Source organism: Gavia stellata, chromosome 4, assembly GCF_030936135.1.
Source record: "Gavia stellata isolate bGavSte3 chromosome 4, bGavSte3.hap2, whole genome shotgun sequence".
Lineage (NCBI taxonomy): Eukaryota > Metazoa > Chordata > Aves > Gaviiformes > Gaviidae > Gavia > Gavia stellata.
This window is the reverse complement of record NC_082597.1, coordinates 45,834,091-45,967,297: the sequence shown is the minus strand read 5'-3', so window position 1 is coordinate 45,967,297 and position 133,207 is coordinate 45,834,091. Positions and strand designations below refer to the sequence as shown.

At 36.8% G+C, this 133,207-nt stretch overlaps 2 protein-coding genes across 3 annotated transcripts; one reads left to right on the top strand and one right to left on the bottom strand.

Annotated features, from left to right (window-relative positions):
* Positions 1-11,786: 11,786 nt before the first annotated feature.
* On the bottom strand, positions 11,787-76,432 carry METTL25 (methyltransferase like 25). Of its 2 annotated transcripts, none has more exons than XM_059816612.1 (12): positions 76,174-76,432; positions 68,217-68,381; positions 63,266-63,366; positions 56,518-57,141; positions 53,470-53,614; positions 35,138-35,232; positions 32,606-32,635; positions 31,414-31,487; positions 28,851-28,944; positions 14,310-14,384; positions 13,608-13,679; positions 11,787-12,045 (listed from the first exon to the last, which is right to left on the bottom strand). In XM_059816612.1, the coding sequence occupies exons 1-12, from the start codon at positions 76,430-76,432 to the stop codon at positions 11,947-11,949; spliced, it is 1,833 nt and encodes a 610-aa protein (XP_059672595.1). In that variant the 3' UTR covers positions 11,787-11,946. The 2 variants fall into 2 exon arrangements, with proteins under 2 accessions (XP_059672595.1, XP_059672596.1); XM_059816613.1 differs by lacking the exon at positions 76,174-76,432 and adding an exon at positions 75,150-75,211.
* Positions 76,433-76,579: 147 nt separating this feature from the next.
* CCDC59 (coiled-coil domain containing 59) lies at positions 76,580-82,638 on the top strand. The gene is made up of 4 exons (XM_059816971.1): positions 76,580-76,709; positions 78,135-78,357; positions 80,794-80,893; positions 82,391-82,638. Exons 1-4 carry the CDS (start codon positions 76,580-76,582, stop codon positions 82,550-82,552), a joined length of 615 nt encoding a protein of 204 aa, XP_059672954.1. The 3' UTR covers positions 82,553-82,638.
* Positions 82,639-133,207: the final 50,569 nt, after the last annotated feature.

Below are 133,207 nucleotides of genomic sequence, written 5' to 3'. Positions count from 1 at the left end.
TTCATTAATTAATTAAATTGGTCTTGCTTTTGTTTTCTGTTCTAGCTAAACAAAGTCTAAAAATTTCCCATTGTTGCTGTTGCTGTGTTTCCAAAACATACTGTGGTATGTCCGATTCACTATATATTTGGCTATTTTTCGTGCGCTTGCTTTGAATGTTCAGTCTGCGTATCATGCAATGTTCTTTCTGGCATCAAATGTCTGAATTTCTTTCCTAGCCTCTCTGTTATTTGTTCTTGGCATACTAATTTGATCATGATACGAATATAAATATTAAATGTGGATATTATGCATACCAAATCTATCTTGCAGGGAAGTCTGGGGTAAATATGTTTCAGAAATGTTTACTTTAACTATTGATTTGATTTTTAAAACATATTTCTTTGGCTCTGTTTGTGCCTATATCGTGTACATGTTCCATAAATACTTTCGTAAATGATCTTCAATAAATGAGCAGTTACAACTGCTAATTTTGATCAGATGCTCTAATAGATGCCAGAAATATAGTTCATAATTCATATTTCATCATTAATCCCCCCCTTCAATTTATCATTCTTGCTGTTCTAGCTCACAATCCTCTAAGATATTCCTCCCTTATTTTTACTACAATGAAGTGCCTTATGACCGAAACAGGACTGGAGTAGTGAGGCTAAGCAGATGAGCCAATATCTGCAGAAACAGATCTTGCTTTGCTGTAGAAATTATCCAGTCAGAAAACAAAGCAGTGGAAAATGTAAATAATAATTCCATACCATTTGTGAACCATCTGCAGGCCAACAGTTATTCCCTGAAGAAATTAATGTATATTTCAAGACAAAAAATATGAGAGATAAATATGATCTGCTGGTACAATTCACATCAGGGCGAATTCAGCAGCAAGCAGTGAGACAGAATCAGGTGGCATCTTGCAGGCTGATTTTTAGCTCATCAAAAAAGGTTCAAATCAGATATAAGTAGGTCACGTATTTTACACCTAGGAGCAGCATTCACATAAACCAAGTAAAAAGTTAAATTAACGAATTAATCTGTCACAATGTTTTTCTGTTGTTCTATGTAGCACATACACGCTCAACGAAAAATACTCTTTTTACAAAGAAAGATGAGATTCAGTCCAGAAAATGGGAATGCTTTGTAGTATTCTTCTGATAGTGTTTACTGAAGCATGCTTGTTTTGTTATGGGAAGTAATTTATTACTTGTGTGCATTTTAGGACATCTTCTTAGCAACAAATTGCAGAGGTAAAAAACCATGTCATTTTAAGACCACAGCCAAATACAGAATTATCAGGAACTTAATGTAAATACTTCTAAGATCACTTTCAACAGAAGATACATTGATTAGACAAAAAAAGAATTAAAAAGAACTTGAAGATATTCATAGGGCTGTAGCCTACTTCCACAACAAACTTCAGGAATTTCAGGTTTTCATTGATAAGTTGTGTCTTACATAAAATTGCCTGTCTAGAATAATTTTCCTCAGTTTTTGGGAGAGCAGACCGCTGGAATTCATGTTGCTCAGTACATCACTCTTTTGTTTTCATAGGCCATACAAACTGAAGGAAGTGACTGCGTATGTTGGCATTGAAATTTTGAAAGTCTAAAACCGTTTGTAATAGGCACAGACGTTTTCAGCATCTACAAAACAATTTTCATATTTCTTTTCTATATGAAAGCTTATTTAGATTACTCGAAAATATATGTTGCAAACTTTTACTTCAACTGGAAAATGGTACTTCTCTCCAACACTCCATTATCATACAACTGAAGAAAACAAACCAACCAAACAGGTGAAAAGTACATGGTAGTTAAGTATTAAAGATAAAAATGACATTTCTAATACAAAAGGATAGTTTTCCCGAGGACATGTTTCAAGAGTGAAGGTCAGTTTTTGAAAAGCACTTTAAAGAACATTTCATTTTGAAGAGGACTGTCAGAATGCAAATGTAGTGATAATGCAGATAGTGTACATCCAAGGTGCTTTTCTGCCAACAAAGGGGGATGTTTATGATTTATCACACATAATATTACTCACCTGACTGAACAGAAATTGGGTTTATTTATTTATATTTTGTTTCTTTTTAATAATGGCCTCTAGGCAACCTAGGAAAGAAAATATGCATTGAAATGTTCAATGGCAAGCCTGTGAATTTGCTGTTCAAGGAAAGCACTCTAGTTCAATAAAAAAACCACTCAGAACCACCTGGAATAGTATGCCCCACCATATTGCAAAGCACAGTGTCACTTCTCCTAGAAAACAAAGCAAGTCCTGCAACAATAGTCTTGGGAAAGAAAAAGACAGTAAGAGAAAATGTAAATCATTCTTTGCAGTGAAAACTTAGCAGATTTTAGACACTATTTTAATTCAGCTCCTAGAAGAAGTCCATGCATGTACTTTAGTTTTGATAATATATAATACATGTGCCTTTCCATAAAAAGTAATTGTATTTTGCATCCTGAGCTCCGGCTGCCAATGCTGATATACAGTAGTGCTCATATCCTTCCCCAGCCTTCCATGAGAAAAGTAGAAGAAATATGAAGCAAGAGAAATATGAAGCAAGAGAAAGAAATTAATTAGAAACAATCTCCAAAATGAAAACTGGAATAAGGGTTCTTAGACCCATGTTTTCCACTGGATACACCAAAGCATGTGTATTCAGTCTGAATCCCACCCACTTGTTCCAAGAAGAGAATTGTTTTCTGATATAACACTTCATTTTAGTTTTAGGGATGGGAAAGATATCTGATACTCAGACCTGGAAAGTGTTGAAGGTGTTTGAGTAAGACAGGGAGACTTTAGATCACCAGGTTTTTTTATGACAGCGTATTTGTGTTTCTTTCTACAGTGTTCAACTATTCTCTCATCAGCTGGACCCAGTCACCTGCATGTATATAGAGAAGGTATAGAAAAAAATATATTGGCAGGTGGGTATATGAGGTGCTCAACTTTCAGGCCCTCAACAACTGCATGCCAAAAATTTGCTGGAGCTGAGACACACAAAAAAAATCCCATCCTCAACATGAACTGAGGAGAGGCACAGCTTGGAGAAGCTCACAGTGGAAGATAAGAACAGTTCCCTAAATGACTGAGCACTCCACTGCATTAATAAGGCTACTCACTGCAATGACTGGACACGTCAGGTAGAAATCAGGCTGACGTCCACAACTGGAATTACCCAGCATTTGGTGGCAGCATGTCCCAGAGACTAATTACATGAAACAGCTCTACAGGAGCCATGCTTGACCTGCTCATCAGCCACACGCATCATGCGAGTTGTTCATTGCTGCTGTTAGACAGTAAGGGAAAGCTCTTAGCCCAAAGTGCTTGAAGACATAATGCAAGCAATGGGTGGGAGTACAGAAGTAAGCAAAGCTCTTCCGTCTTCATTCCTCTAGACCATGCTCCTGTCTCAAAACCTCAGACTTGATGCTCAGAGGATACACCTGCTCCTCCCCTGGACTATGCAGGAGTACAGCCGTATCAGGGCAGCACTTCACCAGAGTCAAGTAGCGATGTTGCAAAGCATAGAATTAATTTGGGGTAATACCATACTAACAGGCTTATGTGGCCCCTAGGACCTAAGGTAATAATATTGCAGTTTTACATGTTGTAAAGTGGATCTATCTTTCCTTTTCTGAGCTGGAGAATCAGAACCTAAAGCTGGTCTCAAACCTTAACTAAAAAGCAGTGAATTAAGTTGACATTAACTTCTGATGAAATACTGGTAAAGAAACGAAGTGCTTACTGTGAAATGTAATCTTCTCTTGCATGTATTCAGATTTGTTTTGGCAGCTGTTTTCATGGAGAAACACTACATTATTTACCATACCACAACACTCCTATTTCATTCAGTAAAATTGGAGAACACTAATGTGTAAAAACATGAACGTTCCTAGATTTGCTCTTCCAGAAACTTAGGTACAGTTTGCCAAGGAAAAATAAATTAGCAACATATGAAACTGCAATATTTCAATAATACACTAGAAGTGAATGAATAATTGTGATATATTTTACACTTAATTAATTTATGTTGTCTTAAAGCTAAATGCTAAATCATAACAAACAGGAAAATTTTTAAAAATTATTCCCACTGACAACCTGAAATATTATTTTCATTCTTCACTGAGATCCTACCTCCAGTTACACTGCTGGAAAATATTTTCAATAAAATCACATTTAAAAAATGTTTTCAATAGAAATCCATTCTGAAAATACATCTTAAATGGAATTGTAAAAATCAATCAAAATTTATGTCTCACAGTCTACATTTATAGATTCTGTATTGAATTCATGGGCTGTGCAGAAAGAGTTATTAATTAGCATTACTTTCTTTAACACAGAGTTCGTGAATAAGGGATGCGCTGCCTGCAAAGTGCTGATAGAGGTGGCTAATTGGGGAAACATACCATTTCTATAAATTCAATTCTTTGTTTTACAATGTTCTATAAAATTTCTGCACAGAGGAAGGGAAGGAAGGGAAACACAGGTTTACAATGAAATCTTGCTATGAAGATATTCCGTTAAAGTACTGTAACAAATGTTGCTTTTTGAATAATTAAGGCTAAATCTTACTTTCCTTATTCATAAAAACATTTATAATAAAGTTCATGGGAATTTTACCATTGGCTTCAGTGAAAGCACAGGCTGTGACACTTGAGTGATTCTTAGGAACAATGTGTCATTTAACTATTACTGTGATCAGTGTTCTCATTGTTAAAGGACCAGTGAGTGGAGAAAAGAAAATCCTGAGAGTTTTAATGCATTAAAAACATACTATCTGAAATAAAAAATAAACAAAAAGCCATTTAAACCTTCTCTTACTATATGTCAGGAAGATTTCAATGATGAACCATAGTTCACAATAATTTCTATACTGTTCAACTTCAATACGTATAGATAAAGGAAGTGTACACAGTCTCTTTGCCTTCAGAAATGTACATTTGAAACTGTCTTTGTACAAAACATATTTGATCATCCACACTTTGTCTTCAGCAGATGCTTTTGTATCCAAGCCTGCTCCCATGGAAATCGAAAGAAATTTGCCAGTGACTCAAATGAAGACGACCCAGGTCTTCACTATGTAAGCGTATGTAATGGATTGTTTTGTATTAATATCTTGTTAATGTTTTATCTATGGACTTTTTGTATAACGCTGAATGCTTGGAATTGTCCTTTTCTATATAGACATACCACAATTATTCAAAGGATGTGGACATCTTCAGAAAAGTGATGATTTCTATTTCAATGCTATTTAAATGTCTGATTTAGGAAATTATCCTTTCTCCATATCTCATGATTTCAATAACTGGTGTTTAGATAGATGACATTAAACTTGATTCTGCGATTAACTACTGCAATTGAAATGGTTGCCCAAAAAAAATCACCTCTTAGATGTACTTGTTACATTTTTTCTCTTTCTGCAATATGGTTTGAGGGTATGCACGGGAACAAAGTGCTGCTTCTCAAAGTTTTGTCTTTGAATATGTTCTTTTTCTGAATAGACTCAATCAAATTCTGTTTACTAAAAATAAAAAAGTTCAACATCATTAAAGAAGTGTGACTTTTAAAAGAACTGTGACTTTTAGAAAAAGCAATTTAGAGCAATTTTCTAAAGCTCTTGTTGGCCAGATATTTTTTACATAAATCAAGAATCTGTCTAGGAGTAATCTTAATGATATGCATTTTCACTACATGACTCTGTACCATTATTCATATTCTCAAATTTAAACTAAAATTTCTGGGAAAGTAAGGGTTTGCATGTTTTCATTTGCTTTTTTATTTAAAATTTTAAATCATAAACAGCATAGCAACAATTTTGCTGAACTCACCCTTATAACCCTTGCTAGCTAATAATAGTTTGCCAATAAATAAACATTGAAGAGCTTAAAATGGATAAAACTTAGTTTATATGCTGTTCATTGAGTATTTTGTGAGTTTTGTTCTTTGAATTGATACCCATGCCTTAGAGTATAAAAAGGTTAATGGCACATTTATCCAAGTAATGTACAGCTCATTCTACACTTTTTAACATCTGTGTGTCCTCTTGATGACTTCAGCCTTTCTAAGACTAACAAGTGAATTTAGGATTTATAGTTGAGAAACAGCATGGCTGCTTCTGCTGTCAGTCTTTATTCATTACTCTAATAATAGGAGGTGTAATAAACTACATCATAGATTTACAACTGTACATTTTAATTATTGTTTCTGAAGGTTTACGTAATCAGGCTAGGTGATCACTGCTCCTTCTTATTTGCAATTTTCTCTTTTGGTGCCAGACACTACCAAGTTATTCAGTAAGCAGACAGCTTTGCTCTTTTCATCAGTGATTCATGAAAGAGTTGACAGTTTGTGTGTTAAGGCAATCTGAGCTTCAGTCTAACAATCTGATTTGTTGGCTCAGTAGATTTACTGCATCTTGATTTTCTTGATAAATTCCATGTGAAACCCAATACCAGCTGCCCTGACAACATCTTTATCTACATGAATAAGTTCATATTGGTCCAGACGCAAAGAGAAAGAGACTTACATAAAACTGAGAGTTTTGTAATGAAAAGTTAAAAGTTTGCACAGGTTTCACATGCAAAATTTTCTAATCCACAGATAAACTATAGTTAAATTTAGAAGTTATATATTGCTTTTGGACAGTCTTTGTTAATTTTAAACAAAGATATTAAATAATCCTATCTTGTTAGCATGTGTTACATACAAAAGGAAATGGAAAGTCCTTGCTTACTACATACAGCCACTGTGACTGTAATTGCAAAAGACTGAAAAGAGACAATTTAATGATAAACTATTTAAAAAAAAAAAAAAGCAAGCATAGACCAAAAACATGAATTATACAAAAGGTACAAAATAAATGTTGTGTAGAAAATAGCCTGACTTCCTGGGGTGAACACTATATCACATTGTTGCCCTAAAAAATTTTTTCTCTTTCGCAGCTAGTTCCGAGATTGTTAGGTAAGTTTAAACTCTGAATCTCCTGTTTACTTACTGAAAGTTCATGCTTTCCTATATTTCCACTGAATAAGATAATTACATTTCTTCCTACAGTTTACAAAAAATAGTTATGTACTTTACAGTAACTGCAAAGCTTTGAGATATTTTGTCCATTTAATCTTGCCTACGTGTTTTGTATTTGTGAGTTTAACAAATTCTGGTCAACAATGCGCCTCATGGTGTAACCTGTACGTATACTGTGCTTTCCTACCCAAGAACACACTTATGCAGTACAATTTCAATTTCTTCTAAATTTCATTGGTAATCTAGAAAACGTTTTCTGATTTCCTTTGAATCCACAGTTCTTAGGAAATGATGGTATATAGTAGGAGTCCACTTGGATAAACCAACTTAAAGCAAAAAATAAATAAATCTAGAAGTAGCTCCCATTCACAGCAGTTGAAGTAATTTACTGTTTTGATGAGTAAAAAAACTGTATTATGAGAAAGGTCCACCTGTGGAACATAAACCACAGGACAAAATTTTGTAGACCTATTAATGATAGTCAGTATGGACTGAAGTAACTAACAGACTGAACTGACTGAAGAAGTCTGTTAAATGGATTCCAATAATGATATCTGGAGAAATCTTTGGATGTTGGACATACCCATTCTAAGGATTCTGTTGCCTTTTAATACAAAGCAGAGAACAGAGTGTCATTATCTTGCAGATTTCATGAACAGCATCACTGGGATGGTGAGACAAGTGTCTATTCCTCTCTGGTTTGATACATATATTGCGGACAGCCTTGAGGAGGATGCAGGTGTATAGTGAGAAGACGGGCATACAACAGCATGTCTTAATAGTTTGAGGCAAATCTTCATTACGTTGGTGGGTTTCCTTGGACATTTGAGTATAATCATAATGTGCACTGGTATTTCTGTGAAGAAAATGCCTCAGAGCTCTTGAATCAAAAAAGGCTCCCGAAGAGAAGATATTGCACATGGTATTTTTTAATAACCTATGCCTCTCAGGCTCTCTGGTGCTTATTAATCTGTCTGATCATCAGGAATTAATTTCAAGGCTTTAAGGGAGAAAGCACCAAGAAGCATAACTATGGTGCAACTTCACTGAGGCTTCCTAAATCTCAGAAGGATTTTACTTCTTTTCTTAGAGTACTCTGAAATATAACATCGACAAAGATAACAACCAGGGATAAGCAAATTCAAAGAAACCAACTTATTCAGCAGTTGCCTGGAGATAAAGAATATAGAGCCACCAAACTGAGGTGGTTATTTCAGATGAATACGGTGAGGGAACTGCAGCTGGATCCCAGAGAATTGGGCCATGCTCCCACCTGGCAGGAAATATAGGAATCTTGGAAACTGCAAAATTTTGATGGATCTCAGAAACTAAGGAAGCCGAAGTCACAGTTTTAAGGGTTAGATGGCCAATTTAAATGTCTGGGGAACTATACTTTGGTTCTGATTCGATTACGGACACTGAAAATTCTTCATGGCTCATAGCCTAGCATGGATTCCTCTCCTTTCAGAGCACTAGGATATATATCAGCAAGAAGGAGGACATATATCAGTAAGAATGGTAAGATGCATGGAATAAAGAGATTTAAAGATGCTAACAAAGATTGGGTATTCAGCTACTTCCCAGAGAAAAGGAGGTCTGAAGCACCATACTAAGTTGGCTATTTCACACATAAGCAGGGAAGACTTTCTTGGTGCTGGTCCTATTTTACTACTTGCCATTAGTATCAGTGATCTCTGGCCATATAATGACATACTTAGGATGATTTTTGGGAAAAAAGTAAATCTGAATCAATAAGTACTGATAGGAAAGAATACTCCAATCATCAAAAAGACATATAGCTGCCACCAAGCCAAACACATTTAGCATGCTTCCCCTATGCAGATTTTAACTCCATCATAGGACATATGGATTTTGAGTCTCAAGATTTTAACTCCATCATGACATAGCAAAAGCATTTTAACTCTAAGCAGAAAATTGTTGTTTTAACAGTAAATTAATGAATAATGTCAATGAAGAAGATAATTTGTAATAAAAAAGCTTAATATTTAATCAGAAAAAAACTTGAAACTAAAATCCCAGAAACTAAAACCGTGCAATTTTTTTTTTTGTGGTCTGATGTTCTAAGGCATGAATCAGAACTGCAGATTTAAAGTTTATTGTCACAAAAGCAAGCTTGGAGATCTTATGTCTACAACATACTCTTGGATATTAAGGTTGCACACATACCATGCATATACTCCTGTTCCTTCATCCAAGAACAGGTTTCAGCCCTAAGTAAAATAAACCCTTCAAATCTGCTACAGAATGCATAGGTGTACCACAAACAGAATCAGGCAAACACCGGAGGGAAAGCAGGCATATCCACTATTCCTTAGGGTGCATATCAAGATAGATAGCTCTCTGTCACACTGAAAGGAAATGGAAATTCTTTTCTATCAAAAGACTTAATCATACGGTTTACATTATGGAAGAACTTGTGGCAATAACCATGAAGAAAAATAGTTTTATTCATCTTGATTACTGTCAGGGATTTTTCCATTATGTAAACAATAGCTCATAGGTATTCAGGCATCCAAAGCTTCAAAACAGCTTTGAGAGCAGACAGCAACTGACTTTGCTGAACTCGTCATATAAACCTCTTGATAGTTATTACTCTAAGAAGCACATCGCCTCTGTCGTTGCCTGCATAGACTACAAAGTGCGTGAAAAGTACTGAAAGAGCCTGAGAAGTTGCTGGGGGGGGACGCAAATTTATTCAGACCTTTTTGAATCAGTGGAAAAGCACTTGGGCTAATCCTAGAGATGTGCTTGTTATTCTAAACTGTTGCAAATGTCCTCTGAAGGTAGTAATAAAAATTTAACTTTGAATTTAGATAGCATTACACACGTTAAAATATCACACAAAATTAGCAATAGTCTGTATACCCAATGCAATTTTGACTGTGTTCAAATTAAACCAGGTAGGGCTTGCTGAAACAAATATTTTTGGGCCATCACAGCGTACTTTTAAGCACTTGCTTTCAGTGAGGAACTGTTCTTTCTTTGTTTGGACCTCATATATGCCCTGTTTTTAGTATTTGATCTGAAAAAGCAGAAGAATCAATTCATAACACAAAAAAGGCAATTTCATCCCCAAGTAAATTTTTCCAACAGCACATAAGATTGAGATAACAACACTCTAACGCTTCACTAATAATTACTCATCATGTCTTAGCAGAACATAATATAATAAAACCTATTTTTCTAACATTTTTGTTCATCTTTTTTCTTTTCAACATCATGTACTTTAGATTGCCTCTTTATATCAGATATTATTGGGTTTTTTTCCTTTCAGATGGTTAGAGCTTAGGAAAGGATTTTATTTCTTTTGATTCTTCTCCTGGGAAAAGAATCTACCAGCTTGTTAGCTTTCTCAGTACCCCCTATATAACAAAAAGTGGTATATATGGAAAGCCTCATTTTCTTTTCTTACCTCTACTCCAAATATGCTGTGAGCACCTGCAATTTCTGTTAATTTCCTTGGGTATTGCAGGTGTTCAGCAGCTCTAAGGATTGAATGTACTGGGACCAAACAAATGTGAGAAGCTCATACTGGATCCATGGAACTAATGAGGACTGTGAGTTCTAAAATAGACAGCAGTGAACTTACGCCACCAAAAAAACATATTTCTTCCAAGTGAACACATCAAGAAAGATGAGACTTGTTAGAAAAATACCTTACTTCTCTTTTCTTGAATGGCCACGTTCACAAGCTCTCATTATATTTTGCAGACTGAAACAGAACAAGATTTGTTCCTACTCACATCCGAATCTCACTCTGATTCCCATGACTATTACTGTCACTATACAATTAATACAAAAATATTTTCTGTTATTCTCATCTTCTGCTCACCAAAGTTGCATTCTCCCCTTTCCTTCTTTAATGCTGTATTTTATTATTTATTTGTTGTCCTTTTTTTCTGTGCACTGGTAGTTAATTATGTTTTATATATGCTGGAAAATTCTAATAAAAGCACTAGGACTTAGAATAGAAACTTTTCTCTTTTTTTAATTGATGGAAAATCTGCAAGTTTAATTAGGCAACCCATTGAGATAAATGCATCAACAAATAAATTTCCCACTCATGAATGCAGTACAGCCAACGAGAAACTGCCTAGCAAGTTTCAATTCACTTGGGTACCAAAGTGTTTATACCCAACACGTTTGAGCCAGATAATAGCTTTCTGATAAAACCCAAGGATTACAGAGCGAACTCCAGCAGGGCAGCTGATTCTTAAGCACTGGGAAATCTCCCACTGGATTACAGCACACACATTTTTTTCTTTCAGAGCAACAGGCGAACAAGTGCATGCCAGGAACATGCCTGAAGGAAGAAGCAGTTAACACAAAACTGCTCTTTGCAGGTAGTGACTATCTAGGCTCTTCTAGGTTGCTCTGTAAATAAGCTGGTCCTGATGACCTGGAGAACAGGGAAGTACAAAGATCCTATTTAGTCTACGAATCTCTTGTTTACAGTGCAGGTTATTTTTCTGTTTATACTATGCACCATCTGAATCCAGAAAAGAAAAAGGTGAGGCTAGTCTGAGATGCTGATGCCAGGCACTGGTAAAAATTGAGAAGGTATGATCTTGTGAGTAGAAATATCAAGAGAAGGGGTATTGATACACAGTATAATGCCTTAAAAAGAAGAAACATAAAATTTTAAAATAATAATCACACAATATGGGTCATAACTTTTATAATAAAGCCAGATGTTCAACATTGTTTAGTAACTGACGTAAGGAAGCAATGGCATTTATAAAGGAGATATTTATTTTTCATGATTCAAAGAGGCATCGCACTTTTTCCTTTTGCAGCTGAAATGCAGTCAGTGTACTTGAGAAATCAATTAAAAATAACAGAATAAAAGTGAGGAAACAGCAGTATCAGTTCAGAGCTTTCAACCTATCTGCAATTTGCTTCCACTTAAAAACATGACTGTTTCTTCAGAGCAATAACTGCATAGCATCTGGGGGATTTCACGGGATCAAATAACTTCACAAGTCCAGACCAGGCAATGTTGTCCTGTAAAATGATATATGATTGAAGTACATAAAAATGTGTTTGACTTAAAAGCTAAGATATGGTAATAGGTCCACATTTTGAAATACGAAATTGCAAAAAAATATTAAAAATTATCCTTAATGCAAAGCAGAAAAAACACTTACCCAACAAGAAAATCACAGAAAGTTTGTTGAGAAAAAAGGATACCCAAACCAGGATGTATTTTAAAGACATTAAATTATTTCTGGCACTATCAAATGACATCTTACCACCCCCTTCATCAATAAAGCTTTTTCTCAGTTGAACTAGAGCAAAGAAATTAAGGATCAAGTCCTACTCATTTTATGCAGCACATTCTACTACTGAAGCTAATTAACTGACTTTTCAAATGAATAAGGCCAGCTGGATCTGGTCTTCATCTTGCATATGGCTTTTATCATTTTTATTTTTTCTTCCTAAACACATTTTGTGAATCAACCAGTACAAGATTAAATCAATGTGTATATTACATTTAGAAAAGGTAAATTAGTGCTAAATGCAGCAAGTCTGATCTCCTGTCTTGGAAATCATACAGATCTCTATGTGATTTATAACTGGTTGGCATTTGGGAAAATACATCATTATTTAAATATTTCAAATTGCCTCTGTAAAAATACCAGTTAGAACAAAAGCATACATTTACTACAACTCAGTTGTTCCAAGTGCACTGTGGCAGAGAATAAAGTGAATTTTTACTTATGATAAAATGCAGCTGTTAAAATGAAAGGTTTATGGTGGAAAAACAGAGATATTCACATGAATGGGTTTAAACTTTATTTTAAAATTTTATTTTGACTGTGACCCAGAGCAGAAGCTGGAAGATGCTACCATTTCCTCCTAGCAAATTATTATTTGTCCAAAAAATGTTTACTGGTGCGGAGAAAGTATGACTGCTGCTTCTGAGTTAATCAGGCCAAGCTCAAAATTAATGTTAGAAGAAACACTGCAATATAAATCATTATGGAGTAAATGTAGCAGCATTTGCTTATTATATCCCGGGTCTATACTTGTAAAATATACCCAGGCTGTATGTTACTCAAATGTACCTCAGTTGAGCCATACAGTTGGAAAAAGTGCACCCTCGCTCATCATTGATCTTAATTAAGAAACAATAAAAGGAAATCATAAACATTTTGGACCTAATTCAAAATTTCTTGAATTATATGTTCTAAAACATGTTCATTGGTATCTTTAGCATGTACAGCACAATGTTTGTTTAGCATTTCCAATATTCTTTTTAATTATTAAATATCTCAATGAGATATATTGCATATTTAATTAATTTATTTTTTATTGTCTATTGACTAGTAATTACCATACAATTAAAAGAACATAAACTTTATTGTTGCTGCTTTGCTGAAAATAAAAACATCTGTTGGGCATATGTTTATACTAAGTGGAATGAATGCTTATACTTTTGCGAAAATGATGAGAATAATAATTCTGCAACAGAGACTTTTGGTCTGCACAGTAATAAATTGGCTGAAATAGTATCATTTCATTGATGTAGCCTTTAGGTATCATAAAATATAATGCAAAAATACCTGCTCCTTGAGGTAACAAAGACGATCCAGAAGTATCAAAACTTCTACGCAGGGAGCCAGAACAACCTTCAACTGAAAGAAAGATTAGATACTATAATGATTTTGGGAAAAAGCGCCAATACACTTCCGAATGGTTACACTTCCACAGAACAATTCCAGGAAGGTCAGCCATTTTCTAGTGGTTCTGTTGTACAAATGTCACCTTGCCAATTTTCCCTGTGGGATGGACGTCTTCAAAACAGATTATATATTAAAGATCAAAAATATATGGAATGCCATAAAGCCAGGAAACTATGTTATTTAGTTGGTTTTGAGACATTGTCCAACAAGAAAATTAAATTATATGAAGCAGAACAATTTTAAAGAGGGAAATAATGAATTTTAATAAAAAGAATTTTTATGAAATAACTGCATGGAGACCAGTCTAGGTTTAAAAGGAGACTGACATTTCATTTTCCAGGGTAATAGTCCCTCTTGAAAAAGAATCTTCCATGTGTTTGCTTTATTATTTTACTGACACCTAATATAGTTTTGGAATAGGATATGCTCCAAAGTTTGGAAGGGGGGGGCTGCTTTGTTTTTGAGATTGCATACCACAGCGTAAGACAGTCCACCTCCAAATAAAACTTAACAGGGCTTTGTTCTAGACTAGCACATATATACAAGGTTATTAGTCCAAGGTATTAGTCCTATAACTTTTACCATATTAAATGCTTCAAGCTCATTCATCCTGTGCTTGTATTTTTCATAGTAATCCATTATACAGCTGTCTGGGAGCTGCAAGGGATTAAAAAAAAAAAAAGGTATCAGAGTCATTCTAGTTACTTTTTCAAGAGAACTTTAAAATAAAGTATTTTTTTCCCAATTGAAAGTCACACTACAAAATGAAATCTGTGGGTTTTTTTTGAAATTAGCATTTCCCTAAGGTTTATAATAATTTTCTAATAGCAGTTTCTCAGTTCTCATTTACAACAACTGTTCTTCAGACAGCATTTTACACTGACATGAAATACTGAGATACATTAATTATTCAGAAAGCTCTAGCCATTCTTAAATGAGTATTACACAGTAAAGTGGCGATAACATTCTCATTTCCTTTCCCATATATCTTATCCTCTCCTCACCTCCGTCCCCAAGAGATTTATTTAAATAGCTGTGGAGTGGATTCTGGTGTGAGAGTAACACGCTTCAGTCGGGACTCCTGGATGGTGTTTCACATTACAAAACCTACCATCAGATTCTGGAAACAATACTTTGTTTCTCTGTGCCTCAAGTTACCCATCTTTAAAACAAAACTGTCTCTATTTACTTTTAACTGCTACATGTTCCCCTCTTCTTTTCCCAATCACCTGATGCAATGTTGCCAGCACTGCCACCATGACTGTAAATGCTGTGATTTGGGGCTGAATTTGATACAAAGGCAGCTCAAGAACTCAACTAAGCTGAATACCCCTTCCCTTTTCAGCCCTTAGCGGCCACTGCACCACCACAGGTAGCTAGAGCTATGACCACAACTGCTTTTCACAAAGCATGTTCTCTACAGTGCAGCCAGACCATAACATTTTCCAGGTTTTAAAGGTCATGATGTCTCTACTCTTCTGCTGTCCACAGTCCTGGATGCTAAAGAAGACAGTTGAGCTGGACACTTAGGGAACCTGTCAGAGGAGTGGGAAGTAAGTTTGCAATGTTACTGGTGATGGAGGCTGCTGAAAAGAGTGGAGCTGAAAGAGCCTGATGTACTTCTTCAGTATTGGGAGTTTGCAGTATGGCTACTCTGATGTGGCTATGGAAAGAGCTAGTCCGCAACTTAGCAGAAAAGTAATGGTGCTGACAAAAGACTAGGAAAGCTGAAGTGTTTAATACATTTTTGCACACTTTTATTAGAAGAGTCATCTGAGAGCATGTGGCTAATCCAGTTGCAAAGAAGTAAAATCTCAGCCTAAAATAGGGAAACAAACTAGAGAACACTTCCACAAATTACAAGTTTTCAAATCAGGTGTGTATTATGAACTTCATCCTAGGACAGCCAAGAAGGGAATGAAGTGACCTCAGAACTATTATTCATTGTCACTGAGAAGTTCTCAAAGATGGCATGTCAGGTGGCTAGTAGATGTAGGTCTTATTACAGAGCAGTCAGTACGAATTCAATTCACTGAAAAAAATGGAACAAACAAAAAATTTAAAAGCACTGAGAGATAAGCAGATGAGCAATAGTCAACATGAATTTCTCAAGAACAAATCACAAGTCAGTCTACTTTGCTTGTAAGGGGGGTGAAAGGATTCATGACAGCGAAAAACAACTGGTTGTCATACATTTTGATTTCAGCAAGGTTTCTGGCACCATTTCATGTAACAATTTCATAAGCAAATTTAAGAAACAAGGTTTAGATTAAAATATTATAAAGCGAGTGAAAACTGTTTGAATGACCATAATCAGTGCGTGGTTATTAATGAGTCTTTGAACAACTGAAAAGACCTGCTGGCTTACAAAATGCAATGTTTTCATTAAGAACTCAGATGACAGAACAGAAACCACATTAACTAAGTCTGCAAATGTGCAACAGGAAGGCATTGCAAGAACTTAAAATTGGAGCATTGCTTAGAAAAGACATTTGAACTGCTGTACAGAAAAGCAGAAGGAACTACACTCAGGCAGAAATAATCAGCTGTTCAGGATGGGGAACACCAAATGACAATCTGGGAGATAGAGCAGATCACAAGCTGAGTGAGAGTCATAGTTGTGCTACTGCAAAAAAAAGCAATCACCATTCTGAGACACGTATGGGAGAGCGGCCTGCAAAGCGCAGGAAGTAATCCTTCAACTCTGCTTGGCAGTGGCAAAGCTCTAGCTGGAATACTGCATCCGTTTTTGGGCATCAGATTTCAAAGAAAGAAATGAACTGTCTGAAAAAGCCCTGAGAGAGGAAAGAGATCAGAGATCTAGAAAACATGACCTATGAAGAAAGACTGAAAGAACTGGAACTGATCAGGCTAAATTAGAGAAAATTGAGAGTGGGCATAATAACAGTTTTTACAAGGCTATCGCAAAGAAGCAGGGAACAGTTTGTTCACTCTGTCTACAGTGGGTGAGATAAGAACTAATGGGCTTGCATTGCAGCAAAAAAAATTCAGCCAAAAACCTGAAGAAACTTTCTCTCTTTGAGGTTAATTAAAGACTGGGGAGGTTGTCAGTCTCCTTCACAGGAACCTTTAAGAAGATTAGACAACTATTTTTCAGGAATGACACAAAATTCTCTCTCTGCCTTAAAACAAGGGGATGGGTTAGAAGAACATTTGTAGTCTTTCAGTCTTATTTTTTTTAATTTAGAAAGTACTTTTTTCCAACTACAGAGGCAAGGTTGAGTAGCTGATCTGGCAGTACTAATGTGGACTAACAGAACTTTTTTGATCTTGTTCTTATTTTATTTTCAGTAAAGCTGTGCAAATATCTGAGGGTTTGTTTTTCTCTTCCCCTCTAGAGAGCAAAACCAACTAAAATATCAGTCATGAGATAAACAAAATAGTTTATTTAACCTCTGCCCTGTAAGCTTTTCATTTCAACTTAAAATTAAAAGGGGTTTAGTATAATGGATTTTTGAAATTACAGGCTATTTGGAATTAAAATACAAAGATCTGTATTTGTAAAAATGTGATCATGAAACCTTTCTGCTTTTGCTTCCTTTATGTTCTCCATTTTTCAACATGAAGCATTCAAATTAAAAGAAAACAAGCTGTGAAATGTTTGGCAAATAAAAAGCTGGGTTTAAATTGTCTCTTGGATGTTGCCATACTTGAGTACTGAGCCCAAAAGTTTTTCCACTCTCTCCTTGCTTACTACACATTGGGACTGAATGCATCCTGCTATCATGGATTGATTAGGTAGTATTCTAGACTGTACCTCAACTAAAAGTTTGGTGGGCAAACCAATTCAGCGTAATAGTCCAGCCAGAAAAGAGAGAAAGTGTCCACTATAGAGCATTGATAGAAAAGGGTAACTGGTAGCTAGCTATGTGGTCAATTTATTGGAAGATGACCAAAACCCAGGTAACACTGACTTTGACTGAAACTGCAACAGCTTGTCACCTGGCTTCAGTTCTTAAAAGGTACCCGACACAATCTTCAGCTACCCTTCCAAGATGAAGTAGGAATAAATTATTGTTTGCATTTTCAGGAACAGAATTGTACTTACACATGCAAAGCAAGCCCCATTTAGCCACTGGAGTTGTGCATGCAACTCTTCTCTATGCGGGGTTGCCACAGATTTGTGTATCCAAAAAAAAATCTTTAAATCCATGCACTGAACTTTTTTCTTACATTATGATGTTGATACTATGAATTTATGGCCTGAGTGACAAAGCATTAAAAAACCTGAATACATATATTGTGTATCAATATCATATCAATACATGTATCATGTATCAATATCAAATTCATAATCATGAATCAATAATGATTCTGCACTTAAATATCTATCTTATGCTACTGATATTCAAGTAAGCTTCAATACAGAGAGGTTTTGGCTAGTATTTCTTTGCTGATTAAGCTACAATGTTTCCTGGTCTTTATCAGGCTGCGAACAAAAGCACCTCATCTCTTTGCACTGTGATGGCGGTGCATGCTTTCTTTTAAACTAATTTCTTTGTGGATTGGTGTGGTGGCTCAAATAGCTGAAACAACCAAGAGGAACTAGAGGGCAGCAAGGTCTTCACTGACCTAGTTATAACCATACCGTATGCTGGAGGTGGCACTAAAACTATACCACACGCCAGACTCCTCTGTTGCGAGCACAAGGAGACTGTCAACAGAGCCCTGAGAGCACGTGAGATACCACACACCTGAGCACACCCGAATTAGACTGTAATCCCACAAACATGCTGATTGAGCAGAGGCTGAAAAGAAAATTTCTCCAGAGAGTAATTTTTCGGAGTTGAGTCCTTCCCTAGAATAAGAGTATTTTGACTGAATGAAAGTCTCTTTTACTGCCCAGTGTTGCAGAGGCCCTACAGAGGATCACCAGAGCCTAAGGCTGCAGTTCCACAGTCTGTTTAAACAGATGTAATTCCTCTTTGCTGCCTCAGAGGGACTGCTTTCCTCTCCACTGACTGCACATTTCCATGTTTCCTCTCTCTTCTTGTACCAGCATTATCACGAACACTAGCAAGAGTACAAGAAAGCAGTAAGGCAACCCTGTTAGGAGAGCAGTGTCTTAGATCAGTTCAGAACACTTGGGAGACCATACCGTACAGCAACTTTTTACAATATTCCCATGACTAAGGTAGTTAAAAATAATGTAATGTAACGTAATGCAATGTAATGTAATGTAGTGTAAAATAATGTAAAATAGATAATATAATCAGTGAGAAACTTAAGTTTATTTAGAACTTTGTCTAAAATGCATTTCAAACGAATGCAATCTACATTATTTAGACTTATATCTAATTGAAGTAAAAGTCACATCTCTTAAGATTCCTTGTCAGACTAAAATGTTATGCTACCATAATTGGGATAGTATTTTGTCTGTTTGAAAAACAATTATATTTGAAAACAGCATTATGCACATATACTTTATAGGCTGTAATACAAGTATTACCTGAGCCTTCATTCAATATTTCCCTAACTAACAACTGAACTGGGAAATCTGTGAGCTGAAATTTCTTCTGTCCAAGAAAACAGTTGAGAAAGTCAACTCTTCAACAATTGTAAACTGCATTAAGTGTGTAAATTCATTTAGTGCCTTCATTTTTTGACTGTTTAGATTCAGTTAATTGCCATGTTAGAATTAATGGGAAACCAGAGAGTATTGTTTTGGCTTTGGCTCCATGTTTGCCCAATGGCTGTACAGAATAAAAAGCATCAAAATTAGAATTAATCCTAGCAAAGACCAGACCAGTTTGAGGTATTCGCTGCCATTTAACGATATCAACACTGAATTTGGTGCAGGGTAGATAAGAAATCTCAGGTTAAAAGTCCCTCTCTTTCCCAATTTCCACAAAAATTCTCCTTTTTAGTTCCCAGTATAGTTGTACATATTCAGGTTAGTCCATGTCTTAATGTATTATACAATCCCACTACTGACAGTTTCCCAGTCTTAACTATGTGGTTTTTCAACAGTTTTTAAAACAACACTAACATTAAGCCACACAATTATATTATTTCTCTTACCTCCCTTCATTTGCCAACTGCATTTTATGATATTCCACTAGTCATTGTTGAGGAGATATTACAAGTCAAGGGACACTCTATGGTAAGCTAAGAGAAGCACATCATCTCCATTTACCCAATGTCCTTTTCTCTGTCTTATTGAAATAAGTAATTGTAAATAATTGTCCTGTATGAAACACTGCCGAAAATGATGGCTGCTTTTTCACTCATTCAGCACATTGATCATTGGTTCACATTATACCAATATTCAAATTTTCAGGCAAGCATGGAAACAGGATGCATTACGTGATCTACAGAAGCTCAGAAAGATCCAGTGCAGATCCCACAGGATAGGTGGCACAATCTTATTGCATCACTGGTTACAAGATGTATCTTTATCTTTATCTCTCTCAGTATCGTCCCTGGCTGACTTCTTAAAAGCACTGTAGTTTGGGAGGATTAAAGTGGTGAGGGTTGTAACATATTAAGTCAAGGTGCGCATTTTATTAACTTCATAACAGAACACAGTGCAATGATGTTTTTAAAAGACACTAACAAATGCCAAAGAAAGGGGGGAAGGTGCTCTTTAATGTTTTGTCACAGCAAAAGAGCCAGTCACACTCTTCTCACAGTAGCAACAGTGTCATCTACCTTAATAATATTTCACTTTCAAGAAAGTATCTTCTTTCAGTGCAATTTAGCTGACAGAAAAAAAAAAAAAAAAAGACCAACACAAAACCCACCAAGTTCTCAGAAAACATTTTGGTGGCATTTAGCATTCTTCCAAGAAATCTATTTGAAAACAAAATTGGTTTAGCCCATTGGTATCTCAAATAGCACATCACACTAAAACTTAAATTATTAATTTGCCACTAGTAATTCTGTAGTTAAGACTCAATTTTCAGAAACTGAGAAACATTACAGATGAGAAATTAGTAACATATTCAGCCATTTGAATTTAGGAAGTGTAAGAAATCTCTTTGGTTAAAGAGTTCATATTGGCGCTGAATTTAACTTAGAAATTCTTTACTCAACTAGTCCTTTGGGATAGGTTTAGAGAATGCCATGCTCCTTTGGTCAAAATCTTGTAAAAACAGCAAATCAGAAATTCATATGAAAAACTACTTTTGCCTGCAAAAATTTGAACATATCACCTATATTAAAGGTAGAAGAAGTAAAGGTCAGTCTTTTACTTTACAACGTTCTCACATGGCCGTGGAAACCTTATTAAGCATTTTCTGGGAAGGATGGAACTGCCCAAACACAGAGTTTTAAAAAGTGCAGCTTTCTAAATAATATAATGCAACGTATCCTGACAAGCTCCATAAGGACAGAGGCTTTTTATCTTGTCCCAGGCTCACCTGTTCATTTAATTACAACATTGCTTGTCAATTATGTGTACAGAGCACAGTGTCACTTAATTATATGGTTTAAAATTATGAAAAAACATGCAAAACATTCTGTTCAACATATTTTGACATAGTTGTGTTCAAGTTCAATGACTTGGAAGATCATTAGAACATCTGAAGCACAGCTGGTGAAGGACCAAAATGGGAAATATATGTGATAAATTGCAAATGGTATTGTACGAGAAGCACAGATGTGGAAATGGGAAGAATATCCTCAAAGCCTACTCACCAGTACATGAGTAGAACATGATTAGGGACTAAAACCAGGACAGCTCATGACACAGGTTGGACTGAGAGCCAACATGGGGGAACAGGGCTTCCACCTGCATGTTCCTCAGAGGAAGTACAAAGTTTGTAAAGGCTTGTCAGATGGCTCCTGGTTTGGTCTGGAGGGGGGAATATATAATCTTAGGGATGGATCCCAGGAAATTCAAGAGGTGTTTCCAAACACTTTCCCAGCCACTCACTGTGAAGCTATCTGCAAGGTACATTTACCACTGCATTTTCACAAAGCGTTTATGTGATCAGGACACCTAATTCTCTTAGTAGGAGTCTTTGAAAGTCCCATCTTCAAGTTCTTGGCTTCGCAGTGCTTTAACTAAAGTGTTTCCATCTAGTACTATGGGAATCTGAACACAGTAAATTGGAACTATTTTTGTATTAATTTTAAAAAGAGCACTATTATAATATAAATAAATGCAAGCAAGCACAGCATAATTTATGCCTGCTGAAAATTTATTCAGGGCTGAGCCCAATATATTAAATATAGATTTAGCTAACATAAATAACTGCCTCATCTTAAAATAAGAGAAGACATCTCCTTAATCCATGTTCACTCTGCCATCTGAGCAATTATAAAAAGGAAACCTGTATTAAAACTGCAGTTCTAAACCAGGGGTAAATCACAGAAACCTGTAATACAACCATATTTATGCTCCAAGTGCTTTTTAAACAGTTATTTTTAAAATTAACATATCCTTATTTTATTTTTAAAAAAATTATCAGAATCAATTTTTTTATTACTGTCTTAAAAACCTCAGACCTTTGACTTTGTTTTTTACTTACTAGTTATAGCACTGAAAGATCACGCAGCTCAGCTACTTAGTTTTCAGGCCTTACGTGTATGCTCATGTTATTGTTAGGTGTTTGCTTCATCAAAATGAAAGCTCTTGTGTTTTCTTAAAAAGTATCACTGTTTTAAAAAAATTATTACTGCTGTATGAAACATGTATCAACTACTCACACTAACTATATAAAAAGCATCCAAAGATATAAGAAAAAAATTTGTCTGACAAAAGATGACCAATTAATGGAAAAAAAAAATTTTCACATAAAATCTGACTTCAGTATTATCTACCAGTTTTACCACTCAAAATTACAGACTCTGGCGTGTGCAAAAGCATGAAGTCAATGTAACAAAGGGAAGTAATTTAGGAATTCCAGTAAAACTGAACTACCAAGCCCAATGTATTTCAGATATATTTGGACTTATTTAATTATATTAAAAATGCAAGCGTAATTACTATAGGAAAAAGATTACTGCATAAACGAATGATATGTAATAATTTAAGAGATTCTTATAAAATTAAGACAAAATTATATAAAATTAACTCTTAATTAAACCTAAAAGTCTTAGTTATTGTAGAGAAAGAAAGCACTCACATGTTTATTTAATTAAATAGACTTCTAAATACATAACCTTTGCAGAATATACAGGACGATATGTTTGATATCTAAATTTACCTACATCACCACATCAAGGTTTTGAAGTATTTTGAGTCTACCATTGCTAGACATAATATATCAAATATCAAAAGTTGTTTAAATTACTTAAGATCATAAATGAGCTTTTTACAGGAAGTAGAATCAGAGAGTCATAGAATAGTTTAGGTTGGAAGGGACCTTAAAGAGCATCTAGTTCCAACGTCCCTGCCATGGCCAGGGACACCTTCCACTAGACCAGGTTGCTCAAAGCCTCATCCAACCTGACCTTGAACACTTCCAGGGTTGGGGCATCCACAACTTCTCTGGGCAACCTGTTCCAGTGCCTCACCACCCTCATGGTGAAGAATTTCTTCCTAATATCTGATCTAAATCTAGCCTCTTTCAGCATAAAGCCATTACCCCTTGTCCTGTCACTACGTGCCCTTGTAAAAAGTCCCTCTCCAGCTTTCTTGTAGGCCCCTTTCAGGTACTGGAAGGCTGCTGTAAGGTCTCCCTGGAGCCTTCTCTTCTCCAGGCTGATCAACCCTAGCTCTCTCAGCCTGTCCTCACAGGAGAGGTGCTCCAGCCCTCTGATCATCTTCATGGCCCTCCTCTGGACTCACTCCAACAGGTCCATGTCCTTCTTATGTTGGGGGCCCCAGAGCCGGACACAGTACTCCAGGTGGGGTCTCATGAGAGTGGAGTGGAGGGGGAGAATCACCTCCCTTGACCTGCTGGTCACGCTTCTTTTGATGCATCCCAGGATATGGTTGGCCTTCTGGGCTGCAAGCGTGCACTGCCAGCTCATGTTGAGCTTCTTGTCAACCAACACCCCCAAGTCCTTCTCGTCAGGGCTGCTCTCAACCCATTCTCCTCCCAGCCTGTATTTGTGTTTGGGATTGCCCCGACCCACCTTCAGGACCTTGAGAAACGTGTTTATCTTACTGTGTTATTAATGTAAATGCTACTGTGATGGGTACAACGCCTCACAGAAGGGTCTAGTGCCCTTTACTGACCCACCGGTTGAGACCTGATGGCTGTGAATCTTTTTAGGATGTTCTACCTGAAGTACAGGATCAGAAAAAGACAAGTGGGCAGAAGCTGTTTTTAAGAAGTCTGGTCAGGGTTAGAGCAAACAGGGGTGGTGGAAACTGAGCATTACCCATCTGCTTATTGTTGCAGATCTCATCTCAGGTTGTTAGATGGGGCACCTGCCAAATAAACGAATTTTTCTGGGGGAACAGCCCCAGCAACTTCAGGTTACGTGCAGACACTAGACTGTTCGAAACTGAAAAACACCTGTCACGGGAGCCTTGGAAGCTCAGTCAAACAAAACCAAGTAAATCTGCAATGACGCACTCGCTGACAGGCACATAAACTTCTCTTTGTGTGTGAAAGCTTAAGGTGACCCTACCTCTAAAATTGCTATTGTATCTCCCCAGCATATGTCTACATCTGAACAGGTTAAGTGATTTGTGAAGTATTTTGACTAAGACAAAGTAACTACCTTATATGCTATTAGCCCATAGCAGTAACTATAGTGTGAATATAGCAGGAGATGAAATCAAAGTGACTAATAGCTTTTCTTTGCAGATGTGTCAGGAGTGCTTCCAGCCCTGTATATCTTCCTGCAATCAGACGTGGCATTAAATAGCATTCTCTCCTTATTCCCAGACTGCACTTTACGCGAATCCTGGCCAGCTTCTCTTTGTTAAACAGCTCCACCCGCTGAGGCTCTCACTTACTAGTAGAAATGGACCCTAGCTGCGTCATAGATCACAAAGTCTGCCAGACACACATCCAGGCCTTAGCCTTGTAAGCGCTTTCTCCCTTCAATCACCTTAAAGACAGGCCCTATGAAAGATCTTTTGCTAATCTACCCCAATAAGTACAGGACACCAGGCAATTTAAGAAAGGTTTGGGTATTTTTCTTCAAAGACTCTAGAAATACATAAATACTTATACAAGGACTTTTTGCTGTGGCAATGCCATTTGGTAGCACTTGTTGTCTTAAGCAGCAACCAAATGTATTAATGAAGAGGCTTCATTTTAAATCCATCTGCAAGGTGGCTACAGAGCTGACACATGTTCTGCTGAAGAGGAAGGAGCGATTGCTCTTGCTGTTTGAAAGAAGCAAGGCTAACAAGTGGAAGAGTGGCCAGCTCCTCTAGGAGAAAGAACAGGGATGAATGCTTCATTCTCTCAAGCGAGAGTCCCACATTCATGTTAAATTAGGTAAAACAGTCAATTAAAGGGAAAATGAATCTTCTGATAGAAAGCATTTCTCCCATACCTATGCGACACTGAACGCTCTGCCCATACAACATGGAGTGTATAGGAACAGAGTGAGCTATGACAAAGAAAACAACCAGGAATAAAATACTGCCTTGCTGTGTATCCAGACCAATTACTAAAGCCCTGTACAGGTATCCATGGCCGACAAAGCAATTCCATTAGTTCTGAAGTTAAAAGCAATATAAACATACCTGTGAAGCATCAAGCTCACACTGAAAGACCTCTCTCTGCCCTCACAAAATGAGCATATTTTGTCAGATGTTCAGTAGTAATGGTATATGTCTCAGTTTTACTACGGAGGTGGAGAGATGTGTGAAAGGAATGATCCTGTACCAAAAGGCAGAAAACAGTAGTTCATTTGCTTCTCAGTGTTTAATCTGGACTTGACAGGCTCTTCCACATTGAAAAGAAACACAATGGAGGAAATTATTTTTGCTAAGGTAATAGGAAACTTCAGTCCCTGAACAGTATCTCGTAACAATGAATGGCCCTGGGTGATTGATAAATGCTATTTTTTTTTTTTTAGAAAAACTATTTTACTATTTTGTCTCACTCTAACTCACTTCTGATTGACAATCTTTTCATAAAGGGTCTGGTTCTTATTTCAAATAAGCAAACACCTTCATATCTATCACAAATGAAAGAGGCAGAGTGGCTTCTTCACATAAAGAATTGGCAGGATTAAAGAACTTATCTTTACTGAAAAACAATAGCAAAAATTCACTTACTATTTGGGTATTTATACTTGATAAGAGCCTTCATCAGTCCTATACTTAGCAAAAGGTATACACTTACATAAATGAGTATCAAGGCAGGTTAGGTATCTTACGCACTTGCTCTCTTTATCCTGCCTCCACATTTGTCCAGACTGGAAAATGACTGCATTGCACCAAGGCTACCCCTTGATTAGGAACAGAGGCATTGGTGTGTATAAAGGAAGCAGCTGTGGTGCTCATCGTGAACCACGAGTTTGGAAGGATGTTTATGTCCCACAGTCCAGATTCAGCCACAGTGATCAAAAACATCCATGACTTTACCATACATGCCAAGCTACCAAACCCTGGCAGTGACTCCTAAAAACTTAGTGCCGCTACGCCTCTACTTCCCAGTACATTTATTATCACGCAGAGATTAAACTCTCCTCAGTTTTCTGACGAGTGTAGTAAAAGACCTGAGACTTGCAGTTTTCTGACTTATGTTTTTTTAAAAATATTTTTGCACATGTAAAACAGAGACTCATATGCAAACAACTTTTTCTCACAGTTCTCTGTACTACACAGAATTACTAAGTTTTAGCTGTTTTTTTAACATCACCTAAATAAACTTATGCATGAAGACAATGATTGCCTCCTTTTTTTCTGAATGACAGGCACATTTTGGATTATTCTGGAAGCATCCTTCATATATGCTTACTCTCGCCTTGTATTCTTCCCAAGGCATCAGTTTTTGGCCACTGCAGGAGGCAGAATAAGCATTTGGTCTATGCAGTACAGCTGCTCTTTTGTTAGTTTTCAAAAACAGAGCTAGAAAACAAATTCTGCATAAATTTCTCTTTGATTTTTGTTGTCTTTGGGAGCAAATGTTTAGGCTTCATCACGCTTTTAGCTATGTAGAGTATTTTTTTCTGAAGAGAGGAATTTAACACATTCTCCAATATTGTAGTGCTGACTCCACCATGAAAACTGCAGTGTCAGAACCACCGTTGAGGGAGCAGTAACAACTTTCCTCTCAGTAGTATCAAAATAGGACGGTTTTGTGCTGCTGCAAATTTCAACATAGCTGGGAAATAAAAAATACTATTGTTTGGATCAGCATAAATTCAGTCTTCAGTATGCAGCCAGCTGTCCATAAAAATGAGGAAAAATATAAGCAAAAATGAGCATTTACTTGAATCAGGTCTTTAGCAACCACACAAACATGTGCAGCTTGACAGACATCTTTCTCTCAGGGCAACTTGCATTTATCCAGACCCTTTCTGGCAAATGGCGGCATGTCTAAAAGCAGACATATTGACACAAAGTTTCTATGCTTACTGGTTTTAAAGAAAAGAATGTCTAACTCTCTACCAGCAGAGTTTAATCAATGATTTAGTAAACTGATTACTGAACAAACAATCCACTATTGCTTTTGGGTGATTGTACACATACTGAGGAAGACATCATCTTAGTCATTACTTCCACCTGGGTAAAAGCATGATCTTAGTGCCTATTTATCCCGAAAAGCAAACAGGTAACTCAATTTGCAAACAGAATTAAATATAATCCTTCTAAAACACAGTGAACTTCAGGCATAAGTCTTTTCCTTAATGCTGTAAGCATTATTCCAATGTCATTTGCATTTACTCTTTTATTTGGTTTTGCATTTTTCTCCTAGTTCATGGTTTAATGAGCCTGGCAAATTTTAAGTGATTTGATATTTTGACTACAGATTTTAAGCATTGCTTTACCAAAGACTACAACAACATTATCCTAAATATTTTACATACTTGCCACTCCTACTTTTTTCTTTGATTTGTACTAAATTTTTTAATAATCAGTCTAATACTCTATAGTTCCTCCATTGCACAACTTGTTTTCACAGAGTGGTTGTGATCTTCACACAATCATATTCCATGTCTAATGCTATGTTGCCCTCTGTTGACCAATTTAGCAGTTGAAATACTAAGACAAGACACTCAAAAACATAAAAAAAAATCTCCAAAAGACTTTATAAGTTTAAATCTCAATTTTGTATTTACTTCTTTTTCCCTATCTAGGAAAGATATTTAAAAATCTTAATATTTATCCTTAACATTTTTTAATTTAAAGAAAAAAAGTATTATGCCTTTCCATACACAGAAGCTGCAGCAGAGAAGATCTTCAAAGGCTATTTAAGGAGACTGTCTAAAAGTTAAAATAAATTGGAAATACTTTGAGAAGTAAATTGTAAGAGAAACATATGGCATGGATGGAATTGCCTGTCTTGCTATAATGTTACATTTTTCAGTTTCAAAAGGTGTCCAAAGGGATCAAGATAATATTGCTGCAGAAAAATGAAAATAAAAAGGGGTCAAAGTGTTTACTATGTGATTCATTATTCATGTTTTTTTGGATCACTTTCAGCTTAAACTTAAGTACAGACAAAAAAGCAACATGTTTGCATAGGATAGTATTTCAGCTGGGTTTAAAAGGGTGCCAGAGTTACTTTTATCAGGATGTATAGTAACAGCACAGGCAAGAAGTTCTTCATGCCTGTTTCATTCAGCATGTGAAAAGTGTATTTCGCTCTAAATGACAGCATGTATAAAATAGAGTATGTATTAAATTTTTTTGCCTCAAAGGAGATTTGCAGGATTAACTTCATAAATACCGGAAAGGCTTTAAAAAATTCTAATCATGAGCACCGTGTATAAAAAAGGATTCGTTGTATATAAAGTCATTAGAATAAAGTAATTTTAAAAGAAAATCTTTTCAAGACTTTATACATGGAAATCTATTTCCAAAAAATATGAGAGACCCCAACTTTGATAGGGTTTTTTTTAAAAACATAAAAATAAGCATGGATTGGGTTTATTAATATTAATAAAAATGAGAATACTTTATACAGCAATATACAAACTAAATCAACTCAATGGCTTAAACATTGCATTACAGTGCTGATTTCAAGAGCTTACATGGATATAAGGATTTCATGCAGTCTCTGTGTAGTGACTCACCTTTGAATCATCCAGTTCCAGCTTTTTCAGAGACTTTCTGACATAATCTATGAAGGAGGATGATTTGGAGAAAATTTTTCCAACATGTCGATCACTGCAAGTACAGCACTGAGATGCAGGCTTTTATATATCCAACAACAGAAATTTACACATTTTTAATTCATTTCAATTAAATTTTTAATTCAGGAGAACTAAATCAGCTACTACTGCCAAGTCAATAACAATTTTCCTTTCTGCCCCTTTTACTTAAAACAAAAGAAGCTAGCTAATACTTGAAGAAATTTCTAGATACGGCAACTGTACAATTGTACTATGGTTATAGTACAGTTATTATTTTACCTAAAAATTGGAGAGTTAAATGTTTCTTTTTAATTTCTCCCTAATATTATTTCCCTGTATGAATGACAAAATTCTTATTTCTGCTGACAGGTATTTCCTTCTATACTTCTGTAATACTTCTATAATTTACTATAATGCTGCTGTAATTTATTTACCATCAAGCACTGGACTGAGCAAATGCCAAGTTGGAGTAAAATTTCACTTTCACTTACTACCTTGTGTTCTTACCCTTGCAATTTTTATTTCACTGAGTGATGCCAAAGTTTTCTCCTGTTTACAACTCAATGGCCTACTTTTGAAGCCAGCCAAAAATGTGGGTTGTTTCAAAAAACATGTTAAAATAATGCACGAAAACTTAAAAAACATATAGGAAGACTGAATCCTAACAGGTCACTTACATTTGTTCTCTTCTCTGTGTTTAAAGTATCTTGGAGAAATAACACGCAAAATTTTTGTTAGTCTGAATTTGTTTTCTTGACTCTGTCTTAACTTAATTCCTCTTCCAGCTGTGCAGTGTAGGAGTTACATTTTCAGCTACAGTAGCTGTTTGTGAGTATTCAATTACTTAAGAGGAAATACACTTCCCCCTCATGAAATACTAAATAGAAATGTCTTAGTTTAAAACTTTTTCCCCTCTTTATTCTTAGTAAAACGCCTTTCTCCTTATTTAAGGATCAGGATTAACATTTACGGAGGTCAACAGACTTTACCCAGTGGCAGTTCTAATGCTGCTTAGCTGGCAGGGATCCCCACTCACTGAGAATCAACAGTCACATTTACTTTTAAAGAAAGAATTAATATCTGCAGCCATATTTAATATTCAGATGCACTTAAACATTCAGGCTGATGCAGTCTGAAAATGCTGTTACGTCATTCTTTGGAAGACGGGCATCTGCCCTCCTAAGCACAAGCTACAGGGGGAAAGCTATTGTCTGGGTCTGGCTGGGATGGAGCTAACGTCACAGCAGCGCTTGTAGTGCTGTGCTTTGGATTTGTGACTAAAACAGTGCTGGTAACACACCAATGTTTCAGCTCTTGCCAAACAGCGATTGCACAGCATCAAGGCCTTCTCTGTTTCTCCCTCTGGCCCCCAGGGAGTAGGCTGGGGGTGCACAAGATGTACTGGGGACATGGTTGGGACAGCTGACCCAAATGGACCACAGGGATAGTCCACACCATGCAACATCATGCTTAGCAATGAAACTGGGGAGTGGTGTGTGTGAGGGAGTCTTTCCAAGGTTCCCATTGCTTTTATTTCGAAAGTATGATCTCAATTACTGCTTCCAAATTATGCTTCCTTTAACAAATGAAACATATTATCATCTGTCTCACACTTTTTCTTTTTTTTACAATTTAGTAGCCATGGTTTTATGTGTTATATTTTACGTAATTTCAAAATAAAATAAATGCATTTCTTCTTTCAGGAGTTTGACCTTCTGAAGGGTAAGCTGTCTGGCTCTACATTTAGCAAAAGATTTGGGGGTATCTGCATTAGCACTTATTTTAGATCAGGAGTATACTTCTGAAGTGAATTTTCTGGTTTTGCCCACCTCCCATGCCTTGGTTCGCACTGTGGAATAGGATCAGAGCTCAAAAAATGGATTATTTTCAAATTAAATTAAACTGGAATATGTGCTTCTGGGTGTGCTCCAAGTGCTAACAGACATACATCCCACAGAATTAGATACAATCTAATCCAACTACAACTCCAGAAGAGAGTAGAATGCAGATGTCAGGTCCTCAGCACCAGCTCTCCAAATCCCGTCCTACGAGGGTGCAGCACTTGCTAGTGTAAGCATAGGCAGTAAGTAGCTCTTTACAGCCATGCTGGCCATTGGGCTTTCAGCAGTTTTCTCAGGACAAATAGAAATGTCTTTTTGTCTTCTGCAGTATTAAAGCTGCCACGACCTCTGCATAACAGGGTAGCCCAGGACTGGGTTGACTTTTTAGTGAATTTGCTGTCAGTTCTCTACAGAAGATATGTTTTACACATGTATCCAGTACCAAAAAGGACCTGTTTCAGCTATGGGTAAAGGAAGGGCAATACACTTGTGACGTGGATTTAGGATGAACAAACGTATCCTGCATTTTAATAACAATATGTATATACAGTCTGGTAAGACTGATTCTTACACCCTTCTTCTAAGAAATACTTTCTCTACAGAAAAGAGGTGGAAGAGAATCAGAACTTTGGTTCATATTCTGTGAATTCAGAGCTTCCTACCTTTTGGTGACACCATAAATTTCTTCTATAATAACCTGAAGAACAGCTCGATAAAACAATGATTCTGTAGGCAGCTGCAAGAAATTTTACAACAGCAAGGATTTAAAATTGGCATTGAAATTAAGATCAGAGTAACAAAACCAGTATTGGCTTCCTTAACTACTTATTGGCTTGTATTCTTTACAATCAGTCATAACAGGTTTAAGAGGACAATTTACTAATGTTCTTGCATCCAGTTAAAATTACGTTTTTGGGTCAGATTCTAACATAACCATGAATGCAAGAAAAAAAAAGAAATCCAAACCCTGGAGTTCAAAGGTTGGCAGAGGGAAAAAGAACAGAGGAAAAATGTATTGATCATGATCCAAATTCTACTATACAAAATAAATATAACAATTTACCAAAGCTGTTTTAAAGACAAAGGGAGTAATGCCCTAGCTGAATCATCATACACTGTAGCCTGCACCATGCAGAAAGTACTATGCTCATAAAACCAGAATACACTGGAAACGTCATAACTTTGTATGTGAAAGATCTGTTTGCATGAAAATAGTTATTGCTTGCCAATTAAAAATTCATGGCAAAATGCATTTACAGTAAAAGACTACTGGGATCAGTGGGCTTACATATGGAAAGAAGAGGTGTCTCAGCCATGCCTTTTAAATATTTGCACAGTTGGTGTCCACCATCCCTGAAAGGATAACTTGCACAACAATAATTCAAAGTATTCACAGGGAAAAAAATATACAGGGATTAAAAATGAGAATTATGATGTTTCTAACAGGTTCAAGTTTTTGTCATAACAATTTCTATTTTCCCATTAGTTGATAAAACACTGGGATAGAGTGATCCAAACCAGGGATATTAGAAGGACATTTGTACTGAATTTATGTATTAGCTGAAAGATATCGAAAGAAGTTAAGATGGGTAGTTTAATGTCTTAAATTTTAAGCTGTGCTTTTTTTTCCAGACTTTTAATTGTCAGAAGAAAACAGATTCACTAAGTACAATCACAGCAATAAAAATACGATTTCATGATGACACATGCTATCTACCAAGATTTGATATAGCGTATGCTAGTATTTTAGATTCCAGAAATGCAGAAGTTCAATAAAAGGTCATGGATTAAAAGCATTCAAGGGGGAAAACCAGATTTTATCTTAGAACGGCTAAAATAAACAATATTACTTACCATTTGGCCAGCTGCAACTCGCTCCAAAGCCTTTAAGAGTGAAGGAATTAAATTGCTGGTATGTTTATTCTTTATCAGAACATTTTATAAACACATTGTATAAAAGTCAGAGGAGACGACATTTTAAAAGATTAATGGTGTGACATAACACGAGCTTGCACGCTTTGAAGTGTTAATACCTTTAGGGACTCATAATCAGCTCACTCCTGTTATTTTAGTTTATTTATAGGAGAAGCAATGACAACCAACTGTATGGAAATAGATGCATGCAAAATTTGTTTGTTTTTCTTAGTTTTGTAAAAGAATTTCAGAGGATTACTTTCTGTGAAAGTGCTAAGAAGAAATGCATTTTTCCTGAGTCTGCTCCTACCAAAATACAAATAATTTACTTTGCATATTCAACTATATAAAAATAAATAGGAGTTCAATGTACAATGTCTTTAAACGCTTTTGGTCCCTAGTATTCAGATGAATTGAACTTCTGTATGTAAAGCTAAATAAAATAAAAATTTCAGAGGGACTGCAGTTAAAATGCTGCGCATTATCTTTTACTAGATTCTTCATACCATAAATCCTGATGCAGGTGTGAAAGTACTTGATTTTTATGATGTATAGTGACAAAGAATAACAAATAATTAGAAGCGTGGAATATTTTTCCACAGTTGAAACGATACTGTGCCTATAAAAATTTCAGACAAGTATTAAAGATTGTAGTAGAAATGAAGACAAAATTTCAGTAAATTATCTGACACTACAACAAATTATGTAGCAAACCAAAAATGCCTCACCACTTACAGTGATCATCACCTTTAGTCCCCAAACTCCACTACAGTAAATAAGACCGCTTGTCTCTGAATAACCCACTTCTCCTTCTCCTGGTTTTAGACTGTTCTTCAAACACGGTCCAAGTAGTTGCAGTTCTTCTGTTCATGGCTTTGGCCAACTATCAGGTTTGACTTCTGCTGTATAAGCTATAGCTCTCATATCAGCATATATCTGCTGCTGCTGCTTAGAAGATAGATGTGGGTTCTAACATGTATTCTAAGGGTCTGAAACTGAAACTCTCATTCACAACCTTTGGCCCTTGGCACTTTAACCAATTTGAATGACATGTAATAATGAACATCAGCAATAATGCTGAGTGTCATTGCTCAGCAGACTCAGTTTCTCCTAGCCAGCCATTACCCCTAGGAAGATGGGTGCATAGCTGCACTGCTGTCTCCCTTGTACCTCCTAGAAGGCAAGGAAAATTCTAGTCATGAAAAATACATAGAGAGAATTACAAACATAATAACAGTAGAAGTATCTAGTGACACAGGAGAACTCTTTGCCTTTTGTGAATGTTTAAACAAAAAAAGTTTTTAACTGCCAAATTTCTGTGATTTCTGTGAAATCTAAAATAGATATATCTGGCACGACCTGTACTGTCTCTTGGGGGTCATTTGCTTACAAAATTTATCTTCCTACCATTGTTGAAGAACAGCCCAAACCTTTCCTTTCCAAAAGAAATGGAATGGGAAAGGAAATAGCTAATGTGTCAGATGAGGAAGAATTAGTATCGTATGACACTGACAAGAAAAAGAGAAAAGGCAAATCCCTTTTAGAAAGCACTTGTGATAAGTTTTACAGCAACATCTCTAAAAGGAACATTATTTTCGTGTACCTTGCCAAGGGTAACACATTTAAGCCTTATGAATACTAAACAACTGTCCTCCTATACCTCCTCCTGATAGCATTTAATCACCATGTTAGTTCAAGTTTACATAAGCTTGATACATTAGCCTATACTGAGTCTTTAGTCTGCACTGTTCTCTGTAACAGAGGTACAGAGCTAGCAGCAGAGGCTAGCCAGAACCTGATGTGATTCATCTTGATACCAGAAATTAACAATTAATAGAGGAAAGGAATAGTTGTCTTCTAACTGAAACAGTGGTCGAAATTTTCAATACATATTTGTTTTTTCAAATTAGACAACAGTTCATCATCCTGTCTTGATGAGGTTAGGGCTTTAAAAGCACTTCATCTCTCGGTGCAATGTTAAAGAGATGTTTCCAGTCTCTTAAGCCACATGGATTTTAGAGCTCTTCTAGTTTTTGGAATGGGTGGGTTTGTTTAGGTTTTAAACAGTCAGAACATTCAATATTGTGAATCATGAAGGTGTTGGGGGAGTTACTGATTGCAATCCTTCTACAATTACCTTGTTCCCCCCTAAGTCCTTGGCCAGGAACTATTACCCTGAGGGGTTACCTTGTTTAGGTTTCAACAAAGGTTTAGCCTTTCTGTCCACTCTTAAAATAAATTTCTGTCAATGCTCATTTTTTCATGCCTTCAGCAAGTATAAAATACATAAAGCTGGAAGGTCAATACTATTTTTTTTTTAGATATAATTCATCATGCTTACAACATTAATGATGTTATTCTGTAGAGTCTTGGATTAAAGTCATGGCTCTACGATTAGAAGCCAAAAACATTGACTCCTATAACATCTGGATAAAGCTCTTAGTAGGAAAAAGAAAAGGAGGGGAATCATACCAGGCATGCTGACATTCTAGCATTGCGACCACAGCAGCAGCCTTTGTCCTTCAAGTACTGACACATGGGAAATCCCCACACTTCCTCTGGGCAATCTGCAAAATGGAGAAAAAAAAAATAGGCACAGCTTTCATGGGCTATTTTTCTCTTACTTACAGGATAGACAATGTATTGAGCAACCTGAACAGTAGTTAATGATAACAGAAACACTTAACTGTTCTAGTCCAGTACCAAAAAAATGTGGTAGTGTTATAAAAAATGTATTTTCCCCATAACGGATGTTTTTGGTTTATGCTGAATTTCTGATAACTTCACATTTTCCAAAACGATTTTCAGCAAGTGTCTTTTATGAAAATCCACAGAAAAAACATTCCAAGGGACAAGAGAAGAGTTTGCAAATACTCATGGCACCCCATGCCATGCCATGCCATCACAAGATGTAAGCCAGGCAGTCGTTCAATGTAGCAGGACTTCAGTATCACTCTCATTGGGTTCTTCTTCTATCATAAACATCTTTTAAACATCACACAGAACAATGTGTATTTGTTTATTTCAGTTCTGAAGGCCCCTGCTTTGCTGCAAGGCAGAATGTTTGTTTTCCAGAAAAGAGCAGCTGCAAAGGCTCTTGCTGTTTCTTCATAACACCAAGAAGCATTTGCATCACAATCTGTGCTCAGCTTGTTTCAGTATCATTAATATTTTGAATAACAACACAATTCTTCATGCTTAACACTCATGCATATCTAGGAAAACTAAAGTACGGAGATTACTTTATAGATGTTCATAATACTCAGTTTTAAATGTAGACGAACTCTACAATGTTTTGAATGTTCATTAGCACATTTGTCAACTGATTTTTTAGAATGCTGGATAAGAATTACTACTTTCTTTAAAAAACAAAACAATTTGGCTAGGATCCTGGCTTTATAGCATAGAAAGATGACTTGGGCATATTTAAAGATAAATCCATGTAACAGGGTTCAAAAAAGGACAACAGAAAAATGACTCTTCAAATTTACTAAAAGTCTGGGATACAAACAGATAAGTAGAACTCATTTTGTGAAAGTTAAGCAAAGAAAAAGGGGAAATAGGAAACCGTAAAGGATACAACCCTCCTTCCCACAGCAAAAGCCCTCAGTTTTCTAGCAGTAGTCCCCAGTCTTTGCTGATCTCTAGAGAGTAGCAGCAAGCAGGAAATCTTCTGCAGGCAACCTCACACTTTGCTCTCCTTTTAGCCCTGAGAAATGTCAGAGGCTTTTACAGAATGTCTACTGGTTTGAGGATCACAATTTAAGAAGAGGAGGTTAGTTCTGGATAATTAACATAGGAGAAAGTAAGTTCCTTTAGACATAAAGATGAAATTTGACAAAGCAGATTGCAACAGGTTTCAGCACTAGGTATGTACTAAGAATTTGTAAGTGCCCCATGACAAGATATAAAATATTAATTAACTTCAAGTCTAATTATTGAGTACATAGAATAGAACTGAGTATTTCTACTACAGGGATGGTAATAAGAACTTATTAAATATTTTTTTTTTGCAAAGGAAACAATGACTGCCATGGTTCCTATTGTTTGATTCACACTAATAAGTCTTTCTAATACATATGTTAAAATATTTCAAAATAAAAGTTTCCAAACTGAGTTAGAAAGATAAAATCATTGATCTTTTCAAGTTATCCCTTCTAATTTACACCCTGTCCTCTAGGCAAACTAATAATCCATGCAAGTTAAAGGTGCTACCCGCTGAGCTACAATCTCAGCATTAGTGCACTTTACTCAGGTGTAATTCTGAAGAATTTATGACACCTTTAAAATAGATAATCAGGCAAAGCACCATCTTCATTTAAATTAATGAAATTTAAATTTAAATGAAACTGTAAAGTAAGAGAAAAAGAGGGAAACTAATGCTCTTAGAACTTTTTGTGTGTATCCAAAGTTGACCACATATCTATAATATTGCCTTGAGTTCTATTTATTTTTCCATATCCAGTCCACTCTTAAGCACACTGCTGATTAAAACAAAATAAATTTTTAGGATGAATATATTGCTACAAAGTACATACATTTATCAGCTACATTTTAAAACCCTAGAAATTCTATTAATGCCTGCAGCTATTTTCAGATATACTTAATACTCTACAGCTCATTAATTACCATATTGTGCGTCTATCTGACAACACAGCAGCTGTTCTAAACTGTATAAATGCCCAAAAACACTCAAGCAACATTTTAAGTATGAGTATTCTATGGAAGATTTCACAGCAAACAGGTCAAATGTTCAATAGCACATGAAGCAATCATTTTATAATTCAATATAGAGGAGCCAATCAGACAGAATTCTGCTTCCCATGAGAAGTTAACAAAATGGGCAATTCTACGTAGTCATTTGATGAGCTGAATTGAAGCTATGCTGGAGTATAATCCTAGACCCTATTAGTTAAATAGCTATTACTTTACCTCTAAGCTAACTTCTTAAAAGGACTAGATCACACATTTAATAAAACAAATTGCTACAAATATTGCACCAAAATAAATCATTGTAAAAAAAGCCAGTAATTCTGTTACGTTCTAGAACAAAACCTATAAACCACACTATAACTTTAATGTGAATCACTTACAGAGGAAGAGAACATAGGAAACATGACAGAGTTAAAACAGCATCATGATCAACATGAAAAGTTGTATCCTAGTTCAGCTTTGTGGAACAGGATAGTTCACTGGAAACCTACACAAATAAAATACTGATTAAGGCAGTTTGAAGATACTTGCTGTTATTTTTCACTGTCCTCATAAATGGGATACATCCAGTCGAAGTGAGAAAACATACTCAGCAAAATCACCCAGTTACACGTAGCAGGGTAAGACAAAGCATAGATTACACAGAAGCATATAATGCTGAATAAAAAAGAACAATTCCAGCCATTAGCCACAGAACAATTTCCTATTATTCCCCTCTGACTGAATTTAGTAACATTCATAGTTTCATGTACGAGTTGTTTAAATGCGTATGTTTAAACAAACTAATTCTGTCCTCACCATTCTTTTTTGACAGTAAAGCACATTTTTCTGATAGCCATAACATCTCCTCTCCTAGAAAAAGATTTTAATAGGAACTTTCCAAATTTTCACCACTTGTTTCCATTACAATTTTGTTCATCTCTTTTGAAAAACAAAGGAACTTTATGGATCCTAAAAGATAGGTGGGAGAATCCTTTTAAATATTCACATACTTTGAGCAATCCCTCAATAGATTTACTAACTCTTCTTGTGACCACAGGGATGTCTCATGACTAACTTCAGCGGCTAATTTCTCACTCCTCTAACAGGCAGAAATGCTATATGGAGAAGCTATCTTGACTTTGGTTTATTATATGCTTCAAATCCTGTAGAGGAGATTAATACTTTGGGAAACAAGTGCAAATACATCCAGATGCCAGCCACAACTGAAAAATATTCATAGATTTTTTCACTCAACACTGTCTAGCAAAGGAGAATACAAAGCCTCAGGTCTATATTGGTAAAACATTTTAAATTTGAGTAGATTTAAAGTATCATACTTCATCATCAACTGAACAAGACTAAATTTTCCATAAAGTATGTCAGATTATCTTTCCACTTCTTCTAGGAACCCAATACTACTATTGTTTTTTAATATTTTGTCAGAATGAAGTTCTTATTTCTTAACTTAGTCCTGGAAGTCATACGTTATTTCCTGTCCTCTAATTATTTAGACCTTTTTGTAAGACCTTCAGTAAATTGCTCTTAAGTTTGGTAGAAGAATTGGACTTCCATTTTTTGTAACTTTTGTAATACTGCAATAGTAGCAGCATATACCATTTGGAACACCTGTACTATTTGGAACTTTGTAAAGGATTTTCTCCCTTTCTATTTAACTTACAAATGAAAAAAATGGCAATACATATGGACATCTGGTACACTGAAAATATTATACCGGGTAGTAAAAAAGTATAAATCACAAAAAATACATATTTATAATTAGATCAACTACAGCTTCCCTCAGCATGATTTAGTTCTGTCTGTATACAGAGAAAGGCTTCAGGCAAGTCTTATTGTTGTTACCATCCTATTCACAGATCCATTAAGACTCTTGGCTGTCTCAGCAGTGTTTCAAGGAAATTTTTTAAGAGAGTTGTTTATCTAACAAAACAATTAAGTGTAGCTAGGAGACAGGATTTCCAAATTACAGAACACTGAATGTTTTTTATTTATGCTTCCTTTTTTGGTAGTTATAGAAAAAATATCTGGCAGTAGAAGTAAGATGAAAGGATTTTACTGGCTAATCCTTCAGTATGTGCACAGAGGTTTCCAAGAAAGTTCAAGAGAATGGGACAAGCTTCTCCACTACCTTTAATATTAGGCCTTTCATAGTTCTTCTACTCTAAGTAAGATACTATAATTTCTAGTGTGTTAAAATTCAAAATTTACTTTGCACAGCTTTATGGCACTATATAGTTTCTATGAAACAACTCTACAATTACCTGAAAGGGGGTTGCAGAGAGGTGGGTGTTGGTCTCTTCTCCCAAGCGACTAGTGACAGGACAAGAGGAAATAGCCTCAAGTTGCCTCAAGGCGGGGTTTAGGCTGGATATTAGGAAAAATTTCTTTACTGAGAGAGTGGTGAAGCATTGGAACAGGCTGCTCAGGGAGGTGGTGGAGTCACCATCCCTGGAGGTGTTCAAGGAATGTGTGGACGTGGCATTGCGGACATGGTGGGCATGGTGGTGTTGGGTTGATGGTTGGACTTGATGATCTTACAGGTCTTTTCCAACCTTAATGATTCTGTGATTCTGTGAACAGGACCAACAGGTTTTATTGCTACTAGACAAATAAGCTTAACTAGGGTTCCATGTAGTCTTGCAGTTTCTTGTTTATCTTCCTTTGCTCACTTTTCATGAAAATGTATTTGCATTTATGCTTCTCATCTTTTTACTTTCTTGCAATTCCCAACTGTTCCAAACTGCAGTTCCCAATATAGCAACTAATTTGTTATGTTTTCTGCTTTACCTTTTGGAAGAGATAGCTTTATTGAGATAAGGTATTGAACACTATTTGTTAAACTCATCCTGGCAGAAATAAACCAAAATTTTGTCACGAAACAATGCCCACCCCAATGGTTAATGGATAATTTATTAAAAAAAAAAAAAAATAAAATCAGGGGTTTGTTTCACTTTTGTGGTACGGTATAGATGATTACAATGTCTGTTTTGAAATTCTTCATCTGCTCTTTAAAAATAAAGTAACACAAATAAATAAGTTATTAAAAATGGCTAAGTACTATATAAAATAGAGGATTCTGATTTTCTGGAAATGCACTTTATCTTTCTATTTTATTTTTAAGATTTTAAGATTTCCTTGTATATACACAATGACAACAGGAGAGATTTATTTTCTAGTAATGAAGTTCATCAAATTGCAAATAGCATGTGGCAAAGAGAAGGCAGAAATATCCTTTTAGTGTACAGGCTGAAGTTCCCACTCTACTCATTGTATTTTGTTTAAGAAATCATATTCTCCTTAGAAACACAAGCATTGCTTATTTCATTCCTAAAGTTTATCTTTACTTAGGCAATTTATTATTGAAATGTTGCGAAACACCAGTCTCTTGAAGTGTTTCAGCATGAGAACATAACTTCAAGAGAAAGAGAGCTTATTCTAATTTAGTACAGTTATGCTGATTGTACACCCACAGCTATTGCCGTATGAAACCACACAATAGTTTTTAGCGACAGATATCTTAAACTCCCTTTAAAAATTAGCATTAAGACTGAAGTCAGTTTCTGTATTGAACTTCACCTATCATTTTTTGCCATTTATTTTAATACAGAAATGTATTAATGATTGGAAATGATAATATTAAAATGTAACATTAAGATTTTGAAATGTATTTCTAAATGGTATAAGTATTATTAGTAGTTCCTAATAATACCATTCAGTGAGTTATCACTGCAGTATAATCTTGTTAGTTCTAAATGCTTAAATATATCTTTGTCTCTTCCCACTTAAAAACTGCATTGGATAAAAACACCTACATCTACATTTATTTATGAAGTATTATCAGTATCAGTCCATGTAAAATATTGCATGTAGCAATGTAATCCGTTAATGTAGAAGTACTCCTAAGAGAACTTAAATTTCCTTTTTAGATTTTCTTATTTTTTTTTAATTACATAAAACCAGTCACATCTCCTACTCATTTTATGTTATTTTGATATTAACATCTATTTCAGCTGATTCCTTCCTGAAGTCTTAGTGTCTCGTCTTTGTCCATCCTCACAGTCTGTACCCCCAATTTCTAAATTCCACTACAGTGGAATTTGAATAATTTCCCAATTTGCCTCTCTACTTCAGTGTATGATATAGATTTTTAAGATGCTTAATTCCCACTGATTCATGGAGCTGTTTTTCAAAGGTTTTATTGATTTTTTTTTTTCATTTTCTCAATTTCAAAGCACAAGAAACCTGGAGTTCAGATACTTATTAATTAACTTCAGTTGCATTTTTGTACTTCACATCCAATACACTTGAGTGTCTATGATCTCCTTCTGTGCTTATGAAAAGAAAAAAAAAAAGATGAAAATAAAAGAAATACAAGACTATGTGAAGGCTCCATTTTGAACCACTCCTGGGCAGCAAGAGAATACTCAAGGCAGAAATAAAAGGAGTGCAAATTGTACAGAAAAAGCACAACTGCCTGAAGATAAGACACAGCTGTCAGTGTCAGGTAGTTGTACAAGGACTGCCAAGGACATTGAAAAATCTCTGTATTAATCATATACTTGTTGGCCAACAATGCTTTGGGATTCTCGCCAAAGACAAGTAGATAAGGGTAACATGACATGGCACCTAAAACATGTACATGGCTGAATCCGCAAGGCTGGCACTAAGATCTGCTCTTCAGCTATTTAATTCAAAGAGCAATATCTGAGAGATAATAGCCATAGGAGTCATGTCTTTGCTTGGGTAGTTCCTGACATATTGATGGTCAAGATAAGATAAAAAATTATTCCCTTTCCCCTTGTTCCTGATTATCCCCTGTCCCATTATTCCTACTTCAGTATTTGAAGGTGTTTGTTAGAAAATCAATGCATCCTTAAGAGTGTATGGTAAATGGTCAAATTGCATCTTTACCCATATAAGAAGCTGTGATTTAAAAAGCCTTGGGAGGATCTCCTTCTGTCTAACTAGACCCTCCCTTCTTCCAAAGAATACAGCCAGCATTCCTAGAAGTGTAAAACTAAAGAAAAAAAGATAATAACAGGGCACGTTTGAGAACTGTAAATGGCATTATAAATGTAAATCCATTTCCTTTCTTCTCTTTAATTTTTTGTTCTCTTTTTTTTTAATTAATCAGATTCTTTAAAAATATTCTTATTAAAAAGTTCTTTGTAGAGAAAGGAATTTTTTTATCTATTACTCTGAACGCAGTAACACATGATTAATAATAGAAACATATTACTGAAAAATACAAGGAAACCTAGAAGGGCAACACCAAGTGAAAGATTAATAAATGGTTACTGATAGTTTTATGTCAGTACTGGCATTTCAGTAGGGACCACAATAAGGTAGGGAGGGACCCTCATTCTTCTTGACTCTTGGAAGGCCTTTAATGACTTACAATCCAGACAAATCAGAGAAGCAGAGTGAGGATGGAGATGACAAGCTCAATCTCAAAAGTAGCTCATAGAAGAAGAAGCCTGATCTCCCAGGAGAAAACAGAGTTCATTCTAGTACTACCAACAAACCCATGGACTGCCATAAAAATTGAGGTTAGTAGCTGTGGCAGGAAATTAAAATAAATTCTTTGCTAACACTATATTAAAATATTGCTTTTTAGACCTGTTACCTAATTCTAGGAAGTTAGCACTAGTCATAGTAAAAATCAACAACAGAAACATGAAACTCCAACTCAAACACCCAGTGAATAAGAAATAAATATGGCATATATATAGTGTATCAAATACTATGCCATTTACACTTATATGATGATTCAAAAGACAGTAGTCGTTTTCCAAACACCTCAACCAAAATATTTACTAGCAAACAGAACATTAAATTCTGGTACTCAAAATTGTAAATATAATACTAAAAATTTTACATTTTTGCAAAGTGCTAATTACTACCACACTAACTGGAAAGGAAAATGACCTCTAATTTTTAAGTTAAATCACCTGGAAAAAATCTCATCTTTACTGGTAAACATGGTAAATGTATAAACTCTCTTTAGTGCAAAAATAAAATTGAATTATAGGATACAAAATCCATAAACTGCCCTAAAAATGAATAAGCTAAAGGAAGAATATTTTTCTATAAACTATACAGCGATCAAATATTTTTCTCAATTTTTTTATGTATAAAAAAATATTTTTGTAGACTGGACACTGGAATATTCTGCAGTTGCTTTTAATAAACTCCAAACAAAAGGGAGAAGAATTTCAACACTGGCAAAGGCTGCTTTATACACTAGACTTGTCTACATCTTTCACTCAGAGAAAACTCCCACTGAAGCCAATTACTGCCTTTACATACTACCAGACATCTCTCATAGCACTCAGTTAGCAAGGTGTGACACAAATTTTAAAAAGCAAAAGAATTTATATCCTAAATCAGACAAATCCCATTTGCAAAGTCAGAGAAAGAAGTATAACATATGCATAGATACAATATGTAGCTATCCTTACATATCTTTTAATGTAACCTACTTCTAATTCTCCTCATCCCAGTCGTCATTAGCTGGCAAATGTATGTCTTGTCTTAGTGGAAATAGGTCTTCTGTAATAAACATGAGATATGCCTATGTAAGAACTGTAGGAGTGGATATACCATTATTATAATACATGAGAAGTCTTCTGCACAACAAACCCTGTAACATCCAAGTTGGAATTAACACTCAAAGGTCACACTGTACATTAGATTTTTCTCACCAAGGCCCTGAAATTGCAATACTCAGTGCAGAATATTATGCTTAAAAGGAACCCTGCTGAAGTCAGTCAAATACTACAAATTGTTTAGCCTACTCATATGCTGTAGACTGACCGATTAGAACATGTACAATTGTATATTTATGTTGACATTGTGCTACAAAGATGTGTAAAAAAGCAATATCCTAAGACTTATAAAAATCAACTGTCATCACTAAAACTGTGGAAGATATATTAAATGACTTCGCAGTAACTATATATCAGAATAGGAAAAAGTTTTCTGAAGTTCTGTATTTGAAAACGGCCTTTGCTTTCAAAAGAAAGCTTTTTCTGTCATTTCAGTTTGAAAGATATTTTCTATTTGTTCTCCCTCATCAAATACAACAATGTGTTTATTTGCCTAGTTTGGTATAAAATGCATAATGTAAGAGATTTTATGTTGAAACAATCCATTTTTTTCTGTTTCAAAAAGGTAAATAGACAATTATTTGATACTTTATTTTTTCAAAATACTATTACATTCCTGCAGATGTTACTGAAATAAGTGGTATATTGAACATGTGTAGTTCATAATTTTCATGATTAAATTTCTTCGACCTTTTGGAGATATTTGAGTGTCTACAAATCTCTTATAAATAGATAGTAGTTATAGGACTACCATTGTGATAAAGCTATAAAGGATTGCTCAAGAAAACAAATCGTGGAAGAAAAGCTAAATGCAGTCCTGCTTCATAGAAGGAACTCATCAGATGAAATACTTAAAATTGAAGGATCCCTAGAAGAAGTTGTAGAAAAACAGAAGTTGTAAACAGCAAAAAATTGCCAAGGCCATATGGCATTCATCCAAAAACTAAGACCAGGATGAAATTGCCAAACTGCAGTGTGCAACTTCTTGATTACAACTCTTTGGCTCTAGAGATCCGAAAAGCAGGTAATGATGTAATATTAATGCTTATGAAGGGCTCAAGGGAAGGTCGAGGGAGCTTCCAAACAGGAAGCCTCACATTTATATGGAGAGGAAGTACTTTAAAGAATAGTCATTGGATAGATGAGCAAATATAACATATTTGGGAAGAGTCAATATGACTTTCTTAAAGGGAAGTCATATCTCACAAATATATTGGAATTTTTTTTTAAGGCTTCAAGTAACACTTAGGCAAGAAAGAGAGTGAATTTCCAAATGGCATTCACCAAGGCCATTAGAGAAACTACCAAAACACAGAACAAGATAAAAAGTATTCCTATGGGCAAGTAACTGGCAGAAACAAAGGATGGGACTAAAACATAATTTTTCACAGAGGGCAGAGATCACCAGCAGAAGCCTGTGGAGACTTGTGCTGAACAGGTTGTTGATCAAATTCATAAACGATCTGAAAAAGCTAATGAAGAGTAGGACAAAGTTTGCTGATGATCCTAGACATAATAAAAAATAGAGCCATTTCTAATAAAAATTAGAGATGAAATGGCATATAAAATTTGATGTAGATGAAAGTGATTCAAATTGGGAAAAATATTAACTTTAAACATTCAAAGAATGGCTTTGAACTGAGACCTGACAGTTCGATGAAAAGATCAGCTGAGTACAAAGAAAAGGATAAAAAACTATTACGAATTATTAAGGAAAAAACCTGAAAATACTATTATGCTACTGTACAAATCGATGCTGCACCTGAATCATGAATACTGTGTTTGGATTTGTTTTTCTCACCTCTGATAACAAGTAATACCATCCAAAAAGGTGCAGAGAAGAGAAATAGGATTGTCACAAGTAAGAAACATTTTAATAACAGGAGCAAGTACTAGGAAAAAAGCTGTAAAAGCTGTAAAACAGATAATGGGGGAATGAAAAAATCTGTGAAATCATGAATGGAATGGAGAAAATAAATAGGGACAGATGTGTACTGGCTTTTACACCCAAATCTAAGGGGTATGAAAAAGAAACATGCAGGTAGTGGCCCTAAAACAATTAGAAGGAAATGCTCCTTCATACAACAAGCAGTTGATTTCTTACTGTGGCATGCTATAGATGCTAAAAGTTTACATATGTTCAAAAGTAATCTGAAGGATTCAAGGAATAAAAATCCATCAAGGGCTATTTAATGCCAATATATCACTTTGTTCCAAGAAGCTCATGACCCAAAACATGCTGGAAGCATGAGAGGGTATTTGGAGGAAGCATTGCTATGGACTCCCTATGATTTTATACTCTTATATACATGCGTGTTATTGGCCTCTATGGAAGATAAGATACTGGAATAGAGGAACCTTTGATGTTAACAAATTGCATGATTTCCACGTCTCTGTTATGGAGGCTGAAGCCAGGGCTGTATGTTTATTCTGTATCTTCATTCTATTTTTTATCAAAACATTATTTTATATAAAAATTAATTAGTGTTTAATATATTGATGCCACATCTGTCAAAAAAAGGCCTGAGAATGTGATATAAGCAATGTAGTCATTCAAACTATACTCTCAGGTCTACCGATGTAGCAGACAGAGTGTGAAAGCAAGCTAATTCATTAACATATGAAATTGTACTTTGATAGCAAAGCAAAGAATTACAGATATTCATTACCTGTAGAAATGAAGACAGAAAGAAGTGCATAAAATTCTCAGCTATTTCAAGTATTTAAGAATCTTGAAAAACTCAACTAAAGATGTTTCTAATATAACATCATGAATATGATGAAAGTTTGATGCTTATTTTAAAGTTGGGATTATCTCAGTGGATTTATGCCAACTTAAACTAATCGAAGATCTGTTTCATAGTGTGTTTCAATCATAAAAATAACATGGAAATTATGTCACTCAACTTTTTCATTCCTTTAATAAATCCATTAATACTAATGAAATTACAACAAATCTGTATTCAAAAGTGTTAAGTTTGGATCATAACCAAGGGACAATTATTTGTCTTTAGTGATTCTGAAATCCTTGAGGATTCATGTTACAAAGTGATACCAAAATCTTGCATGCATTTTCCAGTACTAGGACAAAGACCGAGTAATTATTGAGTAAAGATTATTTAATAAGTAATTCCAAACAATGATAGAAAATTCTCAACAGCATCTTCTGAGATTGTAATTAAATGGAATTAAATTTTGTTTTTCCTTCCCCTGAGTTTTTTCAGTGGAAAGTAATCTTTATCACACTCCTCAAAAACCTTCACGCACAGCCTACTTTGTCTCTTTGAATGCACTGCCAAACTCAGTCAAGGCAGTACTGAAACACAAATAACCCAGCTTGTTTTAGGTCTTCCATGGCATCTATATTCCATGACATAGTAGCATCTCAGTCATCTCAGTATCTCAGGATTCCAAAGAAAGGAGAGGAACTACTTAAACTGCCTTTTTCCTTCATGGGAAAGACTAAATCTTCCTTTGCCAAAGACTTCACAGTTCCTTGAGTTTGTATTTTTCCTAAAAATCCTATCACTAAATGGGATTTTGCTGGGGGGAGCGGGGGTGAAGAAAAATGTTCTTCCATTGCAGGAAATAGAATCAGTTGTCATTGAAATTATTTTCAAACCCCAAACCTAGAGTATGCTTTAGTTACTGTGCATTATAGAAACCTTGGCTTTCTCAATTATAATCTCTTACCATGTACACACACATAAATGTAAGGTAGTTTCAGGCTTTAATACATTTTTGCTACATTTATTCATGAAAAATACTTCAATAACTTAAATAGGTAATGCTGTCATTTAACATCTGTAAAACTTACCTAGTTAATATTTTTTCAAGTTTCATATTTTTTCGGGATCAATTTTGATAGAAAACATCTGGGTTTTAGTGACTAGTTAGCTCTGTCACAAATTCATGAAAATGTGCTCTGTGCAGCAATATCTAAAGATGCCTTGGAAAGGAAATCAAGCTTTTTGATCTTTTGCTTGGAAGTGTTTTCCTGTGTTGCCATGGTATCAGTGATAGCTATTTTAAGACATTGGCTGTGGAATAGCTTTGACAATATACCTAGGCAACACATAAATCATCTGTACTCTAATACTTCTAAAACAGTGACTGAGCTTTCCATATTTCAGTGGAACAGAATGATATAAAGGCATTATGCTTGTGTACGGAATCCTTTAGAAAATTCAGTTTTGAAGTTGTCGTCCACTGAACCCACCTTATTCAAAACCTCTTCAGTTTTCACAAATCTGATAAAATTCTGTATGTGAATTTTGACCACCCTTTGCAACCCTTTTGGTTCCCTGAATTATGTTCACTAGCTTTTAAGTTAGACCATAACAAGATGTAGCCAAAGTTTATATTTATATAACTTGAGAGTCCAAGCTTCTTACACTTCTGTAAAAGTTTTGCTGACTTCTTCCAGAGTGCCTTATTGACAAGCTACTCTTCACAGCTTCCAGGATGGCTCTAGAACTCCTCTGCCCAGCATATATCTTATTCTTCCTAGAGCAGTGACCTGGCATTGGAAATCCTTACAAAAGCTGGAGTTCACAATTTGCTGTACTTGAGCTAACCTCAGAAAGTGTTTCTATCAGAAAGCTATCATTGAAACTACCTATACAACTACACCTATGTCTTATTTCAAATTGTGAAATACTTACTTACAAGTAGCTCCTTATCAATAGTAATGTTCATGTGCTTTTTCCTCAAAACAGAGAACATCAGACTGAAGAATTTCACTGCTTTCTAGACCAGTGCTGATGTGTTTGGTGGTATGGAGGATGGGAGGAAGAGAATTAGAATACAGAAACATATCGATTCCTTTTTAAGGAAAGTCAAGTCTTTTTGAAAATATCTTAAATTTGCAGTTACTCTCTGTTAAAGGATAATCATAGTCCAGCTGGTACATTGCCCCAGAAATGTATTAGCTGAATGTTAGATAAAACAGCTCCCAAAAATACTAAGAATAGCTCCTGAACAGAGGCACAGAGTTTGTTTTAACCTAAAATCATTAGCAAACTGTTTTTTTCCAGAAAAACTGCCATAATGGCTCACTATTTAGGTTTATGCAAAAAGTCTCTAATATATAGTAAAATCCTTACTACTCTGATGTAATTGACTATCTGATGTAGTAACAGTGAAGAAAAACCCCAAAGGAATCAATTATACTAATGGCTAAATGGATTTTATCCATAGAAGAATCTCTGTATAAACAGCCAATTCTCCTTAGAGAAAGCCTAAGTAAAACTACTTAGAATTTTCCAAGAGCTGTCATAATATTCCTTATTAACTGAAATTTAGTATTTGGTACTGCTTATAACAGCAGTGAAATTTAAAGACAGTTGTTAAAAGTCACTGGCTTCAAGTTTTTTTAATTGAATTGAAATTTGACATTACACAGCACCTCTTGGTTGTTGTAGTTATAATAAATCAAAACAAAGGCTTTCAAGACCTTAAGAGTTCAAAATTATTCCCAGCATCATTGGAAATGTGGTCCCACTACAAAAATTTCCAGATGAATTTAGCTTATTTATAGACACATAGAAGGACACCGTATACTGATTCTAATATTCAAGATTGTGACTACTGCCACCTACTTTCATCAGAAACGCTCCCAAAGTATTCACAGCGGAACCAATGGCAAACTGAATCAGACAATCTTGCAATATCTTTACTATTTTTAGAATACATGAGAAATGTAAGGCATTATTCCTTGTAGTTAGCTCCTCAGAGACAAAAAACCCAACCTTGCGACAACCGAGGTGACTCAATAGCCCACCAAAAATAGCATAGTAACATGTTGTTGATATTTTGTCAACTCACCACCTCAGACTTATAAACACTACATTAGCCATCAAAACAGGTAAAATTTCTTCCCAGGAATATTTTAGCCCCAGTTAACACAAAGTGAAAAACGAATTTTTCACTGGCCTCAAACAAGACTTTGGTATTAAATAAAACGTAAATGCCAAACAACATACAGCCCAGCCATCTCAAGTTATGGCAATCATCAGTCCACAGCAGCTTTTTTGTGAGCTGACACATCTGCTTCAACTAGGCTTATGAGAACAACCATCTGCTTTTACATTAAAGAATAAGAAGCAGCAAAGATGGAAAACGTGCTGCCTTGGGGAAAAGAGCTTTGAGGCGGACTTGCCTCAACCTTGTCCTTAAGGGTGAGCACCTCAAGAAAATAAAAAGGCTTTTAAACTGGCCAAAAAATTAATATAACTGTAAAATAGAGCAATGACATTTTAAAAACACATTTTTAAAAACTCTGAAGCCTTGAAGCTACTAAATCAAGACAAAATAAGTATAAAATGCTTTATAGCAGAACTTCCCACTGTGTCCTTGCAGGCAAGCCCTTGCCTACTGGACTGATTTCAAACAAATAAGTTATTTATTTCCGCGTTGCAGCAAATTCTTTCTGTATCTTAGGAAGATCTATCCATCACTGCAGAGACCTAGCTCAAAGTCTGCATCCTAACACTAACTAGTCTCTCCACATAGGGCTTCTACAGGTTGATGCCTAGATTAGCCAGTAGCTTCCCTGAGCTTAGTGGTAGAGCCTGGGTGAGCCTGGGCAAGTGAAGGACTACCTACGGTAGAGATTATATTGGCTCAGGGACCACCCAAGCAAGCTGGAAATACTCAAGTGCATGTGACCAGATGGGACGCATTTCAAGAAGCTGAGACAAATGGCTGATGTCACACAAAGACTACACTCTATTAAAGGTCACGTCCATCACGGGAAGTTCCTGATGACCGGAAAAAGGCAAACAGCACACCCATCTTCAGTCTAACCTCTGTTCTCAATAAGCTTATGGAGCAAATTTTCCTGGAAGTCATGCCCAGGCCCATGAAGACCAAGAAGAAGATTGAGAACAGCTGGCAGGAATTTACCAGGGACTAACAAACTTTATTGGCTTCTGTGATGCAGTGACTGGCTCCATGAACTAGGGGAGAGCAGTAGTCATAGTGTACGTTGCCTTTAGCACGACTTTCAGCAAGGTTTCCTTAGTATCTTTATAGCCAAATTGGAAAGATATGATTCAGACAGGTGGCCTCTAAGGTGGGTAGAAAATCGATAGGACTCTGATGCTTAACAGTGAAGCCTGCAGGTTTAAGGGATGTGATTATTCCCCCTTTTTAGCACTTGTGAGAGTATCTAACGCACTTCACTGGGCTCTCCAGCCCACCACACTGGCTTACTGGAATGAGTTCAGTGGTGGCAAGAGGGCTGAAGAGAAGGTCAAGGAGGGATCTAACCGCAGTCTTCAACTACCTAAAGCAAAGGGAACAGAAAAGATTAAACTGGACTCTTCTTGGAGGTTCACAGCGAAAAAACAATAGATAACGCACGAAAGCTGCAAATTCTGAATAGATATGAGGAAAAAAACTTCGTGGTGAGGGCAAACATTGGAATGGGCTGCTGAATCACCACCCTTGGAGATATTCAAAACATGACTGGACAAGGCCCTGAACAACCTGATCTAAGTTGGCCTTGCCTTGTGCAGCGATATTGACCAGATGACCTCCAGAGGCAACTTCCAAGTTAAATTATTTCATCACAACTCTATGATTTGGTCCATTTTGGAAGCAGTACCAAAATTCACTTACCTCAGCTGCAAGAGGAATGTTTACTTCTTGTCCAAGTGAATTGTTGGATCCATACCATCTGATTAGTTAGAGAGTCCTCTAGCATCCTCTAGAATGCCTTGTCACTTTGAAATCCATGCACAGGAAGTGTAAGCTATAGTCCTAATTCTTTCCCATTTTCCCTTTGACGAAATTTTAGCTCTTGGATATTGTTGGACCTTGTGCTCTTACACCTCCACTGCGCATTTATGAACAAGCCATATAGTAGACGACTTTTCCAGGGGAATACAACAGCATTATAGACTTTAGAATATGTTCCCTCATAGTAGTACTAAAAAAAAATGAATTTTTTGATATGCACCCTCATAGCAATAGTAAAAAAAAAACAACTTATTTTTTTGAGCATCACTGGAACTACTTATGTGTTCTTTCCCGAAAAAAGAATACTGTCATTTTCTTTTATTTTGCCTAAAGGTTCTTCTTTGAGAATAATTTTTATCCTTCAAGCTGAGAAAAATCAAACAGCTAGAAATTCCAACGTGCAATTTGGCTTCATTTCCATACTACTACGAAACTGCAGTATCTCTGCATGTACATCTGTTTGAACTTAGAATAGGCTATCACACCTGATCCTTTGGTGGTGTTTGAGTAACAATAATTTAGTAAAGCCTTATGCACTGGTCTGGAAAAAGTAATCCTACAGCTAGAACAGGAAGTCACGTCCTCTTTGCAATAATAAGAAACAACCAAACGTTTCAGACACACAAACTTAATGACAAGTGCCTTAAAAGTTCATAATTTTTTCAAACTCCAATGTGAAAGGAATGGTATGGTTTTTACTAGTCGCATTTCTATAACCTCGAAATCTCAATTGTATTTTCTTTTTCTTTGTTTTTGGGGTGATCTGAAGTATGGTGAAATAATTGAAACTAATACACTGCAAAACCTCTTAAAATTGTTGCAGAACAAAATAAAAACAACATGAAAAGATCATCAAGCAAGAGCTAGCATGTGTCGTGGTAAGTCTGGAGCTGTGTCGTATCTGCCTGAGCAGCCAATTGTTAAAGAGAGCAGTTGGGTTCCACCTGCCTTTCTGTCCGTGAAGTTTCCTGAAAGAGCTGAAATAAACTTTGCCAATCCACCCCCCTCCCAAATTTGGTGGATATGATGATCAGGTTCTAGGACTTCGGCAGACGGTCATTTAGATAGCTCAGCTACACACCACTTTTCTCAGAAAAGCCAGCTACTTAATGTTTTTCATTATGCAGAATTTACCTTTCAAGTAAAGATACCAACTTTCTATCAAAAATGAAAAAAACCCACTCTTGAAGGAAAATTTGCCTATATTGTGAATCCCCAAATAATTTCAGGTTGCCTCCTAAGAAAAACTGTTATATATGTACTGTTCCATAATGTTCTAAACTGACAATGCCCAGAGCACAGCACTTGGATGACTGTTTTTTGGAGTAATAACTCACATTACAAGGACTTAATTCTGCTCATAGTTGCATATGTACAACTCAACACAAATGGATGTTGCATGCAGACAGCCAAGGGCAAAATCTGGTACAAAATATTTCAAAAGGATGAAAACATATAGGACTAAAAAAGCGCCACATTTTACAAGTGAAGTAATGGAATAAAACCAGCTGTATTCATAACCACATAAAAACATTCTGCATTAATGTCCCTAATTTCAGTAGGAATATTAGGAATGTTGGCATAATAGAAAAGCTACAGGGCATCCGGGAGTGAATGACCCACATAATGTAATTAAAACCAGTACTAAATAAGCCACTGGAAAGGAACAAACAGAACGAGGTTATTAATTAAAAGGGATAATGCAAACTGGCAGCCACAAGTTAAGCTCAGAAGAATTACCTTCTTGGTTTTCAAACTGTTCTGACAACAGATGGTAGCAGCAGCCTACACTGCAAACTGCTTTGATTTCAGGCTTGGCAGTAAAAATTCGTAGTGTATTTGGAGCAAGATCGCCACATGTATGTAGACCCACCATCATACAGTCCTAAGAAGAAAACAACAAAAAAGCATCAATAAAGCATCTCCCTCTTCCACTGAAAGAGCACAAATAACAACAAACACCAAAACCCAAACATGCTGCAAATGGTTATTGAGCTGTAAGGTTTAAATACACAACTCCATGAGGACTCATGCTGTTCTGTTCTAGAATTTTTCAATGCATAATAAAAACTCTTTAGTGCTAAGAAAACATGGTGTATTGCCTCTGTGGAGAGACAGACTGCTCATTACTTTATTCAAGTAAGGAACTACGCATCTCCACACTCTACTTTCACCGGCTGTGAGGAAGCAGAAGTTCAAGACTATGAATAGCAGCTGGTCTACCTGCATGGAAGGGAACATCTACGTGGTGACTGGACACAGGCCATTTTCTCTTGTCTTTCCTAGCTTTCCTGTTATTGTTATCACTACCACTGCTACTTCCTTTTCTTACTTCAGATTTACTGCTGTAAATCTGGCTGGACCTATCTATGGCATTTCTGCTATTTTAAGCTGCTGAAATCAAAACCACTTCCTAAATACAGATGTAATGTGAAGAGCAGGTTTTGTTATTTCCAAAACTGTAGCACTGCTGCAGTTTTGCTCTGTGCCTACTACTATTCAACAATGAATGGGCATTTTCTTCCATAGCACAAAGTAAGAACTTCAGCTTTAGATGCTCTGTTCTTCCATCCATTCCATTTCCTGCTTTCCTTTTGCCTCCATTTCCCCTTTCCCTCTATTTCTCCATCCAAATTATTCCTCTTCTCACCATTCATAACAAGGTATTTCCCTTCTGGCATTATTAGTTGGAACCCACATGGTAAACATGGTGTTGCTTTGAATTTCAGCCTTATTTATTCACAAGGTTATCAACAAGAAATTAGCCCGGGGCATTCAGTTGTGATACCTTTCTATAATAATTTTTACTTTACATGCACATCTATTTTTGCTGCCCTATATTTGATTTTCTCACACATCTGTATTATACAGTAATGTATGCACAAAACAGTAAAACCTCCCCTTTCTTCCTGTTTTTTAATTCTTTCTGTTCCCCTTCTCACCTTCCACTTTCTGCTCCTTCTCTGTGCTTGCCCTCTCCTTGTCTTAGGATCCAAAATTTTTAGGTGGCAAAAGTTTAGTTTCAGTCCAGCTTAGTTTTTAAAGACTTTTCTTCCTATCAGTCAGCTTCAGCTCATCATTCCACCCAGGTTTTTTCCACATGCAATTACAGAAATAGTGGAACAAGACCAAAGTTTGGAAGCTAAGGGAAGATGTGCATTTGCAAGGGCAGCATTGAACCCCCAGGACAGGAAAAGCTAGGGAGATTCTTTCAGGAGAATGCTAGTGAAAGATGGCTACCATATGCAAGATAGAGGAAACACATTACGATGCTCAAAACTTCTGAACAATACAAGTGCAGTCTGTCTGTGTCAGGTACATTTCTGGACCAATACTGACTTCAGTGAGGTTGTCTGGATATAAGCAAAAGTACTTTCTGAATCGTTGGCTTAAGTGTAGCAAAATTTGGTATCTCAGTATTAGTCCTGGGCTATACACAAACATGCATTCCTATACCCATATTTCATCAGCAGATTAATTTCAGAACTTATGGTATAAATCAGTAAATACTAATTTTACCCATTCCCCATTTGTCCCCAGCTTAGGAAAATTTGAGGAAAAAAATCAACTTATGGTTACAAAAAAAAATTGTAAATATTTGCAAAACTATTTCTAAAAAATATTTTCTTTCTAAAAAATCTCAAAATACTTTTAAAACATGTAAACAATTGCACATTTTGAAGTTTTTTTAATTATACACATTCATCACATAATGTGCAGTTTGGTCATTACTATTTTTTAACACAATGAAGCTTTTACCTTTTCTGACAGCAATTTTTTTATTTTATAAAGAAAGGAAGTGATATAGGATTTCTTCTATCTTTTACATCACACAAATTACATGCTAAGAAGATACAAAATCCAACTGTGCAAATGTAAAGGCATATGCCTCATCAACAAACCCTGCTGCTCAGGGTGTCTTCTGCAGACAGACATCAGCTTGCTCCACACGTTCTCAGATACTCAGTAGGATTTACTACCTTAAATTATAGGGCCATCAGCACAAACCTATGGTCTTGAATCAGAGATTAATTACACCCCCGAATAGAATAGTTCAGTTACTACTGAACACAGACAAGTTTTTATCTTTCCATAAAAGACTGAATGTATCTGCTCAATCAATGCACATTAGCTCAGGCATAAGACCTAAACAGCCATACAGCTTCTACAGTTGTGTCACTGTCTTTGGGCAGCTGAGCTTGGGCTTGTTTGTGCAGATGCAATCCCCACCAGCTAGTAAACTACTAAATGAACGTAAAGTAACTCTGAAAAGTCAAAATATAAAAACATTATTTTCAAATAGGGCTCTTTACAAACTCTTTATGTTGAGTACTGTACACAATAAATTCTCCTAGGCCTTCAAAGTTTAATTGAAATTACAGAAATATAAAACTTAAAAAATAAGAAATTTCAGGAAAATTGAAATTCCAGTGCTTAATATATCCACCTCTTCATAATAATTAGATGTTATCTATAACCACAGTTGTAAAATACCTGAATGTGCTAATATGTATGTTGTTAACTTTGACAGTTGATTATTATCTACCCCATAAATTCTAAAGGCTGCTTTACATATTCAAAATAATCCCAACACATATATTAAAATAGAAAAACAATCTGTATCTGCTAGACATACTTCTGCTAAGTGGCTGAAAAACATTATCAGGCCAGAATATTCATTTACACCACTCATAGCACTCTATATATACACTCAGCAAACATTATATACATATGAAAATGGCAATATAAAGACAATGGACAATCTACTTCAAATATTAGTAAAATAACCTCCAGATCTGTTATGATGTCACTGAGTTCTGTTTCTGCAGTGATGCAAGATGTCAATGGAAAATACAGGTTTGATTCACTCGACTTGCTCGCTTTAGCCTTGAGAGATGCCATTTTTCTTTGTGCCTTTTCCTCTTCACAGAGTTCCCCACAGTTACACTGAGATGAAGAAAAAAATTCTACAGCATCAGCAGGAAGAACATTTAGAATATCAAGAACCTCTTCAGAAACTTCACTCTCATCAGATTGTGTCCAAGCCACCAAATCAACTTCAGTTTGTTTGCTGGTTTCAGATGCAGCTATTTCTGTGAAATGAACTAAATCTTGGATAGTCACTTGGTCCTGACTTTGAAGACTGTTGTCATTATTTAAGGGCTTCTCATCGATTGCTTTACATTTAATTTCACTTTCCACTGGCCTGTCATTTGCCTTTTCCAACCTCTGGCTTTTGAGGTTTGCTCTTCCTCGACTCTGATATGCTCTCCAGTGTTTCTTCAATTTTCTGTTCCTTTCATGAGCACCATTAGTGTTGGTGTTTGAGGAGTCAATTCCATAAACTTTTAAGTTATATTGCATGGACAAAAATGAACTCAGGTAGCCTTTTCCAGAACCTATATCAATCACCTAGATGATGGGGAAAAAAGAAAATAAAATTTGCTGTATTAATGAAGAACAAGACACACTTCAATCAAATGAAAAATAATTCCCTAAAAATTTAAGCATGGCTTTGATAGCTACCTTATCAGTATCAACCCTCCTAATAAACTTAGTTCTTTTGCTTTTTTGGTCCACCTTCTGACTTTAAAACACAGAATTAAGTCGTAACTGATTTGCTGCAGAAAACAGATGCTGCAATGCTTATGCAGTGCACATGTCCTGACTCTTCTAGGAAAGATTTTCAGTATATTTTTTGACACAGAACTTCCTTCTGCTAAAAAAAATAACCATAAACCACCACCACCTGCCCTTGCTGAACTGGGTCAGGATATAGAGTTAGGAACGGAAGTGTTCACAGTATTTAGCTTTAGGCACCTAGCTCCCATACTGAGGTGTCTGCTACCTCTAGGTGTACGGAAATAAGCTTCTTCAGATTCGGTGCCTAACTTAATAACCTCAGATGTGACCTAATGACAGGTGATACTGTTACCCTTTTTATGTCAAAACACTTATTTATACCACTTTCCCATTCTGTGAAAATGATCCATACAGCTCTGATTATCATGAGGATGTTTTTGTAATAAAACAAAGGGGCTTATACGTCACATGTGCTTTCCACTGTCTGTTCTGGAGGAAGGAGTGAGAAGAAGGGGTAACTAGCTGACAGTTTAGTTTGTCTCATAGTTGATAGCATGTGCTAGTTCAGTGACTGATATAACACAGGTAGGAAAACATTAAGCAGAGTAGTAGCAGAAACAAGAGTAGTCTGAGACCTTTAAGTACATAATCATGGCTTTATATCACGTGTGTTTTAATTTGTAATAAAGAAGTAACAAAATATTTTACAAGAATAGATATTTCTCTATGGAAAGAAAATGATAAAGTTTGCTTCTGTTCAGTTATCTACCAAAAACTGTATTGACTAGATATAATGACTTCTTTGTAGATGTTCCTGAAAGTGTTTGATTCAAGAATACCTATGTCTTGTTCTTGGTCTGTCACATGTTTATAAGAAAGTTTACACTGATATTTCTAAGTCCAAATAGCAGCATACACTACATAGATTCATCTTAAACTCAACTGCATAGTTTTTTACATGGTAAGACTACTCAGTACAGCAATACTCTTACTGAAATGAAAAAGAAAGATTTATTCCTTATTTGAAGAAAGTTAAAGATTTGCACAGCCATTTGAAAATTTGAACCAATGTCACTAAAGACTACATAAAACAGTAGAGAATACACACTATTAGGTACAATTTTTTTACCCAGGCTGCACGTGGCTTTCTCATCTGCACTCGTCATGTGATATTGCTGCGTATTTGCCATCTAGGTATGCTACAATCCTCAAATTTCTTAAATGAAATCAGTACAGGAGTGGATTTAGTGAAATAGAATTTATACAATCTAAGCATACTTTTTGAAAATGTCATTTATTTGCCACATTTATCACCAATATTCTCCTAGATTATTTAAAAGTGAAGGAAAGAAAAGTGTTCAAGGAATAATTTTACCCACTATTTTACGTAACTGATATTACTATTATGCAGAATATGCACACCTCCACTTCTACAAGGTTTTTAATTATTTCTGTGAAAGGCAGCATTTGGACACAAGTCACCTAGTGAATTATTCCTAACTCCTACGTGTGACCTCTAGTGGCTGTGAAGACAAACTGCTGTTTGGGTAAAGTTTTTTTAGTTGTTCCCAAGTAAAAAGAAAATAGTAATATATTGTTAAATTAGCACTGGGAGAATAGTTTTAAAACGAAAGGAAAATTTGACTAAAAATAAGCAGGCAATGATCTTATGCTAAACAAATAGATGGCATTAAATTAATCCCTGCTTTAACTTCCCTTGATTACATACGGAAAGGTAATCAGCAATCCATAGCATATCTGCTAAGCATGAGCTTTTAAAATGAAATTTCCATGATATAATGAACTCCAAAGGTCTTGTCCATGGTGAGTTGGGTACTATGTTTAAACACAGTTTCTGGCACAGCGCAATCAAGAACTTCATTTCCAGAAGCATTCCAACAGTTCCCAGCACCAAATCACAAATTTAATGGATGCTGAATGCAGAATTATATCATACTTAACATTTACACATTGCAACTCTTGCTGCACATGCTGCAATTTCCAAGGAAAACTTTCACAAATACATTAAAGAAAACAAATGTGCATTTAAACAAAGAAAAATCATCACTGGCTTCTTTTCAGAGTTTAATCAAGAACTTCTTTGTAAAATAAAGTTCCAGTTGTACAATAGGAACAATGCTTAAAAGGGGCAGTAAACAACTGAAAAAACCCTTTAGTCAGTTTGCTTTAATATTTTAATTCAAATCATTAACCTAGAAGTGATTACAGTAGTAATAAAATTCTTGCTTTTATTCTCTTTTTACTACATTATAAAATACCACAAAAGAGTAATATCCTCTACCACCCATTACACATCATGGGTATGGAGGTGAAATGGAGGGCATTTTTCAAGCTGTCAGTGTTCTGTAATATCTGAAAGAAACACCCTGAGGACACGTGCTGTTGTAAAACATGTGTTGTGTTTTCATAGCTCTAGATTTTTTAATTAAATGCCACATATATTTTGTTTTGTGAGAATGATAGGAAAAAATCAATAAGGGAAAAACTCTCCTAAAACTTTACAATTCCTATGTTTTTTTAAGTTGAAAGGTAACCAAAACAAAAGGAGTCGTTTTTTTAATAACTGAGAAGGAGGCTTTTCTTTTTTTTTAAAAAATGTAACTGGAAAGCTCTTTTCATATATTAGGGATTTGTAACTTTGCAGAAATAAATTTTGTTACAGTGTATGACTAAAATGGAAAAAAGTTAATATAGAGCAGTCAGCATTTCATATTCAGTGATATACTGCAATAATATTTTTCATTAAATGTTACAATTTTTTCAAAACATAAACAGAAAATAATCCTTTGTCTAAAGATATGCCAAGCCATCTGATAAAAGTGCATAATCACCGCATGAAATTGCAGCATATTGACAGATACTTAATAATGATTGGTTTGAGATTTTATTAGTAACCAGCTACGTCGGGACTTAGGTTAGGTCATTAAGGTGGCTCTACTTTTTTATCCTCTGAATATGGGTTTTCCTTCCCTTTCATTCCTGAATCTCACAGGAACTATTTAAAATCTAAATGAAAATGCTATATGAAACACCACCTTCCAGCAAATGCAAAGAACATTTAGTATTGCATTATAAGCAAACTACACTCTCCTACAGCTTTTTCAGTACGTGAAAGTCTTCAACACTTAAACAAATAATACTTGCCTGAAGCAAAAGGCAAGCAAGGCAAAAATCATGCTAATGATAGAAGAAATTACTTTCACAAATCTGCTGCTACTGTATTTCTATTCTCTACAGAGGGCATCCGCTTTACAGCTGTTGAGGGCACCCACACTTGTCACCGTGGCTGGCTCTTGAAAGAGCTGCTGGAGACATCGCCTTCCATTGCTGTAAGTGATTGCAGATGCTCAAAAATGGATTGCATTTCATCCAGTAATATTTGGCCTTAATTGCAGCTCTCGATTTACTTGGTAATCCCAGTTGTAAGGAGAAGACTGCCCAAAACTTTGCCTTTGTCAGTCATTCCTCACAAAACAGATGATCAGGATTCAGAGTTTTGATCTCTGTTTCCAAGGATGCCACAGGCCTGACACAAACCTATCAATCAAGAGTACTGCATTATTTACATTATCTAAATTTAACTCGGTCTGAGCCAAATAGCTTCCTAATCAAAGTTCAGCTTCAGCAACTCAGAGCTGAATGCAGGTTTTGGGGCCTGCCCTTCGGTCTACGGTGGCAGCAGCAGCAACTTGAGATGCTGCAGTTACATCTCTACCACTAAACTGAACAGAGCATGGCCATGTACTCTACCTCCGGCACACAACTGGCCACACCATTCATTTTTAGCAACCCCCCTGGTGCAGGTATGAAGCAGGCCAACTAGCACTCTCCCATTACAAAGGCCAGGCACAATATGTGGGACAAGATATACCAGAGACCATAGTAGTACAGACTTGGTCTGCCCAACTGCAGCTGTCTCTTCCCCCTTACCCACATCCGGTACATTAATTTTAAACTATACTCAGACATATTTACTTAGGAAAAAAAAAGGCTCAGAGGGAGTATGTTCAACATCAAATCTGGGCAGATACCTTATTAATCTTTGGTTTTAAACAAATACAGCTTGTTCTCCATAAATCTTTGTGGGAATGAATATTAGGCCGGAGGAAATTAGTCACCGTTTACACTTAGAGCCCCTTGCACAGAAAACAAGTGCAGCTCAGATGTACAAAGGACTCAAATGCAGTGTTCAGAGCCACTAGTCATCTACAGTTTAAAGTGAGGATGAAGTTACATTAGCCAGTTACTAGCATTATAGAGATTAAGATGATTAAACCAGCTCAGTTCACCCAGATACTTAAATATTTAGTCTTACTGCAACAAAGGCCTAAAACGTGGAATCTAACAGAAAGTTTAACATTGAAAAAGCTTACAGAAAAATTATATCTATGTAAACCAAGGAAATTATATTGCTGTACTTTAGTATAATAGAATATGAAATATGGTACCCAAAAAAGTCAAGTATTGTTGTGATGCTTGTGTTTTGTCAACAGATCCGTAAGTAAATACCTACGAGTGATCATCTAGTGCACTGTGCAATCATAATTACACGTTAAAAAAAAAAAAAGGTTAAGTTACAATCAAATTTGAGAACGGAACCCTGCAATTCTTCACCATTCAAGGATGAACTTGCCATCTGATCCATGAAATGGTCAATTCGTAATCGCTGGGTGATAATGGTGTTGGGTGTCCAGATCTCATGCGTGTTCTACGAAATGTACTTCCTGCACACTCTGATACATAAATCTTTGCTTAATCTGGTCCCTCTTCAAACTAAAAAGGTTGTTACTAAAATCCTAACTGATAGATCTCAATCCATGTTAAATAAAGGTGAACAACATTAAACAATAGGAAACTATTTAAATCTCTTATGTCAGAATAAGATAAGCTTTCAAAATTTCTCAGATTTTCTGCTTGGGTCTCTATGTGGCGCTCTTGTGTGCCTGACAGAAGAATGAAGATTTGCTCTCCTACTGATGCTTATGGTAAATTGCCAGCAATATAATACTGATAAACAAGGCAGTACCCATTGTTCTGGTTTTGGCTGGGGCAGAGTTAACTTTCTTCATAGTAGCTAGTATGGGGCTGTGTTTTGGATTTGTGCTGGAAACAGTGTTGATAAAGCAGGGATGTTTTAGTTACTGCTGAGCAGGGCTTACACAGAGTCAAGGCCTTTTCTGCTCCTCAAACCATCCCACCAGCGAGTAGGCTGGGGGTGCACAAGAAGTTGGGAGGGGACACAGCCGGGACAGCTGACCCCAACTGACCAAAAGGCTATTCCAGACCATATGACGTCATGCTCAGCATATAAAGCTGGGGGAAGAAGAAGGAAGGAGGGGGACATTCGGAGTGATGGCATTTGTCTTCCCAAGTAACCATTACACGTGATGAAGCCCTGCTTTCCTGGAGATGGCTCAACACGTGCTCGCTGATGGGAAGTAGTGAATGAATTCCTTGTTTTGCTTTGTTTGTGTGTCTGGTTTTTACTTTACCTATTAAACTGTCTTTATCTCAACCCATGAGTTTTCTCACTTTTATTCTTCCGATTCTCTCCCCCATCCCACCTCGGGGGGAGAGAGCGAGCAGCTGTGTGGTGCTTAGTTGCCAGCTGGGGTTAAACCATGACACCCATGCACAGCAAAAAGCAGTACAATTTTTAGCTGCTCAACATATAGGGGATGATTATAATTTCTTAAAATTTTTCATGAGTCATAAAATTATTATGACTCACTAAAAGGCAGCTCATTTGGAACAATACATTTGTAGACAAAATTGTCCTTCAGCTTGGCCCTAAAGGCTCTTCTTTAGCTACAATTATTTACAGGAAAAATAAGAACAGCAGTGACAGAATATCAAAATTATGTATTTGAACACAATAAGGAGAATAATTTGGAAGGTACATGGTAACATACAGTAAGAAATGCTTTCTTACCTGCTTTATACCACAATAATTCGCTATGTTGTCTACCAGCTCTGACATCACCTGCACTTCATGTGATTTCTTATTATTCATAAACTCATCAGTTTTGATACCTGTATCAGATTAAGAAAATAAATACACATTAACTCCATCCGTAATAATAAAGATTTGCGATCAATTAGAAAAAATACCAGCCTAAAATATGCTAGAGTATTTTTCTATTTTAAGGATAGTATTTTTTCATTAAAAACTCACTAAATTATTGTAAGACTAAATTTTTGAATTGCAGATGAATTAGTAAAATTCAACACACTACAGAACTTAGTACTGTTAGTGTAGTTTTTTAAGATGTAGCATATCTAATACCTGACCAGATATTAGACAATAGCTAATACTATAAAACTGTACTATTTCTTCCTGTTCATTAAAAAATACTCATTTTTATGTTGCTTATCTCATTTACCTTTACATATATGAAATATAAGGGCAAGGACAATTAATAATCACACAGTACAGCTTGTCAATTCTGCAGATTTGCTCACAGTATCAAGTGGGAGATATCTCAAACAAAAGTTATGAGCGATGCTGGGGAATTTCAAAGAAAGATGCACTTTTATCTTCTTAATTTACCCAATGGATGGGTTATAGAACTGTTACATCTTTATGGTAGAAAATCACTCATTTCAGTGTTCCTGGAGAATGTGCTAATGAGATGGAGTCAATCTCTACCACAGGTTTACTGCTTGAGGAGAATACCAAGCACCCGCTTGCTAATCTCTACATCCCCCAACCAAAGGAGAAGCTCAGAATTTGCTCCCTTGGGAGAAACCCACACATTTCTCTTAGGCGACCAACACTACAGTACACTTGGCTCTGGTTATATTGATGGAAATTTTTGTAAGTCTGAGTGACGGTAGAAGAAATTGGACCGTTACTGATGAGCATGCACCTAGAACACAAGACTCTTCTGCATGACTAGGCAGATTAATATACTTTCCCATTCTCTGCTTTTTTGCACAGTATGTGTTCATCTGTCCAGAAACTGATCATTAGGTAAAAACTATGTTCAATCCTTGATCAAATCATGCTGGGAACAGAGCCAAGAGTGTTACTTCTTTAAAAGAGAGTGGGGAATTGAACTGAGCTTATAAGAAACCTAATGTTTTCTCTATTTTTCCCAAAACCCACAGGATCTCTCTATTTCTTAAACATCTGTTTTTTTATAATAAACTGTTATGACAATACTTAAAATCTAATATAGACTCTATGAACTGACAAAAGAAAAAATAGACTAAAATACTTTTAAACAAAAACAAATAGAAACAAGTGTTTGCCATTTCACTAAAGATTCTCCTTAACTCTAAAATTGTGAAGATCTACACGATGTCCTAAAAAACTCTTAATTTGTTAAGCATTTCAAATGAAAAAGACAGGAAAAAAATTTAAAAAAAAAAGAAAAGAGGTCTCTTTTTTTGTTTATATTTGAACATTTTTGTGTCTGGATAGGCTCATCAGAAGAAGCAGCAAAATGGAAACAGGAAGAAACAGACATTTAACTTCTTGACAGAAATAAAAGTTGTTTGACTGTTCTCCAAAGCAGCACTGTCACTTTAAACTATCACCACATATTGCAGCTTTTACTCATTGCTATAGTATGAACTAAAAAGACTGATTTAGGTAATTCTGTGTGAAGTACTATTTCAGAGAGTACTTAAGCCAAATCAAGTATTTCAAACAGGGAAGAAATCCAGAAATCCAGAAAGAAGACCCAACTTACAAAAGCTGATGTTCCAGACAGAAAAATCATAGTTTGCTTATACCTACATATATAAAGTATTTATCACCCTAGCTACTAAAGTTTCTTATCCATTTTTAGACTTCTTTTCCTACTTTTTTCAGAACGAACATTCTGCTTATATTTCAGCTCAGGGAAAATTACACTGTTTGCAGAAAACTATGGATTTCTTATAAATTTTATTGTTGCTGCATTTTCTGCAAAATTCTGACAGTTTTTTTTACATTATTTTGAAAAACAAGCAGACATATTACAATTTAATAGAAAAACTGTATTTGGGGACTGTTTTATATTGCCAAGACAACTGCAAATTTGAAAAAAATATGCATACTAGTTTCCAACAAACTGCGTAAATTCATTCTGCTATCACAAAATTACTTTCTTTAAACAAATAATTATACATGTAGATTTCCTTATTATGTGTACAACTGATCCAAGCAGAACAAATGCTAATTTCAAAAACACTAAGAAATTTAGAGATACATCTCCTTTTGTGATGAAAAAAGTAGTTCCAATACTTCACAGAAGTACTCTGGATGTAACAGAAAGCTTAATGTTACTAGTTTTAGCTGGTACTGAAATGTTGCTTATTTCCATTGTGAACTCCTAGCACAGGTAGCTGTTTTCCATTTGAAAAACTGCTTCACCTCTATAATGCCATTTACAACTACATCTTTAGTTGTGAAGCTGAACAAATTGAGGAGAGACTGTCTTTTATACAGGGCTAATGCAGATCTTCCCAAGATCTCCTATGGCAGGGTGCAGGGGTTTTATACCCCAGCTACCTGTGTAAATTCAGATACACCCGATAAAAAAAAGAAATTCACAGTCCACACCAGACACCACCACCTATATAGAAGTTACACTACTATGATTTAATTCCATAAGCCAGAGTGAGGGACTGGGATAATCATGTGCTAAAAAAACACTGAGGCAGAGTGATATTCCAGTACATGTAATTCAAAGATGGATTTGTTAACAGTCACTGCATGACTACTACCTTGGCCATAAACACATTGGAAAGGCAGATAGTACTCTTAATCCAATATTCTAGCAACCCTCACTTCTTATACCAGATATGAACCCTGCAACAAGAGAAATTCTCCCTGCTGGCTTCCTCCCCTTGCGCCAGGCTCTTCTGGAACCCATGTGCTCAGTGCAAGCAACATGATGGTGCAGTAAGGACCACAATGACCTTCATTAGGAAGCAATGGAGAAAGCCCTTTAGACTCAGAACTCCATTCTGAGTAGCTGTGTCTACAATACATTCAAAATGTTTGTGCTACCAATTATTCCAAGGAAGGATAGCAATATGTCTACACTAAGAATGTGAAGAAGTTAGAGAACTATGCAAGTATGCAAACTGTGGGAATAAGCTCATAAGCATGTTTGTCTTAGAACAAGAAAATGTATTAAAAACATCTGAAACATAAATGGAATTATCCTGACGCATACTTTTCAGAATATGAGCAATACCATCGTAAAGTTGCCAATTTTCTCAGACTTACGCTTCTCTTGACTTGCAAGCTTTAGTATGTCAGGAAATGAATATATTTGCTGAACTACAGAATTAAGTCCAAAATATCTAAAATAGCTTAAAGTTAAAAGATCACAACTTTCATTTGGCAACTTGCACATTATGAATCCATAATTTGGTATTTTGCTTCTGCCAAACGATTACCAGGAACTTCAATTAAGTTAACTCAACTGATACTTACTGCCAATTCAACACAAAGGTTTTGAATTATCATACTATTGCATACATTTGGAACGCGTTTTATTTTTTCTATGAAGTACAATTTAGAATTACTGCATCACAAACCCAGCCCCAGTTACCCAACCAAGCAGCACTCCTGCAAGACACAGAACAAAATATTCAGCAATTGCTTTATTCCTGATACTCCATTCTGCATGACAAGAAGATTAAAGAATCCTTGTAGTTTTGTCTAAGCAAGCTAAACCAGGTATGAACTCAAGTATGAGTATAACAAGGTAGAACTAGAGAATTACAGAAAATTAATTGGAACACAGGGAATGAGAGCATAATAAAAATGAAAAGAGCTAAAAAGCAAGCAGAAGAAAAGCAGCATACAGTTGTCAAACAAGAAAAAAGGGCTTCAGATGAACAAAGAGCAGAAGGAAAGAAGCCAGAACGTAAGACCAATGCACAACAAACCATTAAGAGTATCTTAGCTATGGCATTTTAGTATTTCTGAAGAAATTAAAAACTGGGGAGCCAACCATGGAAAATGGCAAAATTGTAAAGAGAAGACTGCTGTACGAAATGTGAGAGATGCCCAACATATATATAATGGTGCTATCACTTAGGATAAGAAATGTCAGATTTTTAACATATCATAGAGATAAAACACACCGGAAGGCAAAGGCAGAGAGGTGCTCAGTGTGTCTCTGAAAAACTAATGAGAAATCTGAAAGACAGTAACAAATCTATAAAGACTGACGACTCCATGAAGAGCACATTTTCAGTGAAAGTGACAGCAGTGCAAGTAAGTATAAATGCCAGTTTATCATCTGATACAAAACATATAATCAGGGGTAAGACTCCCAGTGTCCAACTTGATGCCAACTTGAGAGTGTTTTAATTCAATTTTTTCAACTACAAAAAAAGAAATTTCTCTAGTTTTATGACAGATAATTGGTATTGGTCCAAGACATACAGAATGAATATAGTCTTTTTTTTTTTTGAGACATCAAACACTTACTGGGCCATATTCAGCTAAACACCAAAGCACATATTTAATATTAAACAAAAGATGTAATATGAAAGCCCATTTGCCAGATTTTAGAGTGAGATTTTTTTAAAAAATGCAAGAATAGCAACCATGATTCTTGCCACTCAGGGAGAAGGAAAACAAAGGGAATTAACAAGGTATCTCAAATAATGATGTGCCTGCTTCTCTACCTCATCCCCTTTAAAAATGAATCTCAGGAAGGGTCTATAGGTACTGAATGCTGTGACCCCTCTACTCAAATTTTAGCAAGAGAATCCATTTTCTAAACAAAGGCAATGAAGAAACTATCTACAGACCAATGAAAATCCAAGTGAAACACATGTAGGGAAAAAAAACAATAAACCACCCTTCAAAACCAAAACTCTGCAGGTCCTATAGTGAATAAGTAAAAATTTAAATACGAATGTAAATATACCTGTTGTTGCTTGATTGTCACCTCTCAGTGCTTCAAGTACGTCTTCTAATGGTGTACACACTCCAAGGTTGGACAAAGAATAATACTTAGCAGCCAGGGCAAACAAATGTGCATTGATAAGCTTCCTAGAGTTTTCACAAAACACATTGGAAAACGTGTCATCATCTGTACAAAAAAGAAAAGATTTCTGTAAACAGTGCTTAACATCTCTGTAACAGTGCTGCCAGAGAACTACAAGCAATAAATACTTAGTATCGGACAGAAGTAGCCATTTATTTTGCTTCTGTAAGTGGGCAAACTCATTATTTTTCTTCAGCTGTATTCCCCCTTCAGAACCAAGGTCAAATTTTGTTCTTAGCTAAACTAGTGTAAATGTGGAAAAATCTATTGTTTTAGCAGAGCTACTTTAGTATAATTAACAAGATAATTCAGTCAACATTATGACTTTTGTTTACAAACTTGCTCATTATACATTTCCTAGTCACTCCCATCTGACAGTATACACTACTACATTTTTTTAAGAAATGCAGCTGTTCAATATATTAAATGTTTTGATTTACAATCACTATATTCACGGACTTTCCAAGCTGCTTTTAACTGGTGAATCTGCTGGGAGAATTAAATTAATTTTTACTACTCATCAGGTGTGAGCCAAAGTTAGATTCCAATGCATATTTTGTTTGACTGAGGATGAAATGCTTCAGTTTGGTATTACTTAGTTCTTAGTTTCAAAAATGTACATTTAAGTGAAACATATTAGTATGAATAATTTATTAATTCTGAGATTATTTCGTATTGTCTAATTCCTCTCTACTTCAGCTAACACTATTTGTGAATTCTACATAGCTTTGCTAATAAATTTTAAATATTTGTAATTCTTTTAAAATGCATAAAAGCTAACCAGTCCAGCACACAAACTGTTACAAAGATTCAGAAAATGTCTCCTGGTTTGCCTTTTGTCTCATTGGGTAGATGTTGAGCAAGTGCGTACCTAGCACAGTAGCTTTCCTGAATCTGGCCTACCCACCTGCATGACAACAGATACGGCTGTTTTTATTGACCTCACCTCTAATGCTCTTAATTTTCTTGCATGACCGCAATTAAAGGTCATGCATATATTACAATTTACTGAAAAGAGTCCCAACAGTATCAACACACTAATTTTCATGGTATTACACTACAAAGGCATGAGTCCAGCAAACTTTGGTTCTAAGAAAGAATAAATATTGTCTAAGCTATGACCAGAATTACTATTACTTCAGTGTCTGCATGGCACTTCGTACTCTACTCTCTACTACAAAATCAAAAAAGGAAGCCACCTTTCTCTCTAAACAACTTTCCTATTTGAACTTCTGAACATCCAGTAACTTTTAGTTAGTGAACCTTCATGAAGGATAAAGGTGTAACATGATACTAGAGAACAGAGATAAAGAGAAACACTAAACCAGAATAAAGACTGCGAAGTTTTTAGGGATAAGGGGTAATTTTGCTTTCCAATGTCTCTGTAAGACATGTTACAGAAAGACAAGAAATTAGATGTGTGTGTTTTGAAATGATGGAACAAAAATGAATTTCCTTTCTGACAATACCTTCAAATCAAGAAAATAATGGAAGAGACTAATATAATGAGATAAGATAAGCAAACACTTTTGGACAATGTACAGAATTTTTTTTTTTTTTCTTCCCCCCAAAAAAGTTTCAACAACCATAAAAGGAGGTGAGTATCTACACACACAGAGTATTTTTGCTTTCTGCTGGGTAAATGTTATACAAGGAGTTCTTACAAGGAACTATCACAGCTTGAGTTATTGCTGAAGAAGAAAATTTCCATTTATTTTTAAGGGAGGTTCACTCATTTAACTTATTTTAGATTTTTTGGGAATTAAAATTTATAGACATTCGCAAAATGAATGTAGTCTGAATCAGTAAAAATGCATAGAAATCTTTAGGTCTGATGCAGTGGGAAGAAATCACTAATCTGTCAAGAATGAGAACAAGGTTTAAGAGACTCAACAAGCAATTATATGCCAACAATTATTGAGAAAGTGATAGACATGAGACGTTAAGTCAAAAGGTGCAGAGGGATATTTTGACCAGCCAGCAGTTCAGCAGTTTTGCCAGGGGAGGAAGAAATCCAATTTTCTTGATGAAAAGTGGGTGTTCCACTTTGTTTCATGCATATTATGACCTCTTTGAATTAGTATAGTATTTAGTGTAACACACTGAAGAAAAGTCTGGCCCATTCTAATATATATTTATGTTGTTCTTTATCTCCAAATCTTTTTTCCTCAGTGACCAGTACGGTTTGGGTTTGTTTTTTTTTTTTTCCATTTTAGAAAACTGGAGCACATAACACTGAAACATACAATCTTTTTATCAACTGGCATACATTTTTAAATATACTGGCCAATCTTGTATGACAAAACAAAACAAAAATCAGTCAAGTAAAAACCTTTCCGCCAAAAACCACTTCTTTTCTTCATGACATAACTTTATATGAAATAAAGGAGATCTGAAAATAAATTGGAATGTCATCCTGTCACAAAATATTTCTTTCACATACATAAGATGCGTGAGAAACGTCTGAATAAAATTTGATTTTTGTAATTTTCATTTGCATACATGTATATTACATATTAAGCAGTATTTTTTCAAAATGTCTGGCTAGATATTGGGTGGTTTTAATTGACCTTTATATTTTAAATACATTGAACTGTATCACTAGTGGAAAAAAATGTGCTTTCTGTCATTACAGTAGCATCAGATACTTGGGGGTGCAGGAAGAAATACTGCTATTCTTCCTGAATATAACAGGATAGCAATAAAATTCACAAAAACATGTCACTGTCACATAACAAGTCTATTAGAAGATGCCTTTGTTGACTCCAAGTGTACTAATATATGCATTCTTTCAGCAATATTAAGCAGCTTAGAATTGTTCTTAATGTAAACTTTCTAGTGGTATTAGTACAGAAAAAATATAAACCAACCTGAAATATCCTATAGGTGTCATATATATTACATTTATATATTTGCTTTAGTTCAAAAGGCAGAAATGAATGCAAACATTACGGACAAATTAGGTGCCTATCTGTTGTTTATAAACAAGATCTATTTTGATACTTGAGACATGTTTGTTTTGCTACAATAGGCAGGATCTTAAAGTACATTAGTTTCCTTTATTGGAAATAAACTCACTATGCCAATGTTAAGACCGGCACTCCAATGCTTGGTACAGAAATAGATACTAGAAAAGGTTTCTTTCAAAGCCTACCATTTCAACCCAGAATGGCATCCCAGTCCAACGGAAGTTTCTACAAGGTCTAGGCCAGCATGTATATCTCTTCATCCAGAAAAGTCATTCTGAACAGACAACAATTCAAAAATTGGGCACAAATACGCACACAAGGGTGACACGCCCGCACAAGCTACGACAAGTTAAATATTTTGTTTAGGTAATTACATCAATACTGAACTGAAGCTATATCTGGAGTGAAAGCTAGGGGTCTCTCATCAATTTCTCCTGCAAGATCTATAGTCACCTTTCTTCAAACTGGATCAACATCAACTTCTTGGATACCGTAACAGCCATACCCTTAAGATCTACAAAATGACTAAATGCAAGAATGCCACTGACCTAAGAAACCTCGCTTCTACACCACCAGCCATCATCCAAAACCAGTATCTCTCATCTCCTCTGTAAGGAATGCGTACTATATACCTCACTGGCAACTTTCACCCAACAATCACTGTGCAAATAAACATCATGTGAATTACACATACAAACTTGCTACACTACAAAAAGAAAACCACCATCAACCATGCACATACCCATCTTACACCACACTACCCTGACACTGATATGGAAAACCATTAAACCTATAACCTTGAAGAAATTTAACCTTATTTTTCCCATCTAACTTTCAAATAGCTCACCAAGATCAAGAGCATAAGCAAATATTCTGCAGATTAGAATTCACAACATTTAGCAAGCCAATCTGCCTTTCACCTTACTTCCCGCTGATCCCACTGTACCACACAAATACAACTTACCTTGAAACTTCCTAACTTTCCTAGGTTAAAGACTGATTATTGAAATTTTGAGTTTTCTGCCTCTTTGGCAGAACTCATGAAAAGCTTATAAACCCACCACTTGCTTGCTTTCGCTTTTTCAGCACCTGACATAAAATAAATTTACTCTCCTTACAAATCTCACTTAACTGAAATCAAATGCAGTAATACCCATGTTCTATAACTTCCCTGAATCCAGTTATCTGATGGAAGAACATGAACAGAACTAGCAGGATCTCATACAAGATCACTAGTATATATGTAATAATACTCCTACGAAATCTAAATTGTTTTCCCAGCTTGCCAACTAAAACAAAAAAACTCAACTCTATTAAGGTATCTGAAACATGACTTCAAGCTATGGAATGGCACTTGTCGGACTACGTATTATTTATGAATATTAAAAAAGTCAGTTTTCTCAAAATGTTTCTACTTTGGTTACTTACAAGATGAAATTTAGTATTTCTTTTAACCAGTCAGTCCATACATTTGCAAATAAATCTTCAGAGGAAAGAAACATATGCCAAAAAATTGGAATTATAGTAAAAGCAGTAATTTACAGTAAAATACAAAAATACTTAAACACAGTTTTTTCTGTGCCTGTGTCCAATTTCCAGCAATGACGTGATAAACAAGATGCAATATGGCAAATGACAGTTTTTGGATGTATAAAAATATAAATCAGTTTTCTATATCTAAAAATGGATCTTTTTCTGTGGGGTACAATTGAAAACAAGGCTTCCACCCTTTATACGGTCATTATAATGAAGTATCATCTGAGGAGTACCTGAAAATATTCTTTGAAAGTGATTTATAGAACATGTAATGTAATGTTCTGTAACATGACTATCTTCTTGCATATAATACTGTACAACAGAATTGTAATTTCTTGCCTGCTAGCTCCTAAAACTACAATTCAGCATATTTGTCAAAATCCCTATAGTAACATAAAATATTGTGCAGAATAACAGTTGTGTGCCAAACTGCAATAATGTTACTTTTTAGTTTGCAGAGCTATGTGAGGATGAACTGACAACTTCACATTTTTAGATAAATTTTGTCAAACGTAGCTTATGTTTCCCTATAATTTAACTTGGGATCCCTATTAGAACAGATTCTAGAAAACTTTTTCATAATAGTTTGGGGATTGTGAATGTATAAATGTAAAACTTCTCAAACTCTTAGGAAGCAAAGGTTTTACCATGTGAAATCAAAACATCATTCTACAGTTATTTTGAGTAAGGTATTTGGGGTACATGACCACAATGTCATTTGAGCGTGCAAAATAAATCTGTTCTTCTGTGCAAAATAAATCTATTCTTATAGCCACACCCCAAATAAAGGTAGTTCTATGAATGATAGCATGTTATGAGAGCCTTTTAGTACCCACTTCAAGGTAAATATAAGTAACTAACATTTAAATATCTGGTAATTTTGAAGAACAACGACACATACAGTTAATATTTTAGAGGAATATAAGGAAGAGCCATTTCTGTTTATGTTGGGTTTCAAGATCTCTAACGGTTGGTTTCTGATCTCTAACGTTACTAAGTTATACTAATGCCCTCAAATAAGCTATGATATTAATTTCCTCAATCCTAATTTTAATACAGGCTAACAGTGCATTCATTTTCAAACATAGATAGATGCTTGCAGGTATCCTCCCTGAGAAACTTGCATTTTGTATGTATTTTCATCATATGACTGGATGGACAGATACCAGGCAGTCAAACGAGTCAGGCATGAACCACCAAATCAGCAAGTACATGCCCATTCCATTACAGTGCCTCCAATTTTGTCAGAATACTGGAGAAATTTTGAGAGTGTCTCAAAACCTTCCAAATGTTAAATAGCATACTATAATTTTGAGGCTAGAAAAAAAGAGCAATTCTCTTTTTTTAATGAGCAGAAATAATCCCTGCAGAAACCAAAGAAAAAATCTTCTATTTTAGCCACAGCATGAAGGCTTCATGCCTTTCTAAAACATGTGCTTCATTTTAGCCATAAATTGTGTCTTTCATTCCAGTAATTTCTGTATCAGATTCTGTAACACGCATTTTGAATAGAGATCATTAAATGATTTTCTGATTTTAAAATCTAGAAAACACTACTCTGCCTCCCCGGTTCTCTTTCTACTCTACAGGCCACCACTTCAGTGTCTGAATCATTTCATGGGCTTTCCCACAGAAACAGGTAAGATCAGTGTAATTTTCCTTTAGTGTTTTCTTTTTGATGACTTCATCTAATAATTTGTTTGGTTCCAGCTTCTATTTACATTTAATTTTATGTCGCTTTGCTCTGAATCAGTTCTGACTCTGACATTACCTGTCAAAAACATTAAAAGTTTTGCCTCACTGCTTCCCAACACTTTTGCTTGCTGACTGGACCACTGTCTTGTTTCCATCTGGCTCTCAAAGTTAATTCATAATCCAGTGTCTTTTTCATGCACAAATAAATTCTGTGGGTTTTTTTCCCAGATACCTCAACTCTTTAAAAATAAGTCCTACAGTTAATATTTTGAAGGTCCTCAGATCCAAGAGAGAAATGTTTCAAGTGATGTAGCAATTCACAGTTCTTCAATCTCTTTCCAAATCCAAATCATTATCTTAGTTTGCCTTCTATGCCAAAAAGTACACAGCTCCACATGCTACTTTCTGTGGACCCTTCCATTACGCTCAGTGTGCTTTCCTGTCTCATGTGTTTTCATGCAGCGTTTCAGAGCTAACGCTACACAAGAGCTATCTACGTTCCATAAGCTTTGGCATGATGCAGGTTTTTCTCGGCCAAGTTCTCTGTCAAAGACTGTACCTTAGTTTTGAAACTGATATCTTTGCTGGGGCTCAGTCCCCCCAAATACCATACCTTTCAGATGCTTTGTCTTCATTTCTGTGCTCTGCCTGAAAGTGTATTACGGGTATGCTTCCCTTCTACTTGGACTGCAATAAATTCAGTAATACAGTTTCATAGCTGGTCTCCTCTTGAGTTACTTGAAAATTACTAAAAATATGAAGTGCTTCTTAAATAGGTCTTGTCAGAAATAGAACTGCTTTCTTTCTTCCTTTGCCAGACACTCATTATTACAGATACATAGTAAAGCAGTGTTTAAGCCTTTTCCAGCTGTCCTCCACATTTCCAGAGTTTCAACATTTGGAGGACTTTTAACGGTTAGATCTTTCCACTCATGTGGAGGGGGTTTTTTTGGTTCATTTTACTTCTGTTCTTCAGAAATTGGTCAGAGCGAAGGAGTCTGACAGTTTGGAGTTCCATTTCATTTCTAAAGGAACAGGATGAAATTTATAAAATGAGACCATCATCACAACTGTCACTACTGAGAGCCTTCTGAAGGGCAATTCCTCCCACCACGGCTATACTTCATCTGAACCGTTACGGTTCCAAACACAGGCATGAAAAAGCTGAAACGGCTTCAGCTGACGGCAGACTAAGGGAACAACCCCATGGCAATGGCCGCAGGAAGGCAGCGGCTAAAGACGTAGAGAAAAAAAGCGGCTCATCAGAATGGTGTGACATCCTCCTGTTTTATTGAAGCAAGGAAAATAATTTTAAACATAGATAGGAGGACAATGAGGAGGTCTTAGGAGCGAGAAAAGAAACCGATGTCCCCTGCGGAGCGTGAGGCGGCTGAAAGGGGGGAGCCACCGCGGGACTCGCTGGCGGCTCCAGCAGTCCACACACCACAGGAGGCCGCTGCGCTGCCACGGGCGCCCGTGCAACACCTCTGTGGGCGTTACACCTCCCTGAGCGACGGCGCCCCGAACGCCACCGGCACCGTGCCCCGACGGCTCCCGTCCCCGCAGCAGAGCGCCCCCGCGGACTCCCGAGCTCCGGCCCCGGCCCCGGCCCGGCGGTGCCCCCCGCCCCGACTCACCCCACAGCGCCGCGGCGGCGCCGAAGGCCTCCCCCACGGGGCGCCGCAGCGCCAGCGGCCCGGCGGCGCGCAGCGCCTCCAGCACGGCCGCGGGGGGCGGCGCCACCAGCCGGTCCCACAACCCGCGCGTGTAGAACTCCACCGTGTGGGCGCGGCACAGCGGCAGCGCGCGTGCCAGGAACCGCGCCACGCGCCGCAGCGTCCCCGCCGCCGCCGCCGGAGACAGCTGGGGCGGCAGCGCGCCGGGCGGCCGCGACATGGCGCCGCGCAAGGCTGGGGCCTGCGCTCGGCTCGTCGGGGCTGCTGGCCGGGCCGCCGCCGTCAGCGACGGAGGCGGGTGAATCGAGCACCGAGCGGTGGTGGCGCAGCTCGGTGACGTGTCTCGCTGCGCGACGCCGGGAGAGTAATGGCGGCGGCGTGGCGCGGCGGGCCGGGACCGGCGGCGGAAAATGCGGGCGCCGGGGCCCGCGGTCCCCGTCGAAAGCGGCTGTGGAGGCCCGTCTTGCTCCGCGACGTCATAGGCAGCGTCCAGGAGGGTGAGTCGAGGGCGGGCAGCAGCCGCGACTGGCCCCTGGCAGGCCTGAGCTGGCGTCTGGTGGGAGAGACAGAGCCGAGGGAGGCCTGGCCCGGCCCCGCTGGTGGCGGCCCTTGGCGTCCCGCTGTGCCGCTGAACTGCCTCGGCCCTGGCGGCCCGGGCCGGGGCCAGACCTTCCTGCTTTAGTGAGAGGTTACGTGTGGCGGAGCCCGGAGACTCGTCCTCGCCCACTGTCCGAGGGGTGGCTGAAGGCACATTAGGCGAGTGGTCCGTCATCGGCGAGGGTGGCTCCGTGGCGGCTCGGGGCCGGTGGCTGCAAGGGTGGATGAGGACAGCCGGTGTCTAGCTGCAGCTCCCGGACCTCGGGATTGCAGAGCCTGCTCTTTTCTGGTGTTGTGCTCGGGCCGGGTAGCGATGGTTGTCTGGTTTAGGACTCGCGTTCAGTTTTCTGGGAAGCTGTATATTTAAAATAGAAGCGTGTTTGGAAACAGGTTCAGACTATTGACAGGTCGTTATGTAAGTGTAAAAGTAAACTGCTAGGAAAAAGAGCAATGGTTTTTGCAGCACTTTTCTGAAATTTCAACTTTGGAGAAAGAATCAAAGGAAAAGTTAGGACTGATTTGGACTTGCTGCATTGAGAAGCTATTTTCTTGATGAATATTATAAAAGTCAGTAGTTCTTAAGACTAATGCAATAAAAAATAACATTTTAGGAAAAAAACATGTTTAACTTAAGATTGATAAAGTGGTTATATAATGATTGAATTTGAAACAACTATTATCTCATGTTTCCTTTAAGGCTAAATCATTCTATGATGTAGCATACTTTTGAAGGTGTAGAAAAGCTCTTCCTGGACAGGTGTAGAAAGAAGGTAGTAGCATTAAAAATGCTATTTGTGTGAAAAGAGATAATGGAATATTCATATAATACAATTCAGTGATTTAGTCTCTTTTTTTCTTGTGGCATTGCAACTGCAGACTACTTAAGCAGACAGTATTACTATTATCATTGTCTTCTTGAGTCTGTGTTTAGGAATCTATTTTGGAATCTATTTTGATGTTGCTTATGAAGCTGTCTAAAGTAGGAGAGAAGTGAAATGGTAATACATCTTTTCACTGGATTCGAAAAGCATAGACAAAGGTGTATAACATTGAGTGTGCATTAAGTACTGTGTTTGCAATGGCATGTTCTCTCGAGGGTTTAGGTGATAATTTCTAGTAAATCTGTACAAGCTGCAATGTGACAGTAGGGAATGGATTTATAACAGTGTGTTTCCCTTGAATTTTTGCCTGGTCTTATTAAAATTAGCACAAATCGTTTTTTTCTATTTTGGAAAGAAAATGGATTGAAATGATCCTGGCAACAATTGAATGGTTTGGTACTACTTCAGTGCAGGTGTATTTAACCCTTTTTCTTACGTTTTCAGGACGAGGATTTGCATTTCGGAGAAAGCAAAAGATTGAAAGACAATACAGGAAATTGTTGAAAAAGGGAAGAAAGGTCCATTCACAACAGGATAGTCAGTTTACCGATACGTATCCAGAGCACTTGAAACATCTTTACCTAGCCGAGGAAGAAATGTTGAAGAAACGGCGCAGGGCTCCAGATGATTCAGCTTTGTCAGAAGAAAAACTTAACAAAGCAGTAGAGTGAGTTTTTTAAATACGTCTCTAAAAACAAGTAATTGTTTCCGTCATTAAAGAAATATTCTAGATCTTATACTTTATGTGGACTTCAGTATGGTGATTTGCTTTAGTAAAAAAATGCCATTAGGTCTTAAATGTTTTTCCTAATTGTTAGAAAATTTAAAGGTACAGCTTTGTTGTGTTTGCATCGGAATCAGAAAGCAAAATTGATGAGGTTTTGGGCTTGATTCCACAGAAGTAATATGACATTTACTATTGTACTTTAAGGATAGGGTTCATCCCAAGAGTGGTAAGTGTTTGGCCAGTTTCTTACCATGTCTACAAAGAGAAGAGCCTGCATTTCAGGTAGGGTGCTTTTGAGCCTACAGAGTTTTGCTTTGAATTGATTCTTAGTGTTTTTAAATTAATGTCACTTTTCAGATATGTTTTTTGCATTATCTTTCTGTTCCCAGTTTGATAAGTTGTTTTCTTCATATTGCACTGTTTTTCTGCTAGAATGAGCAATATTATCTGCAGTTATCCTTTTGTGGTATGGCTAGTTTTGGGGGGATTTTAACTATGAACTTAAAAAAAAATGAAATGGAGGATTTAGTAAAACCTTACGGCAGTAAAGTGTTCTTGATCAAAGTGATAATTTTAAATAATAGAGATGTCATAATAGTTTGCCAGTGGTGTTTGGGTTTTTTATTTTTTTGTTTTGTTTTAAATTTACTTGTAATAACTGGGAAAAGTCAAATGGAGTTTTTTAATTTGCGGTCTAACAAATATCAGACAACTGAAAACATTTTTTCCATGTGTGACAGTAATTCCCCCTGAAATCTTGCTTGGGTAAGTCAGTAAAATGAAAAGCAGTAGTCACTCAGGTCTAACACTGTCATGGCAGTGTTTTTAAACAGTATTCAAGTGCGGTGATTGAGACAATGCCTTTTTGTCCCCAGTACAAGGAGTGCTGTAAGTCTTTGAATCCCAAATCTAAACTTTCCTGGAAAGAATGCTCAGGAGAGGGGGGCAAAGGCAGTCAGATCTAAGCCCAGCAGTGGAAGAAATGTAGAGTTTTGACTGGAATAGGCAGCTAATTCGTGGGGATGTCTGTTTTTTCTTTAAACCAGAGAGTTTTTAAATTTTGCTTAAACTATGGACATTGTGATTGTAAACCAGAATTAATAATTCTGCAAAAATGTGACTGCTAATCTGTGAGGTGGCGTGATGCGTAGAGTCTGTTAGGGAGAATTCAGTGTTCTGTGGGGATGTAAAATAAGTCTTTGGTTAGGTAATTCTATTTTAGCATATTTTGCAATTTAAGTAGTTTCGTACTTGAGATGATGAGGTGTCATTACACAGTATTGCCACAAGATGGAGATGAGAATGAAGCAAAGATTTATTTTTTTTTTCCCCTTCTGTAGAGTGTCATATTTCTAAATCAAAGTATGAGTAGATACCTTCATTTTCCTTTTTGATCGTCTGTCTGAAATGTCCTAGATGATGATGGCTAGTTCTCAATTTTTTGTAGTGTAATAGAGTAATAAAAAACTTACTTTGTGAACAGCTGTTAACTGTCTAGCAAAGCTTACGTTTTTCAAGTGTGAAATGTCACTGTTTATGTAATGGCTTTATTCTAAATCAGAAAAAAAATTAGAACTAAATAACCTGAAAAATCCACTCAAAGTAGTGTGACAGTAAATGCCAGACAAATGACACTGGTTTTCTTTTACTGTTTACTTTGAAAGGTACGTGGGCAGATTTTTATATTGAAATTGGGAAGGAAAATTCAGTCCCTAATTTCAGAACATTAAGGATGATAATATACCATTTCTTTCAAGAAGAAACTTTTAGAAAGGCAGTGTTACTACTGTGCTTACACACCTTGCCATGTCAGCCTGACTCCTCTGGCAGGCAACCTGCTGACAGCTGGCTGTCCTCATATCTCTGCAGTTGCATCCATATGTCAGAACTAGAAAGAGATAATATAGCTCTAAGCTAGTGCATTCAGTTTTTCTAACTCTGAAGAGCTAGTATGATGGGAAAAAAACCCTCTTTTAGCCACTCCTTCAACTCTGTGAAACACCATCCATGTGAAGATCCAACAGGTAAGGTATATGTGTTACTAGAAGTTCTGTGCAGTCCGGTCTTCAGTACACTGAGCATTGGAGGAGTTTAGTTTGCTGTGTTTTCATGCTAGGTGCTCATTGCATGACATGTAGTGATGTTGGGTATCATATGAGAGTAGTGCAAATATGTATCCATTCAGTGTAGAAGGATGAGCCTTGCTTGTCAATTACGTAATCTGTAAATCTTTATTTCTGATTAACTTCCCCAAGTATACAAAAAACAGTGGAAGAATGGAAGGACTGTACTCTGATTCTGCAGGGGCTATGGGATATATGGTTACGTCTGCTTGGTGATAGTCCGTTTCTGAAGTACGTGTACTTTTTCTTATAGGTCAGTTAAGACTGAAGGGAAGTTTAAGAAGAAAACGTCCAATCAGAAGGCAAAAGAAGAGTATGAGAAAATAAAGGCTGAGCGTGCTAGAAAGAAAGAGGTAAATCTTAAACAGAGATCTTTCTTGATTGTAGACAAGGACTAGATTAATACCATTTCTATCTGTCAGCCTTTTGTCTGGACCCAAATAGGACCATAGGAGAGGAACACAGGTATTGGTATTCTTTCAGTCTTTTTCAACTTGACAGTAATATTCAGGCATGCAGGTGTTCAAAGTTATCATTGTCTTTGTTCTTACGATTCTTTGTTCTTACGATTCTTACGATTCAGCTGAGAGCTTCCTTTTTGAATATTAGGTACAGATAATGCTAAAAGAAATGAATGCTACAACCAGGTTATTTAGAGGAAATAGGAACAAACAAAAACCCAGCAAGACTGCAAGGAATTTTCTCTGAGCAGCACATAAGAGTTGCCTGAAGGGAGGTGTTAGCATTTTTGGTCTTATTCAAGATACTTAGGCAAAACAAACGGTAGCTAAGTGCCACAGTAACAATAATAATTTATGTGGAATACTGGTATGATAATCACATACTTTATCCTTGCGTATGTTAGCAAACACTGGATTTGCTGTTATTTATTTTGGGAAAAGAAATAAGCTTAAAGACACAGTTTTGGCCTCCACACTATATAAAAAAGCTGGGATTTAGTAGAGATCAGAAAAAATACGAATGTAAGTAACAACTAACCTAAGTAAGATGAATGTTCTTGCTTTGAGTAAGCATTTGGTTGGTAGTTTAAATGAATGTTGTTTACAACAGTATGCTGAACAGCAGTAAAATTATTAGATAGGAAGTGAACTACAGGTAAGTTAGTCAATGCTACTCTGGTTTAAAAAAACAAAGAATTAATTATATTAATCATTGTTATGGTAAAATACGTGAAGCATTCTGAATGGAGAGATGTTATATTTGCAGGTTTTTTTCCCCCCAGAAGCCTATTAGATTTCTATTTAGAAGTATTTTCTGGGGTCATTTATGGTTAATTTTATATTCTACCTCACAAAGCATTCTTACTAATTTTTGTACATCACAGAAGCTAGCTATGTCATGGAAAACAATAACATAATTGATAAATTATCATCTGTGTGAGCATTCTGCAGAAACATCTGCCTTTGTGGTCAGCATGGCACTGCATTTCAAACAATAAGCTTTGTGAGAAGAAATCATCCAAATGAACTGAAGCAGACCTTCAGTCTGATTTGTGATATTCAGTCTGATTTGCATATTTTGGTAGGACATGATATAAGTGAAGCAAGCTGGTTGGCTTGCTTGTTGTGGATGTTTGCCCAAATTACTTACCAAAATTACAACACTGGAGAAGGGGTTATGAGCTTTTTGATAAAACCTGAACATAATATAGTGAGGATTATCCTTATAGTGTAAATGCCTCTACTACTAAGGGAGTAGTACGTATTTTAGTGACAAACCTTACTGTAGGATGTCCTGCTGAAGAAAACTTGGCTCTTCTCTTGAAGCTTTATGCAATATAGTATGTTCTGATTGCAGTACATGCATAATCATAATCTGTTTCATTTCAGGAAGCAGAAAAAAGAAAACAACAAAGAGAAGCAGCTCAACAGTTGTACAAGCAAAAGAAAATGGAAGCTTACAAAATATTGTGTAAGAAGACGAAAAGAGGACAGCCAAATCTAAACTTACAAATGGAGTTTCTTCTTCAGAAAATACAGCAAAATACATAAACCTCTGCGTATATCTTAATTACAGGTCTTGAGTTACCTGTGGACATTTTATTAATTTTAATAAATAATGTCTTTTTGCTTCTGTATGACTTTTGTCATTGCCTTGATTTATCTCATCAGTCCAATAGTGGAGGATATTCATGCTGAAAATATGTATTGTATGCTGAGAGTGAAAGAGATTTGGTGCCTTGAAAATATATGATCTGTATTTCTAAACTTAAATTCTGTTAGCTATGTAATATCCTGAATTCATTAGAGCCTAGTACCATCTGAACATAAATCTACATAGTGTAAAGCATTTGTTTTCTAGCTCTAATGCTTCCTGCAATTGTGACTACTAAAAGTATGCTTACTTGAGTACGCAACATAATTGATATCTCATGAACTGCCAAGGCTAGGAGTGTGTTTTGTGTGCTAGTGGATAGGGCTTGGCACATGAAAACAAAGGACATAAACTATACTTGGATGGCTATTATTTATAATTCTCCACAAAAAATAAAACTTACCAAAGGTCCAAAAATGGTTTGGATGTAAAGATCATGTAGACTTAACATATACTTTGTGCCTGGTGATTTATACTTTGGTGGTTTATTTTGTTCATAGACTAAGTATGACTTTCTAGCTATGATGGTTCAAGTAGATGGGTTGAAGTTTTGGTATGCTGAGTATATCAAGTTTCTAATCTTTGTTCTTTGGAACATTTTAGAAACAGAATTCTTTAAAATCTTGATTTGGACATGCAATTAGTGATCTTGGCCTAATAAAATGAAAGCATTCTTAGTAAGAGTAATAAATTTTCAATAAAGCAAGTTAACTATTTTCCTTAAGTTTATACAGGAGAACTCTATTATACTTTTGTCTTTATCTCAGTCTACTTTGGCAGCCAAGAAATAATACTGAGGGTTTTTCCTGCATATAGTGAAGACTATTTAGACATCAAAGTAAGGAATGTCTTGGAATAAATATCTCAGGACATGCTCTGTAAGATTTGCAATATATTTACAGTATTACGGTATGTAAATTGTTTGCAGCATTAAATTATCTCATTTAGAAGTTGATGTCAACTGCAAAAGAAATCCTCATTTAAAATACATGGGGAAAAATAGTTTTGCATTGTATTACAGGCACTGTTAAATGAGGAATAGTTTAGGAGTTTGCCATCTGCCTGGAAAGATTTCGGAAAGCTGTAAGTCTTAGACCAGTAATTCCATTCTTCAGTGGCCATCCTGGATTACTGGTATTGCTATAGATACTGGTATACAGTCTAAATACCAGTACACTTTTAGACATGGCGTTTATCTGTAAAGCATTTGGATGAAGTTCGAATGGTGCATTTGAAATCCAGATTTTTTTTCTTGTGTTAAATTGAGTGAAAACTACTGTCAAAATATTCCATATGCTTGATTCTTCCTGGAGGATAGGCTAGGTAATATGAGACAGTAAGTTAATTACCCTTTTGGTTTTTTCATTCCTCCTTAGCAACAAGAATTCTCAGTCATTGATTGGTGGAAAAGAACAGAATTCTGCTTTAAAAAGAAATCTTTTTTTTTTTTTTTTTTTTTTAGTTGCGTTACTCTCTTTAAGAGAATTTTGAGAGAAGTTCAGGATTCATAGTATCTGTTCCACAGTATTGGTCATTAAAATTTAATCTTGCCTCATTCTGACTTTAATTGCCCTTCTCTTTAGTCTTTTTATTCCATGTTTTTGGTGATAGTTAATATGGAACAGACCAGATTTATCTGATTTTCCTGAAGAGGCACCTGAAAATTCCTTCCTCTTCCCCCAGTGCTTCAGATAACCTGATCAGGCAGAGCACTTGACCAAAAATCAGTGCGGTATCTGACCGTAGCCCCAGAATTGCTGGTTTCAAGGAGGAGAGGGAGTTTCTGTCATTTCTCCCTATCACTTTCTCTCCACCATAACTTTATTTGATTTGGACATAAAAAGGGGCTATGACTAAGCCCAGCTTCTCACAGACTCTCATAAGAGAGACCTTTTTTTCCACCAGAAGTTAGTTCTTGATGTAACAGTTGTAAAAGGAAGAAGTTAAAATTACACATTTCCTCACCCTGTCCTTTGCTGATTGCCATGAAGTAGCAGCCCAGGATGGTAGTCATGAGAAGCTGGTGCAGTCCAGTGTCTCAGCTGCTTCCTGAGCCTGCACTCTTGCACTGTCAAGCCTCTTAAATCATTTCAGTACCACTGGAAGGCAGTGATGCAGCAGAGATGATGCTGGGTGGCGCAAGGTCAGGCAGAGAAGGGAATTGAACTTTTGCTTTCATTTACAGAGTAGCACTCTTAACAATCGACCCATTATTTTATGGAGAAAAGTGTGGAGAATGAAGGGAAGGAATGTTTTGAGAAAGGAAATAAAGATCTAATTTTTTTGAACTGGTGATCAGTAGGAAAATAGTCCAATAGCAATTACATGGGTTTATGGAGGCTGCCTGTTAAAGCTGCTGCTTTCAACTGTGTCTTTTAATTTGAAATGTACGAGAAGTTAGTCCAACAGAATATTAAACTTGTACTGTTTTTTATTAATCTTTGCTGTGAATATGTGGTGAAGATGTTGAAATGTGAAAAAGAGGAGCATAAGTCCTGTTGCCGTTCTTTTTTTTTTTTTCTAGTCACGCATTCAACTTCTCTCTTCTGTAGCAGTTTGTTTTCTATTCTCTGAAAACCTTCAGATCTCAAGTAGTTATGTCATTCCAGTACATTTTCTGAGTAAGATGAAGTGGAAGGGATAGGGCTGCACAGTTTGCAATTTTATTCTTCAGAAGTTGGATAGTCAGTGAATGCAGGCAACTTCAGACATCTCTTTTTTCCCTTCATTATAGGCCAGTGAAGTTGTGAATCAGAAATAAGGGAGGGAAGAAAGCATCAGGTACAATACATTAATTTTCTCTTTTTGGTTCCAGGGAAATGAATGTGAAGCTTCCCTTGTGCCTTTTGCAGGTAACTTCTTGGGAAATCATAATACTAACTTAAATGGATTAAGCAGGCTTTGACAGTACAGGGACTTTCTCACCCCATACCCATCTCAAAAGAATCTTTTTTCCTGCCAGTAAGAGGAAAAACAAAATGAAAACTTTCATCCGTTAAGATACCAAGGCTTTGGAAATGTGGGACAATGTAGACTTTAGATTTTTTCTTATCTTTACAGATAAATTATGCCTGCACTAAGAATTAGGTAAAGAACATGAAGTTAAAAACCTGATTGTAAACTTAGTGTCTATTTCTGCTTTCACAAAGAAATGTTTTAAATCATTAATCAGAGAGTTTAGCAGCAGTTCTAAGTGGATTAATGGACGGACGTGTTGTAAGTATAAGAAAAACAGAAGGGCACTTCATTTAATAAAATCAGTGAGGACAGGACAGAGCTCTGAAATACTAATTTCCCGTAGAATTTTTGTTAACTCATGCACACCTTCTGGAATTGCTGAGTGGGTAGTTAATAATGAACTGAGAGCCAAGCAGATAGCTTGCTGACTTTCCTCTAAAGAAAACCTTTATGCGATGTGAAAAAGAAAAACAAAAGTCTAAAGCAGGTCAGTCTGAACTCTTGGTAAAATAGTTGTTGGTCTCTTCATAAAGCTGCTATGTAACTGGACCCACAACATGCTGACTGCTCTACCTTTTGCGTATAGCTTTGTCATGAACTTTGTTGTCTTCCATGTAGTTTTTGATTAATAGCAATTTGGATCATTGTTTTCAAGTCTGGATTTACTTACATATTTTCCTAAAAGAGAGATTATCCCCACATTTGTATCTTTTTTTTTTAATATCTTGATAGCAACCCAGTTGAGGAAACACGTCTGTTGAGAAATTATATTTGAGGATCCCACTTTGTGAATGAAGAAAGAAAAGAAAAATTATAAAAATAAACTAAGCTAGCTTAATGTTTTACTAATCTATTCAGTCCACATTTGCTCACTAGATAATGTGATAAGAAGTGGCACATAGATTTAAAGTATCTACATGCAAAAAAGCTGAATTATATTTTGTCTTCTAACCGCCATGAGACAATTTGTGGTTCAAAACCCCAAGTGCTTTAAGCAGAAAGACTGTTTCACCAAGGAGAGTCTCTGGTTTCTGCTCGCAGTAGGTGCTCAGGTGCTGGAATCCACGATCTGCAGATTAAATGGTTATGGCTCTGCTGCGCCGATCTGCTTATGTGGCATCAGAGTGGGCTAAACTCCCCGTTGATGTTCTCCTTACTGCATAAATGCTGTCCTTTGGAACTGAACAAGAAACAAATACCTTTATTTTTGACCCTTGATAGTTGCCAGGTTATGAGAGCTGATACTCTGTTTTAGGACTGTCACTCTAATCTAAGAAACAATTTATTCTGAAAGAGAAAAAAGGAAGAAGAGTACTATTTGTTACATATATACACAGCATTGAACATAGATACTTAGCTGCAAGGACGGTGCCAAGAGGAAAAATGGTAAGTTCATCTAGATAAAGTTATTTTATCAAGTAATTTGGTTTGTTTTCCTCTGTGTTACTAGAAACCTGTAGTCAAAAGTAACAGCAGGCTACAGCTAACTGGTTCTTTTACGTACTTTTTAGCATGATGATTGCTTTTATCAGTTATGTTTGGATAGTTCAGGGGATTAAGGAGAGTTCCAGGGATTAGTAGTTGGAGTCTGACCTTTTCATTTAGGTACTGTGCTTATAGTTATTGTGACCATAGTGACTAAACCCTTTTCTTCCTGAGAGCTATGCAGTAGCTAGAAATTTTTGGTGGTAAATGTGCCCTGTGTCATGAAATCATGCAGCTCATGTTTTTAATTGGGAAGTCCACAGAAGTGCACAGAAAGGGAATAATCTGTTTAATCCAAAGTCCTTCAGCCAATGCTGAAGATAATAGAAACTTGTATTGGGTTTGCGTGGCAAGGTTTTGGTAGCAGGGGGGCTACAGGGGTGGCTTCTGTGAGAAGCTGCTGAAAGCTTCCCCTATGTCCGGCAGAGCCAATGCCAGCCGGCTCCAAGATGGACCCGCTGCCGGCCAAGGCTGAGCCCATCAGAAGATGGTGGTAGCGCCGCTGGGGTAACATATTTAAGAAGGGGGAAAAACTGCTGGGCAACAGCAGCCAGAGAGAGGAGTGAGAATGTGTGAGAGAAACAACTGCAGACACCAAGGTCAGTGAAGGAGGAGGGGGAGGAGGTGCTCCAGGTGCCAGAGCAGATATTCCCCTGCAGCCCGTGGTGAAGACTATGGTGAGGCAGGCTGTCCCCTGCAGCCCATGGAGGACCCCACGCTGGAGCTGGATGCCTGAAAGAGGTTGTGACCCTGTGGGAAGCCCGCTCTGGAGCAAGCTCCTAGCAGGACCTGTGGAGAGAGGAACCTGTGCTGGAGTATGTTTGCTGGCAGGACTTCTGACCCCCATGGGGGTCTGTTCCTGGAGAGCAGTCTGTTCCTGAAGAACTATAGCCCATGGGAAGGACCCACATTTGGAGAAGTTCATAGAGGACTGTCTCCCATGGGAGGGATGCCATACTGGAGCAGGGGAAGTGTGTGAGGAGTCCTCCCCCTGAGGAGGAAGCAGCAGCAGACACAATGAGTAATGAACTGATCTCAAGCCCCATTCCTCATCCCCCTGTGCCACTGGGTGGAAGGAGGTAGAGAAATGGGGAGTTAAGTTAAGCCTGGGAAGAAGGGAGGTGTGGGGAGAAGGTGTTTTAATATTTGTTTTTATTTCTCGTTACCCTACTCTGATTTGATTGGTAATAAATTAAACTAATTTCCCCAAGTCGAGTCTGTTTTGCCTGTGATGGTAATTGCTGAGTGATCTCCCTGTCCTTATCTTGACCCATGAGCCTTTTGTTATATTTTCTCTCCCCTGCCCAGCTGAGGAAGGGAGTGACAGAGCAGCTTTGGTGGGCACCTGGTATCCAGCCAGGGTCAACCCACCACTAAACTACAAAATGGGTATGAATAAGAGTAGTGGTTCTGTAGCTACCAGGAGGATTTCACTTTTAAGTATCTGTCACTAATAATTTGGGAAGCAGTGAACAAATAAAAGCATTATGGAAATAAATGCAGGTATGTGCATTTGGGAACTATGGATGCTAATTCTTCTGTAATACCCATAAACAGTACAAGTGTTGAGACACACAGCATACAGGCATGACTGTAATGTAGTAGTCTCATGCATTGAAGAGTTAACTCCATGGGAGGTCTCAAAAAGAAGAGTATGAGTTTGGGTTGACCTATGACATTGATGCACTTTTTTCATTGTTCCTGTGTTTGTTACTTGAAAAAAAAACCACATGTAAAGGAGCTACAAGCATGTTGTTTATTATTTTTGCTTATTTTAGAGATCACAGTTTTACATCTGATGACCGTGCCATATAGTGAAAGGTGTTCTGAGACACAAAAAGTGAGTAACAGCAATGATCAGGGAATTCCTGACATATTTTTTGACAAACTGAAGGTAGTTTTATTTACCCAGTTTTAACAATATAAATGTAATATTCTTAACGTTTTCTGTAGTCAGTGAGGACACCATCAAGGGGCAAATAATCACATCTGAACATAAACCACAGGTATCACTCCTAGAGATACATAGCTATCCATAGGGAGTTTAGAGTGATTAGTTCTAACATCTAGACTTCCAGAGGTAGGTGAGATGAATCCTGTCTTGTGTCTTGAAGAAGCCTTTGTAAGGGTCATTTGGCAACAACACTTAAATAGAAGCCCATGATTCACAGTGCAGTTCTGTTAAAATTTAGACACAGAGTGAAAAATGTTTTCTGAGCAATAGAACAGTAAAACAGTCCTGAATGTATCACACACAGCTGACCAGGACAGGGTAGCAGGGTACCTCAGCTCCCTTTGAGTAGGGAGCTGTTCATTTTGTTATGGTAGTTTCGCTCTTTGTCCCTGCATTATTTTTTTTTCAGTTAAACAGTAATGATTTGCTACAAGGTAGGTTATTTTTCTTTTTTTTTTTCTTCTTTTTTTCTTGTAGTTCCTTATGTGATATAATAAAGTACTAGGACTTAAAAACTGCCAATAGAAGATGGAAAGTATATGTCCTACAATTGCTGACATACATGTCATCCTAATCCAAAAGTCAAAGGCATGCTGGCCTAAAACTAGAATTCTCCTCCTATTTAACATTTAAAAAAATTAGAACTGTACTGTAATATGTAGTATGTTTTAGGTCAACAGCCAACTCAAATCAGTTACGCATATAGATTAGATTGCTTTAAGGAGACCCAGGTGGTGAAACGTGTACACTAGCAAGATAATGCTAGATTATGGTAAGGCCTTCATGTTTTATCATTCAGTTGTTAATATTTATGTTCAATTTCTTTTATTCTCCAGTTAAGTTAGATCAAATATAAGGTAAAAAAAATAAATACACTTTTTTTCAGAATAGAATCCTAAATTGACTACATAACAATGAATTTTTTAATTTGTTCTTAGTTTCAAGGACCAGCTGTAGTTTTGTCTGTAGAAGTATCCACCAGACTAGTCAGGCTGGTGCTATTAAGTGTTCTTTCCCCAAAAGCTGCATACACCATTTGAGTGTTTAAAATATTCTTCAGGCTGATATAATTTATGTTTCCTACCTACACCAGTTTTGGGTTTGCTCCTTGATGACAGGACTGCTGTACTTTTGTTGAGGATTTTCCAGGGAGGAATGGAAGTAGCTGCCCTCCACAGATGGCTGTCTCACTGGCAGGAAATTCATCTGGACTCAGCATTTAGGATTTACTCTGCACATACAAACTCTGCACTCAGTGCACACACAGTATGTCTGATCTGGCCCAGACTCATCTGATTTATGGCAGGAAGCTTTGCAGCTGATCTATACAGATACTGAGAATTTGAAGCTTCTAGAAATTTTACTGCATGTTTACATACATGGCACAAAACCAGCTTGCTCAGCATCCCTGACAGTTGGCAACACAGTATTCAAGTCTGCATCCACGCTACCGGGGTTCTAAAAGTTATGTGAAAATGTTAGGTCATCAACCTTCATCAGACAACTTTACTGGGTGCAAAAAGTCCACTAACACCAAATATTTCATAACCCTATCTGTTAATAAATTAAAGCCAAGCTTATTTTTCATAGTGCAGTTGCTTTTGCTTCAGTGTCCTTTTCTAGTTTGCATCTTATTTTCTGATGATAGCTAAAAAAAAGCAACATTGTGCACTTAGGGTCATGGAGCATGTATCTGCTGGAGGTAGGGCATCTCCTCTCAGATATAAAACTGTAATATATGACATTTCATATTCCACTATAATCATTAATTTGTGTTTTTGTCATGTCAGAGCAATATGCTATAATCTAATTTCTGCTTTTGAATACAGCACATACATTTCATTCTCCAAAGACAATGCAGTGAAAGCTTTTTTAATGTTGTTTTGATTTCTCCAAATAATGGTCCATCTGTAGAAATTATAGGTAAAAAAAGCATGAATTCATGCTGTGTCACAATTTCTACTGATATTTATGATTTTTTCTGCTACTTATTTCATTTGGGGGTGGTGGTGGTCTACTTTTTTCCTTATAGATAGTATAAATAAAACCGGTACCTTAGGTGGAAAATGGTATTTGGGTAGACAGAGTTAATTTTAAAATAATCTGGTAAGCATTAAAATACATTTAGTGGTTGATAAACCAATACACATTAAAATATCAATTTATTCAAAGTATGATTGTTATAATTGTTTTATAGGTGTCAACGTGTTAAATTGCACTGCAGATTTGAGAACACAAAACAGTATTTCATACGCACTGTGCTCAAGATTAAAGCAAAGGAAAGGGGATATAAATTACACATCCATACCCACACATAGGTATCTGTAAACACTGGTCTGATTTTAAGGCAATTCCTTAAGATGGTCATTTTTTATTTTAAAATTTGTCTTGTTGTCCAGGTGGTAGTGATTGCTGTTATCAGCTTTATTTTAAAACCAGTTATACACATAATTTTGTGGTAATTTCACTTTCTGAACCTGCAGGTATATGAACTGTTGCTTCTTGATCCTTTTCTACAGTATTCTGCTCTGAAGGCAATCTGTTCTTCAGTGCACGGAGATAATGCGAGGAGGTACACTGATAAATTGCCTTTGCACTAAGAGCAATAAATCATGCAAAAAATCGCAAACGCTTTCTATTTAACAAATATTTTCACTGGGAGTGCACAAAGAGGACAAAATACAGTTACAACATACACAGGAACACCTTCCACTTCTGCATCATGCTTAGTATCAGAGCAAGTTGTCAAATTTTCAGCTGCATATGTAGGGGCAGGACAGCTCTTCCAACTCACGTCTGCACTTCCCATCTCTGCTCAGAACAAGCACACTAAGGAATGGGCTTCATCTTAAAGCATCTGTTTCAAGTTAATCATACAAAGTAAGAGAAACTAAAAAGGAAAATAAAAGGCTACCTCTTCCATTGTCTAACCTCTTATGTTGCTTGATTTTTTTTGTCTTAAGTTGGAACTTAAGTCTTAGGATTTGTATTTATTTCTGCCAGAGTACTTTTCATTACATCACACCTGACTGCACCATAAAAGCAAATGAGCCATTACGTGGTGGTAGGCAGGCACAGCGGGAGCTCGTTAAGGGCAGTACCATGTTGGAAGCATTCTGAAACACTGGATTTTTGGGTGCCTTGTCAGAAGATGTCAGAATTAAGCATATTTCTGTGGGAATCCTGAGATAGCACAGGCAGTAAATAGTGTGCAGGAGGAATTTTTCATGAATGTTTTAGATTTCAAGTGAATTCTGAATATTGTTCACACCTTCAACCTTCACAACTGATGAAATCCTAAGGTTTTTTTGAATAGGTGGACCTACATTTAATACTCTGTATATAATGCAAATGAAGATTATTTGCCAACTCCCTTGGTTCTGAAAGGTAGAGACATTTTGCAAAAATAATATATAGGCACAACTTCCACAGTAGCACCCTTAATTTTTTAATATTTTTAACTTTCTGAAGATTCTTGGGCTGTATTTTAAACTCTTTTACGGTAAGTCATTGCTTTCCTTGGATTTGGATTCACAAAACGAAAATATGGGTATGGTGAAGTTTGAATACTTACTATTTAAGGAAAAACTTGTAACTGAAAAGCAAAAAAAGGAAAAAAAGTAGTGAGAACTGAGCATGACTATAATTATAACGTGCAGCTATGACTGTCATAGTTTTTTATTTCCTCAGAATGCCATTTGACAAGTGTGAAATTAAGCTACCTCGGACCTTAGGCAGCTGTAAAAAAACCCACAACACCACATAACAACAACAACAAAAAACCCCAACAAAAAACAGGAACAGCTAGAAGCATCTCTGTCAGTCAGTTTGCATTAGGTGTCTCTCAAAAAGGTGTAGTCTCCTAAAAATTATGAATTTGATACGGAAATGGTTCTGTATACCTGTGCTATAAAAAAATGTCAGAGTAGATCATTAGTGTATGACTTGTTTGCCATTTGAGTTATTATCTAATACGTTTGGGGTATTATTCCTGCTCCACCAAAATCTAATTTGTACTGAAGACTGCAGACTTTTGCATCTGTTAACAGTTGCAGATTACTTACAGGCTGAAGAGCTTTTCATTATCCTTTAATTTCATTGTCTTTTAGTTTCAGTTCTATGGTAGTATTGATGACTCATAAACAGTTCTTTGCAGATAGTAGCAGGGCTATTGTATGTTGAAGAAGAGATTTATTCTGGAGTGGTTTTGGTATTAGATGTAGAGAAGATGTCAATTTCAAACTGATGGGGGATCAGAGAAGTGTATTTTCTACTTCTCTCACCAGTGTGGAGGACGAGATCTTGTTCTTGTTGGGACAAAAGCATTTCCCTAAACTGTGTTTTCTTCTCTGATGTATTAAGAGTGCACTTCCTCATAAGCCTATATTTTTAATGGAAGTGACACATTACAGTAAAGTTGGGGGCCCAACAAAAGAGAAAGGGATGGAAGGCGCAGACAGATAGGAGAACTGATAACAACTATGTGTGTTTCTTAACATAAACAATATTCAGAATACAGGTTCAGATGAACCACTGTTTTACAAACCCAGTGCATATATGTAATGAAATAACTCACATTATTTAACAGATAAACTTACATTTACAGAACTTCTTTTATCATAAGCATTTTAGGGTATATATCCAGGATATTTGTTTCAGTTTAAAACAGGGATGCCATTGCAAGTAGCTAAATAATCTCAATTGGAAAAAAAAACGTAGAAAATACTTTTCCTTAGTTTGAGTGTGGAAAATATGTACTACAATGTAAAGATTATTTATTACCAAAAGCCAGTGTTGTAATCTGTTTTGTATTTATTTTAAAACATGAAACTAATTTCAGGTTTGTAGACTAAAAGAAGAAAAAGAACACTCTGAAATTTAAGTTTTCCCTGGTGCCAACTGGCTTTGGATGTTTCTCAATGACTGTTTCTATAGCAACAGCAAACATATTATGAAGATAATTTTAAAACATTTTTAAACATCTCACATTTGTTGTTATCTAGCTTCAGAAGGTACTATCAAATACCTGTCTACATTTCAGCTGAGCCACTCCACAGAAAAGATGGAGAGAGATAATTTGCAGCAGCCATGCTTCCATTGGTACTACGTATATGTGCAAGCACTTTTCATGGGCTCTTTTTGTTCTTGGTTAAGAAAAGCCCACTGGGTGGAGGCATGGAGCTGAATTTCATCAGGAGACAGCAATTCATAGATTAATAAATGTAAAAAAATGAAGGGACATTAAGATCAAAAACTGGTATACTTCTTTAATGAAGTCTGTAAGATTTGGTTGTTAACAAAGTTGGGCACACCTTCGTTAAAACCCACTGACCGTAATTTGAAATTATTTGTGGCATTAGAGGATTTATGGAAAAATTCTGTGAACTGCTCAGATGTATCCCTTATTTTCAATATTATGCTGTCCAGTTACAATTTTGGCCATATTGTGCTCTGGCTTTGCTGGTTACATGAACAATACTGTAACAGTTACATATGTGATTACACTTCCTAATCTACATGGAAGGAAACCCAGATGTCTTGCAGTATAGAGTCTACTTTAGTAATTTTTTGGCTCTTCTGAGAGCTAATGGCCAGTTTATCAACATTTTTCTCTTAATAGGGGCACCAAAGCTGAGCAAGGCTAACTGTTCCACAAGCCATTGTAGATCACACAATACCATTTTTTCTACTACATTTCACATTTATCCCATGCTAGATAAGAAACTTGGCCACAACCCCTCAATTTCTCGTCTGAACTTGCTGCCTGGTTAATAGTATCAAAAATAACCCTTCTTGCAACAGAAAGTGAGAGCAGTAGCAGACAATAACCACAACTCCACAGGTTCCCTGGACTCAGCTTTCTCCTGCAGGTGCTGCCAGCTGTTGCTGCACATTCTGGGGGCCCCCATGTCACAGGCAGCTCAAAGGCTCTTAGCGCAGTGAGCCTCTGCTGCTGGGGACTGTCACTTGAAATGACACAGAGGGTGTGCCTGCATGCCCCTGCAGTGGTTCAGCTGGAGGAGTTTTCAACAGGTGACCTCGCAGACAGAACTGGGGGTGGAGGGCCAAAAGCAGTTTATTGACATCCATTTCATACATATAAAGGGATTTTTAATGGAGCGCTGTGTAAGTGCTGGGATTTGCTAATCTCTGCCTAATCTGTTTTCCTGAGCCTGGGACACAGTTTCAGCTCAGGACCTCTATCTGTCAGCTGTAATGATAGTGACATTTGCCGTTGACATTTGCTGTTGATATATCTCAAAGCAACTTTGTATGAGGTCTTCTCTGTGGAACCATGTGGGAAGAAAAAACAAAGTCAAATGAGACCTAGTTAGAGGCTTGACAAATATCCTCATAGTCAGCTCTAGTTAATAGAGGCACAAGTACCACAAGGTTAGACTTTGTAATTTTGTCTCTAGATGCGTATTCTGTGCTCCTTCTTTCTGGAAAATGCTTGGAGAAGGTCTCCAGAGGAATTCCAATTAGTAAGTGGAGTCCTGGCAAATATTGACCTATCTGTGAGACAAGTCAGTGCCCCAAGGTTAACCCAAGTGACTGCTGTGCTGCTGCAGTTTTGTTATGGCTCTTCTTTGGGTTCGTTCACTCATATCTCTTCAGCCAGGCACAAAGGCAGTCTCCAGTCAGGATATACGAACCTTTAAAGTACAAAGCAAAAGTTAACCAATAGTTAACATATAGGAGATAGCCAGGAGTTAATGAGCTGTTAGTCTAAGCATCAGTGTGCCCACCACCTCTGGTATGAAGAATCTTTGCTGAGAGGCTAGCATCAGTCAGGAGGGGGAAGGCTTGGACACCACCACACATACTCTGTGCTTCAAGTTGCTGTCTGCCACCAGCTGCATCAACCTTGATGACACTGGCAATTTGACCCAATGCTTCACAGCTAGTTCACAAACGAACAGATCAGCCTGACTAGCCTCCCCGTGTTTTTCCCATGAGGACTTTAAACCTTTCCACGCTGGTGTTTTCTTTCTTGTATCGTTGAGCTACTAATGATGCTGTCTCAACAATCCTACCCCTGGGTGAGACTTTTGTCTTTTCTGTCTCTTTACAGATCTTCTCGCTGCACTTTCATGGCAGTCTGAGTCCAGGTGTGTCACATAAGAGCTGAGTCTTGGATGCCTGGTCCACTGGTGAAAGTGGGGGCAGCTGTCTGATGAGGTTATGGAGGGAGGGTTTCAGCCTGTGCACTGACCCAAGGGAAGGTGGGCAGGAGTCCATTCCTCCAGAGAATTAAATTAATTATATTACTGGTTATACTCTGCTGATGCTTTTCACAGCCCAGTGTAAATTGCAAAAAGGCTGAGAATTTCTTCTCAGTCCCTCTGGATCGTGGAAGCATCATTTTCATCCAGGGCAGGGTACTCTGACCTCAGGTTCCGAAGTGGATCATATGGTGTGGTATCAGGTTCTTCCAGCCCAGGTCCAGGACTCTCATTTGTCCTTGCCCCTAACATTCCTATTTGCCCATTTCTCCAGCCTGCCTAGGTCTGAATTGCAGCCCTGCCTTTGAGTGTGTCTATTGGTATCCCCAATTTGGTGTCCAGGTCACTAATAAAGATGTTACACTTGACAGGTCCCAGGACAGACCCATGTGGTACTCCACTTTTCACCAGCTCCAGGTAGCATCCCATGACCCTCTGAGTGCAGTCATGCAGCAGCTTTTTACCCACCTAGTAACCTGTTTAGTAATATTTTTTTTAATGGGAAATATGCAATCTGTATCTAATTTTTCTTTTTTGCCCAGGTAGTGAGTAGAAATATTTATTGAAAATTTGGGCCCTTTATTACTTTTTTTATGAATTTGTTCCTGAAATAGAATTGATAGGATTCCTTTTGTCCTAAATAGACCTTAAATTAGTTTTATTTTCCTTACTGCCAGCTATAGAGCTTCCTTTTTATCCTTTAGTTTCCTCTAGTGGTTTTCTGGAATTTCTTATTGATATTCTTTTCACTATCCTTTTTTTCTGCTCCCTTGAACATAAAAAGGATTTTTTTTATTAATCTGTACAACTCTGTGATGTATATATGTAATAAAAAGGAAAACGTAGAAGTACTAATTTATGTGCATAAATTCAGCTCATTTAGTATTACTGAAAATAATGAGCATCATAGAAGAGGCAGTGATAATCCACATATAAAAATAGTAATAGCTGTTACACTTGTAACACCTAACAATCCTGAAGTACAAGAATATTTTCAAGAGTACTATTAGGTCTTATCCTCCGTCCTGGCAGATGATGAGTTACATCACAGAATTATAAATTTTTGTAGCTTAGTCCCAGTGATCATGACTTGATTATATTTGTTATGTGCAAAACACATACTGAGGAAGCAGTAAGCTTATAATATTTCAAAAGATACAGTACTACCCTGGCGTACACTTCCTATTGAGGGATATCTCAATTCCAGCAAAATAATAAAAGGTTATTATAATATAAGGTTGTAAAACAGCTAGACAGCTTGTTTATGATTTCTGATACTTTCGTCTTGTAGATTTACGATGAACTACCCCAACGCAGAAATTTACAAGAAAAAGTGCCCTTGTGCATTTATGCAGATTTTTTCCTGACTGTTCTTCTCCTGAGAAAAAATGTATAGTATACGAAAATTGTGGCAACTTACAAATTTGATTTTTCCCATGAGTTTTATGGGTAAATGGATGTTTTCCAAATTAACTCATCTCCAAGTGCTTGTCTACACAATTTGATTGACAAACACCTTGGTACAATTACTTACACACCGTGGAAAAATTCCTGGGGAAAAGCATAACTGAAGGGATTATTTTGTTCACTCGAGCTCTAGCAGTATACTAACAACACCAGCTTATGTAAAACAGGGAATATTTTATATAACAGCGAGCATTTTTTAAATGTCAGGTTTCGTTCCAGATGGCTTTTGAAAACACAATCCTGGTAGACCATTGAATTTGAGTTCTAGGGACTGCGATTTCTTTGACACCCACTCAGGATAATTATGCTTACGTGTGGTTGGAATCTGTAGGCTAGACCCATACCTGAGGAAGTAAAGTAGCAATTCATGAAGAGCTGGAGTGAGGCACGGTGAGGAGGGCCCACCCAACCTGGCAGTGTAGTGTCTGTCACGTGAAGATTGAAGGGTCATCTCAGTTTGAACAGGGGAGAGGGTAAGGCAGTTGCCATCTCAGCTCCTTTCTGTAAACTCCTTCCAGAACGATAGTACCCATATGCTAATATTAAGGGGAGAACATAATAGGTAGGAATGATGCTGGCTTGGCACCACTCTCTCCTGCATGGTGTAGATACTCCTTTTGTCTTTGAACAGCATCCAGCAGAACCAGTCCATTAGTGGGCAGCAGGAAAGAGTGGGGCAAATAATGTGACTCTCCTGTTTTCTGTTATATCAGTTATTCATCACTGTTTACCAAATGCATTATGGAAACACAATTCAGCCTGCATGTTATGCACATCTTCTTCCATTCATGGTGCCATTGAATCTGATATTATATATTTATATTCTGATTGTTCTACCAAAACATTTTAAATAGCAGAATGATTGATAAGTATTAGGTAGCAATGATTTTTTTTTTTCCTGGTGTACCTTCATAAAATGAATATGAGTATTTTAGGATTATCTGTAGCATTACATGTTCTACAGTCTTCAACATCTCTGCAGTTTTGGCCTGCAGGTGGAGAGAGAGAGAGAGAGAGACTAAAAAGACACTGCATGTGTGTGTGTGTGTATGTGAGTGTGTACATGTTTAAAATGTGCATATGTTACATACTTAGCACTGTTACATAATTTCCATTGTCTGATTTTTACCCTGGATCCATAAATTAATTAATGTGTTTTAAGAATGATCAGTTCCCAGGAAGTAATCATGTTCTTTACACAAAGGGGTAAAATCAGATTTTAGAACAGGTGTTAAGAAACTGAAATAGAGTTGGAGCCATACCACTGAAGTTACTTGATCGCCTTCTTTGCTCATCTATTTTGACGGCAGTTGTTATTTTTGTTGCAATACTTGGTACTAATAATGTTCAGATACTTTTCCTTTTCCTCCAATGCTATACTGGTTATATTGTTTCACTACCTGAAAATTGGAGGTAAGATTGCTTCAGCTGGGCTTGTCGTAGCCTGGAACTGTTCTGCTGGAAATCAGGAAAACTGATGTTCAAGACTGAAGACACTGCTTTTCCACTCTGACCATTATATGAAGAACTAGTCTGAACCTTTTCTTAGCCTGTCTCAGAGAAAAGGAACTGCCAAACAAAGGCTAGCCCCTGGGGAATAGAAAAAGAAACCAATAATCTTATGTGATGTTTCTGGTAGCTGGCCAATTTTCTTGATTGAAGAGAGTATTCTTTCCAAGTCAATACCTTGATTATGCTTCTTGATTTGGGGTTTTACTGGCCTCTAAGGTAGAAGAGAAGGAACACCAACTTTTTTCTACTTTTCCTATTAATAGCCCTTTCCCACAGAGCTTCACAACAATATTTTCCCCAGAGAGCATTAAAAGAATACATCTTTTCCAGACTGAACAGCTTTCTTCTTGTTTCCTCTTCAAGTCAGGAAAGCCTGCCTTCTTGGTCTCTGCCTTTTTTCAACATGGAATAAAGAGAAATCTCTAAGTAATGAAGCAGACTCATTTGAAATCGATCCCTGTTACAATTTTAGTTTTGCAATTTACTGGTGTGCAGCCTGATCCTTGCAAAAAGATGACTGAAAAAACAGTGCTTTGAAGTAACCTCCCTGGCTTCAGTCTCCACAGCCAAATCTACCAGCACTCCTCTTTATAGACACACGGATCAAGAGATGAGTCCGTAGTGGTTGTAGTCTCAATGTAAGATCAGGCCATTACTCGTAATGGGTAGATTTCGAACACCATAGAAGTCATACTAGGTAGCAATGCCCTGTGGAGTTAATCTTGTTTATCATATTATATGGTAACATAGAATGACAATTATGATATCTCCCAGAAAATAAAACAACAACAAAAAAATTTCATTGTTCTTAAACTCACTAGAACTATTCTAATGAGAAAGCATCAGATTTTTTCAAAGTCTGTTTTGCTAAAAGAAAATTAAATTTCTGTCATAAATACATAGTAGTAGTAGTAGTAAAATTACCCAGATACTTTAATATTTAAAAAATAGGCATACGCTTAGGTGTGATGATTAGTCATAATTGAAGCAGCTTGTATTAACTTTATTGTATTTAATTGGTTCCTGGAGTAAAATTTTGATCTATTGAAGGCAATTGGATTTTCAACTTGCATTTCCAGCATGCTGGATTTTCTCTCCCCTGTTTCTTTTGTTAACCTTTTTTTCCTCTATTTCAGTCTTTCATTTCTTGAAATGATAGAGTTCAAAGATCTGATCACAAGACCTGGTAGATCTTGGGGACCATAGCCCTTCATTTCACGTGTCAGTAGTTTTCAAACTGAAAAAGCAAGCTTGCTAGATCTCCAGATGAACATACTTTATTTCTTCTTGCTAGTGTCTGAGGATGGTAACACCAACACAGTACCTCAAGACCTTGCTGTCTCTGTGATGGAGAACACACAGATTTTTATGACCTCAAAGAAAAATGCAGTCAATTCATGTTGAACCACTGATTTCTCACTACTCCTCCCCTTTTCAAATAGCTACAGCTAGAGACTTCTTCCTCTGCTTGGAAATGTAAGGAGTAGTACATCCTGTAACAAGCATAAGTCACCTTCCCTCTGGTGTTGAGGAACAAATGCCTCATCTCAGATGTGCACCCAGGGCCATGTCTTTGAAAGGCAAATCTGTTTGGTGGTGTGACAAGGGTACAGGAAAGCATTTTGTAGAACCTGCTGCTTTCATGCAGCACAGAGGCATTTCGGGGCATTTCGGAAAGAAAGTAAATTCCAACAACTCCTGGTTTTGATGCTCTCAGTTCAATTTAGAGGCAGATGAATGAAACTTTCTTATATCCTTTAGAGAAACTATAATGTATAATCTTAGCAGAAGTTATATAGTTCCAGATTTCCTTTGCACATCCCAAACATTATTTTATTGAGAGAAAGCCAAAATGTCATTTCAAAGCACAGTTAACAAATGTATAGTCTGAATAAACACATGTCTCTGCATTCAACCATTAGGTCAATAAAACATTTACAAAACTTAGTTCTAAAATCAAACTGCAAACTTTTACAGTGGAAGCTCAATACTTACGTAGTTACTCATTTTACTATTTCATGGGTTTAAATTCACCAGTGGGTTTCATGCTAGTGTAAAATGAAGCATAAGTTCAGTCAAAAATAATATGTCTAGGTTATTTATATCCTCTAATGTCATCAGTTTTTATTTATTGCAATTCTACTATAGCATACGGTTGCATTATGGGAGGTGGGGGTGTGCGTTCTTGTGTCCGGTTGTGGACTACATGAATTTTTCCAGTGCTGGCATAGAATACTTTAGAAAAAAACTCCAGACAAACAGACTGCTGAATAACAATGTATGGCCCTGGTTTTTTTAAGTCATGTTTTGTCGGTTCCCTAGAAGTAGTTCATGGAACCTCAGGAATAGGTGGATGACAAGCCGAAAAGCAATCTTTACAATTGAGCAGTACTCCTCATAACTGGGGTCTGGATGCTGAAGTCAAGTCAGAAGCAGCTGAGGGTTGGATACCAGCAGCTACAAATCACATTCAGGAAGGAGGGAAAATAAAGAGTCAGGGCAGTATATCAGAGTTTTAGCTACACTTTTGACTAGAAGTCTTTCCAGATGGATCCCTTTTAAATCAGCCTTTTCTTAATGTAGTAGTTTCATAAACAACATTTTGCCCTAATACAGTAGGCAGGATTTTCTGAGGAGAGGCCATTCAGGTCACCTAGAGTAGGGAGAGTGACTTCCAGGTAGGAGGATTTATTTATGGGCATTCACATGATGATGATAAGGAACAGAGTCCAAGGAAGAAGAGTTGGATGTGCTCTAGGAGTCCCTCATCACATCAAAAAATAGTCTAGGAAGTCTGGGATTGCTTGCAGGGAAACATGATGTATTATTTTTTTGCTGAAGAAGAGGAAGAGTTGGTTCCCTCATACAGCACTCTGCACTGCTTTACTTAAGACCCTCCTGTCATTTACATGGGCCATTTCTCTTTACTAAATGTTTGGGGTTTTTTTTTTTGTTGAAAGACCTTGTGGTGTCACTACATGATACTTGACACTTCCTCGCTTTTGGTGAAGCCTCTGATTTCTTTTTTCTGGCACCTAGCTAAAACTTCCAGGATCCAAGAACCTCATGCAATATCAGGAAACAAAAGCTGTGGATGAATTCAGATTTAACAGACCTGAACTTCAGTGCAACTAATCTGTTTTTATTCTAAACTAGGGAATGCAGGCAACATTGCAAGCAATACATTTACTGCTTAACAATGGTGTCAGGCTTTCAGCATTTCTAAAGTTGTCATAATAAGGCTATCTTCATGCCATAAAAAGGATTGTTCAGTAATGATATATGAAGACTGTGAAGAATATAACAATTTCCTACCAGATCTGATTACATCAGGATCACTGCTAGTGTGACCTTTTAAAACCCGTGGAAGAATTTGTTTAGAACCAAATCCTGAAACTGGATATTCATGCATTATGGCATTGCATTTTAAATGGTGATAATACCAAGAAATACTTCTTCTTAAAGGATTTTCTGCTTACATTTCACCATTCAAATGTTCACATTGGTTTATATTTTCTCTTGCCTTGCGTACATGTGGAACATTTAGAGAACTAGTGAAAAATACGGAAGGCATGCCAATTCTTCACTGTGATAATGCCCTTCCTAAGAGGATATTTTTCCAGTGATAGAACCAGGCCATTGACAAAGAAACCTTGTTTTGCTGTCTGTATTTTCACAAAAAACCTGATTTGGGTCTTCTTTAGATGATTGCTTTCCTTTATGTGGGTTCCTCAAATGTAACACATAAGAATAAACAACACTTAAAAACAATTCTTAGCAGAACTTGGGACCTTGCTTAGTAATAAAAAGTTGCATTTTTAGAAGGCTGTGCTTCCTAACATAATGACAGTTCACATATGACTGAGAGCAACAGTACTTTCAGTCACTGACTGGGGAACCGCGGAGTTCTTCTAGATGCTGTGTTTTAGGCAAAAAAATATGAAACAATTTCTTCCTGACCTTACAAGTATTTCTTTCTTAGCGAGAGTTCAAATTATGTGAGATTTTGTCACAGAAAACCAATAGAAATATTAGTAACATAAGTCAGTGAGTTGGCAGTGGAGAAAGAACCAAAATAATGCTCAGTAAGTGCTCTTCACAAAATATACTGTTTCCAAAGAGGGACTTCACCTTAATTATTTTTGCTTCAGATTTCATACATTGAATTATGAATTTCTTACAAGAGACTTTAAAAAAAAGTGTCTCACTTCTCCAGAGAAAACAGCAAACTGTCTCAAATAATGAGCTGCTGGATTTGTGGAATTGCCTCCTTTGTTGTCATGGAAACTAAAGTTATGAAAAATTGAATGAAAGAAGCTGATGATGCCTCCCATAGTATTCCTAAAACTCTGGAGTTGTTAATGTTCCTTAACACAGATAATTATTGTAAATACTTCAGAGCAAAGGATGGAACAATATGGAATTTTGTTGAAGAGTAACTGAATATTTACATGCATAACTGGAGCATAATAAGGCTTGTTAATCAATATCCTACAGAATGATATTACAAATCATAAACCCAGTGAAGTTAGTCAAAATTGACCAGTGAAAGCAGTAGGAACAGAATTTGATCCAAGTGATAAGGAATTATTGTTCCACAAATCCCTGGGAGTTTCCACCATTGGGAATTAATCCCTTTCTAAAGGTTAACTCACAGTTATTCTAGGACTAAAGCATTCTTCAACTGTTGTTTCCACAAGGTTAGTGTACAAAACTCTTCCAAAAAAAAGCAATGCACTGTCTCCTACAACATGAATCACCTGAACAAAATCAAGCATGTGTTTTGTTTAAAAGATTTGTCTTGTGCGATCAACCCAGCAAAATCCTCTAGGTTAATTGGTCTAGCCAATTTATAGCTATGGTCTTAATTATATCTATAAGTGGCTTCTGAAAAAAATCCTGTACTTTAGGATACTCCCACAGTTCATTAACATAGGCATTTTACTTTGGTAATCATCTAGATCAACTTCTTGATAAAGAAGGCATCTTGTATCATCAGGAAAGCGGCCAAATCAGAGGTACTTTGCACCTGAAATATACAGATGTTTGTTGGGCATCAACCTAAATCCTAACTCTGGTTTATCTTTCCTTGTTGATTTGACAAGTAATTATTCTCTTTTGTTGGTCACAGGAAAATTTGTAAGCAAATATTGGACATCCCAGTTCTGTTTCTTTCAAAGAAAACCAGCCCCCAGTCCTCATGGACTTCTCACCAAGACTACCAACAAAATCTAGTTTATTACAATTGCTATTTTAATAATCTTAAAGGATTGGGATTTATCCATGGATTCTTAACAATTATTCTGAAAACTACTACTTAAATAGATATCTACAGCTCAAAAAAATGAAAGAAAGGAAGAAAGAGTAGGCATAAGCACTGGCTTTCTGAAGTTGGTAGTGACAGTTCTCTCAACCATCTCTTTCAACAAGTTTAATGTTACATATTTTCACCACCTTATAAACCGATACAGTTAGTAGTACTCAAAAATCAGTCAAGATGAACCCCACCTTTTACAACATACCATGTGATACCCCTTTCTATATAGTAAATTAATGGTTAGAGCACTGGATGTGTAGCTAACATCTTGGGTTAATTCTCTTCTTCCACTTAAAGTAATTCAAATCTAAATTAAGATACATTCTGTACAAGTCATTTAACTCCTTGTTTAGAGGCTGGGTGAAAATACCTTCCAGCTTTTCTGCTGAAGCTGTGTATTCTGCAGCAATTAACTTATTCTCCTGTTAACAGTGAATGGACAGCAGGACCATGATGGGCCATGATGGTTTGGGTGCTCCCATGTGAATGAGAAAAATCAAAGATTTTTACCCTCTACTCCTATGACTGATTGCACTTTTCATTAAAAAGATTTTTAATATATGGCAGAAGCATTTCTGAGAGGAGGACTCTAGCCAGAAGGCACGCCTCTGTTTTCTGGTTGCTGTGCTAGGGTCTGTGCCTTCTGCCTCCCAGTTAGTCTGGGGAGCTGTCTGCTGACTGTGCTGGCAAGTTTGCACTGGCCATCTCAGGAGTCTGACTTGTCCCAGCAACTCTGCAAGCAAAGTGCTTCATTCAAAGCTTTTTTTTTTTTTATTTTATTTTCAGACATCAAAGAATTAGTATTAAAATGCTTAACATAATGTCTGTTTAATGTACCTAAATCTTTTATTGAATCTGATCCTTATTTTTTTCTGCTTTACTTTTGCACTGTTACGTGATGATAATACTGTTATATTTCACTGCTATTGTTCACAAAGATACTGTTAGAAAGTCTATAACTTGTGAGTTGCTCCTGTACTAAATTAACGAGTGCCGTACAAATGAAGTAGATGAGAATAGATAAAATGATACAATAAAAAGTATCATTTCAATTTCTGAATTCTAAAAATAACTTCTATAAAATAAAAATCCATTAAAAGATATTTTAATGCAGTCCATGAGAATAGTATTTCATAAGAAAATACAAATGGTAGTATTAGCAGATAAAATATGGGAACAACAGTGCAAAAATAAAACTGTTCCATTCATTCTTTATAAAAAGGATAGGTTATTTAGAAATGAATAAAAATTAAACTAACTGCAAAAGAAAAATAAATTAATATCAATAAAAGTTTTGTGTTGCTTTCAGAGAAGTCAGGATTTTGCTTTGTAAGGTTCTTTTTCGACTTCACTTTGACTTATTCAGAGTTGTTCATCCTGATTCAAATCATGCTCAACTTCTTTAACTCTTTGTCATTGAAACCTAAAGTCAGGATTACTTGAAGGACATGTTTGAGTGCTTTCCCTAATTCATACCTTTGCCAAATCTCCTGGTTTAATCACATTGTTTTTCCAGAACCAGCTCCTGGATTTGTGTAGTCAAGTAAGAATTTCAACTGCAAGGTTTTTCTGTGTGTCCTCTTTATTAAGCATCCTGCCTTTATAGAAGCAGATAAAACCTAGAAAATATGACTTAAAAATCCCATAAAGGCACACATTTCAAAAAACAAGTAAAAATAACCTCAAAGGGTTCTTTTTATAGCTGTTTTTTGTGACTGAGCCTCTTTGAGGTTATACCTTCAGTGATACAGGATCAAAATCTCAAGACACATGTAGGAAACAACTACATTTTTCAAGACAGAGATAATTTTGTTTCAGTGAAAGGAAAGAAAAGCTCCCTAAGTCTTCCATATGAATGTTTTTTTCATTACAAAAACAAGGAAACAAGAATTTTGTTTAACCTTAGGAAGAATGAAGACACGAGAAGTGCTACCTTGGGTTACATTCTGTATGTAATTTGCACTTTCCAGACAATTTCTAAAAGTAGCAAATTTTAAAAGATATTATTTTATCTTATGCAGTCTGTTTAACCACAAACCAAAATGTGCTTGATTTATGACCACATATAATTCTTTTTAACAGCATAATAATATCACTAACTTTGATAATTTAATAACCAAAAGTTGAACGGCTTGGAAACCTTATGTTTTTAGAGATGAAAGGAACAAGGTGTTTTTTAAACATTAACATGTTTGTTAGGACCATTCTATGCACAACATTAAAATCTAATCCCCACAAGGCCGATCTTCTTATACTCTCCCGTGTTTCTTCTTTCATTCACATAACTTTTTCCCCTATTCTGGGGTGAAACTAGATTAAATATATACCGATACATTTAAACATGAACATATCTCAGCAATCTCAGCACATCTCAGATCAGAGGAGGAAGCTACGTTTAACCACTGGAACATTTTACAAAAGCTCATTCTCCACCATTTTAAGTTTCCAGGAGGATCCCTGAAAGAATTCTTAGCCCCATAGCTAATATATTTTTCAAAACATACAATTGTGATTCATCACTAATTAACATTTTGAATTCAAGATTAATTTTTTTTTTCTAAAATGTATGTTCTCGTTCAAGTGCTATTATGTGATATGAAGGAAAAATAATTAAACCCTGTGGACTGTTGGTGCAATTCTGAAAATTGGAGGGGATTAATCTCATCCAACTTTCAATTTCTTAAATTTAAGCACCTAGTCCAAGTTAATTGGTTAGGATTCTTCTATATACCATGAAGAAAAATAGGTAGCACCAGGCACTGGGTCCTCCTGATGTAAGATAGGTGTCTAAGGCAGGACAGAAAGTATGCTTTGTAGCAATGCCTCTCCCTCTCTCCCATGATTGAGCGTGGTGGTATCTGGATGACGAGCATTAAGGAGATGATGCCTAAGTTTTTAGTAGCAAAATGAAGGGCAATGAATCTCGTTCTGTAGTGAAGTTCTCATCACCATAGTATTTCAACACCAGGAAATTCATATTCTCTAAGGCGTGTTTCTGTGCTGTATCCTGGCATTGGCAGCAGCAGCACCTTTCCTAGCTCCATAGCTCCTCTCTGCTGGTGCTGCTACCTGCTCTCCTCCCTGCAGGCCATCACCTCCCAGCTCCACCTCTGCCACAGCTTGTGGGGCCGTGTCTGCCTCTGCCAGGTGCCAAGCAAGAAACTCGTTGCCTGAAAGGAGCAACTTGCTGCACATGAGGGTGGGATAACACAAATTCAGCTTCTAAGCAGGTATCAGTGGTCCCTAATGGGAGAGGAGAAATTATGGAAGGGCCAAGAGAGAACTTGAAGGAAAAAGACTCAAGGGAAATGGAGAAATAGGAAAAGGACAGCTATAGCAGGAGAAACAAAATGTAGGACTTATTTGTGTATGCATAAAAACAAGGTGGTTTATAAAGAACCATGGAGGAAGAGACTGTTGGGACAAAGAAGGAGACATAATTCAGATTTTCTTTTTATGAGGAGCTTGAATGGTCTTTGCGCAGCCTGGCTCGTGAATAGTTAAACTGAATCTCTTGAATAACCTATAGAGTGACATTTGTTTCCATAAATTATTCACTGAATACTTACAAATAACAAACTAACTCATTTGTAGTAACTGGCTTTCAAGCAAAATAAGGGTGAAATTTTAAATACATTATTCAAACAGCTGGAGTTCAGCTATGTTTTTATGTATGTCAGCCACAAATACACTTGAGGTGTTATTAGATGGCAAATATGATAAACTGGGCATTTCCTTTGCATCAAACGCTATTGATTGCTGAGCTCAGAGAGCCATTGTCTGCTGAAAATGTGGAGTATTTGAGCTTTTGCCAGTTTTTTGTTGCTGAGCAACGGCATTTGTCCCTTCCAGTTTCTTGTGTGTGTAGCTTGTACATATGGATTAAACTGAATGTAGAATGAAAACTATCATCTTAACTATTTAATGACCATATAAAATATCTCCTCTGTTTAAAAAGTAAGGGCTGCCAAGCAGTAAATTTTCTGGATTTTCCTACACAGGTTGGGCTAGGGAGAGGACATGGCTGTCAGGGTGCAGCCAGAGCAGGGAGGGGGTTCAGGGAGCCCAGGAGTCCCTGTGCCGGCTGGGCAGGGGCTCAAAGCCAGGGCTCAGCCCCACAGCAGAGCGAGGGAGCAGGGCAGACCCAGAGATCATGGCCAGGCCCAACCAAGGGCCTAGATCATAAGAGAGCATCATGGTGATGGGGTGGGTCCAAGGTCCAGCCAGGATGTCAGGCCAGGGGCAGACACGGCCCTGGGATGGTTGGGCAAGGCCATGGGGGTGGCAACGGACTGAGGTCAGGCCAGGCCTGGACTTGGTCCCGCAGGTTGGCCTGGCTTGGTGGGGCCCATGGCTGGCTAGCGCAGGGCTGTAGGCAGCTGGAAACCGGCCCTGCTGCGGCGTCGATGGGGCAAGGGCTGATGGCCCCGGGGGTCTGACATGGGGTCCTGGGTTGCGGGCAGCGCGGGGGAGCCCTGGTCCACCCAGGGCCCTGACGGTGGTGTTGGTAAACATCTTTAGTGAGAGTCACATGTTTTCTTTACTGTGGCTGGATTATTTAATAGTACTGAATTTCTGGAGAATAAGTAAAGACCTTTTACTACGCTTTATGCAGTGTCTACATTTTTTTTATTCCATAATGACTGTGCAAGCAAAAAAATTAGAACCCATTAACAATGAGCACGTTCTCCAAAGCTTGGACTGTCAGCAGCATCTCATGGTCACGGGAAAATGAGAGCATTTTTGTGAGATCCACAGATAGGTAAAAGTGGGATTCATATGACAGTACTAAAGATTATTTTGACCTTTTCGTCAGTCACTTTGAAATGTCAGGTGTTTTCAACTGACTCCACACAGCACCTTTATCTCCATTAAGCACCTGTTTTCTATCTGATATTTTAAATTGTAATAATGAGTTCAAATAGCTGCATGTTAACTAACACAACAAAAAATTATTTCCCTTGTATTTCCAAATGGGAAACCCATAGGCAAATTCAAGTTCACTTATGTTCAAGTATGAAGTCATCACTGAACCCAGCTTCCAACTCTTTTAGCTCCTATGAGGTCCACAGTGCATAATTAAGCATTTTCATGACTCACCAATGAAGGTCAACAGCAAACTTTTGCCTACCAGCTGAATAAGTAATTAGTAGTAGTACAGTGGATGAAGACTTTTCTAGAGTTTATCTGATTTGATAACTAAAGAGAAACGTTGGCTTAAACGTAAATGCAGATTTGCATTAAGAGGTAAGGTTGGCCCAGGAAATGCTGGCTATCATTTTCTCTCTACATTCAGTGCTATCTGCATCAATATTTAACTGGTGGCTGCTGTCTCCTTCAAGAATAGTGTTATGTGTACGTGAAATCTAACGTTACAGGAGGAGTGTCACAGTAAGTAAAGTAAGAGAAGAAATCTAGTCAGCTGCAAGGTTTTTTTATGAAAATGCCTTTTCAGGATCAGAACAAGAGATTGTTCTGGTATAAAGCAGTGTTCAAACAAATGAAGAACACTTCATTTTTTAATTTCATGAAAGCTGAAAGTCTTCTGTTCTTTCATACCTCCATACTGAATAAATAAAAAAATATATGAAAGAATTTCTCATATGCAGCTCATGTATGAGGATGATTTCTATATGAAAGATCACGGAAACTTATCACAAATAAGTAAATCCCATCCTCTCTCTGGACACAAATATACCTTCTTTGGATGTATCATAGCACCTCAAAACTTTGAACAGTTTCAGACATTCATCACTAACTGTAAGACTTCCTTCCCTCCTGTTCTAGACCAATGCCAAAACAGGCAAGATTTAGGTCTGCATCTTTTATTTTTTCTCCTAGGTGAAGAAAGCACACCCAGAGTATCTTCTGGTGGAGGTTGGTAACTGCAAGTCGAGATTCCAAACTACCCAGTAACGTCCGTGTTTTCCCCCAAGATGCTGACTGTCCTTTGTGTGTGTAGAAAGCCATTTTATGTTACTTTAGGGAATGTGATTTCTCTTTTTGAATGCATGCAGCTTGAACTCCTAAATTTTAAGGAAAATAGATTTTTTCAGTGGGGAGTAGGAAAACAGGTATGTTAAAATAACTCTTTATATTTCCCTAAAAAAAAAAGTATTGTGGTTTTCCTTTTCTTTCCTCTAACATATGTGGCATATTGTAGAATAAGTGCAAGTATAGCATAAGACTTTTATAAACAGCCATTTCTGTTCACCTAAACAATTCTGCATTCAGGGTCTCCCAGAATGAAGGTGAGATGGATAGGAGTAAAAGCTTATCAAGTGGAATAACTTGGGAATAACTTGGCATAACTTTTTATTCCTTGGCCATTTGGCTTTTGATTGCATTTCTTAGTGTCAAGGGTGTTATGTTCTTAGCTATACATATATACAAATACAGTCTGTGTATGTGCTTGGATTTATATATACATATATGTATATGCATGTGATACATATGATGATAGGTCATGGTCTGGAAATAATTGGCTAATAAGGTTTCATCTTAAGCTTTAAATTAAGGTATTGTCACTATAGTTAATCTATTATAGTCATGCCCTGTTAATGTAAATTATTAATATATATGATTCAACAGCAGTGATTCTACTCTGTAATAAATACAGGAAAGCAGAACTGGATAGGACGCATTAAGAAATTAAGCTTTGGGGTTCATAGGTTGAAACTCCCACTAACAATGAGCCAACCGGTACTTTACATATTTGTTAGAGAAATGTAACAACAAATCATGCATATTGAAAGTAAAATATGGACATAAGGCTTATCTCAGATAATTCATATTAACATTATAACAAAAGATTTCTGAAGAAAAAGGGCATGGCTGATGAATTAATAATATAATTTCTTATGCCTATGCATTGGTCTCATCCTCTGATTTTTTGCACAGTGATTTTGTGTGCAGTTACCTGCGTACTGAGTTCCATTCTTCAACACTAAGCACTTAACAGCAATAAAAAGGTCTGGAGAAGTACAGAAAGTAGCAGGGATACAGATATAATACATATAATACAAATACTATAATTCAATATTAATAATGATGAAACAAAATTTTAGAGCTGAAATAATTTCAAACCCTTGTTAAATCCTAGAAGCAGTAGCAAACTTTACCACAGCAACACTATTGCTACAGCACAAAAATAATAGATGTATTCAATTCTTCAATGTGAATCTACCAGCAGCCTTGCTGAAGTCAACTTCTGTGAAGAGGGTGCTGAAGTTCTGCCTTAATTGCAGATTTATCCAAGCGTGGATTTAACTACTGAGTTAGATCAAGGTTTCAGATAGTTGAGTTAGGATTTACCTAGAAAGTTAACGGAATGTACATCTTCCCTCCAGTCCCTCATAGTCATTATTTTGGATCATGCTGCATATATTTCTTGGTCATATGACATAGAATCTCCTCTAAAGCCCCACAGGTTCTGCATTAAAGGTGGTATTTAGTTACTTGTGACAGCATCACCAATTGTGCAAGGAGAACTGGAATGCCACTTATCTGACACAGTTCATACTTGCAGCCAAAGTAATTTTTGTTTGCTTCAGCTGCTCCCCAGAATTTGTGCTAAAATAAATAGATTATGCAAAGTTCAAAGCTGTATGTTCAGAAATGCATCCAGTTAATGGTCTTACGAAACTAGTATTCGTATGGCTTTGCAAAGCCAACTGTTTTGTGACAGTATGAATGGAGGTAATGATGGGTGGTGAATATTTTGGTACAGAGTAGGCATCATTATTTTAAGAACTTACACTTTTTTGATAAGCTTGCATTTGTAACCAATGTTATTGAAGGAACAGACAAGAAGGAAGTCCCTGCATTTTACTTTAGTTTTGGAGACAATGTCAAAATTCTTTTCACAAACGGAATAAACTCCAAGTTTGAAAATCCTGAGGTTGTTTAACTCCCCTTACAGCTGTAGGAAGGCTATTCTGGAACTCTACTTCTGCAGGAGGCCTTCTAAATTCTAACCAAAATTTATTCATGGCCAGTTGGTTTCTATTTGTTTTTATGCCAACATTGTCCTTTAGATTAAATAGTTCTTATTCCTCTCCCTTGTTTATCCCTAGAGTGTTTATAGAGAGTGACTGTATTCCCTCTCAGCTTTTGTTCTGCTAGGCTAAATAAGGCAAACTCTGTTGACAGATGGTTGGCCAGAACTCAGCCAGGCGAAGCTGGCACACCAGCTTCAGAAAGCCAGGAGCAATCACTCTTTGGAGCCTACGTCCAGACTCTAATGAAACCCATAAGAGATTTGAGAGCAAATAAACATTCTCTTGCGCTGTAGCTGTCTCACTTCGTCCTGTTTCCCAATTACCAGTACTCTATGAACCAATATTTTTTTTTAGTAATTGTCAGTCAGAAGCTCAAACCCTTTTATAGTCGTGGGAACTGTAATTGTAGCCTGAGTTGACATAACTGGACTACCTTTGATCTAACTAATTTGTACACCAAAATAAATGAAGGATGAGGAGTCTGAAGAGAGGATAGTAAAAAGCCATCACAGATCCCAAGTTCTTATTTCGCAATTTGAGATATGGTAAAGTTCTTGTTATCAGTCTTATTGCTTCCTCTATTCAAAATGAGCTTTCCTATATATACATGTGTGGCAGTCGTACTGGTGGCTGCTGTGTGTACATATTTTCCCCGATCCTGAAAAAGAGCTCTTTGAATGCTTGTGGAAAATCAGAAGTGTACAGAAATCATTGATAAATCCTGGATATTTCCCCCCCTCATTTCTTTAATATGGTCCCGGCAAAAACAATTAATTTCTCCTTTCGAGCCACAAATATCATGGTCAAAATTCAAGCTAAGGTACTTACATGCTGCCAATATAGAAAAGGAATTGCTTGTTTGAGATTTAAAATTACTTTCCTTCCCTATCTTAAAAATATTTTGCAGTCATGAAGTGGCTTCTTACCAACAGTACTGGCTGCTTGTCAACATGGGTGAGGTAATCCCTACATATAGTGCTCAATCTTAGGAACTGGCTAATCTCCAAACTGTAAAAATGAATAGGTTGGGCTGTTGAAATAGTCTTTGAAATCTTGTTCCTGTAAATCTTACATGGCGAAAATATGGATTCTGCTACCTATGGATAGTTTTATGACTAAAAAATCTGGTCAAGGTTTGCCCCGTGTACATCTTTTAAAGAAGTCAAACCTAAAAGGAGTATTTATCAGGACCAATGATCCATACTTGGCTATCTGTTTCCCTCTCTCCCTCCTGTTGTCAGTTCCTCCCATCCTTTCTCCTTCCTCCTCCCCTCTCCCTCCCTCTCTCCTCTCCCTCGCTCCCTTCCCTTCTTCCTATCCTCCTTCTGTTACCCAGGTTTCTCTATTTTATCACACATCGTGGGATGATTTCTGCTGCTTAAATGTTTACATGTTTGAATGAATCAGGGGCATAATTTTCAGTGCCAAAATAAGTCCAATAGCACATTTTCTTGATTTATTAGGATATATAAAATCTGATTACTTTATGCTAAGATTTTCTATCTTCAGTTTATCAAACTTGTTCTTTTTCAATATAATTTTTCCTTACTTCCTCATTCTTCCCATTTTTCTTTATTTTCTTATTAAAACTGTATTTAAAGCAATTTGAGGAATATGACAATTGAGAAAATATATTCCATGCGACACCACTGACACTTTGCTTATACGTTATGTCATTTTCCCATATTTGACCCTTCATGTGAGTGAGCATGATTAAATCCTTCGGCACAAACTGAAACTTTGTTGGCTGCGGATGGACTTTTGGATTTTCAACACTACTGTAATACAAGTAACATATTTATTCATCACACTGCCCTCAACAGAGAATGCTGCTGCACAGAAGAAGAACTTTTACCTTACACAAGGGTCTGCTACCTGGGTTTTTGTAGCTGTATGAAGTTCCATTTCAATAAGTATAGCTGCAAGAACTAGACCCAAATACATATTATATCCAATATCTTAGTAAATGTTCTTAATGCTATCAATTAACATGCTGCCATTTTCACCAATAAAATTCATATTCACAGGTATTCAAACAGCAGTCTTTGGTTGTGGAGACTTCAATATTTGCAAGTGTAATTTTAAAATAAACTCCAATTTTATTTGAACAGTGACTGAGCAAGGAAGACCTGCAAAATTCTAACCAGTTCACTTTGAAAGCTAAAATTCTTCATTCATTAAAACATCTCTGCTTGAAATGCCTCAAATCTTTAGTGCATATGTGAGCGTGAGGGTAGGGACTGGGTAAAAGACCAGTGTGGGAAAGGCAGCTGCTACCAGTGGAGAGGAAGAGGGAGAGAGCAGAGAGAGAGGTTGGGAGAAGAGAAAAGGAGGACAAAATATCCCAATCAAACAACTTTCCACCAGCATCTTCAGAGCAGTGAAAATGAATGGCCTGAGCTGCAGGCCACAAGAAACTGGGACTTGGGAGGTGTTATAAAAATCCTTCAAATGCAAGAGCAGTGCTAACCTGCCTGTCTACTGGTTGGCACAGACAGCAAGCGACCCAAAATGATTCCTTACATACAGGTATTGACAATGCCACCATACACTTACTATTCCTTCTTTAATGTTTCTCTTTGCCTGACTGGATTTCCATATGTTGTACTCTGCCTTACTGCCATATAGTGCAATGAGATGTAATAGCTTCTATGTAAAGTTGTATGCAAAGCATTCCTTAATCAGCTGGAGGATCACATTGCAGTCTTCTTGTGAGTAGCCCTCTTAGTTTTTGGATGATCATCTAATCTGATTTTTATTCTATTTACCTTGGCTGCAAACAGATATTGTATACTGACACCGTTTCTTCCCATTTGTATTTTGAGAGGTTCCCTGGTAATATTTAGCTCTCGAAAGCATACTATTGCTTCAGTTTTTTGTTTCATTTTCACTGGGTTTTTAATCTTGGTTCTTCACAATTATAAAGTTAACAGTGTGCTAAAGTATTTCAGTGCTTAATATTCTCCAGTGATGAGGTTTTAGAATTCTAGTGACCAATTCTTGACTATTACCATTTTAACATGAACATGTTATTTAAAAAATGAATGAAACTCCAAGAAAATAATGAAGAAATGACTGATCAAATAGAACCATTTATATGTTTCATTTTTTGTATTTTCCTTGCTTTAAAACTTGTTCAGCACAGCTCTGTACACTTTTACTATACATTTTATCATGCATATATATTTTAGCATAATAATTCCCTCAAATGGAATAGTGAGACATGCTGTCACTGGGAGGAACATGCCAGACAGGCAAGGGCAGTTTATAGTAATTACTGAAGAAATAACTGCTAGAAGCAAAATTCCTTTCAGGGGCTTCCTGAAGGTGATGTAGCTCTGTTTAATAGTGGGTTAAGTGGTTTTTGTATGCAAGAAGACAAGGTCCTATTCTTGTGCGCTAAGCTGCCTCTTGAATCTGGCCAGGGACAAAACAGAATAATTGACAGAAAGACCTCACTTCCAAATCAATTCTGTTTTGATAGTTCAAAGCCAATATTGAAACACACAAATCCGCTGCATCTGTCAGAGCATGAGAAAAGGAATATGGATGGAGTAAAGACACACATGAGCAGAACTTTTCTATGCTGTAGATAGTCCTAAATTGTTAAGCTTTATGCAGCCCTGAAATGGGTTACTGCTATTAGCAGAGGCGGAAAAGGTAAAATGACAAGATTTTAGACTACTTTTTTTTTTAAAAAACTTGCATTCATTATATTTCAGTTTGATTATAACCATGGTGTACAGTGTAGAAAAATATCCATTTCTTGTTCCAGTCATTCTGGAGAGGAGAGAGAGTGGTTTGTTCCTTCAGAAATTAATGTAAAGGAATTTTTCTACTCTTTCTTGTTTGGAACTGATAATTATAAATAATAATGAATTTTTTATAATTGATTTTGCTTTTCTATGCTACCAGATTTTGTAACTTGGTTTGCTATACCTCTATCAGTATTTGTTCTATATTTATAATCGAGCTTGTCTCTTTTTCAAGGTATACTTTTGTTATATTAGGATTACGTGTTTAGTTTGACTGATTTGCTATCTTTTTATTGGAGTTTTTCAAATTTAGCAGGTAGCATATACGAGATATTCATGTTGCAAAGACTGTCTTGCTGTGTTTGAAAAGCTTTCTGAAGGAAGATTTTGTAGCTTTTTCTGCAAAGCATAGTGCTTAACATTTACCTTCTTTCATTTGAAAGTTTCTCCCTTTACCTAACTCTTAGAAACTCAGGACATCATACTCCACGGGACTTGTAAATTTAAGGTGTTGTATCCTCTTAACATTCAATCTACCAAGAAAATTCTGCTTTCAACACTACTTGCAGTGATCTCTTAAGGTAGTTCCTTAACTAGTGCATGACTTTTACAATGAAATGTACATTTCATATTAAAAAAATAATGTGAAATCTTTTCCATGGTTTACTTCAGACAGAAGGGATTCACTGCTTTTTAAAAAAGCAGTTATTTCACAGATTTATTTGGCATAATTTAATTCTGCATATCCTCTGCTGCATATTGTTTTATTTTTCTCCAGGTATTATTTTTTCTTGCTTTCATAATTTGTTCTAATATCTTTCATAAAATTGAAATCACACTACTGGGTATTAAGTCAATGACTGTCATATCATTTTTCTTGCCTGTCTAACATTTTGTGCTTTCCAGTTAAACTCCAGTTAAACTGAGTAGACCTCACAGACCATATTTTTTTCACAACCCTGTGATGTAAGTAAACACTGAACGCTTTCAGTTTTGATCTGCTTTGGTTGAATCAGTCCTCTCAGTCAAGAAGATTTTAGTAGGAGCCATCATATGGACTTCGTGATCGGAAGCGTCATAGGAGAGCAGAACTGGCTCCCTAATTCACAGACTGAACTTTGGTCTTTAGATAGCTGGCTCTTGGGCTATTAATTGTTCCCTAAACATCTGTTGAGAAATGACTGGGCTATGGTCAGATAAGACTGAGCTCAATGTTGTCTTAAAGATGTTAGCTTAAATATATAACATACATTTAGGAAATAAACAACCATTTTCGGTTATAGTGTTTTGAGTGTTAGCAGTTATTTTTCATTACTCCCCACTTTATGAGGTGTAAGGTGTTTCATGACAATGCAAAATATGGTTTTATATGAGAATATTGTAGCTCATGGCTTGTGTCTTCCCTTAATGTCCACAAAGAAAGTGGATGCACTGGAAAACAATGCATACATACACTCATTACTGTATTAATTCAGGTAGTAGATATCGCAGTAAAACAATTAGCTCTCCTATATGGCATGAAAGCTCATTTAACCACTTTAATAATTCTGTAGATTGAAAATTTCAAAATTCTGAAGTGTTTTTTGTAAATGCCAAACCCAATCTAATGGTTATTTTTCTTGTCTACAGTGAATTCTCAGTATGTGGAGAGAAGTGTTTGTTTGAAGTACAAAAACAATTACAAACAAATCCGTCTTGTAATAGCAAGCACTCTGAACACAGGAGAAAGGGACTGAGTTCTGAGGAGTAATTCTATACTGAACATTCAAGGAATGCAATACCAGCTATCTTTAAGGAAGATGAAAGGGTGGCTTTCACTACTGTAACTGTGTTGAGGGCTGCTCAATATGAAAAAAAAAAACAAGACAAGGAGCCAGATGAATTCAACTCCAGTATTGTTTTGTATTTTTTTTTTAAATCTGGTTTGCCATATTTTACAAGGTAGTGACATTTTCTAGGTACTAAAGACTTTCCGCCAAGTTGTTAATACATTGAGCTTCTAATGTTGCATTTAGCAGGACTAAAACCTTTAAGAAGTCTGCTCTAAAGTTGTTGCTGCTAAATTCTGTACTTGCAAATAATAGAGAATTTATACTCAGCACTGTCTCCATTTCTATTATATTAGCCAGGGTATTGTACAAGATACCTGCCAGTTGCCTGTTTCTAACATGACATTTTCAAATGTTTATTGTGAGTGTAAGTGACTGAAGATGTTGGTTGCATTTCCCAGAAATGGACAAATTTATCTCCTGGAAGAGATGAAAGATAGGAAGATAGCTTTGCAGCATATTCCTTAGCAGATGTTGCTATGTGATAGACATTGGTCCACAGGGAAAGACACAGAAATTTTTTGTGCACTTAAACAGTGCTTTATGAGAAACAAGAAATGTTCCTGCTGAGCAATAGATACAGTCCAAACTGTATAGTCTTTGTGGGAAACTGGTTCTCACAGATAAATATATAATTAACAAGAAATAAAACATGATACTGATGCCTTAACTTGAGAATATATTGCTCCAGAAATCAAAAATCAGTATGTTTTTAAAAGACAGAGCCTTGGTTACATTGCTGCTAAGCATACATTCTCTGGAAGGAGCTGGATGTTCTAATGATTACATCTGGCATCTGGTGTAAAGCTTTTTATACTTTTTGAATTAGCTGGTTCTTAAAATACACAGGCTGGCTCTCAAAAGTTATATTGATGACTTCAAAGAGAGAAACCGATGAGCCACTTGAAGCACACAGCTCTGATAATATTTGGTGAAGTATCCTAACTAGGGATCTTGAGGTAGAGATAACAAAACATTTTAGAGGAAGAGGTGAATGAGCAAGAAAGGATTTAGGTTATCTTAGCTAGGTTTTCAAATAGGCAATTTTTGTCTGTGCATCTGAGCTGCAACATATCTCAGAACTCCCGATTAGTTTTGAAAGCAATGCTCTCAATGAAACTTCACAAAGCTAGTACATTAAACTTGTTCTAATATTTGTTGCACTATGATTTTTGTACCACTAGTTTTTTGATATCCATAATCTGCCACAGCAGTCACAATCAATTTCTTTGAGATAATATTCCTGAAATTTAATAGTGAAAGGACCAGGAATTCTCAGGGCCTTTTGCTGAGAATGCTCTTGTAGACAATACCAACATTTAACACAGAACTTCTTGTTGAAGTAGCTTGAAGGAAGGAGAGATCTGATTGTTTTAAGAGCCTTTGTGTTTTTTCCTATACTCAGACATCATGAAATTAACTGTGCACTTATGAATATATAAGCTGAAGAAATTTCAAAGATACATTTGTATAAATCTAAATATTCAAAATGGTAAGTTTGAGGTTTTACATGAATGTTTTGTTACAATTCTTTAAATCTAGAATGAAAACGAAAATGAATATTGGTTCTTCAATTCATAATGAATAATATTCTATTTAATGGGTTGGTTTTCTACAGCACTAAATACTCTTCAATTTTTTCCTTTTATTATTGCTGTAAAATGTCTATTGCTATGAACATTACCTGCAGCTAATAGGTGTGGCTCCTTTTGGATTTCATTGCTGAGCACAGGTCTCACTTGATGCCTTACCTTTTGACATCTGATTTAGCTCTAGGAACCTGACTTCAGTAGCTCCTTATCTCTAATCCACCTGGGATCATTCTAGCCAATTCTACCTCTCTGAAGACAGCTCATACTGCTTTCTTCCTACTAATGTAGCATGCTAAGTAAACCACTGAGACCATTACATTGGAACATAGTCCTACAAATTTGTATCATCTCCAGTACTCAAAAATCTGTTTTACAGAAAAAAATTCACAACAGAAGAACAACAGCTTCTACTTGTTGTTTTCATTCTGCTTGGATGTGTTCAATTCCCTGACTTAGTGATTTTAGAGTTCTGTTTACTTTGCACAGGAGGAGCAATTCTACTGCTCACATACTTAATGCTATTAATTAGCAATAATGCATATAACCATGAACATTAGAGCCAGATAAATGCCTCCTACCATTTTAATTATCTTAAAAGAGACACAAAGAAAGCCAGACCTATTTTTTTAACAGCTGAAAGAGAAAATATTTGTCTGTTGGCCATACATAACCTTTGCATTGTTACTAACAATGCCAAATTACTTAGTTAAAATAGGTTGTCAAAACCAAATGCGTGTAGTGAGAATTTTTGTACTAAAAATGCAATGAAAGACTTATTTATTGTGGTTTAGTTCATTAGCCACAAAGATTTTTCTCCTAATATGCAGCAAGCTCAATTATTCTTAAGTAGCTTTCTTTATAAAGCTTCCATTAGAATAAAAGGAGGAAGATAATCTAGATTACTCTTTTTTTCAGCAAATCTCTCATAGCTAGGCAGAATATAGCCTATTTATCTCATTATTAACCCCAAATTGTCCAGGCTTTAACTATGGACTTTCACTGTGGGTTTGTTAAATTCCATAATGTATTACCTGTCATAGTAAAACTCAATACCAATTTAATAGGATTTTGCTAAAATAACTCTTTGATTCCAGATGGAATATGAGCTATATATATTATAGGTGATATTTTAAGTATTGCTAGTTAACATAAACAGTACCTCAACTGCCTTTTGAATTTTTTCAGTCTATATTTGTGCCAAAACTTGGCTTGTGTTCCACTGATTGAGAGTGGGACTTGCTCAGTGGAAGAAGAGGATTTAAAGGTGGAGAAGATTTGGGACATATACAGCTCTAAATACATATCTACCCATATCTCAACAGAGCAAGTGAAATTACAGGTAAGCTGGTTGCTGTCTGCCTTTGAGTCACTGTCATGTTATTGGTGTTTGAGATGCAAGTTGGCCATTTGAGAAGGCATTACAACCATGTCTTGGGAACAGAACAGTTTGTTGGGAGACTGAACTTAGACAGCTCTTGTACACTGTGGAGATACCACTCAACATGTGCTACCTCCAGGAACTGAGTAAATTTAGATCATGCTCAGTAAGAGTTTGATTCTGTGATACCACAAACCTGCTAGCAGTCACAGTTGTACCACCACAGCGTGGCATCACATACTTGAGATGGAAACTTAGCAAAGAATGAGCATGTTCCTCAGCCTGAAGGCTCTAGTGTAGTTGTATTACTTACTGCTCAACAACTAAACTGCTTAACCAACAGAAAATTAATGAAAACTTACTAAAAGTTATTGCTCTGTCTGGCTTACATCAATTGGTATGAACACAAACAGAAAAAATAGCAGTAAACAAAATGTCATACACACTATCACTTGACCCTTCTTACTGGGAAAAGTTGCACCTATTAAGGCTGTGTTTCAAACCAGGTTTCTTCAAAAGGTCAAAACCAGTATTTGAACATCCTTTGAAACTGAAGTAATTCCTATTTCAGCAAGTAGTGGAGCAGAGAGGGGAGGGAGGAATGGCTGGCAGGTCAACATAGGGTGTGATGAATAGCTAGCAGAGCACAAGCAAATCAATAGCCCTGGGATACCCAGTAGACAGGATTGCAGAGAGAGGATTACACTTGTCACAGAGACAAGTATGACTTGTGCCAGCAGGCAGTGGAGCAAGGACCCCATCTCTGGAACAACTTATGGTGCATAGAGTGGGCTGAGAGTCTATCTCTAGCAGTGACTAAAAACGTGAGTGAGAGGAGCAAGGCAAGACATGGCCAAGAAATCTGGGAAGGAGGTAAGGCACCACTGCAGGTGTGGCTGACAGAACACAAGACAGCATGAAGCCAGGTGCTGGAAGAGTTAGCCATGCCAGGGGCAGACAGCTAAGCAAGGAGCTATGCAGAACCATTCCTCCCACCTTATCCCTTCAGTTGCTACCAGGACTTGCTTCCCTGCGATACTTAACAATTATAACTACAGAAACCAGCTGACCTAGTAGTTGCTTTCCCAGAGGAAGAGGAGCATAAATTGTTATAGTTACCTTTCAGGAATTATAACTCTGCTTATCTACCTTGTTAAGAGTGTTATCCCTTCAATAAAAAGATGAACATACTTCTGTTTCTCTGCATAGTAAAGATCTTTACGGGTGGTAGGCAGTCACATTAAATAGCAATTTTTTTAATAGGATCTCATTGTGATGTTCTAAGTGTTCACACTGAAGCTCTGCCTGCAAACTCTGGTTCAGGCTTCACAGTTCCCTGGTGCTTTACATGCATGCTTGTACTACTTTATGCTGTCAACTGTTACTTATGGGACTGTCTATAGATCATGTTTACTTTTCATAAAACACTGTGGACTTTAGTCTGCCATAGAGTTTTGCCATCAAGTTGCATGTCAGCAAAAATGGGTCCGGGTAAGACAGAAGGGGGGAATACTCAGGAAAATGGTAAGCAGGCATCTGCAGTTTCCTTACACACTTCTCAGCTGCAGTATTTTACCTGCTTACTTTGGTTTGTTTGCTACCAAGTGCTTTGGCCCAAAGTATTTAATGAACTTTTACAGAGGACAAACCTCTACCACCTAAGGGAATCTTTGGGAGGTCACTGGTACTATTAGAGGGAACAGATGCTGATTAAAAAAACAGGGCACTTACCTTCTTCAGAATCACTTACTGTTGGCTGTCTCACAGACCTGAAAGGGCAAAACAGTAACATATTATGAGAAGTACTCACTACTAGTCTACTGAAGAAAGGACACCAGCTATTGTCAAGCTGGCAGCAGCTCAGAGAAAAAGTCTTTCAGGTATTTGCAGAAACACAGCACAACTTATACAAATAAGCATAGTTCAGACAGATAAACTGTATTTGAATATAGAGATGGATAGAAACCAGGATGTCCAGCTAATAAAAAAAACATATTATGGAATTTTCTGTGAAACACAGATAAAAAATTAGAACACCTTACATAAACCTTTATTTTTGATTTTGAGATTTAAGAATTTTCAGTAAAAAATACTTTAATTTAAAAAGTTTTTTTTGAAATAAAAAAATACTTTAAACGCAGAAATGCTCTGTGGTGGGTTGACCTTGGATGGATGCCAGGTGCCCACCAAGCCACTTTATCACTCCCCCCCTTCTCAGCTGGAAAGGGGGAGAAAAATATAACAAAAGGCTCATGGGTCGAGATAAGGACAGAGATATTACTCAGCAATTACTGTCATGGGCAAAACAGACTCAACTTGGGGAAATTAATTTAATTTATTACCAATCAAATCAGAGTAGGGTAATGAGAAATAAAACCAAATGTTAGAACACCTTCCCCCCACCCCTCCCTTCTTCCCAGGCTCAACTTCATTCTTGATTTTCTCTACCTCCTCCCCCTGAGAAGCGCAGGGGGATGGGGAATGGGCGTTGCAGTCAGCTCATCACACCTTGTTTCTGCTGCTTCCTCCTCCTCACACTTTTCCCCTGCTCCAGCTTGGGGTCCCTCCTTTGGGAGACAGTCCTCCACGAACTTCTCCAACATGGGTCCTTCGCAAGGGCTACAGTTCTTCACGAACTGCTCCAGCGTGGGTCCTTTCCATGGGTTGCAGTCCTTCAGGAACAGACTGCTCCAGTGTGGGTCCCTCATAGGCTCTCAAGTCCTGCCAGCAAATCTGCTCCACTATTAACCTCCATGGGCTGCAGGAAGACAGCCCACCTCACCATAGTCATCACCATGAACTGCCAGAGAATCTTTGCTCCAGTGCCTTAAGCATCTCCTCCCCCTCCTTCTTCAATGATCTTGGCATCTGCAAAGTTGTTGCTCTCACATATTTGCATTCCTCTCTTCACACTGCTGTTGTGCAGCAGTTTTTCCCCTTCTTAAATATGTTACCACACAGGTGCTACCACTATTGCTGATGGGTTCAGCCTTGGCCAATGGCAGGTCCATCTTGGAGCCGGTTGGGATTGGCTCTGTAGGACATAAGGGAAGCTTCCAGCAGCTTCTCACAGAAGCCACCCCTGTAGCACTCCCTGCTACCAAAACCTTGCCATGCAAACCCAACACATGCTCAAAAATGTGACATAGTATACTAATGAAAAGCTGCATTTTGTTTTTAAACTAGATACTATTTTCCAGCCATGTTTTTCTAATTTTTTTTTAAATAATATGGCTACCAAAATTTTCCTTAAAAAAAAAAGGATCAGCTATAGTTAAGTAAACCAATCCAATTTGATACACAAATTGACTTGTGATGTTTAACATGCTGGGTTACAGAAAATGTCAGAATAAGAAATGCATAGACTGTTGTTTTCAGGCCTGATTCTCATCTTACATACACCAAGCTGCTATCATCAGTGCAGCTGATCATTATACATTGCAGCAGATTAGACAAAGTCAGGCTATTAAGTCTGTGAGACAATAATTCTGATCACATTCTGTTGCTAAAAGTTAAACAGAAGAATTCACTCTAAAAGGTTATTTATGTTTACTTTGAAAGTACTCTTTGTATCATTAAAAACAGATAAAAACTATACCTTACAGTTAGCCATTTCATTTGTCCTTACATGTTTATGAATATATAGATAAAAAGATCTGCAATTATAACACTATTTTCATGAGCAATGTATTAGTTTTAGAGGGATAACTCAGTTTTGTAAGCACTGGGGATTTGTCATTCTCTTATAAATCAACAATATTTTTCAGTATAGAAAAGCTGCTACTATCAGCTGCCAAAAATTGCTATAACCTGTCAAAGTCAGTGGAAATATGGTCATAGACACCAGCTGACAGCAGGATCAGAAGATTCAGATTCAGAACCATTTGAAAGAATCAGAACTGCCTGCATCAAGTAGCCACCAAAATAGAGTACAATGTAAACACTACTTTGGCATGAGATGAAACAACTTCAGAAAAAAACCAAACCCATACCTAGAGATGCGTGGATATCATTAGAATCCTTTGAAAAATATCAAGACAGACAGTGAGAAATACACTAGTTGAACCAAAATAGAATATAAACGCAGAAGTAAATTCTGGGTTAATATAATAGCTACCAAACAGCGAATGTGACAAGCAGCAAATAGGTCTGAACCATGAAGACTCCGACACTCACAATAGTGGCTAAGACATGGGTGTCTCCCTCCTTTCACCTAGTCACTGGATAATTTACTCTGATACTTCTCTTAACCATGTGCACTATTATTCCTTAAGTATTGGTTTCCAAGAAAACTAGACTAGTAACTCTCACTTGAAACATCTGTAATTTCTAATTCTAACTTTTAAACGTAATCAATACATTACTTGCAATGGGTATTTTTGTTTGTCTTCTTCAGTCCTCACGCATTTTCCCTTGCAGGACTTGCTGGAACCTGAAAATCAACACACCTTTTCCATAGTTTTCCGTTACCTATGGAATTGCGCTTTTATGTGACAGATATTCAGTATTAATCTCTTTAAAGTAACTTCTGTTATGCTTGCATAATTGTAAAATGAAGGAAACTTTGTCTTGTGTTTTTGGTATATAATAAATCCAGTTAATGAAACTAATTTTACTTTTGTGCTAGCAGGAGAAGGTCCAGGTTAAGTAACTGAGAGATTGCATCAATTCCAGCTGAGTTAATGAAGCTGATGTACTAGTTAGCAGAAAATTACTGTTAATTACTAAGGGTCAACCTCTGAATAAAAAAAACCCCATTATATACAATGAAAACCTGTTCAGAACGAGGATGGTGTGAAATGCAGTTTGCAGTGCTAATAAAACAGCATTGAACTCTGAGAAACAGACATCCAAACCCTTGTTCTCTGGTTGCATTTATTTTGACAGATCAAAGGTTTACATCAAGTCCACTGAATCCATAAATATAAAATACTACTTGTTCCAATGTCATTTTAGTCTGTATTATTGTAAGACTTCCTATTTAGATGGATTCCTGAGCCTGTGCTGAACCTTATGGAGTGACTGCCTGGGTTTTTTTCCTTCTAATCCCTTGCTGCATAGGTACTTTTCACAGCTTCAAGTACATTAGCTTCAGTACACTTTGGATTTATATTTTTGAACAGAAGGGAGAGAGGACTGCATGTAATTTCAACTATCTAAAAGTTTCCAATCCAAGTTGCCTATCTATATTCTTTCTATTGCAAGAAAGACAGAAAGGCACTGTCACCTGGTAACCATCTGACAATTTTAAGAAACATGTCTTAGGATCTGGTGAATCTTAAGAATAGTTTGCCTAAATTGTTTTTTTTTCTAAATGCAATACATGCTTCTGTGTGTAGAGATGTTGTATACAACCACATTAAACTCCACCAACGTGAGACATCTCTATTGCTAGACAGGAAAAGGCAGAATTGTCTCATGTTCAATAAGGAAAAAGGTGGCTGAAATGTATTTAGTTGTAAGCATAGAAGAGTAAGGTAATATTTGGTGATTGAGAAATAAAATTTCAGATCTTGCTAGGTAAAAAGAAACACGGAAAAATCCATCTCCGTGGAGCAAGACACTTTCTACAGTTGAAAGCTGCAGAAACACAAGGGCAAACACTGTGAAGTAGTTTAGGCCTCTTGGGTGAGATTAGACTGTAAAGATGCAAATTGTCTCCTCCACAAAGAACAAGGGAGAAGAAAGCACCACAGATATGAAAGATTTTCAGACTACCCTGTCTGAAATGTTAACAAAACTTACGTGGATATTCAAAGAACTAGCCATACTTTTAGTTATTTCTTCTTTTAATTGCCTCTGGGCTTTAGAAGAACTGCAAAGGTGCTACAAAACACACAACAGATAAAGAAGGAGTGTATCAAACTATGAAGTGTAGCGGTTATCAATTACACTGACTGAAAACAGGAAACTGTGAAAGGAAGTCTGCATTGATTGAATGCTACAAAGACACAGTGCTGGCTCCAGCTAATGGAGTTATTTAGGAAACTTTGGGTTCTACTCACAAAAGTAATTTCTCATAATTAATTTATGGCATTGTATTGCTTCTGCAACCCATTAAGAAAGAATGTTGTGATATGGAAACCTACATTGTTGGCTATTAAATGATGACTGCAATGCTATTCCTAATCACAAAGGAATTTATTTGGAAATTATATGAGATAGGAACAAGGATAAATATAAAACAATGTTGTACAAGCAATTCTAATACAAAAATAGAAAGAAAAATGCCATTTAAAAGCTTTTCTGTTTTTTTGACCAAACAAGACATAATAGCTTTTGGGGGCAATCATGGAAATTTTTTGTATCTGCATGTGACTGAATGTTCTCAGCTAGATGTGTAAAGGAGTTTGTACATATATTATATGCTGACATGTATAATTAGTGTAATGCAGGTCATACGCTAAACCAAATAGTGAAGCTGGAAGAAAGAATATTCATTCAAACACCAGCACAAGGTACATTCTAAGATTCAAAAAGAATTGTTTATAAAAACAATCTTTTTATTCCCCGTGCTCCTGTATATTCTGCAAATTCTGCTAAGTCAGAATTTCACTAGTCAGTGGAGTCAACGGAAGTTTTTCTTTAAACAACTCAGAGGTCAAGATTTCAAGAACTGTATCTGGATCCTCACAGCATTTGAAATTAATATGTAGATAAATATGTAGATTAAGAGTTCTGAAAGTGCTCCAAACTCATAAACTTCATAAATTCAGGAATCACTTGAAGCACAGACTTACAGAAGATTACGAAGATGATTTTAGAATAGAACTGCATAAAGTAAAACACATAATTCACTCTGTTTAGTGTATCACTATGAACAGAAGTAGCTTCCGAAGTAGTACCAGTGGGTAATTAATACAGAATGTATAGATAGATGCTGATGAATTTGTTCTTAATTTTCTTAAGCAGCAAAATTAAGTAATTCAAAGTTGTCAAATAAAAGGAGGAATTGTTTGACTTCTTCAGGCATTCATTTTTGACATCTTTAATGGACGACCACACAGAAATACATTTGATGATTAAACATTCTTGTCTAAACATAGGAGCCAGAATAATTTTTCTGACTAACAGTACAATGACTTTTTTAATGTGATTTATTACATATGTCACACATCTGATAGTATGCTTTATTTTGCACAGATTTATATTCCTCCACAGAAGATAGGCTGTATCTTATGGCTGTAATGATAGCAGGCTGTTTCCTCTCAACCCTGTGCTGAGCTGAGTCATTGTGGCCCAAGCAGGTTTGTCTGTGCCCTGCCTTCTGGAAGGCTGCTGGGATCTCCAGTGCTCCAGGAGCCATGCCTACCCACAAGGAGCAGACCAGAAGATGGACACTTCACTAGGTCACTGGGTCCTGTCACGGGGTGCTCTTGAAACTATGGATCACACCTGCTTTGGTCTGATCCCAGGGGCTGGCATCAAACAACCCACACTGGGCTGCACCACAGGCTCAGAGATGTGGCAGGGAAGCTGGAGGCAGTCCCTACTCATCACAGAGATGTGAGGATGTCGTGCATGTCTGTAATTGGTGACCGAGGGGCTGACATCCTCCATAATGACAGAGCAGCTGATGGAAGATGCTGGCTGGAATCACCAGCTCAGCAGTGTCTTGACAAGCTGGGCACCATGTTAATGCCAGCAGGGCCGTGGCGGGCATGTAATGAGGACCTGTGGAGCAGGTATTCCTGACAAGCTGCCCTCCCAGAAACATTCACAATATGTAGAGAATGGCCTAAATGAGCACTGTAGATATAGGAGGCTCAGACTGCTCTCCAGTGTACCCTGCATGGCGGGGATGACAACCATACTCTCTCCTCACCAGGTTCAAGCACAGCTTCATAATCTTGTCTAACATAAAAAGCCCCACAGAACTTGTGGGTTTCTTCCCATTGCTGATCATGCTAAAATGCTAGACTTCCTGAGTAAGTTTCAAACTGATTAAGAGACTATCAGACTATCTGATATGTGTTTTCCTTAGATTCTGGATATATTACATTTAATATCTCCAGTGCCAATAACAATATTTTATTAATTTTGGGTATCAGTAAATATATCCACATCTGAAGCATTAGTGTGCAACAGTGTATCTCGAGCTTATTAAAAGTAACACTTTGAAAGAAGAGCTTTATTGCAGAAATACTGATGTATTTTTATATTAGTAATTTTTTTTCATGAGGGCAACTGGACACTAGGGAGTATTCCATGCTTATGCCATAGTTTTAACAATGACAAATTTACGGTACAAGTGTAACATCTGCCAGCTTCTGTGGGACAAAGACTGATTCCTTAATATGGGGGCAGAACTTCAAACTAGCCATCAAAATCAAGCTTTGCCAAGAAATGCATCCCTGATCTAAAAAACCATCTGAAATGGACAGGAGATATCTGACTACTCATAGGTTCTTCTGACTACTTCAAAAATTCTTAAGTGGGGAACTTAAGTGTCATTCACTTCCATTACCACACCAAGACAGATTTTGTAAAGGTACTTAATAACCTGAAAATGTCGGTAGATACCCAGTGGCACTTGGAAAAGTTTTGCCTCTAGCTGCCCAAATGTCTCTGAGAGTTGGTCTTCAGCTGTGCCCTTTAGCTTTTATGTGAGGACTTTAAGGTAGTTCCACATGCAATTTTTCAGCGACAGTGCTGTTTTAAATAGGTTTCATTCCTCCTCCTGCTTTCCAAGAACTCATTTCCAAAGAAAAAATATAACCAAAGAAAAATAGAATTGTTATTTTTATAAGCTATAAAGTTTATAAGTCAGCTGGTTTGGATTTAAAGTTGAGCCTGACTTGATTGAGAGCCGAGCCCCACAAACGGTTGTGCTGTGATGTCTGAGGGAGCAGCGTCCTGAAGCAGCCATGGCAGGTGGGAAGGGTCAGCAATATTTTAAAACTGTTGCAGAATATGAACCTTTGTCTTTAGGCCTTATTTACTTCAGTGTTTTCAAAAATGTGTCTCAGAGCTCTGCTTGTTGTTGCATAAAAGCTCTCTATTCATCTTGGGACATGAGAGTGTTTCTATGTGTATGTGGAAGAGAAAGATTCAGGAGGCAGTAAGGACACTTTCAGAGGTATTTCATCTGGAGTAGAGGCAATATCATTTTTCCTAAACTACATACTGTGATTTCTTTTTCAGTGCAGTGCTTAATTGCAGCATGGCTGTCTACTTTTCCTAATATCCATAGAAGTATGGATAATCAGTGTACATGGAGGGATGCATGTCAAACACATAACACAAGGCATTTTTTTCTGTAAATCATTGTGTCATTCTGTAAATCATTCGGTATCTTTAGTACAATTTTCGTTTAAGCTTAGAAAGATGTAGACTTTTATAACATTAGGACTGAATGAGACTTGAGAAAAACCATTGCAAAACCCAGCATGTATGCAACAATTTATCATTAAGGAAAGATAGTCAATGTTGTTTAACCTATTATCACTGCTGCTAAGTAGGTAATTCAACAAAACTTGTTTTCTTGCTATTTAAGAGGAGAAATTTTGATTAAAGCAATAGATTAAATGATTAAAGCAATGATTAAAACAATGGAAGAACAAAACCAATTTTAGTTTATGAAACTCTTATTCTTTCTTGCAGTCTCTTCTGTTTACATCCTCAGGAAATTAGGGCGATGTCTGCATTGGTTTTGTACTTAGACTTCCCAGGCTCAGTAGTCATTGCTCTGCTAATTCTGCCTGGTCACATCAGTCAGTTTATGCAAGGACATAAGTGGGTGTAGTGCATCACAGTGCTAAAATATCAGACTTAAGAGAATGAAAAATAAACTGCAGCCTGAGGGACTCCCAAAGACGTGATTTCAGATGAACCACACTCCAAAAAGAAAATGAAAATAAAAATTTGAGGGCATGAGATGAATCTGGTTTGTCCTTAGGTGCGCAATGAGGAAGACAGGGAAACACTTTTTTCAGCTGCAGCTGGTACAACATTTCTGAAAGCATGTGTAGCAATAGCAACATGTCAGATTCCAATCACTCTTACTTCTTTTGATGTGCAAGGAAACTGCTGTGTGCTCAGAATGAAGAAATAGGTTGATCTTTTATATAGGAATTTAAGATTCTAAGGTGACTCATGCACAAGGTCATTGAGCTGGTTTGTTTTTAAATAGACTTAGTTAAAGTCAATGCAATCTCCCGCTCAGACACTTTAAACAAATTACACTGCCTAACTCTAAGCACATAATTTTGGGCCCTAGGCTGGATAGTCAAAATAAAGCAACGTGAATCTCCTCTAAATCCTTTTGATTTATGTTCTATTGATTTAAAAATACTTCACACAAGTGTAAACTATATGATTTTTAAAGTTATTTTAATTATACAAAAGCAATTTTTTTAAAAGTTTTTGTAAATATTGTCCCCTCTGTAGTAGTAAGTTACATTCATATTAGTGACCTAGGTAGGATGGCACAGTCCTGTCCTGCTGTCACCTGTATTGTTTAGTGCTGCTGAGCCTGCCTCTGCTCAGGCTGCTGCCAACCCGGCTGGCAATGCCTGGGCATGGTTTGGGTGGTAGCTCAGGCTAGTGGACAGTGTTGAGGAAGCTAACCCATTTGGGGGCATAAAACCAAATTTGGCTGTATTCATACAAGCTGTGCCACACAACTTGTCCACAGTGCCAGAAGGCTATGGCCTCTTTTTTTACTAGTGCAGAACCAAGAGGTATTCTTGTCTCCTCCCACCTTTCCTCCTCCTCCTTTCAAAATCAGACACTAATCCAGAACAATTCCTGAGGTTTGTCTTTGTCTGAATATAGTCATGTTGTACCATTTAACTACTGGAACTTCATATTTACTTTTGTATATTTAATAATGTAGGTACATTAATAGAGCCTTTATGTATTAGTATAGTGGTTCAGACAAGGCAATAAACTATGCCAAGATAGTTATTTTAATATAAGTGAAATTGTACCTGTGATGAGAGCAGAGAGGACTGTATTTCTTTGTGTATATCATTACAGTTAAAACAATGCCAGATGCACTGTGTATATTACACTGAAAAACAATGAGGAGGCATAGCAGTAAGGATTGGAAGAGATGTAGCATGATATACGCACAATTGTTGGCAAACAGATAATGCTACTTCCTCTCCACACCTTGGACAGTAAATCTTGATGTAGCTGAATGCATATTTGTAACTGAAACTCCCACATTCTTTTATTCTATTTACTTTTCAACACCAGATATAGTGGTTTTGTCATCAGACTGGAAATACTCATCCTTCGCACTCCATCAGAAGCTCACAAAATAAATCGTCAATAAATGTTCTACTTCCTTAGTAGCTTTGCAGCAGAACCATTATTACTATCCTGCTAATTAAATTCATATGCAATTTTACTGAATTCCGATAAAACTGAAGGCTTATCTTTGGCATATTTTTAGCTGAACATGTCTCTTGCTGTGTAAATTTAGTGAAGCTTAAGATGTAGAAAATTTAGGAATAGATTTTCAAAAGAAAATGGCTTTGTACCTATGTGGGAATTTTCTTGGAAAACAAAACTCTGGTCATAAAATACTTAACTATCCATATTTTATAGAACCTGAAAAAAGCTTTCTGTTATAATATTACATATATTTTCCCATTCATCTCATGTATCAGAATTCCAGGAATTATTCATGTAAGGAATAAATACATCTTCTGGGAAAAACCCTATGAAGTCAGGCTCTTGACGGGGCACAAAATCCATTAGAAGGCTATAAGGGAGCAGCATGGAGGGCAGCTGATGGTAAGAACAGTGTGACAAAGGGCTTTTAATTTTCTGGTCCTCATTGGAAGGGTTAATTCTTTTCAAAGACAACTTTCCCATCCCATGGCAGACATCTGTGGGTTCCTTGGCTGACACAATGTACACTTTAGAGTAGCCTCCTAGAAACTTCACTGTCACTATTGTGTAGTCCTGCTCTGTAACCTGAGGCAATTAGTGGGATTTCTAAATTTAGACATTAGTGGACATTTAGATACCACAGTGATTCATTTGAGTTTTCCTTCAAAAGATACTACACATGTTTGCTATGTGTAGATATTAAAAACCCATGGTTTACAACTTCATTTACATGTCT

Bases quoted from the DNA above. Each gene is read 5' to 3' on its own strand.
- METTL25 (XM_059816612.1), bottom strand. From the start codon at position 76,432: ATGTCGCGGCCGCCCGGCGCGCTGCCGCCCCAGCTGTCTCCGGCGGCG. The intron at 68,382-76,173 runs GTGAGTCGGGGC...TTTTTTGTACAG, and splicing joins CGCCGCCGCGGCGCTGTGGG to ATGATGACACGTTTTCCAAT. The intron at 53,615-56,517 runs GTTATTTTACTA...TTTTCTTCTTAG, and splicing joins ACATCATAACAGATCTGGAG to GACTGTATGATGGTGGGTCT.
- CCDC59 (XM_059816971.1), top strand. From the start codon at position 76,580: ATGGCGGCGGCGTGGCGCGGCGGGCCGGGACCGGCGGCGGAAAATGCG. The intron at 78,358-80,793 runs GTGAGTTTTTTA...TTTTTCTTATAG, and splicing joins AAACTTAACAAAGCAGTAGA to GTCAGTTAAGACTGAAGGGA. The intron at 80,894-82,390 runs GTAAATCTTAAA...GTTTCATTTCAG, and splicing joins AGCGTGCTAGAAAGAAAGAG to GAAGCAGAAAAAAGAAAACA.